Source organism: Erpetoichthys calabaricus, chromosome 12, assembly GCF_900747795.2.
Source record: "Erpetoichthys calabaricus chromosome 12, fErpCal1.3, whole genome shotgun sequence".
Classification (NCBI taxonomy): Eukaryota; Metazoa; Chordata; class Cladistia; order Polypteriformes; family Polypteridae; genus Erpetoichthys; species Erpetoichthys calabaricus.
The window spans coordinates 16,868,502-17,012,680 of NC_041405.2; the positions used below are offsets into that span (position 1 = coordinate 16,868,502).

General features: G+C 40.1%; 11 protein-coding genes across 15 annotated transcripts in view; 8 read left to right on the top strand and 3 right to left on the bottom strand.

Annotated features, from left to right (window-relative positions):
- Nucleotides 1–3,519, top strand: part of LOC114662983 (zinc finger protein OZF-like) — a 7,441-nt gene extending 3,922 nt beyond the window's left edge. Inside the window, exon 2 of the mRNA XM_028816736.2 lies at nt 1,480–3,519. Coding sequence (XP_028672569.1) covers nt 1,480–2,924 — 1,445 coding nt within the window. The 3' untranslated portion in view covers nt 2,925–3,519. The remainder of the gene's footprint in view (nt 1–1,479) is intronic.
- Nucleotides 3,520–10,639: 7,120 nt separating this feature from the next.
- LOC127529752 (zinc finger protein 239-like) lies at nt 10,640–18,800 on the bottom strand. Its single transcript, XM_051934458.1, has 2 exons — nt 18,652–18,800; nt 10,640–14,091 (listed from the first exon to the last, which is right to left on the bottom strand). Exon 2 carries the CDS (start codon nt 14,067–14,069, stop codon nt 12,864–12,866), a length of 1,206 nt encoding a protein of 401 aa, XP_051790418.1. The 5' UTR covers nt 14,070–14,091; nt 18,652–18,800; the 3' UTR covers nt 10,640–12,863.
- A 5,558-nt stretch (nt 18,801–24,358) lies between these two features.
- On the top strand, nt 24,359–31,609 carry LOC114662956 (oocyte zinc finger protein XlCOF6-like). Its single transcript, XM_028816701.2, has 2 exons — nt 24,359–24,419; nt 28,029–31,609. Exon 2 carries the CDS (start codon nt 28,088–28,090, stop codon nt 30,407–30,409), a length of 2,322 nt encoding a protein of 773 aa, XP_028672534.1. The 5' UTR covers nt 24,359–24,419; nt 28,029–28,087; the 3' UTR covers nt 30,410–31,609.
- A 6,605-nt stretch (nt 31,610–38,214) lies between these two features.
- LOC114662311 (putative zinc finger protein 286B) lies at nt 38,215–43,459 on the bottom strand. 3 transcript variants are annotated; one of them, XR_007936352.1, is made up of 3 exons: nt 43,099–43,459; nt 42,324–42,463; nt 38,215–41,342 (listed from the first exon to the last, which is right to left on the bottom strand). XR_007936352.1 is itself a non-coding variant. In XM_051934469.1 (2 exons), the coding sequence occupies exon 2, from the start codon at nt 41,291–41,293 to the stop codon at nt 40,427–40,429; it is 867 nt and encodes a 288-aa protein (XP_051790429.1). In that variant the 5' UTR covers nt 41,294–41,342; nt 43,099–43,433; the 3' UTR covers nt 38,215–40,426. The 3 variants fall into 3 exon arrangements, 2 of the variants coding, with proteins under 2 accessions (XP_051790429.1, XP_051790428.1); XM_051934469.1 differs by lacking the exon at nt 42,324–42,463 and having other exon boundaries at nt 43,099–43,433; XM_051934468.1 differs by lacking the exon at nt 43,099–43,459 and having other exon boundaries at nt 42,324–42,913.
- Nucleotides 43,460–46,437: 2,978 nt separating this feature from the next.
- Nucleotides 46,438–52,799, top strand: LOC114663001 (zinc finger protein OZF-like). Its single transcript, XM_028816762.2, has 2 exons — nt 46,438–46,776; nt 50,655–52,799. Exon 2 carries the CDS (start codon nt 50,775–50,777, stop codon nt 52,134–52,136), a length of 1,362 nt encoding a protein of 453 aa, XP_028672595.1. The 5' UTR covers nt 46,438–46,776; nt 50,655–50,774; the 3' UTR covers nt 52,137–52,799.
- A 9,493-nt stretch (nt 52,800–62,292) lies between these two features.
- On the top strand, nt 62,293–65,680 carry LOC114663010 (zinc finger protein 501-like). Of its 2 annotated transcripts, none has more exons than XM_028816776.2 (2): nt 62,293–62,622; nt 64,131–65,680. In XM_028816776.2, exon 2 carries the CDS (start codon nt 64,176–64,178, stop codon nt 65,385–65,387), a length of 1,212 nt encoding a protein of 403 aa, XP_028672609.1. In that variant the 5' UTR covers nt 62,293–62,622; nt 64,131–64,175; the 3' UTR covers nt 65,388–65,680. The 2 variants fall into 2 exon arrangements, with proteins under 2 accessions (XP_028672609.1, XP_028672607.1); XM_028816774.2 differs by having other exon boundaries at nt 62,294–62,671.
- A 4,460-nt stretch (nt 65,681–70,140) lies between these two features.
- Nucleotides 70,141–80,980, top strand: LOC114662972 (zinc finger protein OZF-like). The gene is made up of 2 exons (XM_028816721.2): nt 70,141–70,429; nt 75,996–80,980. The coding sequence occupies exon 2, from the start codon at nt 76,131–76,133 to the stop codon at nt 77,823–77,825; it is 1,695 nt and encodes a 564-aa protein (XP_028672554.1). The 5' UTR covers nt 70,141–70,429; nt 75,996–76,130; the 3' UTR covers nt 77,826–80,980.
- Nucleotides 80,981–87,466: 6,486 nt separating this feature from the next.
- Nucleotides 87,467–94,086, top strand: LOC114662958 (zinc finger protein 345-like). Its single transcript, XM_028816704.2, has 2 exons — nt 87,467–87,818; nt 91,699–94,086. Exons 1-2 carry the CDS (start codon nt 87,797–87,799, stop codon nt 93,789–93,791), a joined length of 2,115 nt encoding a protein of 704 aa, XP_028672537.1. The 5' UTR covers nt 87,467–87,796; the 3' UTR covers nt 93,792–94,086.
- Nucleotides 94,087–97,421: 3,335 nt separating this feature from the next.
- LOC114662315 (putative zinc finger protein 286B) lies at nt 97,422–101,185 on the top strand. Its single transcript, XM_028815711.2, has 2 exons — nt 97,422–98,058; nt 99,573–101,185. The coding sequence occupies exons 1-2, from the start codon at nt 97,677–97,679 to the stop codon at nt 100,475–100,477; spliced, it is 1,287 nt and encodes a 428-aa protein (XP_028671544.2). The 5' UTR covers nt 97,422–97,676; the 3' UTR covers nt 100,478–101,185.
- An 11,996-nt stretch (nt 101,186–113,181) lies between these two features.
- LOC114662316 (zinc finger protein 420-like) overlaps nt 113,182–144,179 on the bottom strand; it is a 36,479-nt gene continuing 5,481 nt past the window's right edge. The window contains exons 1-2 of one of the 2 annotated variants that reach the window (XM_028815712.2): nt 120,269–121,006; nt 113,182–115,688 (exon numbers count right to left, since the gene is read on the bottom strand). In XM_028815712.2, the coding sequence (XP_028671545.2) occupies nt 113,935–115,688; nt 120,269–120,704 (2,190 nt within the window). In that variant the 5' untranslated portion in view covers nt 120,705–121,006 and the 3' untranslated portion in view covers nt 113,182–113,934. Of the gene's footprint in view, nt 115,689–120,268; nt 121,007–144,179 lie in introns of those variants that run through there. The other variant, XM_051934432.1, reaches the window with a different exon arrangement.
- On the top strand, nt 127,915–134,587 carry LOC114662961 (zinc finger protein 260-like). The gene is made up of 2 exons (XM_028816707.2): nt 127,915–128,762; nt 130,774–134,587. Exons 1-2 carry the CDS (start codon nt 128,615–128,617, stop codon nt 132,699–132,701), a joined length of 2,076 nt encoding a protein of 691 aa, XP_028672540.1. The 5' UTR covers nt 127,915–128,614; the 3' UTR covers nt 132,702–134,587.

Below are 144,179 nucleotides of genomic sequence, written 5' to 3' on the forward strand. Positions count from 1 at the left end.
GGGTGTGTTTGTGTGTGTCCTGCGGTGGGTTGGCACCCTGCCCAGGATTGTTTCCTGCCTTGTGCCCTGTGTTGGCTGGGATTGGCTCCAGCAGACCCCCGTGACCCTGTGTTCGGATTCAGTGGGTTGGAAAATGGATGGATGGACACTATGCTGTAAGTCTGGGGTCAATGTATAATGTGCCTCCTAGTCTTTGTAGCAGTCAAGTTGCTGTCTGTACATACTGTACACACTTTTCATGGCATGAATTTTTAAAAGCACAAAGTGGTTGTTGCAAGTTTTGTAAGGATATGATTAATAAACTGGATGCTGAAACGAAAACGGAATATTATGAAATTTTAATTGCATAGCATAAGCCAACACAATAATGGGCATTATACAAGCAATTGCTGTGATTTTTCTTTAAGGGCAAGTTCTTTTTGATTATGCTTCACTTCTGTGAGATTCCATCCATCCATTATCCAACCCGCTATATCCTAACTACAGGGTCACGGGGGGTCTGCTGGAGCCAGTCCCAGCCAACACAGGGCACAAGGCAGGAAACAAACCCCGGGCAGGGTGCCAGCCCACCGCAGGGCGCACACACACACTAGGGACAATTTAGAATCACCAATGCACCTAACCTGCATGTCTTTGGACTGTGGGAGGAAACCGGAGTACCGGGAGGAAACCCACACAGACATGGGGAGAACATGCAAACTCCACACAGGGAGGACCCAGGAAGCGAACCCAGGTCTCCTAACTGCGAGGCAGCAGCGCTACCCACTGTGCCACCATGCCGCCCACTTCTGTGATTTTTTTTTTCTGTATTTTCTTTCTACTATTCAAATAAATCCTCCTTATATAAAGATGTTTCATTGCCGTGCTCCGTACAAGCCAGGGACTGCCGGTGATCCCCTCCCTTTTGGGGAATTTTGAGCATATTTGCAACTTTGATTTTGAAGCCCAGTGTAATCTGAAGCCAGCCACTGAAGTGAATAATAGACAGTCTTTTCATGCGCCTCTTCTGGGAAGGCTAGTGGGATTCAGGGTGTTTGTGAAGGCCTCTCTCCACTTTTTGGCCATTTTGCATGGGTATTCATTACAGAGATAAGACAAATTCAGGATCAGAATTGAAGGCAGTGGTGTTCATTACTGACAGGATGATGATGTGCCACCTAAATGATCTTTCACTGTATTCCTGATCTGTTTTGAGGAATAGCACACAATGAACTGGTTTTCTTAATCACATGTGTAGTGTTTGCTCATCCTGACCACGTGTTTGTCTTCAGTAATGTCACAAAGCCTGTCAAATCAGTACAGGACTTGGAGCATGTATTGAAATGTGAAATCATTTCAGTTGACTTGTCTAAGATATCAGGCACTATAAACAACAGTATCAAATGTGTTGATTTTAGAGGAAGTTCAGTTACCAAGTGGTCTTCTCTTGGGAATATTAACTTTATTAATTGACCTTTATTTGTTTTTATACCTCCACAGCTAAACCAGGTGCTACTCTACCCATCTTGGTTAAAAGGACTCATAAGAACGAGAAGCCTTTTGAGAAGCAGTGCCTTTTGGCAGCATTGGGATCCTCAGACACAGATCTTCATGAAGTTGGGAAGACAGTTGCAGAGGAAAGCCTGTGCCACTGTGAAGACGAAGACACTAAACTGAATATTATTCTGCTTGAAGACAATGAGATTGAGCAAGACTCTTTCCATGTTAAAAAAGAGGATGGTGAGTCAGAATGTGCCCACATCAAAATGGAGGTTGGTGAAAGTGAGAAGGCATCAGATTTCAAAGCAGAGGCTACTGCCGTGTCTGAAGATCCCAGAAAAACTCCTATGAAGTTGATCCGGGTTGGTCACCAACAGAACCAAGTGGAAAGTGAAGATGCTGAGGAGGAAGCAGAGGAGAATTATATAAAGTACCCGGTGAATGACAGGCCCGAAAAGCCAGTGACCTGCAATGTGTGTGGCCGGCGTTTCAAACACAAGGCCGGTATGCTGAGACACCAACGAGTTCATGGTGGGGAGAAGCCCTTCTCATGTACCGAGTGTGAAAAGTCCTTCAGTCAGTTGTCCAGCCTGAAAAGACACCAAAGCATTCATCAGGGGGAGAAGCCTCACAGTTGTAATGAATGTGGGAAGAGCTTCAATCAGGTGTACAACCTTAAGGTGCATGAGAGAATTCATACAGGAGAGGAGCCATACCGGTGCATGGACTGTGGTAGGACCTTTAATAGCCTAATCAACCTTAAAACCCACCAGCGGGTCCACACCATTGAGAAACCGTTCAATTGTGCTGAGTGCGGCAAGAATTTTAGTCAGCTGGCCCACCTCAAAAGACACCACAGCATTCATCTCGGGGAGAAACCCTACAGCTGTGCCGAATGCGGAAAGACATTCAATCAGCTGTACAACCTTAAGGTTCATGAGAGGATTCACACGGGAGAGAAGCCTTACATTTGCTCCCACTGCGGGAAGAGCTTCAATCAACTGATGAGCCTCACAAAACATCAGAGAATCCACACCGGGGAGAAACCATATGTCTGTTCGGAATGTGGAAAGACGTTCAGCCAGTTGTCACATCTCAAGACACACCACGTTATCCACCAGATGAAGAAACCATACAGTTGTGAGGAATGTGGAAAGACCTTCAGGCAGACTTCCCACCTCAAAAGACACCAGAGTATCCATCGGGGAGAGAAGCCCTTTAGCTGCCTGGAATGTGGGAAAAGCTTTAACCGCTCCACCAATCTAAAGAAACACCAGAGAATTCATATGAGGGGCAAGCTGTTCATTTGTTGCGAATGTGGCAAGACGTACACACACACGCATCTCCCTGATTCAGACACCTTGGAGAGACCTTTCAGTTGTCCAGAGTGCATCCAGAACTTGGCATTTAAGCCAGTAGGGACATCACCAGATCTGCATTTCTGAAGAGCAAGTGCTGTTCTTGTTAGACAGCAGGGACCTCTGCACATTTAGAATAAAGGCCATTTTACTCAGTCAAGCTTGGTTTTCCGGAATGTTGGACACAAGGTGTTTGCATTTTTCCTTTTTGGTACTGAAATGTTTATTGGTTGAATTAAGTGAGATGATTACTCTGTGATGTGGTTTTCAATATTTAGAGGGAAACAAGGGTGGGGAGGTGAATATAGACATACTGAGGAAAGTGTTGTACTGCCGTGTCTTATGAATTAGGTGACTGCATTGGGTGATAAAGGGAACTGGTGCCTGCTAATTTAACATCAAGTCAAAACATGCAGTTGGATTACAGTCCAAGTTAATTAAGCTTGGCAGCAACCAACACCACCAACTGGGCAACATCTGTAGCATCAGTGTGGCCGTTGGGTTTATGCTGTGTAGCTTTATTAATATTAAATGGGTGTCACCATGGCTGACAGGGGCTTCAATACAGTGTACAAAGTTTAGTGAACCACTTCTGGCCCAAGCCTCCACCTTTATTTTCTGGCTGTTTTACTCTCATTACACTGTCAGACGCTGATTTCTGTAATAAAAATGATTTGGTAAATGTAATGCAGTGCCACAATGGCTTTCTCTACATCCACTGTTAAACTAATTGCTATTAATTTTGCCTTTGTTAATACACACAGATAAAAAATGGGGCAGGCATTATAACAACTCAGTGGCAACAGTTGTGTTTTACAAATCAAACAACTAACAGATATACACTGAAGAGCCAGAACATTCTGCACCCTCCCATATGACGCGAAAAACGTCAGGTATCCTGTAACAATGGCATATGTCAAGGCCAGGGATATTTTTGACAGTAAATTGACATTAGGTGCCTGTAGTCGATCTGCTGTTTGCAGAAAGTGTAGGCCAGCATAAAGACTGGGGAGATTTGACATGGGTCAGAGCATGTCGGAAACAGCAAGGCTCATGAGGTGCTCATGGTCAGCTGTGGGGAGTACCTACCCACAGTGGCTCACGAAGGGGGGAAGAAAAAAATCATGAACTGCTGACAGAGTCATTAACGTGAGAGGTTATCACCTCTGGTACATACTTACAGAAGGGCTGCTGTGACACAAATCCCAGATAATTGTAATGATGGATACAGGAGTGGCATATGAGACTATACAGTTGCAGTCCTGTTCATCATCAAAAGTGACTACAAGGAGAATGTGAGCATCAGAGGTGCACCTTAGATCAACGGAAGAAGGTTATCTTCTCCAAAGAATTCCATTTTCACTTGCAACATGTGGACTGTTAGGTACTTGTGTATCATTTAAGCTTTGGGTAATGTTCTACTAGGAAATGCTGGGTCTGGGCATTTATGTTGGCATCAATTTGGCACATACAATTTTTCTAAATATCGTTGGAGACTGGGTATGCCCCACTGGAAGTGGAAATTTTTTAGCAGGATAAGGACTATACAAATTTTTTGGGAAAGGTTTGAGGAATATGACAAAGAGTTCAAGGTGTTGCCCTGGCCTCCAAATTCCATCCATCCATCCATCCATTTTCCAACCCGCTGAATCCGAACACAGGGTCACGGGGTTCTGCTGGAGCCAATCCCAGCCAACACAGGGCACAAGGCAGGAAACAATCCTGGGCAGGGTGCCAACCCACCGCAGGACACACACCCACACACCAAGCACACACTAGGGCCAATTTAGAATCGCCAATCCACCTAACCTGCATGTCTTTGGAATGTGGGAGGAAACTGGAGCGCCCGGAGGAAACCCACGCAGACACGGGGAGAACATGCAAACTCCACACAGGGAGGACCCGGGAATCGAACCCAGGTCCCCAGATCTCCCAACTGCAAGGCAGCAGCGCCACCCACTGCGCCACCGTGCCGCCCGCCTCCAAATTCCCCAGATCTCAATCCAGTCGAGCGCCTGTGGGATATAACAACAAAAAGTCCAATTTGCTGCAACACCATCTCACATCAAACGAGAGTTAGAAGATCTGCTGCTATCATCCTCATGCCAGATACCACAGGACACATTCAGAGGTCCATACCTTGGTGGATTGAAGCAGTTTTGGAAGCACACAGAGGTGCAATACCATATTGAGCAGGTGGTTATAATGTTAGGCTCATCAGTTATACCATAAATGTATTGGGAGATCAAAGTGCTGAGCCAAAAAGGTGTTTTCTATGGTGCTGATTATGTAAGTTTGGGTCCTGTGTATTGAAATATTTGAATTGCAAGCTTTTTTTTATTGTTTATACACTGTGTCTTGTTTCAGAGCGTCAATTTGGGTATCATAGTACCAGTCAAGGTGTTCTTGGACTTCTCCTTCATATTGTACAGGTAAGACAGGCTCTAAAATTCCATCATGGCCAGACATATCATGGAGGTGACCCAAGGTTGGGGTGGTCTTTAACGTCATTGACAGAAAATACTTCCTCCATAGAGCAAGTCATAATGGTAAAGCAGAGATTGATGGTGCACGCACTTTTAAAAATAAAGGTGCCAAAGTGCTTCATCAGAGCAATGCCATAGAGGAATCATTTTTGGTTCCAAAAAGAACTATCCATAGGAAAGTTCAAGACAGAAACCTTTATTTATTTAGATTCATAACAAGTTCCATAAATTATAACAGACTTGTGAATGGGTTCATGATCTTTAAAGATCGCTTAGTGCACACAGTAATATGGGCTAAGGTCCAGTTTTCTTGATCTGTTTCTGTTCCTGTCCTGCTCTGTAGTCTACTGGACGTTAAAGATTTCTGGTTCGTCCCTTTCAAAACTCAAACAACCAATTTCACATGCAAACATGCCTTGACAGAATGAAATGGTTGTTTGTCAAGCAAAGTTTCTATGAGGAACCACAGAACTCAACACAGTGCCATTATAAAACCAGTATTATTAAGAGTGGGGGATAACAGATGTCTTTAGGAATAGTTATGGGTCTGATGAATGCATTCATAAACCAGAGCCAGATCTGAGCATGCTGAGTGTCCAGAAGGTTCAATTTTGGAAAGAAGCATCACCAATTCCAGAATTACAAGGAGCTATTAAATTAAAATTTGAGAAAATTAAGTGGTGTCCAATAACTGGTGGTGAAGCTAAGATCTTTAAGTATATCCCAGAGGCCAAATAACAATCAGAGCAATGGAAGCATTGGGATTCTACAAGAACTAAGAAATTCAAGGTCCAAGTCAATGCTGTCAAAATCACATGCACAATTTTTATGATGTTAAAGGTCCTCAAAGGCCCACATTACTGCCTGGTATATGCCTCAAGATAGAGCCATGTAGAAAAATAAGTGCACCCTATGATTTTGTTTTTTGTTTTCTAAACACGTGGACAAGTGTTTTGTTGTCAGAGTGTTTTCAACTTGGAGTTCAAGATTTGATCTCGATTTTTATCTGGAGGTGCTGTTCGAATGACGCAAAAAAAAAAAAAAAACATTCTTGCACTGTCAGATATGCCACTTCTGACTGTGGAAATAAATATTCACCCCAGCTGGGTATGCCCATAGTGCAGTGGTTTTCATGTACAATTTAGTAATACCACCAAAGCTGCAGGTTTTTATTTCAACCAAATTCAAAATTAGTACATCACATTTGTTTCATATTATTACTTAGTTATCTGGTCTACAACTATCCACCCATCCATTTATTTTCCAAACCCACATTTTTTGAATAGGGTCACTGACAAGCTGGAGCCTATCCCAGTAACCATTAAACACAAGGCAAGAACAATCCCTGATCAGAGTACCAGTCCTTATTAGGAAATTCATACATATTCATATTCCTTTGCATATTCATCATTCTTAGCTTTAACTTCTTTAGCATTAATTTTACCCCCAGAAAAATGAATCAACAATGCTGACTTATTTTTCAACAATGCAATTGTTATTACGTGTTAACAGAAATGTGCAAATACCAAAATATCAACATAAATACAGTAGGAAAGGCATGCCCACTGCTGTTCTGATGCAGATTAAATACACAAACCGTCTTGTGATATGTTTTAAGATAGTCACCAACGCATGGCCTGATGTTACAATCAGAACAGTAGACGTGTTTGTTTGCAAACTTTTCTCATACCTTTTCTGTTGCTTGCGCATTACAAAATGTAGAATATCAGTGTCAGATCTGCACAAGCAACACACCCCTTGTGTTATTTTAGGCTACCACAGTGCAAGTCTTAGTGACTTCCAAATTTCCCCTGACATGAACATTAACTACTGTAGTTCCATGAACAGCGCCTAAAGAGTGAATTCCTTTCTCACCAGTCATTTTGCCTTTCTGTCACACACCTATTGCTCCATGGTGAACCTTCAGGTGATCAAATTCACCAGGCATATCACAGCATTTCATGATATAGTACCATATGCATCAGTGTAAGTATTTGTGTCCACTGATGACCAATTCACCTTGTCATCACTGTCACTTGATTAAACTAACAGGTCTCCATCCATCCATTATCCAACCCACTACATCCTAACTACAGGGTCACGGGGGTCTGCTGGAGCCAATCCCAACCAACACAGGGCACAAGGCAGGAAACAAACACCAGGCAGGGCGCCAGCCCACCACAGGGTGCACACACACACACCAAGCACACACAAGGAACAATTTAGAATCGCCAATGCACCTAACCTGCATGTCTTTGGACTGTGGGTGGAAACCAGAGCACCCGGAGGAAACCCATGCAGACACGGGGAGAACATGCAAACTCCACGGAGGGCGGACCTGGGAAGCGAACCCTAACTGCGAGGCAGCAGCACTACCCACTGTGCCGCCCACTAACAGGTCTGTTTGTTTGTTCTAAAACTGGCTTTACAGCTTCTCATTCACATGCCATTTTGTTTTGGTTGAATACTCCACCCCTAATGAATACTGAATAATGAATACTGATGAGTTACCTTAGACAGGCAAAACACATATCAATATTCATGTTTTTTTGTGTCATGATATTATTTTATCCACTAGATGGGAGCAGAATACTGTATGTAGCATTACTTGGGTTTAAAACTAGATCATTACACATCACCCAGAGTCTGGCTCAGGCTTAACCATACTTGCATAGAATTCCAAGCCCGAGTTACACTCGAGGTTAATACCAAGGAAGTTTCTTTTACCGTTTTTTTTTTACCCCTTTTTCTTAGCATTTACTCCATTAATTCTATCAAAATATTGATGATTAGCAATGAACAGTGCAGACAGGGGTGCAAACAAAGCTGAATGCTAAAGGGGAGCCATTACCGCATTGACATTGTCACTTGTGTGTTCATTAAGAGATAGAAAACAAGTGAAACAATCCCCTTCTAACATTTACCATTGCCAGCCTTTTCGATACACTTACAAGATCAGTTCTGTATTTTTCAAGTCAAAGTTATTTCTTGACAATCAAGGTATAGATTTATTTTCCACCCGAGTACGTACTCTATAAGGAAGCAGCTTTTTATCAATTTAAAAAAAAAAAAAAAAAAACTTGTCTATTCTTGCAGTTTACTGTAAGGATGTAGGGTACACAAGTCCAAAATGTAAAACAAAAATCCTTCAAACCTACTAACTCTACTTTGAAGTGCAGGAGTTTTGATTGAAGAAAACGTGCTGTCTGCATTTAAGGCATCCTTGTGATAATGAAAAGAAACCAGAAATCATTATTTTAATCACAGATTCTTGGTTCTATTTTCGCAAGTTAAGGATCCATGTCTTGCTCAATTGTCTGCATGCAACAACCATCAATGACCAACTCTACAGAAAAGGGGAATGAAAATGGCAAAGGAAAACTGAATTGAAAAGTTTGGTCAAAGCTACCAATATTTCAGAATTTCTTCAAATAAGAGAACTCAAAAGGAACAGCTCAATAAACAATGATATCAGTTAAAAAGCACGAATGATGAGTCAAGTGTAAAATTGGTGGGAATGAAAACCCACAGCCACTGTGGATACCAGGCTTGAACATGAGGACTCCTGATTAAGGGTCACAGGAAAAAGGGGTCTTGTCCTGGAAACAAACCTGAAAGGGATGCCACTCCATCGCCAGGCTTTCTGAGGCTGTCAGTTCATCAAACATGCTGTCAACTATGATGTTGGATTAACATATGCTGCCATCCAAGCGACGTCTTTTTCAGGGACGTCCCTGCTTATTTCAACAGGACAATGCGAAGACACATTCTGCATATGTTACAACAGCTTGGCTTCATAGTAAAAGAGTGCAGGAACTAGAATGGCCTGCCTGCAGTCTAGACCTGTCTCCCATTGAAAATGTGTGGTGCATTATGAACCGCAAAATATGACAACAGAGACCCCGGACTGTTGAGCAACTGAAGTTGTACATCAAGCAAGAATGGGAAAGAATTCCACCTACACAGCTTCAACAATTAGTGTCCTCAGTTCCCAAACGCTTATTGAGTGTTGTTAAAAGGAAAGGTGATATAACACAGTGGTAAACATGCCCCTGTCCCAGCTTATTTGGAACATGTTCCAGGCATCAAATTCAAAATGAGTGAAGATTTGCAAAACAATAAAGTTTGTCAGTTTGAACATTCGATATCTTGTCTTTGTAGTGTATTCAATTGAATATAGGTTGAAAAGGATTTGCAAATCATTGTATTCTGTTTTTATTTACGTTTTACACAACATCCCAACTTCATTGGAATTGGGGTTGTAGATGCAAAGGATTGCAGGGTGCATAACTGGGACAGTAAATCCAAGTCCAGTAAAGGTGGCATATGACTAAGCCCGGACCCTGTCCTCCTTGTACTTGTCATTTATGTGGCCAGTTGGGTAAAAAGTTGCAGCACCAAGGCAAGGTTTCTATAAAAGCTGAAAAATGTGTTGGAATGAGTGAGTCTTAAAATTGGGAACAGTGCAGGGCTGGTAGAACTTACCAAACTAAGATGACAGAAATTAACACATGCACAAAAAAAGTGAGAAAAGCCCTTCCTGTGCATTTTACCACCATACTTAGGGTTCAGCTACAGACCTCCAGAGCTCTGCTAAACAGCCAATCACATTTCCTGTTTATGTCACACGAATCGGAGGGTGAAAACTCCATCTGGAAGCTACAGATTTATGGAGGGTATGTGTCTCCTTTCAATGATTTGGATTTAGTAGAAGTACACCAGAGTATAACTAGGAGAAAAAAGTGAGAGAAAAACAGTTAAGTGTGTAAAACCATCTTAGTGCACAAAAATGCTGACAAAAAACACTTTTCTAGGTATAATCGTAATGTGAAAGGCAGCTAAATGAGAGTTGTGTGATCCGATTGGCTCGTCAACAGAACAGGGCTAAACTCTACTGGATAGAGAGACCAAACTGACTTTTTGCTGTTAGGACCATTCATTCATTCTTTTTACCACACAACTGCAACAAGTTAGAAAATATACACTTATGATCATCCTTAATTTAGACAGAGGGAGAGAGAGGTTAGGAGCATGCACTGATACAACATGTTGCTGCATCCACCACACAAGAAATCACCTTAGGATCCTTAATCAGGACCAGAGTGCAGCTGTGCACCGAGTGACAATTTATACAAAGGAAAAAAAAAAAAAAATCAAGAAATAACTAAAACTAATAACTAAAAAAACAGTAACTAAACCTACAAGGGCCCATACAGAGAGATCATGTCTACTACACTGTTTGACTAGATGTCTTTCTTCCTGTTCCTGAAGCTCTAAAAAATATCTTTGTTAATAGAAAAAAAAAATAGAAGTACATATGGAGGAAAATAATTCAGTTTACTTTGAAGGATATCTCTTAGCAGAAACCATCATCACTCTTAAGTACAAAGAAATTCTGAATGGTACATTTAATATGCACATAGGTGGGGTTGAGATGCCGTAGTAATAGAGGAAGACATGGAAAAATCAAAAGCAACTTGTAAAGTTCAAGTTTCAACATTTTTTCCTTCCCTGCAGTCTGTGGTGTGATTGTTTCTCAGATCAGACCTGATTCTGCTGTCACTAAGAAGATATTCATCTTAATATTTAAAGCAGCAAACTGGTTGGAAGTGAAACTGCACGTAAAGGAGCTGTGTGAAATGTATGTGCCATTCTTAAAAAGGTGTCTCCAAACATTATGTCTCAAGCTACATTCAATAATTAAACAATTTTTGTTTTCTTAATGGATTCTGCATATTGAATTGTAGATAATGAGAATGCTAATTGACTTCATCGTGTTATAAAAGTGTCATGCTCGCCTCCACTCTAACAATTCATTTTTTCAAATGATGCACGGGTAAATTAAAAACTAAAGGCAATTTGAAAATTACACAATAGATAGAAGCTGGTGCAATGCAACATGTTCACAATGGCTTATGGGTAGCTCAAACACATACAGGGCAGTGCTCCGTCATGAGTCTAGTTCAAGCCAAAGTCAAATTTTCATGGATTTTCTGCTGCAGGGTTGCGCCATTGCTGAACAACACCCTGTAGTGACATTGCTTTGGGCAGAGGGAGTGAAAACTTTTGAAATTCAAAGGATATTAGCTCGGTATGAAAGTGAAAATGCCATAACTCAACTAAAATTTTACAAAGGGGTGGAAAGGGTTAAGACGGGAAGGACAAGTGTAACCGATGAAGGTCAGCCTGGCTGACCTTTAACATCATGAACATAAGCCTACATTGACATGTCAAATTCCTTCTTCAGAGGAGATCAACAGATTACGTTATCCGCTGTTACTGCATATTTAGATATAAGCTATTGATTTGCAGATGCCATAGTGCACGACAAGTTGGAGTACTGTAAAGTTTGCACAAGATGGGTACCCAAACAGCTTACTTATCTGCACAAGCCAACATCCTTCAGTGAATTTCAGCAGATTTCACTCCCTCTGCCCAAAGAAATTTCACTATGGCATGTTGCTCACCATTGGTGCATTCATGCAGCAGAGCATTCATCTTGGCTTTAACCAGACTAACGGTAGAGCGCTGCAATGTGCATGTTTGAATTACCCATAAGCCATCACAAATTTGTTATACTATGTAAGCTTCTATCCATTGCAGCTACCATGTATTTTTCAAATTGCCTTTATTTTATTTACCATCTTGCTTGATTTAAGGTCATTTGTTTGTACTAGATAAGCTTATCCATCTGCCATTCTTGTCAAGTCAAGCTGCATTCCTATATTTCCAGAACTGTATGTAAAATAGGTTTAATTCATACCACTTTTCCAATTACGGGGCTGTGTATTGGCACAACAGAAAAACAAACTGATATTACATACATGTATTGTAATTCCACAGCTCTAAAAACAGCTTTGTACCAGTTGTGCAGCCATTATTAACCAGAAGAGAGAGGATGGAGCAGCTGCTGTCTGAACGTTAAGAGGTGTAGAGACCCATTTCTATTTAACATGATAAACACAAGCAGTTTTGTTTCTTCTACCACCTCTTATTAAAGCCCAAGTAAAAATTTGTTTCTGTTAAAGTGATCTAAACAGACTTCTTGAAGGTCACAGTCAACCGTATGAAACTATTTTCTAGGGTGGTACTTGGTAACACATTGGTGCCCCCATGGCTAGGCTCAGTTCTCCAGAGTGCCTTCCAACTGCAGCTTACCAACTCTTCCAGTATGAATGTGATCCGAAGTTTTTCTATTGTAGGATACAAGTGTTTGTGTCCTGCTAAAGAGCAGCATGCTGGACATCTCCCTCTTAGATGTTCACACAGGAGTGACAAGAATGACAAAAAATTGAATAGAGAATAGGTGGAATGGTAATTAATTGTCAATGAATGTACTTCTTACATTGCCCTTTTCAGTAATACTATTTGCAGTTCTTTAAAAGCAATAATATTAATAATATGCATAGTGTTTCTGACTTTTCTAAAGGGCTTATAAAAATATTTTATATTTTATTCTTTTCCTTCAGCTGCAAAGAGTAGTCATGTAGGACTGACACTTCAATTCAGATTTCAGTTGGGTACTCATTTTTCCTAATATCTAATTAGCAGTTTTTACAGTAGTATTCACTGTCTCAGATGAGTGCTTCTTTGGTCGCTTCTCACCCGTGTGGACTCTCTGGTGCGCCTTAAGGTTAAACATATGCCCAAAGCTTTTCCCACAATCAGCACAAATGTAAGGTTTATCTCCTGTATGGATTTGCTGATGCGTTTTCAGGCCCGACATTTGACTGAACCGCTTCCCACATGTTTTGCACATGTATGGCTTCTCCCCAGTATGAACTCGCTGATGCGTCTTACGAGCAGATATATTAGTGAAGCTTTTCCCACACTCATCACACCTGTAGGGTTTCTCACCCGTATGGATCCTCTCATGAACCTTAAAGTCACATTGATAACTGAAGCTCTTCCCACATTCTTCACACTGGTATGGCTTCTTCCCTCGATGAAGCCTCAAGTGAACCTTAAGGCTAGCAAATCTGATGAAATTCTTTCCACATTCAGAACAGTTGTACCAATGCACTTCCTCTTGCAAGATTTGTTGCTTCATGATGCTTGGTTTCTTTTTGAAATTTCGGATATCTTCCGTTAACCACCATGGGGTCTTCACACTATTATCATTTTCATGTGTCATAAAGTCATCCTCATTCTGGTCTTTTTGCCTAGGATCTTTGCCTGGCTCAAAATTCGGCCTGACAGCCTTTTGACCATACTGCAAGGACACCAGAGGAAAGAATTCCTCTTGAATGTTTGTGGTGACATTTCCATCCAATGGCTTCTCTTCTTGCTTAATGGTTGAACAAATGTTAATTTCAGAAGCCTCTTCTTTAATGTGCAGGGGCTCCTGGTCTTCCTCTTTAATTCTACTGGACTCTTGACAGTTCAGTATAGATGCTTGATCTAAGTCTTCACTGAGTGGCTTATAGTCTATTATTGTAATTTCTTCCTTAATTTCTTCTTTTACTAAGACAGTGGCAAGTATTGGAATATTTACCACATCTTCCTGTGTTGCAATATCATCCTTTATTGAAATATTTTCCTTGATTTCACCTTTGATTGAAATATTTGTCTGCTGTGAAATATTATCCTTTGTATCATTATTATTTACAAGATCTTCCTTTATTTCCACCTTTACTGAAATGCCTTCCAGTACTGCAATAGTTTCTGTCATTTCTTTCTTTATTGGCTTATATTCTTCATGACCAAAATTCAAGCCCTTCTCACAATACAATGCTTTTGAATCCATTTGTCGAGTCCCACTTCAGTTTCTGTGTAAATAGAAAATAAGGACATTTCACTAAACATTTTGTCAATTCATCTAACATCATGGGTCAAAGCAATAGGATCAATTTTGATACTTTGTCACCAACATCTGTCCTAGGTATGATGTTAAAACTGGATCCGGGCCTGTAAGTAGTCCTCCAATCATGGGGGTTTGTTGCAGGATTGGCACTCCAGCCACTGTAAAAAAGCTTCACACAGCTCTGAGATGACAGAAAGGACTCATTTCTGCTCTCCGCGGGAGTAGTTCTGCTGCAGCCACTCAAAGGAAGGCTGCTTGCATTATGAAGGGCATGGAGAAAAGCCCTTGGGAGCCCCATCCCAAGAAGAGTCAAAACCATCAGAGAGCCAATGTCGTCAGGTCTTTGCTAGGGTTGTCCGTGATAGGACCTGTGGTCACTTGCTCACCTACCAGTGCCCGGAGCAGTCTGGTTTTGCGCCAAAGAATTCTACTATCAACTGCATCATGGCACGGAGGGTTCTCATGGAGCGCAAACGCTAATATCAGCAGTTTCTTTGCAGCCTTTGACAATTTTTGTAAAGCGTTTCACTCAGTTGATCAAGCTTGAGGATTTGTTCTGTTCTGTGTATTGACCCCCTTCTTTTGACACCCACTGCACACCCAACCTACCTGGAAAGGGGTCTCTCTTTGAACTGCCTTTCCCAAGGTTTCTTCCATTTTTTTCCCTACAAGGTTTTTTCTTGTCTTCATAAAGAGTCAAGGCTGGGGGGCTGTCAAGAGGCAGGGCCTGTTAAAGCCCATTGTGGCACTTCTTGTGTGATTTTGGGCTATACAAAAATAAAATGTACTCTACTGTATCAAGCTGCCCTGTGGGACATCCTGAGGGTTCGCGGGATCCCCTCGAGGTTACTAGATATGGCCGGTCTGTACACTGATACTGTGAGTGCTGTGCAGAGTGGAGGAAGAACCTCTGCGTTTTTCCCAGTTGATTCTGGGGTTCATCAGGGGTGTGTTCTTGCTCTTACTCTGTTCAATGCTTGCATGGACTGGGTGTTGGGCAGGGTTGTGGGGTCCAGTGGCTGTGGGGCATCTGTTAGCAAAGAAAGATTCACTGATCTCGATTTTGCCAACGATGCTGTGATCTTCGCAGAGTCCATGGAGGCTCTGATTGGGGCTCTGAAGAGACTGAGCAAGGAGTCTGAGTGTCTGGGCTTGTGAGTGACCTGGATAAAAATACAGGATCCAGGCCTTTAATGACCTCTTGGCCACAGCCATCAGCAGTGTGTCTGTCTGTAGAGAGAGTGTCGACCCTGTCGAGAGGTTTACTTACCTCAGCAGTGACATTCATGTCTCTGATGACTCTTCCCATAAAAAGTCAATAGACGGATTGATAGAACATGGGGGGGGGGGGGAGCAGCATTTGGGGGTCACGAGGTCACTGGAAAGGGATGTGTGGTGCTCCCGATACCTATGCAAAAGGACGAAGGTCCAAGTCTTTAGAGCCCTGGTGCTTCCTGTCTTCCTATATGGTTAAGGTACAGGACTCTATCCAGTGACCTGAGATAAAGACTACACTCCTTTGCTACTGTGTCTCTTCAGAGAATCCTTGGGTACCGCTGGTTTGACTTTATGTCGAATGAGCATTTGCTCATGGAGTCCCGAAGTAGGCACATTACCTGCACTGTCAGGGAGCATCAGTTACGGTCCTAAAACCATGTCGCGTGATTCCCTGAGGGTGATCTGGCTCACAGGATCCTCATTGTTGAGGACAAACCCAAATCTGTGCAATGTAGTGAAAAGGTAGTCCCATTTAACCATATCAAATGCTTTTTCTGCATCCAAGGATAATAAAATCTATGGGGTGTTAGACTTTGTGGGTGAATATATTACATTAAATAGGAGTCGAAGATTGGAAGCTAAGTGTTTGCCTTTAATAAATCGTCTTGCGATATTACAGAAGGAAGCACTTTCTCAATTCTTATACCTAGGACTTTGGAGAATGTCTTAACATCATTAAGGAGAGAGATTTCTCTATATGATGCATATTGTAAGAAGTTCTTATTTTTCTTAGGAAAGACGGAAATTAATGTTTGGCAAAAAGTTTGAGGTTGAATTTTATTCTGCAACAGGAAAACTAATATGTAGGATATGCAATTCAAGTAACACAATATTTTTTCATGCATGCTTTTATATTGTTTGCTGCTGTCCGAGCATTAGTCTCCATAGATGCCTGTTCTTTCAGATAGTTTTTATCTCTGTTTTCTATGAAAATGTGAGTTTAACAAATTACTCAGCTATCATTACAAACCACATTGAAAGGAAAAAAAAAAACAGCTTTGGGTGGAGTGTTCCTTTAATGTCACAGTTGGAGAAATGACATTGGCCAAAAACAGTTGCACAATAATACCACTGAGAACCCAACATGTGCTGTGTATAAGAAGTGTTATTATGCAGTCAAACCTTGGCTAACACAAGCAAGATTATAGTTAAGAAACAAATAAAAAATAATGAAATCAGGAGGAAGGAAAATCTACTTTTTTGGCTACTTGTGTTTAGGGGTCACCACAGTGGATCATCCATCTGCATCTATCCCTGTGTTTTACATCATTTTCTACCACACCACCTGCCTTCATGTTCTCCCTCACCACATCCATAAGCCTCCTCTTTGGCCTTCCTCTTGCCTGGTGGTTCCATCCTTAATGTTCTTTTCCCAATGTACCCCTCATCTCTTCGCGGCACATGACCAAGCCATCTCAACCTAGCCTCTATCACTTCATCACCAAACTGTCGTACCTGTGTTGTCTTTGTAATATACTTATCCTTAATCCTGTCTACTCTCGTTACACCAAGCGAAAATCATAGCATCTTCAACTCTGCCACTTCCAGCTCTGCATCCTGACTTTTCATCAGTACATTTTTATAATATGGTCATTGTCATTTGTCTCTATAGATAGATAGATAGATAGATAGATAGATAGATAGATAGATAGATAGATAGATAGATAGATAGATAGATACTTTACTTTATGATTCCACTGTCATTATGATAATAATCTTCTTTTGGGCTCCGAGTATGGCACAGATTTTCATATTTGGGTCCTCAGATCAAAAAGTTTAGGAACACTTGGTTAGGGTTGTGTGGTACACGGACACTGGAAAAGCACCAAAAATCCTAAATTTTAAAAAGGTATGGTAACAGCATTTTAGGATTTTTGGTACCAGAAGTAAACATAGTAATGTATTCTCAATTGGCCAACTCCTTCCCCTCTATTCCCTCAACACTCATAAGTGTATATGTGGGAAAATGTCCATTTAGTTTACATCATGAAACAAGACCACTGGCTTTAATGTGATCCAGACTTCATGGGCGGCAACCCCATTTTGCTTCAACGATTACACACTTCACGCTATCAAGCGGGAAGCGGAGTGTAGTGTGGTATAATGGTGTGGTGCACCAGGGAGGCTGGAATTATATGGAGGTTAACAAGTTATCTTTTATTTGCTTCGGAACCAGTTTGGTACGGAGGTCCAAAATTTATCGATACTGAAAAATTTTTTACTACCAATCTAAAACTAACCCTGGTGTAAATGAAACACTGCCCACACCTCACAAAATGTCATCCCTATATCAATGTATGGTGATGGTAACATTATGTTGTGGGGCCAGTCAAGAAAGAAGAATGGAAACTGAAAAATATAACCAAATATCACACAAGAATCTGAGCCTGCTAAAATACTAAAGCTTGCATGAAAATTCATCATTCAGCAGGACAATGATATCATCAGAATGCCAGAGTAAGCCTTGAGTAGCTCAATAACCAAAAGGGATATGTCCTACGATGGCTCAGTCAATTGGACTGGCCTGGTTTGAAAACTGTGGTCCACAAGTGTCACCTGAACAATTCTGAGCAAATCTGCCTGGGAGAACAGGACAGAAATCCCTCTAAACAGACAGCAAAGCTAAGAGACTCGCACAGCTGTCATGGCTGAAAAAGACGAGTCTACAAGAAATTAACAGAGGGAATTCAATACTAATTAAAAGATACATGTCCTTCATTTCTTTTAAAGACTACTTACTAACATAAAGCAATGCCACATTTAAAAAGCAACATAAGTTTCGGTACTTTGACATAAAAATATTACTGCAGGATTTCTTGTTCATGAAAACTTGAGACTGGGACTGAATATTTTTGAAAAGCATTGTAACGCTCCTCTCTCCGCTTACTCCGGCGGTGCATTGCAATCCCGTAAATACCTGCATGGTTTACGTCCGTAAAAAAGAAACGACGAATCCACGGATCTAAATGGTATCTGCCACCGTTTTGAGCGAAAGCCAAGAGGGAGTATTGTAATGTAACGAACAAACTGCAAGTCGACTGCCGGTTTCACAATAAAAAAAGTATCATTAAAAGAAAGACACACAAATTCAGCATGCAGAAAGCAATGCTTTGGGATCTGTCAACCCCTTTTACGATTTAAGAATACTACACATCTGTTATTAAGCGCAAGAGCAGCAATTTCACGCAAGTCACCACACCGTTCGCTCTACTATACCACACTGATTTAGAATCCCTCAAATACTTACGTGTACAAAGGAAAACTGCTAATGTATAACAGAAATAGCTTCGAAGCACTAAAAATGAAACGTTGCATCCAGAAGAACGTTCGGCGTGAAGAAATTACAGCTATTTCAAAAACCAAACAAGCGCTGCTCAGTAAATCATGAGGTCCGACTACAACACGAACCCACTATTAAAAGTTCCTAGCTTGAGTTCACCGAATGCGCATGCGCTTTACTTAACTGGGCGAAGACGTTTTTTTCTGGTGAGCCCGTACGGTCGGAATTATAGCAGTATCCAGCCATTCAGATACAATTACCTCACCAAATCTAACTCTTGAAATAAATGTTTATAAACATTATACTTTGCCCCCCGCATACAATCTGTTAAGGACTTAAAATAAATGAGATCACCTTCAGATTGCAAGCAAACGTAACTTTAATACAAAATCATATCATAACAGCCCCGCCATCAGCGCATTCTCCTAATATTTAAATACACCCCAGTACAAAGTGTTACACAGTAGAGAACAGTCTGTACTGTTTCTCTTAAAGGCGGATCACACTTCTTTTATATAAAGCCAATTATATTACACGAACGTTGTTATAGGTTTGAGCTTAATCGCAAGCCGCATATCAATACCGATTTATGGAGGTTTTTGAGTGGGCTTGAAAATAACGTGCCGTTAAACATTCCACAGACAGTACTGTTACCCTTTCACTGCATCGTTTTGTGTTTTCCCTTTATTGGTGCAAACATGTTTCTTTTTTCATTTTTATCATTTTAAATATAGATAACCATGAGTTCCTCCTTGCTGCCCTCTCTGGCCTTGACATCACCATGTCTGCTCTCAGATTGTTTGAGTCCTACATCATAAGAAGATCCCACCGTGTGTCCTGGCCAGGAGAGATGTAATGGACGTATGAGACTTGCTCAGAGGAGCCCCAAGGATCAGTGCTGGGTCAACATAACGTCTTTCTCTACCTCTGCCTTACTGGGCCCTATCATCCAATCCCATGAATTCTCATATCAGTGCTATCAGTATACCTCTTGTTCTCTTCTCAGGATAATCTGCATGTTTTACGCGAGTTTCAGCTTGGCGGGCCTAAACTGAGAATGAGCACGTGGAAACTCCAGCTAACAGCTGCGCAGCAGTGTCGGCGCAAACGTTACAGCTCCTTCACTACGCAGTGAGTCAATAAACAATGACATTTGTTGGGAGCCCTTCGAATGCATGGAACTTGAAAGTAAAATTACTAAGTAAACTGAACAAAGACAAAAATAGCAAGATAAACTGTAATCCCCGTTTGAACTGTCCTTGACTAGTAGCGTTTAAAGAGTTCAGCGTTTTAGGTGTAATGAAGACAAGGCACAGTTCTTTGCTAGTTGCCCCTAAGTAAAGGAGTTAGGATTATATACACAACAGTCTTTTGCTTAGCACCAGGGTTGACACGATCAGGCATTAGAAATCCATCATTTTACTTTCAAGTTGTCAATGGTTTTCACATCCTAATACTTTGTATGACTTCTTGCCAGAAATCTACATTAAAGTGTACATATTCTCAGCCTTGACTTTCTTGGTGAATAAAGCTATCTGTCCACGTTCACTACAACCACTGGGGCAACGCACACTCCGTATGGACTGGGTCTTAGGAGAGAAGCCTTGCTAATAATCCAGAAAGCTGGAGCAGAAGTTGCAGAATAACAGCATGAAGGAAGTGTGGGATGGGATGAAGATCATCACTGGCTGCAGCTTGAAGAGGGGTGCCACCATCGAGAGAGATGTGGAGAGAGCAAACCAGATGAACAACTTTTTTTAACAGGTTTGACCACCCTAACCCACTCTCGCCTCGGAGTACTGCACCATCCACCCATCCTTATGCTGATACCAGCATAGGAGAGAGTTTACACCCCCCCCACACACACACAATTACAGCAGCCCAGGAAAGCAGAGAGCTGAGGAGACTCTGTGCCAGCAAAGCAGCGGGTCCAGATGGAGTATCGCCACGACTGCTGAAGGTCTGTGCGTTGGAGCTGGAGAGTCCTCTACAGCACATCTTCAACCTGAGCCTGAAACAGGGGAGAGTCTCGAGGCTTTGGAAAACATCTTGCATCACCCCACTCCCAAAGGTATCACATCCTAGTGAGCTGAATGACTTTCAGCCTGTCGCTCTGACGTCGCATGTGATGAAAACCATGGAGTGGCTGTTGCTTCACCACCTGAGGCCACAGGTCCGTCACGCCTTTGACCCTCTGCAGTTTGCATACCAGGAGAAGGTGGGAGCGGAGGATGCCATCATCTAAATGCTACACCGATCCCTCTCCCACTTGGCCAGAGGCAATGGTGCTGTAAGAATTATGTTTCTGGACTTTCTAGTGCCTTCAACACCATCCAACCTCTGCTCCTTAGGGACAAGCTGATAGAGATGGGAGTAGATTCATACCTGGTAGCATGGATCGTGGACTGTCTTAAAGACAGACTTCAGTATGGGCGTCTCGGGAACTGCAGGTCTGACATTGTGGTCAGCAACACAGGAGCACCGCAGGGGACTGTACTCTCTCTGGTCCTGTTCAGCCTATATACATCGGACTTCCAATACAACTCGGAATCCTGCCACGTGCAAAAGTTTGCTGACGACACTGCTATCGTGGGCTGCATCAGGAGTGGGCAGGAGGAGGAGTATAAGAACCTAATCAAGGACTTTGTTAAATGGTGTGACTCAAACTACTTACACCTGAACACCAGCAAAACCAAGGACCTGGTGGTGGATTTTAGGAGGACCAGGCCCCTCATGGACCCCGTGATTATCACAGGTGACTGTGTGCAGAGGGTGCAGACCTATAAATACCTGGGAGTGCAGCTGGATGATAAACTGGACTGGACTGCCAATACTGATGCTCTGTGTAAGAAAGAACAGAGCCGACTATACTTCCATAGCAGGCTGGCGTCCTTCAACATCTTCAATAAGATGCTACAGATGTTCTATCAGACAGTGGTGGCGAGCGCCCTCTTCTACGCGGTGGTGTGCTGGGGAGGCAGCATATAGAAGAGGGACGCCTCACGCCTGAACAAACTGGTGAGGAAGGCAGGCTCTATTGTAGGCATAGAGCTGGACAGTTTGACATCCATGGCAGAGCGTCGGGCACTTAGCAGGCTCCTGTCAATCATGAAGAATCCACTGCATCCACTAAACAGTATCATCTCCAGAAAAGAGGAGCAGCTTCAGCAACAAACTGCTGTCACTTTCCTGCTCCACTGACAGACTGAGGAGATCGCTCCTCCCCCACACTATGCGACTCTTCAATTCCACCTTGGGGGGCATGGGGTGGGGGGGAATGTTAACATTATTCAAAGATATTGTCTGTCTGTATACCGGCATTATCATCACTCTTTAATTTAATATTTTCTTTATCAGTATGCTGCTGCTGGAGTATGTGAATTTCCTCTTGGGATTAATAAAGTATCTATCTATCTATCTATCTATCTATCTATCTATCTATCTATCTATCTATCTATCTATCTATCTATCTATCTATCTATCTATCTATCTATCTATCTATCTATCAATCTACAAACTATTAGGACGTGAAAGCCATTGACAACTTGAAGGTAAAAGGACGATAATTTCCTTAACCTAAAAAACAATATGGCAGAAGGTAAAGTAAAGACTAAAGCAGCACCAATAGCAAAAAGGGAGCTAGGGACACACCAATATGTATTAATTAAATTGGGGGTGGGGATAGGAATGTACCAAACAGTCTAATAACAATATTAACACAGGCTGCTGTAGCAGCACACCCTCCAAGACGATTTCATTACTGCAACTCACTACTAGCAGGAGGACCTGCATGTGCTATCAACCCACTGCAGATGGCCCAAAATGATTCCAAAATGAATTCAACCAGCCAAGACAGACTCATGTCATTCTTCTCTTCATGTTGCTACATTGGCTCCCTGTAGGAGCACACATTAAGTTCAGATCCTGGATTCTTGATTACAGAGCAGTCAATGACTCAGCACCTGTGTATATATTAACGCACTGATGAGGTCCTGGGCGCCTTCTCAACCACTCAGGCATTACTACAATGGGACAATAGTCATTCACACAGGTTGAATGTAATTTCTAAGGTACAGGGACAATGGTGGATTCTTTTTTAAGGATGTTGGAATGACAGATTGGTTTAAGAGAGAGAGGCTGAGAGCATACACTGATAACTCATCGTTGCAATCACCTCACAACAAACAACCTGGATTGGGACCCCAGTACAGCGGGTGACACCTCAGCACCACACTGGAACAATGTGAGTTTTTTTTTATGGTGGCTGGAGTGCCAATCCTGCCACCAACCCCCATGTTTTCCCTTCAATTTGGAGGACCTGCTTGCAGGGCTGGATACAGATTAATGTAATACCCAGGACAGAGCAATTGCAGGTTAAGGACCTTGCTCAAGGGCCCAATGAAGTAGAGTCACTTCTGGCATTTCCAAGATTTGAACCAGCAGCCTTCCGATTGCCAGTGCAGATCCCTAGCCTCAAAGCCACCACTCTGCCAAGAGAGATTAAATATTGCCATTAACACTAATGCCAGCTGATTATCAAAGATCCTAACTACATGAACAGGAATGCCGTCTGGACCTGCTGCCTTCATGGTGCTTACTTTACTGAAAGTTCTTCTTGTGTTGTGTTCCGACACCATTTTCCCTCTAGGCAGAGCTCCCAACTCAAATGTGTTGTACCACTGACTAAATAAGTCCATCATGGCGGCACTGCAAACAAAGAACAAGTTCTATAAGAAATACTACTCTCCTTCAAGCAACATCTACAGCTTACTTAACATAACTTGCATGTCCTTCTGATGTGGAATGAAAAACCTCACAAATAACAAGAAAAGCAGAATGTTATATGGTTATTGCAGGGATGGAAACTGAAGTGAGAATGCCAGATCAATGAGACACCAAGGCTAACCGACATGCCACCACTGAATAACCCTTTATTTTTTTTTCAGAATAGTTTAAAAATCGAAGCAGTACTAGAATTTCATTGTTTCCCTACATTTGGACTATTGGCAGGTTCAATGATTTACACAAGGACACTTGCGTCAGTTTTGGGAGCTGTCACATCAAAGTTATGGTAACAGCCGAACACATTTTTGAGACAGAACTCACCATACTTTGTTAAACTGAACAATTTGCTCACATCTCTTCATTTCTTGTCTTGTTTAAACTGGACGAGCGCTGAATTAACATAAAATGGAAGTTAACAGTCACTAAGAATAAAGATTACATCGTTCAGAAATAAAATGGATAAAATAGAAGCTAGCCTTTTTTTGTAGTGCCTGTTTTGAGTCAGAGGTTTTGAGCGAAAAGCCAGAGGTTTGTCTGAGACAGGACGACGTAATGGGATGAACTAAAATAACTCTCGCTTCTGTCAAACAATTTGTCATTTTTACGGCACGCCATTACAAAAGCATTAAAGAAAGAATGATCGGTTGAGTTATGGTAAACATGATAGTTATTTGAAAAAAATATAATTTAGATATTAACACGAAACACTAGGAAAAATATGTAAAGAGAAACAAATAAACCTCGGTGGCCACCGTAATTTCAAGTCAACGTCTCCCGCGATGTTATTGGACATGAAAGCCGCTGAAGGCGCGTCTTCGTTTCTCAAATCCACGGAGCTATTGGGCAAAATTTGAAAAGAGGCGTTTCCGTTGTAACAGTGAATTGCGTAGCAGAAGCGGAAGAGACTTATTTTTGGTTTTGCCGTCTGCTCGATATTATGCAGCGCTCAAGTAAGAATTCTGAAACACATTTGTGACTATTGTATTGTGAATCAGATTATTAAATATGGCATGCATGAGTTAGGATAAGACACTAAATGTTTAAACCAGCAGTTTTATTAGTGAACAAATAATATGAAAATAACGGTTGGTATAAGTGACGAATCCGGCAGTTTATATTTTAATGTATATATTCGAATTGTTTTGTCTAATACATTTAACTGCAATCAGATGGATACTTGACTCACTTTGGCAATTTATACAAGTCTGCGGAATTGAACTCTGCCGCAATAGTTTGTAATATCCAGTATATGTGGGTAAAGGAAGGCAGGCTCTATTGTTGGCATGGAGCTGGACAGTTTGACATCTGTGGCAGAGCGACGAGCGCTGAGCAGGCTCCTGTCAATCATGGAGAATCCACTGCATCCACTAAACAGGATCCTCTCCAGACAGAGGAGCAGCTTCAGCGACAGACTGCTGTCACTGTCCTGCTCCACTGGTAGATTGAGAAGATCGTTCCTCCCCCAAACTATGCGACTCTTCAATTCCACCCGGTGTGTGTGTGTATGGGGGGTATAAACATTAACATTATACAAAGATATTGTCTGTTTTTTACCTGCATTATTATCAATCTTTAATTTAATACTGTTTTTTGTATCAGTAAGGTGCTGCTGGAATATGTGAATTTCCCCTTGGGATTAATAAAGTATCTATCTCTCTATCTTAGTAGTGTAAAATGCATTATCCAGTTTTGCTCCCATGCTGACGGAAAGATATTACGGCACAGAAACGGTACAAAAGAAATAAAACCACAGAAAAAGATCAAATAAATGGCGCTGGATACAAGCTAAAATATAACATTAAACACAACATTATAGATTAATACATCAACCACAAAGTACGGAATTCGAGAGAGGACGTGCAATATCGTTATTTTTTTAAATTTTCTCCTCGAGATAACAGACTAATTTTTATCGCGATCTCGAGAAAATGAAATTAAACCTTTGCTCCTGGCATTAGGCTTGCATAGATTGAGACGCCTATACAGCTGAAGCGTTGCTAACCGTCTTCTTAAATGGCGGACACTAACGTTATTATTTTCTAAACTAAGGCATAAACATTTCAGCCTGCGTCAGCCCTTGATTGAACAAAAATGTAACGCGCTGAACAATACAGTTCTGCTTTTCTGCCATTTCAAACAGGACGTGGCTTCAATAATCTAAACATTAAACGTTAGATACAATTATTTCATAATTTCGAGAAAACAAGATCTTTTGTTTTATTGAGATCTTGATAAAATTATTCCGTTATCTCGAGGAGATAAAAAAAATAAATAAATAACGATATTGAACGTCCTCTCTCGGCTTCCGTAACACAGAGATCTAAATTAAAATAAGAAAAAATAAATAAGAATAGTCGTTCATTCAGACCACTTTTTTAAAAATAAATTAAAAAAAAAGAACTTTGAAGAACGATAAAGAATGATGAGTACTAAAACACCAGATTTTGTTATCCATTCTGGAACTAAACACAATTAAAGGGTTTATAATAGGTATTTTTTTAATATTCAGTTGAATACACCATTTTCATCCGCCACAAAAGTTTAACACACCCAAACGGAGTGGCCTCACTTAAAGATGCAAACTCATTAGGGTTTGCACATTTTTACATAGCAGCAACAGAGTTAGCAGTCCATAATAGTTCAAAGTAGCTGCCTCATTATCATTTACTGTCTTGCGTCGTTGTGCTTGTCTTGCACTTCAGTTGACAGTATTTTAATGCAATGCAGGGTACAAACAATATAGAACAGTACATAAAATTATCAAATGCAACTTAAATAATTTATCTGTTGTAACACTTATACTGGTAAAGACTCTATAAACTTAACAAATACTTCATCAAAAACTCCACCAGCAGCCTGACTTTATAGGAATGAAAATGAGAAAGCATGGCGTAATTGTGTTGTGTACATGAATAGTAATCATTGGCAGTGCAGCTCAATAAATGGGATATTTTGACAACATCTGTACTCTGTGGACTCTCTCAATATGGGATCCCACAACTGATAACTAGATGATTAAATAACACATTGATAATCTGGTCACTTGTTTTAGAAAGTTATGTGCTGTCTGTTTCACTGTTCAGTTGATTTTTATGACACATTTATGTTGCCTTTGGAAATATGGGTAGTATGGCAGTGCATTCGCCTGTACTGCTGCAATGAGGCTCCAGGAGCCAGAATTACATATTGCACATTCTTATCCTATTTGTGTGGGGTTCTTTCTACATACAAAACACATTGTATTGGATTGGCATGAGTATGCCCTACCAGTCAGTATCTGGCATAACATCCAGGGAGGTTTCCTCCAATCGCAACCTTGAAGTGGATGAAATGGGTTCAAGAAATTAATTGATTAATAAGTTTTTTTAATCTGACTGTACATTTTATTGGTCATTAATGTGAAAGCAGTTTTATGATACAACAAAATTTCAGTTTGGTTCCTGAATAGATGTCCACACTGTTGTGATCACGATGATGCTTAGACTTTCACCCTCAGAAAGATGGTGATCTCTTTACTTTACAGTGGAGACCCCAAGAACACGCCCAGCCTTGACCCAACATACACACACACACACAGACACACTTATTTGCACAATGAATGGTTAAATAATGATAATCATTTTAACCAAAATGAAAAATGATCACACAATACAACCACAACTGTGATTGCATGCACCCCTCCATCCACCCATCAAAGGTGGTATTAACTTATAAAACAGCTTGAAAAACAATAAACACCTAACAATAGACTCACATTAGAAACACTAACAACAAAGTCCAAATACAGTCCAGAATACCTGGGACAGTGGATTAGTGAAAGACATACCTTGTAAACAGCTCTCTGAGAGGAATGTAGAAGTTTGTCCTACCAGTTCCAGCGTGAGGTGATTGGGAGCACTCCCCAATTTGGATGAACTCATACAGACAGTCACAAGAGAACACATACTGTACATCCTGATGAGAACCATAATCCAAGAAACGACTTGTAATCCAATTTGGTGCAAAGAGTGTATGCATAACAGAAAGATGATTACAATCTTCTGGTTTACTTTTCAAAGGCCTGCTGGCTCAATCTTCTTCCTAGCAGCCCATGTGCCCTCCAGAACTGTCCAGTAGTGTTATACAGCCAGGGCTGCTGGGAGTTGTAGTATATTTTAAGTAACGGTGCTACAACACAAGTGCTTTCGATTTTCACACACATGCATATGGACACCATGCTAAAGTCAACTTTTCTCAATGTTTTCAGCATTGTTAAATCTATATCTGAACTTAACTTAATAGCCAGTTTTTGACCCCTTGGAAGTTAAATTGTGAGATGAAAATAAACGCTGTGGAGTCCTCATCTCCCTCAGCCCATTACGTAGCTTTTAAGTGAGTTTAATGAATTTTAATTGGTTTATACAGAATCCATTGTTTGCATTTGCAGCTTTTTTCCTGTTCAATTTAATTACATGAAGTATGAAGCTTAAAATCGTGTGCAAAATCATTTTTTGAAAACTTAAAAACAAGGGACACTTACAGTTTCATAAGGTTATTTGTACTGTTGTGTCTTTTTGTAGAAACCGAGTAATGTAAGAAGACTGGAGAGCACCACTCAGAAGTCCCTTGCTTCTTTTCAATGAGTTTCAAGAAGGGGAACTGTAAGCAGGAATTTGTCAGCAGTCAAGAGAATTCTAAACACGTTCCTCCTCAACTTGTAAATGGAGACACAGATCACAGGCTCGTACACTTTAAAAAGGAGGATGATGGTCAACCATGCTTTAAAGAAGAGGACCCTGAGCCAGGGTCTCTGTGCATTAAAGAAGAGATCTCAGAAATTCAAATTTATTCCAAAGACAAAAATCTTACAGAGTCCTCCGTTGAAGATGCATCCATAGATAATAAATGTGAAATGCTTGCAGTGGGGTTGTTGGAGAGTGGTCATCAAGGAGTGAAGGAACCATGCCATTCTGGAGAAGGTGCCCATAATAACTTCCATGATGATTCTAGGCAGGGAACACCCTGGTGGCTAACAGAAGATATAAGAAATTTCAAAAAGAAGCCAAAGATGTTGAAACAAATGGGTCAGAAGCGGGCAAAAATGTTCAGTTGTTCTGAATGTGGGAAAAATTTTGATACTCTTGGCATCCTCAAAGTTCACCTAACAGTTCACACAGGGGAAAAGCCCTACAAATGTACTCAGTGTGGGAAGAGCTACAGTTATTTATCTGGCCTTTACATTCACCAAAAAACTCATACAGGTAAAAAGCCACATGTTTGTAGTGACTGTGGGAAAAGCTTCACTTTAGTTTCTAGTCTTCAGTTACATCAGAGAGTTCACACTGGAGAGAAACCGTATAGTTGCGCAGAGTGTGAAAGGCGCTTCAGTTACCAGTCTGGCCTCCAAGCACATCAGAAGACTCACACGGGTGAGAAACCACATGTTTGTGACAAATGTGGAAAAAGCTTCAGTGAAAAGTTTCGCCTTAAAGTACACATGAGAACTCACACTGGGGAGAAACCGCTGATATGTACAGAGTGTGGAAAAAGCTTCAATTACCTGTCTGATCTCAAGATTCATCAAAATATTCATACGGGAGAGAAGCCACATGTGTGTGCCGAATGCGGGCAAAGCTTTGCACAGCTATCCAACCTTCAGTTACACCAGCGAACTCACACTGGGGAGAAGCCACATCTGTGTTGTGAATGTGGGAAGAGCTTCACACGCCTGTCCAGCCTACGATTACACTGGAGAATTCACACGGGAGAGAAACCGTACAGATGCGCTGTATGTGGGAATTGTTTCAATCGGGTATCTAGCCTCAATTTACATCAGAGAATTCACACTGGAGAAAAACCATACTCGTGTGCACAGTGTGGCAAGAGCTTCAGTTATCTGTCTGGCCTTCAGGCTCATCAGAAGACACACGCCGGAGAGAAACCACACATTTGTGGAGAATGTGGAAAGAGCTTCACTAGTCTGTCTGATCTTAGTGTTCACCAGAATATTCATAATGAAGAGAACCCACAAATATTTGCTGAATGTGGACAAAACACTAAGTTATCAACTTCTCAGTTATATGAGGGAACTCTCACAGGAAAGTTGCCACATGTATGTGTCGCATGTGGGAAAAGCTTTACTCGTGTAACAAGTCTTCAGTTACACCAGAGAACACACACTGGGGAAAAGCCATATAGATGTGCCATCTGTGAGAAGAGCTACAGTTACCCATCTGGTCTTTATGTTCACCAAAGGACTCACACAGGTCAGAAACCACATGTTTGTGCTGACTGTGGGAAACATTTCAGTTTGATATCAAGTCTTCAGTTGCACCAGAGGATTCACACTGGAGAGAAACCGTACACTTGCACAAAATGTGGAAGGACCTTCAGTTATCTGTCTGGCCTCCAGGCTCATCAGAGAACTCATACTGGTGAGAAACCACACATTTGTTCAGAATGTGGCAAAAGTTTCCGTGAAAAGTTTAGACTTAAGGTACACAAGCGAATTCATACAGGGGAGAAACCACTGACTTGTAACGAGTGTGGGAAAAGCTTCAATTATCGGTCCGCTCTAAAGGTTCATCAAAGCATTCATACAGGTGAGAGGCCACATGTGTGTGTGGAATGTGGGCAAAGCTTCACTCAGATATCCAACCTACACTTACATCAGAGAACTCACACTGGGGAGAAGCCACATGTCTGTGCCCAGTGTGGGAAATGTTTCTCCCGGCTCTCAAGCCTTCGATTACATATGAGAACTCACACTGGAGAGAAGCCATACCAGTGTGCTGAATGCGGGAAGAGATTCACACGGATATCCAGCCTTCAGCTACACCAGAGAATTCACACTGGAGAGAAGCCATACAGTTGTAAAGAGTGCAGCAAGAGCTTCAGTTACCAATCCAGCTTGAACTTTCATCGGAGTGTTCATGCAGGTGCCACAAAAAGTACCCACTGATGAACAATATGATGACCCACCTAACAAAAACAATGTACAAAAGGGTACTGAAATGTGCAGCTCATTGGAATTGAGGAGCCAAAGTTGATGGCCAACAAAAATTAAAAAGAACAGTTTACAATTGGAATGTTCATCTTCCACATCAAGCAATTTAAGCTTGGACATTAGGCTATGGTGCAGTTTTAAAACACCTTAAAATGAAGCATGCTCAGATAACTGGGTTCAAACAGGCTACAAAAGGAATAAAATACACTAACGTTTTACCAAATCATCTTTAGCAGGAACTAACAGAGACACCATTTTAATCTCAATGAAGGGAACAGAACAAAAGATTTCCAATTTCTAAACCAGGCTCTAAAAGTTTGTGTGCCTCGATTTGAGCTCTGTGTGCCCTGGGAATCCTTCAGTTCAGCTTGAACACTTCCTTCAGAACTCTTACTTTTAAATAGAAAACAGTAGGTTAGAGTTTTATTTCAGCTTCTAGTGCATGCATTTCTGTTTATTTTTTATTTTTTTGGTTTGTTTGGATTAAGGATTAGAGAACAGTTTTCTATTGCTTGTTATATGAAATTAAGTTAGAAAGGCCAGTTCATTTTGCTATGTTGACTATTGTAATGTTTTATGACCAAGTGGTTCAAATCTTCCCCCTGCTATTCTACAGTTAGCTTAAAACATGGCATCAGGCCGTTAATTAATATATATGACCATATTACTCCAGTTATTAAGTCTGTTAATTGGCTTTCGGTTCGGTTTAAAAACATTTTTAAAACACAGCAATGGGTTGGCTTACTCCCCCTTTCTGCATTTCATAACTAATTACTGCTGCCAATGGGGATGTACATTGTAGTCTGTAGATGTAGGAGTTCTGAAAATCCCAAGGAGGAACAACACTTTTCTATAGGTCTCTTAAATCCTGGGATGATCTATTTATGGATGTCAAAGTTGCATTGGTCTCCATGTTTAAATCAAGGGTGAAGCACTTCATGGATTCAGCATCCTGGGCTTGAGTTTTGTACCTGTGTGTTTTGCATGTTTTCCTTTTTTTTCTTTGGGTTTTCTTCCTGTATACCCAAAAGTGTGCAGGTTAAGTCATCTGGCACTTCCAAACATGCACTTGTTTGAAAGCATGTGAATCGACTATCTCCTGCCTTGTGCCCAGTGCTGCTGGGATAGAATCACATTAAACTCCTTGACGTGAAATTGAATGTTGTGAGTCTAATATATTGGGATGATTGTTGACTGGAATGCTGGCCGACTGACTGACTTGCTTAGGGTCTAACATATTAATCCACTCTGTATGGAACATTTAGCATGTAGAAAGAGTTTACCTATAAAACAAGTAATTATGTAATGGAGGCCTTCCCTAACTTAATTTTTCATTTTGTTTTTAATGGACATACCACTCCAGCTGCTGGGAGTGTTGATTGTTAACACATTTTCAAGGACATAACTCCTTCTCCTGTTTGTAAAAATTATGTATACTCTGTGGTTAATATGCATCATTGAATCTACAGGTGTTCTCAAGTTCAGCTGATCCAATCCAGGGTAATGGAGGCTGAAGCCTATCCTGGTAGCATTCAGTATAAAACAAGAACGTTCCTTGAGCAGCAGGCCAGTCCTTCACAGGGCCCTTTCACTCCCACAGCACAGGCAAGTCCTTCACCAAATCACCAGGTTAGTTAACCTGCACATCCCTGTGGACATATGTTAAAAACACATGAAGAGATGTGTGTACTCCATACTGCCAAGAACCAGACATGAGCAGTTTAATTATTTTTAAATGTACTATTTGAGTGTTGACTTGACTTGAACTCATGACTGGCAGTACTAACCATTTCACTACTCTACTACAAACAGTGTAAAAGAAGTTTTTTGCATTTTACTGAATTTCAGTGGATTTAACTTGCCTTTTTAAACACTAAGGAGTCTCTTTTTGTTTGTCACTGTCAAAGTGGAAACAGAGCTTTGCAGTGGTACGAATTAACTGCAAATTGTAACCAGTGGACAGATTATGAAGAAACCAGGAAAAAAAGTTGGGGCACCAGCCAGGATTCCCCATTTAATTATGACCGTGTAGCCAAAGAAATAAACAAAATGAAGGTCACTCTATCTTTTCAGCACAAATCACCCAAGTAAACCAGTTAAGTACAGCAAAGCAAAAAAGGGTTCTATAAGCAGGAGCTCCATCTCTATTGCCAGTTAGTTCTAAAATGAGCCACCATCTTCCGGGCACAACCTGTTTTTATTGTGTCCCAACTGGAAGTTGTAGAGCCTTCTCGGGGGTGAAAATGGGCACTAGGTGGCTTCCTTGGGCTGCTTTTTGGAACTGTGGATGTAAAGGAAGACACTGTTAACGACAGCACCCCCTCTTGCTCTGGGGTGGTACTGCTTTACTTAACAGAGCCAAAAGAGTGATCTACAGGTGCACATGTGTGACAAAATATAAAATACTAACTTATTGATGGCATAAGTATTCATCCCCCTGAATATGGCTAGTGGTTTTACAAGAGTTTAGCCAGTGATTTCCAACCACTCAGTCTAGAAAAATGTTTTGTCAGTCCACAGGCCAGCCCATTACATGAATGCTATAAATGTGTGTTGCCGGGCCACAAAAGTACTCAATTTTAAATCGCTATTCCTCACAGCTCTTTATATATTAAACTTGGAAGCATATGATAAAATGAGCCACTTGTTTTCCAACCCAGGACAAAAATCAATTGTCATTAAATGAGCAGCTTGAAACTCTAAGACACTGGTCACATTTTTTTAAAACCAGTCCACTTGCCAAAAAGGTTGAAAGCCACTGATCTAAACCACCAAGAGGATGGTCAGTCAATACCTCTACAGGTGGCTGTTTCCCCACACAAAGCTTTATCAGCATCGTCATGTACAGGCATAACAACAAGCCAACGCTTCCATTTAGCAGCCAGAGTAAAAAGTTCATGGTTCCCTGTGCAAGAGAGGGGTGGTGATACAGGGAGTCAACAAGCCCTAAAGGGGTCCAAGGGGGTATTGAGATAAGAAAGGTTGGAAGTGGAGAAAGAAATGCAGTTGAATAGGCAGAGGTGCAGTTACGGTACAAAGTTTTGTTGGGAGCAGTGGCATCTGGCAGGACAGGCTTGGGTAGCATCCCAGCATCTCATTATGACAAGTCCAAAACACAAGAAGAGATGTAAACTAATCCTGGATGAGATGCAAGTAGGCGTGGAGGAAATCCATGTCCATATAATGGTAGGAATGTGGCACATGGAGAAGATGGGAGCATGCATTGGAAAGGATGATCGTGTAGTCATAGACTCCGGCAGGCCATAACTCATCATATTAAGTTCTTGATTGAGTCAGTCTACAATATTCTCCTCAGTCCATCCATTTTGCTGGGACAAGGCTGAATTACCAGCATGACTGCTGTGTCAACAGAGAAGAACACTCACACTTATCCTCAGCTGCTGCCCAAAAGCTCTGGAAAAGGGATGATATTGGTGGTGCCACAAACTGGTGAGAACAGGTGGAGAATCCATCTGCAGTAGCATCATTCCGAGCATGAACCGTAGATTGATGGGGCATTCCATCGTCTTATTGAAAGTACGGGAGAAGATGCAGCTTCAGCCAAGGTATTCCACATGCCTACTAGGAAAGGCCAAGGATTGACACATTAAAGTAGTTTGAGGGAGGCAGCTCAAGTTTCCAAGAAAACACATCAGACACAAAGAAGTTAGCTATATTGGAATTGACAGTCCCCTGGAAAGACTGATACGAGGAAGACAATTTATGGAAAAGATCCAAATATGCATACTTAGTACTGGAGTTCCACAGACATGCCTGGAGAAGTTGGATGTAGGGTGTTTGTAGTCCATTCTTTCTGCTGGGCCTTTAGGCAATGGGTTGTCAAAAGTGTAGCATAGTTGAAAGCCATAGGGAATATCACAGAGGCAGCTGAAAAGGCTTCAAGTTGGCTGTGGCTCTGGAGGGATAAGCCATGGTGTGTAAATGCTGCTTAGACATGGGCTGTGGTCTAATCAACCTTGGCTGGGTTACCTGGGTAAGGGTATGTGAAACACATCGTGACCCCAATGTACATAATTTATTTAAATAAACAAGTTCATCCATCCATCCATCCATTATCCAACCCGCTATATACTAACTACAGGGTCACGGGGGTCTGCAGGAGCCAATCCCAGCCAACACAGGGTGCATGGCCAGGAAACAAACCCCGGGCACCAAGTTCATCTGAGGATGAATGTAAGTATAAATACGTGGCAAATCTCTGGTCACATTTTAGTATTTTGTTGTGAATTTTCCCTTGGGATTAATAAAGTATCTATCTATCTATCTATCTATCTATCTATCTATCTATCTATCTATCTATCTATCTATCTATCTATCTATCTATCTATCTATCTATCTATCTATCTATCTAATGTCTCACCAAGACTCAGTACTGAGTAATCATTTGGGACTGAAACTACCATTAACCATCCTCTTGTTAATTTTAATGATGAGGTCTGGTTTCCTGGTGAATAACATCACATCTCCTGTCATGTGGTTTGGTATGCAGTCCCATTATGTCTCTGGTGCTGGCAACTGGTATTTGTTTCTAATTTTACAGTTAATTAGTCTGGCAACATTGTGAGGTCTTTGGATGTATAACCCTTCAAGCCATCAGAATTTCACAACCTGATGTATGACTGGCTCTAGCTCTGTCTGGCAGAATCAACATTTACCTCTTTTGCCATATTGCTCCAAAGATGCTTTCAACTACTATTTTGAGCAGCTATGATTAGAAACTCATCTACTGGTCTTATCTCCACTGTTTTTAAGCCATCTATGGGTAGGTTTTTTGATCTATGCGAGGTTGGAGCTGAGGAAAGTATATTTATCCCTTTTCAAGTGTGGTCTTACCAGTTACATTTTTCTTTTCTACTGGTCCAGTTCATAAATTCTTAACTCTGCTTTTAACACAAGGTGAGGGAGTTCCTATCATGTCTTCCATTTTGTGGAGTAGTTGAACAAGCTTTCAATGAGGAAACAACAAAAGCATATATTACTTATGTTGATTTTTAGAAGGCATTGTATTAGTTAACATATCCACACAATGGCACAACATGGCTGGATGATAAATTTTCTGCATTTGCAAAGGTAGATTATAAGACTATCTGTACTACCAGTCTAAGATGAGATAAAATTTAAGGAATCATTGTAGGCCTCACCCTTAATGTCTGCAGTGCACCACCTATTGGAAAGTATTTTGTAATTCATGTAGTAATAAAATTAATCACATACCCTTCAGCATGGGAAAGGCACTACATGAGTAAAATGTATTATTATTATTCCCACAGATGGCACATCAAACACAGTTGTAGTGAGGCATTTTATTACTATAAATGTTTGTGATGTGCCATCTGTTGGAATGAAAGAGACAGAGCAATCCAAAAGACACAGAGACATTTATCCTTTTATCGAGGTAAACTGAAGACCTTTGTGATACTAATTACAGGAATTAGTCTGCTTGAGGTATCACAACAACCCACTTGCGTCTGGTAACTTCTAATGGGTCTGAATAATTCTGTCCATGCAATTTTCTTATGTTTTAAAATAATGCGTTAAATCTTTAATCAAAAGCATAGATCTATCGAATAAAGAATAGTGAATGCCAATTACTTTTGTTGGTTTCAGATTTTATTAAAAAGTGTGATTTATTTTTAATTAGTGAAAGGGTACCAATATTTATTGTCATGGCTATGGAAAGCTTAAATATGCTAAAATACACAAGTCTCTTTAATGATTCAATACAATACTTTGTGTGAGGTATGCATGGAGGAAAAGACAAAATCCAAAATTACAAAAGAATAAATAACCCTGCCGCTCATTCAGCCCCATCCTTACAAGTCTCAAGCCCACTTTTCCCATTCACTTTTTTTTCTGGCCATTCTCTGGTAACCACGTGCCCTCTTAGGCCAGCAAGCATCTCCTCTTCGTCTGGCCTCCTCTCCATGAATGTGTGGATAAAAGAACTCTGTCAGGCATTCCGTGATGTTTTGTTGCCCGCCCCATGGTGTTGAGATGAGGTATTGACTGCTCCCATCTCACGCATTGGTCCTTTTTTTCATATAGGTGTCCATATTAAGGATCAGAGTGGACCAACTTGTAAGGGTTGTGAAATGCTAAGATCCACACCATCCAAAAATGGTGATTTATTTATTACAGGGACCCCAGGAACACACCCAGCCTTGACTCAGTTTGTGCACACTTTACATGTGAAGACACCTAATTAGTGCCCCAAATTGAATCAATAATAAAGAATATATTAAACAACTGAAAACAATGAATGCAAAAGCCCTCCCTAATAGCCCCAACAGCAACACAAATTAACTAACACAGAAAAAAACACTAAGTACAAAACAGTTAATGATAAACACAAAACAGTCCGGTCCCACAGATGTGATGATGGTGAAAATGAATTGATATGACAAATGAACAATTTCTAGGATGTTATGAAAATTTGTCCTACCGTGTTTCAGTTGTTGTATGAAGATCTGAAGAAGTTGCAAGTGTTCCTAGGAAGAAGACGTTTGGCAAACCTAACAAAAATCACATGAACAAGCAGTCACAGGATAAGAACATAAATCCAGAAAGAAACTTTTCTCCAATGGGCGATTTGTTTTCCAGATGTGGGGAGAAGTGTCGAAACACAAAAGAAATGGATAATCAACCTTTCAGTCCACTTGGAAATTCTCACCATTATCTGGATTTCAGATGATACACATACATATTTCATTAGGTATTTGTTTTACTATATATAGTAAGCGGGATAGCAAAGACAGATAATAGCTATGTATATTTCAGTCTTATTTTAGTATAGCAGGCAGGATAGCATTCAGCCCTGACAAGCATTCCCCTTTGGTCTTCCATTTAATAATTCTTTCTGGGAAAGGTAACACAAACCATCCCAAGCAGGACATCCACCTAAATCCTCCATACATTATATGGATCCTTTGGTTAGACAAGTGACCTTCCAAACTGGTCAAGAAGCCAGTCCATCCTTGCTTTCCTCTGTGGAAAGTAAATAGTTTGTCAAAATTATATTCAAAAAAATTAAAAATGTGATAAATTCTGATTGTATAAGTATTCAAACTAGTATCCTTCAGTCTTCTGGGGTACATCTGACCCTATTTTGCTTACGAGTGATTTCGCAGATCATTCAGGTTGAGTGGATGGCACCTTTGGACTACACTTTTTCCGTAAGTCTTAACAAAATTTCCGGTCCCCGCAGATAAAATGCATCCCATATTACACTGGAATGGCTGAAGGGTTGGTAAATGTCCTTACAATGCCCTAACCAACATCCTGATTTCAGTTCCACTGAGAATTTGTGGGACTCCTTGAGCCAACCAACTTGAATGATCTCCAGAAACTCTACTAGGAAGAATAGTTAAAAGTATTGATGCAAATTGATACAATTCACCAACTTAGAATTTGTAATTAACAAAATTATCCAATATAATGTTAAGAAACAATGAGTAATTTTATTTTAAAAATGACATAACGTGAATTAACTATTTTCCACTCAATGTAACAGAGGCATTTAAAACTACACATGGCTTTAATCCTCACATTAAGTACCACTACAATTTAAAATCACAGATCATGTGAATGTTGTGGAAAGGCATCAAAATTTAAGGTGAAGATTTGTTTTTCACTAATTCAAAACAATTTCCATAAACGGAAAAATATCACCACCACAGCAACCTACCATGAGCTTGCAATGTAGTAGAAATTGAAAATAAGACAAGTGTGCAGACTTATAGCTTAATGTATTGTTTTACTGAGTTTAAAAATGTTAACATCTGAATCAAACAAGCAGTGACAAATTAAGTCAAAGAGAATAACCAGCAGAGGCAGCACAGCACTAGCTGGTGGCTAAGCAAGGACAAGTTCAACAAAAACCTGCAGCCACTACAGCCCTCCATAAAACTGGGTTAGATACTTCCAAGGTTTGGTGTTCCTGGTAAAGAATCTTTTATTGCAGAGCTTCTTAAACTTTTTTCTCATGACCCAATCTTGCCCTTCTTAGTGTCTTCAAAACCCAGTCCATGAAAACCTTCAGATGGTAAGGGGGTGTGTCCCCCCGGGAGAATCACAACCAACAGTCATAGCAGAGGGGCGATAATCCCCCTTCTAGAATCATCACCGACATTCTTAGATGAGGTGGGCTCTTCCTTAGAGAATCACTGCCGACAGGCATAGTTTTCCCCATTGGAGAATCACTCTTGATTATCATAGTGCAGCACTGTTGATTGCTTAAACAATACACCAGCATAAATCCATCGCGAGACACTTCGCAAAACATTTTCAATAAATACAATGGTGAGTCGCAACACATAGATTAAGAAACTGTGTTCTACTGTGTGTGTGTATATATACAGACAGTATCTCACAAAAGTGAGTACAACCCTCACATTATTGTAAATATTTTATTATATCTTTTCATGGGGCAACACTGAAGATATGATACTTTGATACAATGTAAAGTAGTCAGTGTACAGCTTGTATAACAGTGTAAATTTGCTGTTCCCTTAAAATAACTCAACACACAACCATTAATGTCTAAACCGCTGGCAACATAAGACATGATTTTCTCAGAGACACTTTCATGTCCCACGAGACGAGACTTTGTACCAAAAGATTTAACCACGCCCGGGGCCTGAAATAAAAGACAAAGAGTAGACAACAAAGTAGAACGTTGCAAAGAATTCAAAAATGTTGGCGCAGTACTCATGCAGAGCAGGTTAGAGATAATGGAAGTATGAAAATTCACAAGTCTCAAAAAAAGGATAGGAAAGATTGCATTAGCGCAAACAAACAAATTATTACTCTGTGAAATAACAGAACAGGGAAAGAGATCGAATATAGTGTTTGGATTTAAACTAAGTCACAGACTTGTAGATTGTCTAATTCGTGTTGCCATCACGGGGGAAAAAAAAAAAGTAGTGTTTCTTCCCAATGAAGAGGCTTATCTGTGAGAATTAAAAGATTTGTTGCTTGATGAAAGTGAAATCCAGCAAGGGAAAATTTCAAGCCACGCGACACAAGAGCTTATGCAAAGAGATTTGAAAAAGTCCTGCCCACATAACCCCGCACACAGTTCAGTCATTTCTCATTTGTGTGAATGCTATTGTCAGACACATTTCTTGTAGAGAGAAAGAAATGATATTCACTCACAGGCAGTTATATGTTGCGTTGTCATGATGCAATTCAAAACACGGAATCAAAATTCAATGCGATATTGATGAAAAGGTAAAAATGAAAAGAGATTGAATATATGGACATAGCTGATATGACAGAAGTATGTAGATATTGTTTGGCTTTAAAATTTAAGTCAGAGACTTGTAGCTCATCTAATTCATGCTCATCAAGGAAAAGTAGTGTTCCTTCCCAATATCTGCGACTATCTGTGAGAATTAAAAGTTTTGCTGGTTGGTGAAAGTGAAACCTACATACACAAGCGACAGAGACGCGAATTTGCTGGCGTGAAGCGCAGGCGGGGGCGTTAGTGAGCAGGGGGTGAAGCCACCTAGTGTGTGTGTGTTTGTGTATATATATATATATATATATATATATATATATATACACACACACACACATACACACACATATACACACAGAGATATGTGCAATACTAGTCTTCTTATATTTAGATCTTCTCGATTTATGTACGTCCATTTCCAGTAACAGCCAGTGGGATCAACAGACTACTTTCTGGCTGCTTGTCTTTAGTAGATACATCTTCTGGTGTCAGTGCTGCTTCCCTCACTTGTCGTGATTTTTAGATTACTCATGTTTTAGGACTTAACACTGTTTTTCTTGCCATGCTATAAGTTTTTAGTCCTCAGTATCTCAAAACCTGCAAAGAGGTATATGGCCATTTTCCACTGGCCTATTTTTTTCCTATTGATGATCTGATGCCCTTCTTACCATTTATTGCTCACAGGACCTCCTGTCCCCAGAGTGTGTTTACCTTTACAGAGACATCCATGTTTCAGGGCTCGGCTCGCTTAACGTTGAACTTAAAGACCGACAAATGCGAATCCTATGGTTTGTATCAAGGTCAAATGTAGGACTGAAAAGTCTTCCAGATTCTACACATTTGTACCGTTCCTCACCATTGTGAGTTCTCTGGTGTGACGCAAGGCTAAAAGAATGACTGAAACATTTGCCACATTCAGCACAGCTATAAGGTTTCTCTCCAGTGTGAATTCTCTGGTGCGACTTAAGAGCAGATATTCGAGTGAAGCTTTTCCCGCACACAGTACAGCTGTGCGGTTTGTTTCCTGTATGACTGTTCTGGTGAAGCTTCAGGCCAGACAGATAAATAAAAGTCTTTCCACATTCACAACAAATGTACTGTTTGGACCTTTCCTGATTTGTCTGGTCTTTCATCATATTTCGTCTCTTTTTGAAATTCCTTATATCTTCTGTCAGCCACCATGGAGTTTGCTGACTGGAAACACTTTCACATGTTTTAAAGTCCTCCTTGATCAAGGAGATTTTGGTATCCACTTCTTCAGTGTCAGACTCTTCCTTAAATGTGTGATGAGTGCAATCCAAAGACCTTGGTGAGATTTCTTTATTCTGATCATGACTCTTTTCATCTAAGGGCACCTCTTCTGGTTTTATGTTAACACAAACCTTTATTTCAGGGAGCTCTTCTTTAATGACTGGTGCCCCCAGATCATTAACCTCCTCTTTAATTTGGAAAGACTCTTCTGTGCTTACCTCCTCTTTAACACTTTCCATGCTTTTCCTTGTATGAAGGGACAGCACACACTCATAATCCTCTTGGCTGTACTCAAATCCTAGCTCTTTCTTGGGTCTATGGAAGGTCATACAATACTTCAGACCTCTGAACTGTAGCTCTGGTGCATCATTCCAGCTTCTGTGAAAAGAAAAATGTCAGAGACCTTCTTAACTATTGCCCTGATTTGGAGTTTATGTTGATTTTTTTTTTTTTTTTACAGTTTCACCTTGGCCTCTAAAAATGTGGGGATTTCATATGTTAACAAATCTGGTCACCACTTTGGTTTTTGAATCTGGTGCATTTTTGATGGTGTTTAAAAATACATTCTTCTCATACGTGGGGCACCAGAAGTCACACCAAGTGACATCATCAGCACAATGACTCATAAGCCAGCAGCACAAAGTGCTCGTCGTAGAAGTTTGTGGATACAATCTAATAGCCAACATTTTTTGCTTCTTGACTAAGACTTACATTTAATATTTTGGTTTTAGCTCTATTCATTATTTTGTGGTTTCTGCCTTTCTCACTATGATTTGTTACTTATGATTTTTGCCTCACATCTTAGCCAATTTTTACTAATTCTTTTCTTGTCATGTTTGATTTTGGCTAGTTTTTTTTTTTTTTTTACCATCCAGCTTCTGACAAGAGCTGTATTAAAAACGACTGTTGGTTTGTGCAGTCAGTTCAAGTACAACTGGCAAACACTTTTAACTAATATTGTATAGCAGAGTCCTGTCCTGCTTCTTCGATGACACAGAAAACTCTGTTCTTGTTAAACACACCATACACAATGAATTATGACATTGTATCTATGTGCTACATCAATTATGTTTTGAGATTTTTCAAGTAAGAAGGATGGAATGTTCAAGGATAGACTTACTAATCACGGCACGTATCGCAAGTTGATTAGCACATGCAAAGAAGAAATTTTACTACACGATAATAAAAACTATGGGACCTGGTCAGAGTTGAGATTGCATTTGAGGATGACTTTTTAATGGAAGGACATTGCAGGGTTTTTCAGTCATTTATCTAAGGTTAAAAATTGTGTAAATGTCTCTGTGAACAGTATCAAAGCTTGAATAACTAAAATAAGTGAAACAATCCAGAAAACTGTACCTAATTTCAATTTCAACAGAAATATCAGTGTGGGGTGGTAACACATTTTTTAGTGTTGCCACTTCACAGCTCCATTGTCTTGGGTTCAAATATAGGAATCACTGCACTTTAAAACTACCATGCTGCCAAAGACTTTGACACTGTGTGAACAAAAGCAGCCTCTTATGTTTGAGCTCAAATTGCAAAAAAATCAAAATGTATATAAGCTGTAGTACTGTGGCCCTCTACTTATAACCAAAACAGCGCATATAATGGAATGTGCGTGGATTCTACAACTTCACTGTTTCTCAAATGCGTTTGTCCCAATATTCTGTTATCTCCAAACACCTTACAGTCATGCAGGCCAGGATGATTGGTCATTCTAAATGGTATGATTGTAGAACATGTGCACCCTTTAATTATGTAAAGGGGCAGTAGGTTGATAAAAATATATATCTCCATAGATGTATAGTAAGGATAACGAACATTTCTATATAGTGCTCCTGACTTTAACCGTTTTAATTGACCAATCTTAAAATTATTTAAATTTGGTAATGACAGTCGAACATTTATACTGAATACATGATGTAAACAGTTTCATAAATAATTCTGATACAGTACACGTTTTTATTTTTTTTTTATCGTACGTACAGACAATGCAAAAAACTAGACTTTCTATGACATACTGTATGTGTGCTATGAGTGATGCATATTGCACCGGGTTAGTTTTAACACCATTCACTACAGTGACCATGGCTTCCAATTAACAGTTTTACGACTCTTTTTGACTACTTACGAGCAGCAGACCGATTACGATGTAACACGACATAATACGACGATGGCAAAGAGACAGGACGAAATGAGAAAACCCAGCGATCACAATGCAGTAGAAGTGGAGCTGCCGAACGCCCAACTCCATGTGAGCACTGATCGGGAAAACCAAGAGTACCGTCCACAGCTTACAGAGTCTGCAGACAGACCCCTCTCGGAAAGCATGAGCGTGCGTCCTACGTCACTCCGCTCTCACGGAGTGCGACCCTGCTGGCTCCGTGTAAATCAAAACGCTCCGATGTCATTAGCGTCTCAGAGTCTTATGGACATTAGTGCTCGTTGCACCCGAGAGTATGGGAGGAAAGAAATATTAAACAAAACACTCGCCTCGCGTTCCGGTCCCGTGTTTCCGGAGGACTCAATTGCAGTGAGCATGCGTTACTTCTGCACATGCGTCTTGCTTGACAGAATTAAATAACTTAAATTTCCCGCCGATATTTTGTGAGAATTTTGAAGTAATCTGCGGTTTCCCTAGTGTTTCTTAAACTATGGGTCGCGACAGAAATTGCGTCGCAGACATGTTGGAGACGGGTCGCCTCCGACAACTTTTTAACCAACGGTGCATAGTGAAAGGTAAAAGGAGAACAGGCTGTTCAAAAGTCCACATCTATCCAACGAACACAGGCAAGTGGTAACAGGGGCCACCTTCTATGTTTAGTGTGCATAGAGGAGAAAAGGTAGGAGATGTGGACCCACAGCCCATCTTCACTTACAATTAAAGGAACACAAATGCAGCAGACTGCTTGGACGAGTGTTGACAGCTTTAATATAATATAGTTAGCATCCAGAATGCCTGGATTTGGAAAGCAGTGAACAAAATTTCATCAACTAACTGTTGATCCCAAAATACTTTAAAAATTAAATATAATACCTCAAACACATTTTCAGTTTCTTGTCTTTTTTATTTAAGTGTACAGCTGTTATTGACTAACATTCAGTAACAATGACCAATAGGACTGTTTATTCCATATTTTGGGCAAGTAGTTTGAAAAAAACCCCATCCAGTCTCACAAGTATTCATATATCCTTGAAATATCATTTTGCACATATTAACAATAAATTCAAATATAAATCTTTACATATTATTTGCTTAGCAGAAGCTTTTATCCAAAGTGACTTATCTTAAGACATAATTCGCCTGCCTCCTGACTCACTCATGTCCGTCCGAAGCCGAATGCGCAGTCGCCTTCTGTGCACGTCTGAAGCCGAATGCGCAGTCGCCTTCTGCGCAGCTGCCCGAAAAACCTTACGAGACCAACATCCAGCCCCAACATTGTGGCAGGCGGCAGATTTACGGCCACAAAAATTCAAAGAGAAAGGCGACTTCGATTAATGCCCTAGAGGCCTGAAAGGCGATTTCGATTACAGCTCGAGGCCTAATTACACATTCTGATTCAATTACGCATTCATTCAATACGCCTATATCAGGTTTGTGGTGCTTATACTTATTACTATTCCATATTGTACTGGAACATTCATCATTCAATATTATACTATAGGCATGGAAAATTCATCAACTAACAGTACAAGCCTGTACAGTAATGAGTAAAGCGGACTACAATCATTACAAAACAACTTCTTCGTTACTTATCATTTGTTCTTAATACACTGCTGACACAAACTCGTGCCCGTTTCATCTTACGTTGTCGAAACGGGCTCTTTATCTAGTAAAAACATAATTAAGTAAGCATCAGTCTTGGGGACTGTTTGGAAATAAGTGTTATAGGACAAGGTTACAAAACCCTTCATCACAAGTAAATATTACAGAGCAAAATGCAGGTGAGTTACAATTCCTAGGTTACAAAACCAAACAACTAATATCAGTTAGACAAAAATTTACCAGACAAGGGAGTCTTCAAGTGCTTCTTAAACAGAGTGAATCAGCAGTTCAGATGAAGCTACACATGAAGATTCTGGACTGAAATTTGATAACTCGCAGAGATGACACTACCAGATGTTGCTCAACAGCAGACCTGAGTGGTTGAGAAGGAGCATCGGACCTCAGAAGTGTCTCCATGTAAATTGGTGCAGACCCACTGACCACTCTACAGACAAACATCAAGGATTTGAACTTAACATGTGCCGGTATAGTAAGCCAGTTTAGTGATCTGAGGAGAGGAGTGTTGTGTTCACCTTGAATGGTTGAACAGCACATGTGCCACTGCGTTTTGAATCACCTGCAGCACATGCCAGTACTACTGCAAGCAGAGAGCTGCAGTAGTCTAGAAGTGACAAGACCGAAGCGTGGACCAAGAGATGTGCTGTATACTCTGTCAGATATAGTCTGATCTTTCAAATATTGTACAGACTGAATCTGCATGATTGAGAGACCATAGCAACATGAAAATCTGTTCATCAATCACCCCTTTAAGGTTTGTACAGATTTGGTGGGTGTCAGCAACAGTGAGCCAAACTGAACAGAGATGGTTTGATGAACAGACAGAAGAGCTGGGAAAACAAAAAGTCCATCTTTGTCACGATGAACTGGAGATGCCATTCCTTCATTCAGGATGCAATGTCAATGAGACATGCAGAGTTTTAAGTTGATGCCATGCTGTCCTCTTGAGGAAACAACAGATATACATAGCTGTGTAGTATCAGCACTCACTGATAGGACCTACTGACCTCGAAGAGAGGGCCCAACACCAGTCTTTGAGGCACCCCAGTGCAGGCCTGCTGCACCCTTGACATCTCCTCACAGCAGAGCACACGGTTCTCTCGGCCAAAGAAGTAGGACTCAAACCACCTGCGGGCAGTCCCAGTGATGTCAAGGGCAGATATACTGCACATGATGGTCGTAAAGCAGATCACACAACTTAAAGGACTGAAAAATGAAATATCATTACTTATGTCCATGCAACAAACAATGAATATATGTATACATACATATACACACACAGTATATTGTATATTTTGGCAATAGGTTGACACAACTAACTAATACTGGTAATAGGAAATACAAGTTAGTAAGAATATCAGAACAGAAATAAGAGCTTATACCCGTGAAAAGTAATACTTGTCTGTCATGTCAGTAGGTTTCTCCTTGTTTTGCATTTACAGACTGTACAGTTTTGAGGCATTCTGTCAAAGTCGCAGGTTAAATCGATGCACTCTGTACCGCTCCAAGATGGCCGGTCTGTTAACGTGCCTAACTGAAACGAATGCGGCATCTGTGAATATCCCATACTATTTTTTAGGTATAGACACACGACATTTTATCAGTGCTCTCCAATTTGTACCTCTGGTGTGTTTTATTTTATGACTATATAATATTTCGTCTTTATTAACAAACAACACTTTCAAGTTTTACTGTTAATGACGGGAACTTCTACTGTAAATATACAGCGGTTTGAAAGAATTATTCGCGGGGAAAAAGTAATTTCAGTGTACGGAAGAGGGCGTGCGAAACGGATATTGGTTACATACGGCGTAATTCGCCAGCAGCGATTCCAGACCGGCAAAGCTGCCAGTCTGTGTGCTTTTGGGGAGAATCGGCGAGTCCAGCACCCTTTCTCACGTGCTCCCGGCCGTTCAGCATTCGGCTTCCGTAGTACCGCCTGCCGAGTCGTCATCAACCTTCTACCAGTCTGCTGTCCAATCTCGCCTGAATTGTGCTTCACCGTCTCAGTGCACCGACCCACAGGTTAGTGTTTTGCTCCTCTGTTTATTGTACTCCTGATCGTCTGTTGCTCGCAAGTAGGCAAACGCTTTTAAGATAGTTCGATCAAGTTTTCAGACTCGTGAGTGAATGCACCAAAACAGCATCCGCTATTAAAACCTTATCTCAAGTTCTAAGACTGCCGTTGCATAGTAGCAGCTTGTCACGAAATGTGCTCGTACTCTTTTACCATGAACACTACTGTTGTTAGTACACAATACTGTGATTTGGAATATTAGCATTTTGCACGTGTAAAACAACCGATTTTTATATATAACTCCTTTTAGGGATGCCAATTATGACATTAGTGCATAAAAGACGTCAGCTTCCCTCTCAGTCTGTATCTTCTTTTGTTCGTAATTTGTTCTTTAATAACGACGTTAGTTTAACCCTTTAGTAACAATTAAAGAACTGGACTCATAATATACAATTTTTTAGTGCTATAGATATGAGTATATTTATTTGTATTTTTTATAACATTAAAATTTGAAACTCCATAGCTTCAGTTTTTTTCCTTTTCCTTTTACTCTGCATATAGGTAAATTCAGTTGAAGTTTATGGATATATGTACACTGCATAAATAAATTCTTTCTGGCATATCTCCTGCAGAGTAATCCTTTTGGTACAATACTAACACAAAAAATGAATAAACAGAACATAATACACAAAATGTAAAATATTTACAGAGCCTATAAAAAGTATTCACAGACTTGCATGTTTATATATTTTACTGTTATACACTATAGAACCACAGTGGATTTAGGCTTTTTTTTTAATACACTAAATAACAGAAAAATATTTTAATATCAAAGTTAAAACATCTCTGCAATGTGGTTTACAAAAATGCAATCAACTGTTTTCTATTTAATAAGTACTCTCCTCCAGTGGCATCAGTAGGGAGACATTAGAGATTTTAGGTCTTGATCTTTTTTTGGGGTAATGTACAAGAATAATATTGGTAAGCTCCTGATCTTTTTGTCTATCTATTTGATTCGGCCACAATCATTTGTGTGAAAGGCAAAGGGGATCTTCAATTTTATATTGTTATATATTGGGCAGATGACCCCAAAGCTTCATAGGAGTTTTGCTCTCCTTTGGCAGCCATTAGAGACTTGAGTCTATGCGCACAAGGCACTGTCTCTTTCAGCTTTGCATATCTGGACAGTAGTTTTTTTTCCCCTCATTCTTCTTGGTCTGTCAGGTTGCACAGTGATTGGATAGATAGATAGATAGATAGATAGATAGATAGATAGATAGATAGATAGATAGATAGATAGATAGATAGATAGATAGATAGATAGATAGATAGATAGATACTTTATTAATCCCAAGGGAAAATTCACATACTCCAGCAGCAGCATACTGATAAAAAACAAATTAAAAAGAGTGAAAAAATTGCAGGTACAACAGACAATAACTTTGTATAATGCTAACGTTTACCAACACCCCCGCCCCCCCGGGTGGAACTGAAGAGTCGCATAGTGTGGGGGAGGAACGATCTCCTCAGTCTGTCAGTGGAGCAGGGCAGTGACAGCAGTCTCTCGCTGAAGCTGCTCCTCTGTCTGGAGATGATACTGTTCAGTGGATTCTTCATGATTGATAGAGTACATCCATAAATTTTCCCTTTGGACTGAGATCTGGACTCTGACTTGGCCACTCCAGAACATTAACATTGTTGTTTGTAAGCAATTCCTGTGTATCTTTGGCTTTATGCTTGGGATGGTTAACTTGCTAGGAAATAAATCTTCTCCAAAGGCACAAGTTTTTTGAAGACTGCATCACGTTTCCTCCAGGAAGTATTTTGCTGAATTCATTTTACCTTCTACCCTCACAAGCCTTCAACGGCGTGCTGCAAAGATGCATGCCTCTAGCATGATGCTCCCACTACGACGCTTCATGGTGGGGATGGTATGTTTCTGATGGTGCCTGATGGCCAAAAACTCAATTTTGGTCAAATCAGACAATACAATATTCTTCAAACCAACTTCAGAGTCTTCTCCATTTCTTTTAGCAAACTCTAGATGAAACACCTTTTTTTTTAAACCACCTTCCTAAAATTGTGAAGGTCCTTTCTTGGACCATTTTTGTTAGGTACTAACCACTGTATACTTGAAAACAATTGTCCAGCCGCTACAATCTGCCCCTGGACAAAGGCTCTAAGATCTTTAATGTGCTTGCCCATTTTTACTGTTTCAAACAGATCACCTTCAAGAACTAACTGTTCACATGCTCCCTAATTTATAAGCACCCCTTGATGACAGGGGCCATTGTAACATGATAATCAACATGATTTACTTCACCTGTCAGTAGTTTTAATGCAACTGATTGGTGTATACAACAATGAATTGAAACGCCATACAGATGGTCTCCATCGAACTAATGATGTGATTTCTAAAGCCAATTGGCTGCATCAGTGATGATTTAGGGGTGTCATATTAAAGGGTGGTGAATATTTAAACAACAACATTGTGTGTTTTACATTTTGTAATTAATTTAAACCACTTTGCAGAGATCAGTTTTCACTTTGATACTAAAGAATCAATTTGTTTTGAATATAATATTTTAAAAGGTGGCACAGTGGTAGTGCTGCTGCTTTGCAGTAAGGAGATTGTGGGTTCGATTCCCGGGTCCTCCCTGTGTGGAGAGCACTTTGAGTAGTGAGAAAAGCGCTATATAAATGTAAAGAATTATTATTATTATAAAAGCACACAGCAAACATGATAAACATGACAAACTTCTTCACTTGTTTGATTCCACCTATGAATTTTTTAATTAACAAAAAACTCAAAGTTGACTCCAAAGGTGCTACTGAGCTGCAAAGGGAAGCAGCCACAGGCTCCGTCAGTAGTCTGAAAGCTACAAACCCAACCAGGGAGAAAATGGCTTTATTACCATGAGATATATAGTACTGTGAAAAACTGCAGCTGATCCCACATTTACTAGACCACTATCTGTCTGAAGGTGTGTTACACTGCAATTGAAGTAGTCAGTAAATATACTGTGCCGGTGTGTAGTAATATGTATGTAGGCCTAAGTAATGCAGAAATCAAGGATTCGCAAACTTTTTTTTTTGTAAATGCAATTAGGAAAAAAATATTTAAATTTTACAGGAGGATCAAAGTTTTTTTTTGTAGACTAGATGCTAAAAGATCATGTTAGAAGCAAATTTTTGGAAACAACAATAATATTAGGCATTTTTTAAAGTTACATGTATGCAGTGCTTACATATGAACACAATTTATTAAGTATTTATAATTGTAATCGCTGTACATGGAAAATACCTTATGTCTAAACCTGGTAACTACAAGTGCTGTTTGTGGACACTATTTGAGAATAGTGCTATAAAAGAGTACAATAAATAAACAAAGCCTCAGTAATGGTCTGCTTTCTACAAGTTCTCAGATACTACCTTCAATAATTCCACTTACAAACCATGCTTAATCCATTTCAGTATTAGGATTGCAAGGAAATGGAGCGCATTTTGGAAGTATTGAGGATAAAGCAGAAGCTAAGTGGATCCTAAATTATTTATAGACAGCCAGATTTGAGATCCTAGTCAACTTACCCTGCACATAATTGGTAGGTATAAAGTAAAACGGGGGAACAACCTACAAACAAATGAGGACAACATGTGTTCTTCACACAGGCTGTGACTGAGCTGGGACTGGAGTAGGCAACAGGTGAATTGAATGGAAAAGTTGTTCTTCTTTCGTAAGGAGCAGTGAGTACCTGTGGTCTTCTTGTCATCTATGATTCATTTTAAATAAAATGAGGAAATTAAAGATTTTGTTGAGAAAATCCAAAAATACTTGAATATGCAGTATTTGTTATTTTAAATGTATTTATTGTTTGTGTTTTCACAGAATAGCCATTGATTAAACAAAGCTTGAACTGGCCCTGTCTTCTGGACTCTCTACCCCTTGGTTTATCCACAGTCAAGAGGAATGTGAGGAGAGCTTTTCTGTTCTTATAAAAAGGAAGGTATGGCTCAGAGACCAATTTGCTTAAAAGAGGAGACCATCACTCCAGAGTCCTTCACATTTAAAGAGGAGGTTCATGAGCAAGGGCTTCTGTGCCTAAAAGAAGAGGCCTCTGATATAAAGGTTTGTCACAATGTTAAACCAGAAGTGGGATCTTCAGGTGATTATGCCACATGTGACAGTCCAGTGGGGTCTCTGAGGTTCAGCTGCCAAGTAATCAAGGCAGAAGGTAAATGTGAAGATGCTCATGTAGAGAAAAATGAAATTGAAGGTCAAAAGGTTTCTGGGCTGAAGACACCATGGTGGATGACAGAGGATATAAGGAAATTCAAAAAGAAGCCAAATCCATTGAAAGACCAACCCCATCAGAAACGGAGAAAACTGTACAACTGTTTAGAATGTGGGAAAGGTTTTGATGCACTTAGTATTTTTAAAATACATGTTATTGCTCATACAGGGGTGAAGCCATACAGTTGTGCAGAGTGTGGAAGAAGTTACAGTCATCAGTCTGCCCTGAAAAACCACCAGAGGATTCACACTGGGGAAAAGCCACACAGTTGCAGTGAATGTGGGCAAAGCTTCAGAGAGAAGAGCAGGCTTAAGATCCATAAACGCATTCACACTGGAGAAAAACCATATAGCTGTGCAAAGTGTGAGAAGAGCTTCACTTACCAGTCAGGCCTACTGGCTCATCAGAGGACTCACGGAGATGGGAAAACACACATTTGCACTGAATGTGGAAAAAGCTTCAGTCACAAATTCAAACTTAAGGCACACAATCAAATTCACACTGGACAGAAACCACATGTGTGTGGTGACTGTGGGAAAAGCTTCCATTATCCTTCTGGCCTTAGAGTTCATCAGAGCATTCATACCGGTGAGAAACCCCACACTTGTACTGCCTGTGGGAAAAGCTTTGTTCAGCCATCTGCCCTTGCGACCCACCAGAGAATTCACACTGGAGAGAAACCATATAGTTGTGCTGAGTGTGGGAAAAGCTATAGGTATGCCATCTGCCTCACGATACACCAGCGAAGCCACACTGGGGAGAAACCCCACGTTTGTAAAGAATGTGGGAAAAGATTCATTCACACAATCAATCTGAAGGTGCACTTGAGGACTCACACTGGAGAAAAGCCATATGGTTGTTTGGAATGTGGGAAAAGATTTACTCAGCCATCTTCCCTTAAGTCACACCAGAAAATTCACATGGGAGAGAAACCACACACCTGCACAGAATGTGGGATTAGCTTTAATCATTTAAAGAATCTTAAGTCACACCAGAAAATTCATTCTCTTAGCAGGCCAAACACTCAAGGCAAACATAAGAGAACAGCAATACGACCAGTCAGGACTAATAAGTGAGGTTGACCTCTGTCTTGAAACTTATGGTGATGTTAAACCTCAGGAGAAGCTGTTGAGCATGTGGAAATTTTTTGTCATTATTCCACCCTCAGAATGCATCAGACTATTCAATTAATATACTATGGAATGATTCAGTTTTCCAGACATTTTTTGATCCATCATTTTTTTTTCCTATTTGCTCTTCCAGGTCAGAGCTGCTAGACAGACTGCACCACCCTCTCCTCAGCTAATACTTTCTACAATATCTTTGCAATTTATATGCTATTTGAGAAATGCAATCTCTCCTCCATTACTTGGATCTGCCTTTAGGCCTACACAAACTGGAGAAGCAGCAGATATACCCAGAGGTCTTACCATATTGGCATCACGGCAAGTGAATTAAATAACACTACATAGGCACCTCATTTTGTCTACTTGTACTCTCAACCTCATTCTTTCTGTCACTGAGAATGGCTCCTGACAATGTGTAAAGATGGAATTTAGACTGACCTGTAAACTGTAAGACTGGCCTAAGGAGTCATCTTCCACTTTTCCAGAACTTTCTGGGGCACTGAAACCAATTATGAAGCAAACAAGAGCCTGAAGAACTTCAACTCCTCCACCTATGGCAGCTGCTACAGTTGTCTTAGAATCCAATGGTCTAGTAAGCAAAGGAAACATAAAACACAAGTCTTTTTTCCATTATTATTTATTGCTCACTTGTTATGATATTATTACAGTTACCTGCTCACTAGAAGATAGAGTTTTGTTGCCAGTATACAACAAGCCGTGGGTTTTCAAACAGAAAATAAATTTGCAAAAATCTAACCTATTAAGCTGAATGTGTATTTTTGTGTTCTTCTAATATGAAATTCCACACCCTTTGCAGTTTCCTCATTTGTATGGGGTGATCATAGCCGGCGTTTCATTCTGAAATATTTTCCAGTTTGGGAACTTAATTTAGTGACTATGCCCTAAGGAAGTAATTTTAGGACATGGCATAGATGTCCAAAGTTGCTCCCCATGGTGGGTTTAATCAGTGAAATTTTGGGGCCAGAATTATTCCACCCAAGTAATTTATTTAGTGACCCTAACTGTACTTTATTTCAGCCTGGGCAGCTGGCTACTTCTATAAAAATTAAGTATAGAGTGTGGTACACTTTATAATAAAATCAGAAAGGGAAATAAAGGAAACTCAAGATACTATAAGCAAATGAAAGAGTATTATGCCTAATGCAAAGAAAAGCAGTAAGAATATGCAGAGGTGGCCAGGGGCCTCATGCATAACGCCGTGCGTAGAATTCGCACTATAACATGACATAAGCACAAAAGCTGAAATGTGCTTACACACAAAAAAAACCAGATACATAAATCTGTGCAAATGCCAGTTTCCACGTTCGTCCACTACATAAATCCCGGTCAGCGTGAAAGTTAACGTACATGCACGCGCCTGCTGCCCCACCCCAACTTCTCCCAGAATTACGCCTCTTTGAATATGCAAATCAATATAAATAGCCCTTAAGCTCAGTGTTCTGTGAAAAGGCAATGGTAAAAGCACGAGGGAAAATAGAATTTCAGCGAATACCAAGTGGAGGCAAGGAAAAACATACTATTTGTTAGTTTAAACAGTGGTATAAACAACTAAAGGAAGATGATCGAGTGACCTAGCGTGTCGGGAAACTCGAAAGCTCAAGTTCACACAATCGCACAGTGCCCGAAATAAAAAGAAGTTGTCAGATATCAAAGTCGCCGTGAAAAGACGAGTCGTAGCCCACCATCTGAGTGTCATTTGAAAGCTTATTAGGGTACAGAGAAAAAAAAAAGGCACACAGTGGTAAAAAAGTACGAAATGTCAACTTTAATCTCAAAATTTCCACTTTAATCATTAAAGTAGACCATCATAAACTTCTTCTTAAAATTGTGTGATTTTCTAGTTTCTCAAATCCCATCGTAACTAAAGTAGCATGTTAAATGCTTTGTTTTGTATTTGATCTTCAATGTGCTCTGTGTGTGTGAAACACTACGTGCTTCCAGGCTTTCTCTTCATCCGACAGGACGCAGAATCCATTACATTCGTGATATTACAGCTCTCTGAATAATTAAAATACTGAGATGTATACATGATATCATTTTCATGATGATAGGAGTTAAAGCATGTTATTAAACATGGGAACATGGTGGTGCAGTGATTGCTCATGTCTCATGCAAGATGCTTTATGCGCAATGCGTGATCTTCAATGAAATACTTTATTGTAGCAGTACTGTCTCTTTCAAACGTACTAACCTACAATTCCTGTCCTTACTTTTCTTTCTCCAAATACCCAATCGCCATACAATCAGCTCTGTAATAGACGTTAAGCCATCTGTAAGCTCAGAACGCTGATTCTTCAAAACTTTTAAGGAACATTGAAATATCTTCGTAGTACGTGTTTAATTATTCTGTCCATCTATCCTTCCAGTGTTGTGTCAGCACCAGCAAGAATACAGTGTGAGGCAGGAACAATCCATGTACAGAGCACCAGCGGCTCGTTAGTGCTGCGACACCGTCTCCTCACATGTTTAATTATTAACAATATAGATTATTTAAATGAAGTTAAAGTTTTATCTGTATAATAATAAACATATTTTGCTGCATTTCATCTTAAAAATGATATCGTCATCATATGTAAATACGTGCTTTAAAAAGTGGCCCAGGTTGTGCAATATTATAACTATCGCAAGTTTACAGTGAGGTAATTGTACTTATAAGTACAAACAGTTCTACAAGGAGCACTTGATGGACTGATTGAGTGCATTTGGAGTTCTTGGGATGAAACTGTTTCTGAACCGCGAGGAAAGGCTCTGAAGCATTTGCCGTATGGGAGCAGTTCAATAGACAGCATGGCTGAGGCAGCGTGTGCTTGATGCTGTATACCGATAATTCTCTTTCCGATCACCTGCTGTACAGCTGTGATTCACACTCAGATACAGTGATTTAAATACTCCGAGTGGTGCAGTGAGAGTAATATGGAAAAAGATGATCTGCTGTGGCAACCCCTAACGGGAGCAGCTGACAGAAGAAGAAGAAGGTGCAGTGAGAGTAACAATGCTAAAGCAGTTATGGTATTTGTAATAGTTTGACCATTCTGTGGACCATTATATTGTTACAGGTTAAATTACAATCAGATGCCATAAACTAATAAACAACATGTGGTTAATTCCAGTGTATTTATAAAACCGCGTCAGGGATGTGGATCTAAAAAAGAATGGGTAACCACACAGGAACAGTAGCACTGCTTTGATGCTGGGTGCCGCCAGTCTGTGAAACAGAGCGGAGAACTTGCGTACAACAGGTTATGAGCTACCGTGAAAATGTGCGTGGCTTTATGCCAAGTTCAGGTTTTAAACATCATGATTTGAACGTGGAAACGTTCTTACGCAACATTTTTGTGTGTATTCACCATTTATACATGAGGCCCCAGGAGAGGAATCATTGTTAAACTAGCCAGACATTCAGTAACCACAGACCTACAAGAAGTATTCTTTGTTTTTATTTATAACTCCGATGGCCACAAAGTGACCAAAATGTTTTCAACTATACTAAAACAGGGTCCTAGTTAAAAATAAATGCAACAGCTGAACTCAGCGACTCAAAGGTCCTATAATGTTAGTATGCCAATATGTTTTCCTCTCTTTGCTTTTATTATGGGTACTAATTAATTGTAGTGAATCCTGTTTGTTTGAAATTATATGAGGGATGATCAAAACATTTTGCTATTAAGTTGTACTTTTTAATGCAATTTCTGTGAGCAATAGTACACGTGCAACAACGTTCGTCAAGCTTTTCTGTGCCATATGAATAAAAAGTTCTGACTGTGTTGTGTGTCTGCTCTTCTGTGGCTGACCTCATTTCTGCATTATTGAGGCGGAAGCCTGGAAACAAAGGGTGGTCACACAGGATAGCCTGGATGTGGCATTTCTTCTAATACACAGTTTCATGGAGTTGCCTTTGTAACCCATGTAATGTGAGCTGGACATCATCGTGAAGCAGACATGGAAAGGTTAACAGCTTTGCTTGCTGTTTTCCCATGCTGGACATCTGCAAATACCAAAGCAAATCAGCATAGTAGTGATTGATAATATTGGGCTTTAGATGCATGTAATTAATATGGACTATACCATCATCCTCTTAAAATCTGTGCACATGATCTTGCAGGTTCTCTGCCAGTGCAAGAAAACGTGGACTAGAAGAAAGCAGGCAGAGGTCAACAACTGAAAAAATAAAACTTAAAGCACCAAATAAAAAAAAACAATGCCTGTAGCCATAATCCTCTATTAGAGCATTTTCTTCTTTAGAAAAGCCACTACAACCAAACCATGTTTTGTTTTATTTGATTCCAAAATCTTGCACAATGTTGATAAGCTCTCTGCCACCTTAAATAGTGATGCCCCCCTAATGTCCTACAACACAACTTTCTGCTATCAAAAACAACATTGTTACAAATGGCAGCCCCCACACAAAGGAATAAGAGATACATTATCATTAGCTTTAGAGTTTTCTTGGAACACTGGATGCCATGTCATTTCATTTCAAGAGTCAACTTAATGGGTGCCCAAACAGCCTTACAAACACCAGGTGTGACTGTTCACAAAACATACATTCTGCTGACCCATAACTAATCCAGGTTTAATTCTCCACTATGGTACAGTCTAACATTTTCTTTAATCATCAATATCGAAGGCTGGTCAGGCTTTGGCTCAACATCAAGAGCTATCCTGCCACAACAGAACTGAACAGCTCATTTTTGATTGATGCATATAAAGAGGACAGGTTCTGATATATGCTGATTAAGTGAGAATGAATCTTCAAAGTTGATTTATTCTCTAGTATCAGACATTCAATTATAGCATTCAGGCATTCATTCAGTTTTGTGGGTTTCTGCATTCATAATCCCTTTGTAATAAAGAAAGGAACATAAAAACGTGTCATTCACATAGTTCATATGCAGGAGCTGATCTTCTGCCACTTACACAATCAACACCTGAATAAATCCATACCAGGTTCAGGCTCGGACCTTTCAGAATGTCCAAAAAAATGTATCTTGTTGACATTCAGAGAAGTTTCTGTAAGCCTGTAAGGATGAGAGTCTGTGGACATAACTTGGAAAACAAATAATTTAATCAGAATGAAACCTGACACACTTAATATTTTAAAATGTTAGAAGTTGAATGATTTTCAGGAAAAGAAAGTGCCCCAAAGAATCCTGATCTGTATTGATAATGGTTGTGCTTCTTTAAAGTATAGAGATTTCAGAAAGTATTCAGGCCCCATCACTTTCTCCACACTTCATTCATTTAAAATTGAATCAACAACATAAATTTGGCAATATTTCCCACCCATCTACACTCAATAATACCATAATGACAAAGTGAAAACATGATTTCAGAAAGGTTTGCAAATTTCATATACGTATTCAGACCCTTAATTCTGTACTCTTTAGAAGCCCCTTTGGTAGCAATTCCAGCTTTACAACTTCTTGCGTAAGTCTCCACAAGCTTTGCACACCTGGGTTTGGGCAGTTTATCCCGTTCTTCTTTGGAGATCCCATTAAGCTTCAGTAAACTTATAGGGAAACATCTGTAAACTACCATCTTCAGGTCTCTCACAGATGGTCTATGTGGTTTAAGTCTGGGCTTTGGCTGGGCCACTCAGTGCCACTCAGAGACTTGTCTGAAAGTCATTCTAGTGTTGTCTTGGCTGTATACTTCAGATCATTGTCATGCTGAAAGGTGAACAGTCACTCCAGTCTAAGGTGGCATGCACTTTGGAGCAGGATTTCTTCAAGGACCCTTCTGTATTGGGCTGCATTCACCCTTCCCTCAATTCTGACTAGTCTCTTAGTCCCTGACACTGAGAATCACTTCCATAACAAGATGCTGCCACCACCATCTTTTACCATTAGGATGATGTACGGCAGGTGATGAGCAGAATCTAGTTTTTGTTGAGCATAGTGCTTGGAATTCTGGAAAAAGATTTCCATTTTGTCTCATCAGACCAGAGAACCTTTTTCTTCATGCTCTCGGAGTCTTTAAACTGTTACTTACCATTTACTCAATAGTGGCTCCCATCTAGCCACCCTATCATAAAAAAATCTGTGCTGCTGAGATAGTCATTCTTTGGACAGGTTCTTCCATCTCAGCAGAGGACTTCTGAAGCCTATTTATTCAGTTTGGCCAGGCAGCCAACTCTAGAATCAGTCCTGGTGATTTCAAAATTCTTCCATTTCACAATTACTGAGACCACTGTACTCCTGAGAACACTAAAAGCTTTAGAAATGATTGTGAAGATCTACAAAGAGCTCCCTGGACTTCATGTTTTATTCTTTTTATGTCCTGGCATGCAGTGTGAATTGTGTGATTTTATATACACAGGTACATGTGTGCCTTTCTAAATGTTGTACAATCAATTCATTTTTCTGCAACTGGAATCCAATCAAGTTCTGAACACACATCTCAAGAATAAAAGCAAACAGGATGCACCTGAGCACAATTTGGAATACCACAGCAAAGGGTCTAAATACTTATTTGAATCAGAATTTCAGTTTTTGAGTTTAAATAAATGTGCAAATATTACTGAAAACACTTGTCATTATGGGTTACTTAGTGCAGATTATAGGCAAAAATATAAAATGTTTCCATTTAAAATTAAATACAATGCAATTAAGTGTGCAGAAGGTGATGGGGTCCTTCCAAATTTACTGCACAGTGGAATCTCAATTGGGGAATGAGAAATATTTTTTATTAAGATATAATTCTTCCATTTTCTTCTACATAATAAAAATGCTGTCCCTGCAATATTAAAAAAAACAAAATCACAGGTTTATGAAGGCAAGGTTTTGTGGGAGGCATCTGACTTTTCCTTCTATTTTATTCCAAAAACATAGCAGTCAAACATCAACAGAAATTTCAGCACACATTTGGATTATAGAAGAAGACACCTAAAGAAACTACCCACAGACAGAGAGAATGTGCAGACTCAACCAACACACTTAAACTAACACCATCTACTGTACTGTCCATTTTGTTTTTCTTATTGTTTTGTAAAAGTTTGCTGTTGTTAAACAGCAGCATTGCATACAATTTGCTTTTGTTAAATTGTTACAATAGTTTATCTTCAATCTGTGCTTTTATATCTCTCTATTATAATAAAAATCTTGGGTCGAGACGTGATTTTCTCAGAGACACTCTAACATCCTGCGAGACAAGGAAGCGAGACAAAAGGACAGCTGCTATACAGGCAGCACGACATGCAGATCATGCAGCATGGCACAAACAGCAGCAGCAAGTTGATCGAGCACAGAGGAGGTAAAAAAAAATGTATTTGTTTCCCATTTTATCACCATTTAAGAGGGGGTTTTCGAGGAGCAACCGCATCTCCTTAGCGTGCGTTCAGCCCCCCTCTTCACAACGTGAGAGGCAGAGATGCGAAGTGGCTGGCGCATAGCGTACCCTGGGGGGTGGGTCTTTATCTCATTCACCACAGCTTTATTACTGGCAAATATCAAGAAGAAATAAAAAATGAATAAAAATGAATGAAATGATAATAACAATCTCTTTAAATTGTATATCTGGTTAACCAAACCCAGGGGTGGGCGAGCGAAGTGAGCAGGGTGCGGAGCTCCCTAGTTATCCTCTTTAATAAAATCCCTGTGTGCGTCCTGGTGCCCGTGTGTGGGTGTCTTTTGGTGAAGTGCGCTGGGCACGGTGTGATGCGCGAAATTACTGTCAGAGAAAGTTACAGGCGTTTTACGGAAATACAAACCAGTATTACTGCAAGAGGAAATTAAAGGTACACAATATAGTGACGCACATTACAGCCACATACAAGCCAGTATTACTGTCAGAGGAGATTAAAGGCATATTACCGACGCGCACGCCTGTATTACCGCCAGAGAAAATTAAAGGTATGTTATGGACGTACAAGACGGTATCCTTCAATAAGGGCGCGCACAGGCATCCTTCAATAAGGGCGCGCACAAAAAGGCGAGCCTCAAAAGGGCGACCTCAATTGGGCGCAGCAAATAAAGGTGCGCGTAAATAAAGATCTGCACCTTTGTTGCTCTTCACATATTCCAGAGCCATTTGAACTAAATTATCTACGAACGCATTTATTCCCCGTGCTCAATTGAGGTCGCCCTTTTGAAGCTCGCCTTTTTGTGCGCGCCCTTATTGAAGGATGCCTGTGCGCGCCCTTATTGAATAGAGCCGTACAAGACAGTATTACTGTCACAGAAAATTAAAGACACACAATACACGGCGGCAGCCCACGAAGAACAGTCACCTCAGCAAGTAAACATCAACAAAAGAAAGGCTGAAAGAAAGAAAAATATGACCAACAAAAAGAATGAGGTCAAAGTCCCTTGCCATTTAATATAGACTGTTCCTACTAATGTTTATGCACTACTGTTCTAGCGCCCGTTATTGTAACGGGCTAAATGACTAGTTAATAATAAAACACTCAAAAACAGTGCAGCAAGAATCATACTTGACAAATGATATGGTCATTAATGTCACATGTACAGAGTACAGTGAAAATCTCACATGTGCTAATCAACATGCAACACGGTGCCATGATTAGTAAGCACAGCAAACCTGACCTGGATTAAATGAGCACTGCAATCTACATTTGAATCAAAACATTAAAAGAAGACATTGGAGTTTAAGTTTATGAAATGATTAACGTTGTAAATTCAGGAAGCGGTGTGTAGGTGGGTGCAAAACTGGTTGAAACATGGCAAGGAAGGGGTTATGGTTAGGGGGAAAATTTCCAGAACTGAGTGAAAATAAAAGTGGTGTTCTTCAGGGGTCAGTCATGGGGATGCTGCTCTTTTAATATACATAAAAGATCTGGATAGGAATATAATCTATCAGCTGGTCAAGTTTGCAGAAGACACCAAACTAGGTGGAACAGCAGACAATGTAGAATTCACTGCATTCATCATTAGTTAGACTTGGCAGCATACAGGCTGGGGCAGGTGAAATATAAAGTAAGTGAATTTAAAGTATTACATGTAGGAAGTAGAAATGTTAGATTTGAATATAAAATAGAAGATCTAAAAAAAAATAAATAAATGAAAGTACCCTTTATGAAAAAAGCCCTGGAAGTCAGAGTGGATTCATCACAAAATTCAGAGAGTGTACAGAAGTATGCTAATAAGATGTTTGATTATATAGCGCCCACAATGTGTGGAGTACCTGTACTGTTCAAGGAAGGTTATGCTTAGCTTATATTATGCACTCGGAGTACTGTGTTCCGTTTTGATCTTCATATTACAAAAAAAGACACAGCAACAGTAGAGAAAGTCCAGAGAACTATCTATCTATCTATCTATCTATAAGACTGGCTAGGCTGGTTAGAGAAATGAGGGGAATGAATTCGGAGGAGAAGCTGAGACAGTTAAACTTTTTCAGTTTAAGCAAATGGAGAATAAAAAGGTACACAATCAAAGAGTTTAAAATTATGAAGGTAATTAGTATAGTTGTTACTTTAAAATGAAATTTTCAACAAGAACACAGGGCCGCGGTTGGAAACTTAACGGCAGATTTGGCACAAAGGTGAAGTTTTTCTTAATGCAAAGAGCCACAGGCAGGTGATTGAAGTGTTTAAAATTATGAAAGGAACTAGCACACCGAATTCCAGCTGTTACTTTAAAACGAGCTCAACAAGAACATGGGGACACTGTTGGAAGCTGGTTGAGGGCAGATTTTGCACAAACGTTATGAAGTTTCTCTTCACAAAGACTGCACTTCACACAAACACATGCAAGAAGCTGCCAATTAGCTTGTTGGGCGGAATGAACGGTTCTCATCACAGCATTTCTAATGTTCTAATTGCACTTTCAACTGGACATGGAAGCAAACAGATTAAAACATAAAAATAAAAAGCACAAGAGTCAGCAGTGATATAACATTACCGAAATTGGAAAAAAAAAATGCTGTACCACCCTCATTGGTTGTCTGTATTGTTGTAATTTACACATTGTACATAAAGTTTCTTTTAAAACAAAGGGAGGGAGGGCAAGGAGAGATGTACGGATCACGATAAGGTCTAAAAATCTTTTAGCGATGTGTTACATTCACTAAAAAAATAAATAGGATATGGTTAGAAACTAAATGTTAGGAGTTATATCGCAAACTGGCACGTCCCGAAGCAAACATACTGGTAAATACTGCACTCATAATGCGACAAAATGTTACTGAAATGGGAATGATTTTTTGGGGTTGGGGACCAAAAATAATGCAACACCGGAAATCAGTGTGTACAACTGTGCTGCTGGCTCGGGCTGTTTGTTGAAGTAAACTGGAGGCGATCATTTGATTTTCATATTTGGATTTTGGTCCGAACATTAAACGGTTGTCTCGGTCAGAACGTGCTGATTCAGTAGACGCATCGCCAGTTTTTTGCTCGCGAATCCGCAACGATGAAGGTGAAATTCCAAGAATAAATTGAAGAAGTCGCGTCCTCCCGGTAGGCCTACGTAAAGCTGATCCACTTGACGTTGATTTGATTGCAATTTGTAAATAGCCCGACTCTTCTGAAATTTTTAGTCAGTGTAGTGCATTTAGAATAAAGCGCATTTTCACATTTTTGCTGACTTTATCATTGTCTTGCCGTTGGTGTTGTAGTTTTCTTTTAAAGTTCTGATTACTGTTTTAAACGTTGTATTTGTCATCAAGCCGACAGCACCACTTGATCAATAATTAGTATGAATCAAAACTTTAAATGGCATATTTTTTCGAGATAACAATTTTGAATGATTCACTTTATGCTCCATATTTTAAGGTAGACAGTACAACCGTGTCACACCAGACAGTGAAGTGCCTGGCTGCTTATTTAAAACTCCAACGATACGTTTGCACGTCTTATTCAGACGACAGACACATAGTGCCTATGCCTTTTTTGGACTGCTTGTTGCTTATATGTGGTCGATACCATTATTCAAGGAGATTTAAAATATCAGGGTATATCAGAAGTGCCCACTGATGTCTTTAAAAATTTGAGCAGAGTGGCTAAGTGACTTGTTTAGGCTCCTATATTGTAAACCAGAATCTCTCACGTTCTGTCCTGGGGTCCAATTGCCATCAGTTTCACAAATAAAAGACTTTTATTTTGCGCTCGGAAATATGTGCTAGTATGTTTACATGTAAACACATTTCAGAAATGTGCTTTTTTGCCATTTCTTTCAAGGTTACATTTCATTTACCATATTCTTTTTAATTCACCTTTTCCTGTAGAGTTTACTCCCTTTAATTGTATCTAAAAATTGACTGTCAGCGATGAGCAGTACAGGCAGTTTGACCCCTGGCTTAAATCGCCAGAACACTGAAAAGAGCTAATTAAAATAATAATAATAATAATAATAATAATGAGGTTCTTACCAATCTAACACAACGAAATCCATCATTCATTCTGTCAATTTTCAGTTTATCCTGTTTGTAAATTCTTAATTGATTATACATACACACCTATCTATACCTCTCTTTCTCTCTCTCTCTTTATGTTATATATATACACATACATACATACACACACACTGGGAACTAACAGCTTGTTCAATTAGGGTTGGGATCCAATTGAAGGCTGAAAGTTGGTTTGATATAAAAACCAGCAGCCGCAAGGTCTGAACTTGAGAGCCACTACACCATTCCAGATCACAGATCACACCTTCCTATAATAAATCTCAGATTTTCTGTATTTTACTTATTACTACAATACACAGCAGTTCTTGGGGTTTAATTCTGCTAGACCCAGGATTGTTTATTTGCCTCTCAGGACCATTTGGGGTTTTTGCACCTTAATACTGTTATGCACATTGTCCGTAACAATATTTGTTCCTATTCATACTCAATACAAGAAGCAAGTTGAAGGATTTGGGGTATCAACGTTAAAAAATGCCACAGTACCATTGTATAGAGATAGTTTCAAGTGCCATTCTAATAGACTTTTGGATGTCTCTTCTGTTTATCTTTTCACAGAGGCTGAACTGATGTAACAATATCGTGGTTTTCAAATCAGGACGCATGACTCCTTGTGGGCCTCAGGAAGTGGGCTCCCTGTTAGAGACCTTTCTTGAATATGGACTTGTCAACAGTCAAGAGGAATATGGCAACGGCCTTTCTCTGTTTGTAAAGGAAGACATGAAGGAGAGACCAGTAACCTTTAAAGAGGAACTCAGTGGTCAAGAGGGATTCCCAATTAAAGAGGAGGTTCATGAACTGAGGGCTCCACGCATAAAAGAAGAGTCCTCTGAAATACAGATCAGTCACAGTATTAAAGAAAATGAGGAGTTTTCAGCTGAACATGATGCAAAGTGCAGCCAACAAAAGGTTTTGGCAAGTTCACTGGAGCATATGCACCCAGCAGTCAAAGAAGAATTTGAATCTGGAGAAGAATGTGAAGATAAAGAGAAAATTAAGGGGGACTTGAATGCATGTGAAAATGTATCAAGCCAGAAGATGCCATGGTGGATGACTGAGGATATAAGAAATTTTAAAAAGCGGCCAAATAAAATGAAAGATCAAATGAGTCAGAGACAGGCACAACTGTACAGTTGTGCTGTATGTGGAAAGGACTCCATGTTTCATTCTGCTTTTAAAGCACACCAGAGGGCACACATAGAAGAGAAACCACACATGTGTGGCAAATGTGGGAAAGTCTTCACCCGTAAGGACAAACTGAAGGCACATCAGGTAATTCACACTGGAGAGAAACCATACAGGTGTGCAGAATGTGGGAACAGCTATAGGTACCATTCAGGTCTTAAAGTTCACGAGATGTCACATACAGGGCAGAAACCACATGTATGTACAGAATGTGGTAAGAGTTTTAGTCATACATTTAGGCTTAAAGTTCACAAGCGAATTCACAGTGGGAAGAAACCACATGTTTGTACAGAGTGTGGGAAAAGCTTCAATTATCCATACGACCTTAGGGTTCACCAGAATATTCACACCGGCAAGAAACCACATACTTGTACCGAATGTGGAAGAAGCTTTATTCACCTGTGTACTCTTATAGCACACAAGAGAGTTCACACAGGAGAGAGGCCATACAGGTGTGAGGAATGCGGGAAGACCTTTAGCTATCAGTCTGGATACAGGTTTCACCAGAGAACACACACAGCAAAGAGGCCTCACATTTGTGGGGAATGTGGCAAAAGTTTCACTCAGATATGTGCGCTTCTGTCACACCAGACACTTCACACTGAAGAGAAAAAATTACAGCTGTGCTGACTGAATAAGGAGAAAAGCTTTACCAGTCTTGAAGGAGTGAAAATTAACCAGAGAGAGTAGAGAGCAGGGAAAGCAGCTCATGCGCTCAGGATGTCGCAAGATGTTTCGAATTTATTTTGGACACTCATAAGATTGTTCACTCAAAGAAGAAGCCATAGCTTGTTGTGACTCTTTCCATACTTTTCATCTATTAATAGCTAATTTCAATGGCTGCTAATGTCCTCCTAGTACAGTGCATCCAGAAAGTATTCACAGCGCATCACTTTTTCCACATTTTGTTATGTTACAGCCTTATTCCAAAATGGATTAAATTCATTTTTTTCCTCAGAATTCTACACACAACACCCCATAATGGCAATGTGAAAAAAGTTTACTTGAGGTTTTTGCAAATTTTATTAAAAATAAAAAAACTGAGAAATCACATGTACATAAGTATTCACAGCCTTTGCTCAATACTTTGCCGATGCACCTTTGGCAGCAATTACAGCCTCAAGCCTTTTTTAACATGATGCCACAAGCTTGGCACACTTATCCTTGGCCAGTTTCGCCCATTCCTCTTTGCAGCACCTCTCAAGCTCCATCAGGTTGGATGGGAAGCGTCGGTGCACAGCCATTTTAAGATCTCTCCAGAGATGTTCAATCGGATTCAAGTCTGGGCTCTGGCTGGGCCACTCAAGGACATTCACAGAGTTGTCCTGAAGCCACTCCTTTGATATCTTGGCTGCGTGCTTAGGGTTGTTGTCCTGCTGAAAGATGAACCGTTGCCCCAGTCTGAGGTCAAGAGCGCTCTGAAGCAGGTTTTCATCCAGGATGTCTCTGTACATTGCGGAAGTCATCTTTCCCTTTATCCTGACTAGTCTCCCAGTTCCTGCCACTGAAAAACATCGCCACAGCATGATGCGTCACTGTAGGGATGGTATTGGCCTGGAGATGAGCGGTGCCTGGTTTCCTCCAAACGTGACGCCTGGCATTCACACCAAAGAGTTCAATCTTTGTCTCATCAGACCAGAGAATTTTCTTTCTCATGGTCTGAGAGTCCTTCAGGTGCCTTTTGGCAAACTCCAGGTGGGCTGCCATGTGCCTTTTACTAAGGAGTGGCTTCCGTCTGGCCACTCTACCATACAGGCCTGATTGGTGGATTGCTGCAGAGATGGTTGTCCTTCTGGAAGGTTCTCCTCTCTCCACAGAGGACCTCTGGTGCTCTGACAGAGTGACCATCGGGTTCTTGGTCACCTCCCTGACTAAGGCCTTTCTCCCCCGATCGCTCAGTTTAGATGGCCGGCCAGCTCTAGGAAGAGTCCTGGTGGTTTCGAGCTTGTTCCACTTACGGATGATGGAGGCCACTGTGCTCATTGGGACCTTCAAAGCAGCAGAATTTTTTCTGTAACCTTCCCCAGATTTGTGCCTCGAGACAGTCCTGTCTCGGAAGTCTACAGACACCTTTGACTTCATGCTTGGTTTGTGCTCTGACATGAACTGTCAACTGTGGGACCTTCTATAGACAGGTGTGTGCCTTTCCAAATCATGTCCAATCAACTGAATTTACCACAGGTGGACTCCAATTAAGCTGCAGAAACATCTCAAGGATGATCAGGGGAAGCAGGATGAACCTGAGCTCAATTTTGAGCTTCATGGCAAAGGCTGTGAATACTTATGTACATGTGCTTTCTCATTTTTTTTATTTTTAATAAATTTGCAAAAACCTCAAGTAAACTTTTTTCACGTTGTCATTATGGGGTGTTGTGTGTAGAATTCTGAGGGAAAAAAATGAATTTAATCCATTTTGGAATAAGGCTGTAACATAACAAAATGTGGAAAAAGTGATGTGCTGTGAATACTTTCCAGATGCACTCTATCTTACTTTAAAAAAAAAAAAAAGAGAAAATCAGTGTTCAATATATGCTTACAGAAATATATTTATAAATTAGTGCTTTTAGAGGTTTCAGCTACTCATTCATTTCTTTTCTTCATCTACTGTATCATTTCCAGAAAAAAAAAAGTTGCACTTATTAAGAACCATTTATTTTATTCTCATTAGAACGTGTTGTAGTGTCATAGTGCTTCTTTTTCTCTCTGTGCTTGCTTATTCTATCAGTAATTTCCGAATGGGGTAGGTAAGGGGCTTGACATCTAAACCTTTTGTCATCTACTTGTGTCTCTGGTTTAAGTTGTTTCTATTCTGCTTTGATGGCAAGGAGCAAGGAAATTGAGCTGTTGTGACTGAGATTAGCTCAAGGTATTGCACATCCTCAAAGATGAGGAGGACAGGAAGAGAGGGATTCAGAAGCAAGATTGTTAGCATATAACAAGACCTACATTCTGATACTGTAAGGAACAGTGATAAATAAATATTAATCCCATAGTAAATAAAGAATATTATTATTAGTAAGGTGAAATAATAAATACACATCTAATGCTATAAGTCCCTTATACGGTAACTGACAGCCAACCTGCCCTGTCATGAGGTGTTACATGCTTCATTGTGCATGATTGCTGGTGTTTCATGGTTTTGCCACCAGTAGTGACCATTGAATGAGGGAAAAATAATAAAGTATTTACAATGTGAAGTAACCATACAACTTGAAGGAACAGTAAACTAATTTGTAAAGTCACACAGAAGGTTTCCCTGTTTTAAAATACAGACAAGTTCATAAATCTGCTAATGGTTTTCAGTGGATGATTTTGAAATTTCAAAAATGTGCACAGCATGCTGTATTCTGGATCTCTCAATGAAAACTGAGCTCTCATGATAAATGTCCTTGAAGAATAAGTGTGTCACATTTCAACTCCACTGGGAGTCGAGTTATTTCACATGGATAGACAGACATGGTCATTGTAGCACAAGCATTTTTGAATTGTGAACAGACTATTATTGACAGTATCTTGTTTTAAGAAGCCTTCATTTATAATTTACAACAGCATGGTTAATAAAATGTTTACAGACTGTTAATCGCTGGTGTATAAGGGATACCTACGATGTAACAAAGTTTACATTGGAGCAAATAAAGACATGAAATCCATAAATGTAAGAGTTAACTGTACAGAAGGGCATTTAGAAAAGCTAGAAACAACAAAAATATTAAGAGGCCTCAATCAATATTGCTGTGACCGTTTAAAGATAAAAAAGATGAACACTTCTGTATATGTGACAAGCCCTGAATTTTCAAATGAAAGTTACATTTGATGTAGAAAAGTAAATTTGAATCACAAGAACTGGATCATGTGGGTTTGAGAAGGTCATTCTACAATAAAGAAACAAATGTGACGGGATGCTTGGTAATTTCACTTAATAATTTATTCACAGTTGTAAAATTGATTGTAATAAATGGTGGATCTGGAACTCCCTGAATGTTCGCTGCAGTGTGTGTTGCCCATTCTCCCCATGTTTGCATGGGTTTCTCTGGGTATCCTCTCACAAAACGTTAGTTTGCCTGTTCACAATACATTGATTTTGACTTTATGCCCTGAAATGACTGACTCAGTATTTGGGGCAGTTGATTGGTTTAAAGCGATTGTATACTTGGCGATTTTCTCATGTGTTAATGACAGCTGGAGGTCTAGTGCCCGCTCAGCACAGAAGAACTCGTTTGCATTGGTAAGTACTCAGTACTTGGAATACACTGTGCAATTTCACGGACTCAACAAGAATTGGTAGAAGCCTTTGGAATAATCACACTCAGTTGCATGACAAGACTGTACCATATCTGTACAATTTGACACTGTAAAGAATCCGGGTATTTTTCCGTTTTAAAAGTAGAATAAAATGCAGTTAAGCCTGCCATCATGACTTGCTTGATTGTTCAGTATTTAATGAACAGTGAATACTTCACTTACCCTAGTCTATACAAACATGCAATGTTGACAATAATCTGCAGCTGATTTAAATTGTATAACTATTGTCACGACCAGTCTATCTTCTTTGTCCAAAAATGTTTCGCAGACATCCATGCAAAAACCTAAGCGCTTCCTGACTAGCAAATAAGAACTTAAACGCAGAATCTGCGTTACTTCGCACATCTGAGGAGCTGAAGCAGACAGTGCTCAAATATTTTGACATGTCCAGTTTCCGGAGCAATATGCCTTTTTTTAAAGGTTAGCCTGTTGAAAACATGATATTTTGTTATATTTCAATTAGTAAACGGGATATATTGTCTGATAATGGGACTGTCAAGGTAAAATGGGACATCCGGACACCAAAAAAAAAAAAGTTTCAAATTCAGTTCAATCTTCAGATATTACCCCCACAGGTGACAGCACACCTTTATTTAAAAAACAAATACATGTCACTCCAAAAACGAATTTACAAAGAATTTATTAATTAAACATTGTTAAACAAATCACCGCTTAAATTCTTACTATACGAGCAATACCGATGTTGAATTCCAACACAAAATCAGCCTCAAAATATACTAACAAAATAACATCTTTTTAAAAATTAAGATCACAACCCACCTGCCCAAGTCAAGTCAAAGCTCAGAAATGGGCTTCCAAGACGCACTCTGCCTCTCACACTGAACGTTGCCCATTTCTAATACCTACGGTGGAACCAAGCCTCACTTTACCGGCTGCAGGGGCATATTTATCTGATCTAAAACGCGGCCCACAGCCTTCACTTAAATAGTGTCGGCTACACATATTTAAGTCAATAAGTTTACCAGGTCAATATGTTTCAGGATCAAGTCAATGCAGTGACTGTTGAATTTAATAGACACTACAGCTTTGACATCCGGGGACACAAAACAATGCAACACCGGAAACTGAACGCTAAAATACCGTGAACGGCGAATCGCCGAGTTGCCTAGAGCAGTGGCAGGGAGGGATTCCGTTTGGGTGTTCCTCCGAATCTTTTTAATGCTTGCTGTCGGTACTCTATACACATACTGACGTAACGGAGCGATTTTGTCAGTGTTCGCAGTCAAGAAGACAAAGTAAGAGCACGAGTGATCGGGAGCGCTTCAGTTCAGCGGCCGCGTCGGGCACCGTCAGAGCTGCGCGGCACGATTCATCTCCTCCACCGCTCCGGGCTTCCTCCTCTATGGTTTGTAAGTAAACAGTCCGCTATGAAACCCTTTTCTCCAAGAAAATAATTTCGAATTAAAACGCATTCAGTATTAACTTTCTAGCAATATAGAGTTAATTTGTTAAAGTTTAGTTTCCCCCCGGAATACATCATTCATGTTTCTACTTTCAACTGTACCTTTTTTTTCATTCCTTTTTATCAGCATCATGTCATAAATGTGACTTTTTAAAATCATTTTTACATATTATAATTTTGTAAACAAAAATTGTTTTAGATTATTTATTAAAAGTTCAAAGCTTTTAACAGGCAGGTCGAGAGGGGCACCCGATTGTGAATGATAAATTACGGCCCGGGCTGTTCCTCATCACCAACTCACACCGTAGCCCTCCATCCCATGATGACAGTAAAAGTAATTCATTTATATATCCTTTTCCCCATGCAAAAAGCGCTTCACACAATTTCAAAGTTAACAGCTGGGAAAAAGCAGAAGAAAAGATCAAACACACAAAACTGGATGCATAATAGCAGCATGAAACACAACAAAGATAAATACAGGAAACGCAAATATTTGAATTAAAATAACAGACAAACCAGAGAAAAATACAAATACTACATGAAAGCCGTGAACAAACAACATAAATTGTGATATAAATGCAAATCACGCCGACCACGTGGACAGAAAGGTAAACTGAAAGAAGAGTCATAAAATAAGTTAAATATCTTCCCGAGTAAACAAGTTTTACATTGTTTTTTAAAAGAATAAATTGAGTCAGCTGATATAATTCATTTATATCTAAAATATCTTTATATGTACATACTGTGGCAGGAGCAGGAGCAGGTTGGGGATAATGAAAGAACCAACCCTGGAATGATGCATTCATACATAACCACAAACTTACCAAAAGGCCATTTTAAGGGCAAGGTGGGAACCAGTGCTGGATGGGCCATCAGTCACTTCAGGGCACACTTACACACACACTCACTGAAACTAATGAATTTTAGGAGCAAGGGAGACACACTGTGTCTCTTTTAAACAAAGTCAATTTAAACTGTCCAACTCGTGCATGCACATGATTTGGAGTCCTCTGCGAAACTCAAGCTGCCAAAACATTAACTATAGACATTTCTGAACTATTGTACTATAGGACTGGAAAGAAAAGGCACTATATAAATAAAAAAACAATTTGTTCACTTGTAGTGTACTATGGCAGCACACCATCTCACAGCTTCAGAATACTGGGATCAAATCCAGGGTTGGCCAACGTTTGTGGGCAGTTAGCACCATATTATTTTCATTTTATGCTTATAGAAATGTGTATTAATTTGACCAGGCCAGTATTTGAACCTAGGACTCTCAGGACCTATGAAGCAGTAGTGCTGAAGACTGTACCATCATGTCACTGCATTTGAAATTTGAGGACAGTAAATTCCCAGATCAAGGATATTTGTATGAATGTAGTTTAACTGTCTTGGGGATAAATATGTTTAGTGTATAACATATTTTGCAGTGGTTTTGAGATACATGGGTTAAGCTATTGGAATGGCACCCATCCAAACATTTATCTACAAAATTGATTTCTTTTTTTTACAGTAAATCTTTACTAAACAAAACAAAGTGCAGTTGGCAAAGGAAATGATTCCTCAATATATCATGATTTTCAAATTCCATTTTACAAGTTTTTCCAGAGTTGAACATTTTAATCAGGATTTGTAATTACAATAGATTCAGAAGCATTCAGACACCTTCACTTTCTGCATACCTTATTGTATTTTAGATTTAGTTTTAAATGGATACAGTTGCTATTTATGCCCATCAGTCTAAACTCAATACCCCATAATGACAAAGTGAAAACATGTTTTCAGAAAGGTGTGCAAATTTATTAAAATAAAAAACAGAAATCTGTCATTCATTAAATAGTCAGTACTCTGTAGGAGCCCCTTTGACAGCAAGTACCACTTTGAGTCTTCCTGGGTCTCTACAAGCTTTGCACACCTGGATATGAGCAGTTGATCTCATTCTTCCTGGCAGATCCTCTCAAACTCTGATAGACTGGATGGGAAGCATCAGTAAACTGCTGTCTTCAAGTCTCTCCACAGATGTTCTATGGGGCTTAAGTCTGGGCTTTGGCTTGGCCACTCAAAGACAGTCAGAGACTTGTTCTGAGGTCACCCCAGTGTTGTCTTGGGTCAATGCTTTGGGTCATTGTTGTACTGAAAGGCAAATAGTTGTCTCAGTTTTAGGTGGCCAGCAATCTGGAGCAGGTCTTCTTGAAGGACCACTTTGTATTTGCCTGCATTCACTCTTCCCTCAATTCTGACCTTGCTTTGTACTGTTCTATAACTTGTGACCTAAGAATTGGGGCTGGTCACAGAGATTTGCTCCAGTTAAACGGTCTTAAGTTTGGTCTCCTGTTTGTCATTCAGTTCATCAGACTTGTTTGGTTAGCTAACAATTAGGTTGTCCAAATATCTCATCCATATATATCAGTGCTGGGCAGTATACCAGTTCATACCGAGAATTGTTTTTTATTTTTGTTAGGATATGGATTTTTCTTATACCGCAACACCGGTTTAAATTGCCCAAACAACGTTCGGAACGTGGCGCAGCAGGAAACTGTTTAAGGGGGGACCTTTTTCACTGCTACACCACTAAACAGATACAACGGAGTACATGCGTTAGTGGAGGTATTGCGCAGTGAAAATGGACAGAGAACATTCCGAAACTGAAGCTATAGCAGATGGTAAAGTTGAACATGATGACATAGAAGAACTTTTGCCAAAAAAAAAAAGGAGTCACATCTGTTGCCTGGAGACACTTTGGTTTTAAAAGGTCGGATGTGGACCATTATGTTCAAATCTGTGAATACTGTTTCTATACTGCTGGATAATACTGCAAGCCAAGTTGTACTTGTTTTATTTTTTTTCCAATACAGTGTAATGTACCTGGGTACTGTGTAATAGTGTAACGACATGTTGACTTTATTCTCGACATTTCTACTTGATTCTCGCCGTTTATGTCAAGATTAAAGTCGACATTTTGACTTTATTCTCGTAATTTGTCATTAAAATAGAACATCATAAACTAAACTTCATCGTAAAATGAATATTTAATTTACTAGATTTTCTGAAACCCTGTCATAAGTTATGTAGCACATTAAATGCTTTGTGTTAAGTGTCCCCCGAGCCATGTTAAATCGGTACGATCGGCGCACAGAATACATTCACTTCATGATATTCCTGTTCCCTGAACATTTAGAATGGCAAGATAAATACTTGATATAATTTGCATGATGAAATGCATTAAAGCATGTATTAATCATGTGGGGGCATAGTGGCGTGGAGGTTGCACTGCTGCCTCGCAGCAAGGGGGTCTCAGGTGTACCCTGCCTTGAATTTGCATGTTTTTCTGGTGGGTTTTCTCAGCGTGCTTCAGTTTCCTTTCAAAGTCCTGTAGGATGTGGGGTTTTGTTATGCAATATTGACGCTGCTAGTGTATGTTTTGCTCATATTCACCCTGCGATGTGCTGGCGTTCAGGATTTGCTCCTGCCTCACACACAATGCTTGCTGGGATGGGCGCAACCCTGAATGGATGGCATAATTAAATATGTATAACAAAGATTTTTTTTAAAGTTCTGAACACTCCGTGGTCTAAGTTTATAACTAGTTTTAATTTCACAAAGGCGTTTATCATGTGGTGATTGGTTAGGTGGAGAAAGAAAAAGGAAGGATAGGAGCCGAGGGTTTGGTACGTCAGATAGAGACAGCACTTATGCAATAAAGAAAGCCCGCTCAGAAGAACATCCATTGAATTGTGTTTGTGTCTCCAACCACCAGATCACAAACCCAACATTTACACAATATTTGAGTTAAACCTGTGCAATACATATTCATACATCCAGTTTTTTGTAGCCTCGTCACACCTGCCATAAAGTTCTCTACACTGAACGTACACCTGGGGACCCCTTACTGCAAGGGAGCAGCACTATAGCGACACTACCGTGGATGTTTAATACCGGTTTTAATGCATTTCATCCTGAAAATGATATCAAGTATATATCTTAGCATTCTAAATTTTCAGAGAGCAGGAATATCATGAAGTGAATGTATTCTGTGTGGTGCTCGCTGCTGCTGCCGGCGCCTCCTCTTAGTGCGGAGGAAGTCAGTTTAAGCGCGCAGTGATTAAAAACTGGGTCGGAGAACACAACGTAAAGCATTTAATGTGCTACATTAATTTATGACGGGGTTTGAGAAAATCTAGTAAATTAAACATTGATTTTAGGATGAAGTTTAGTTTACAACATTCTACTTGAATTATAAAATAAACTATGAGAATAAAGTGGAAATGTCGACTTTAATCTCGACATAAGCATCAAGATTAAAGTGGAAATGTCGAGAATAAAGTCAACATGTCGACTTTATTCTCGACATAGTTTTTTTTTCTTCCCTGTGTCCGGAATTTTTTTTTCTTCACCGTGGCCCTAATACATTTCCGTAGGGCTATATCACAAATAGCATTATAAATGCAAGTTGCAGTTTTATTATTTATGTATATAGCTTAGCTTGAAGCAAGGTCCATATTAATGCAATTTGCCTAAATGATGGTTCAGTTGGTAAAGATGTAATCACCAAGTTGCACTTGTTTTATTTTTATTTGGTGAATACTGTGTAATGCACTTGGGCTTGAAGTCTTGAAGTAATAGTATTATTACTGGAAGTTGCACTATTATTTATTTTATTATTTATTAGTTTAAATATTATGCAGTTTAATGATGGTAAAGTTGTTCAAAAAGTCACTTTAACGTGTCAGTGGACAGAGATTGTTAACATTAACAGAAAGTGTAGTTGGTTTACAAAAAAAAAATTGTAAAAACCTAAAATAAACTTTTTTCACATTGTCATTATGGGGTGTTGTGTGTAGAATTCTGAGGAAAAAAATGAATTCAATCCATTTTGGAATAAGGCTGTAACATAACAAAATGTGGAAAAAGTGACGCGCTGTGAATACTTTCCGGATGCACTGTATATCCCCACCCTATTTACCCACACACCACAAGAAACCAAATATTGTTACATCCTTACACCCAGCAGTTGAATCTAATTTAGCATAAATACACACGCTTCTGTATTTCTTTCTTCAGCGCTTACACTGTGCATATTTGTATATAGCACCACATATACAGTATCAACAGGCATCACATTTCTTCAGTTTTGCTATTTATTTGAATTACTGCTTTTCCCTAACAACAATGGGGCACAGGATTCCAGATTTATCTAACAGTGCCAACTGCAGTGCTCCAGTGCACATGTATATGCAAAAGATGCAAAAGAAAATATGTGCATATATGTTGGACAAATATGTTCTAAGATTTGTCAGGTAATGCAGATGGAAGTTTTGAAGTAAGGTTGTTATACTCGGCAGTTACAGCACCTTAGAGTGGTGATGTATTGCATGTTGAGTTATGTGTACAAAAAAGAATTTCATTATACTCTATAAATATGATAATGACTTTACGACACTATGAACAATGCTGCAAAAATCAGTTCAAATAATATTGTATTTGTCAATATTTCTAATCTTTCTTTTCAGAAAATCTCATTTGAACTCAAGTTTTTATGTGACTGTCCGTGAGACTGAAGAAGAGGAAAGCAGAATTTTGAGTTGGGACTTGTTTGCAGTCAAGAAGATAATAAACAGGGTTTTTCTTTCCTTGTTAAGGAAGACATGGATGAGAAATCTATACATTTTAAAGAAGAGGACAGCTCTCCAGAGTGTCTCATGATTAAAGAGGAGGTCATCCCTGAACATGGTCCCCTACACACTAAACAGGAGACCTTTGAAATAAACATTTGTGAAAATATTAAAGAAAATGTGGAGCTCTCATGTAACAACATTGCAATGCACAGCCTGACAGAAACAGCTTCTGTAGGGTCTTTGGAAAGTGACCATCAAGTTATTAAGGAGGAATTTGAATCTGGAGAAGATTATGCCAGTCCAGACCAAATCAAGGGGGAGTCTAATTCATGTTCAAGTGTTTCGCGACGGAAGACACCATGGTGGCTGACTGAGGATATAAGAAATTTCAAAAAGAAGCCAATTAAGTTGAACAACCAAATAATTCAAAAATCAGCAAAACTATTCAGCTGTTCTCAATGTGGGAAGAAATTTGAAACGCTTGAGATCCTTAAAATACACTTAGCAGTTCACAAAGAGGTGAAACAATACAGTTTTGTTGAGTATGGACAGCGATTTCATCACAGCATCAGGTTAAGTCGCACTATAGAGAAGCCATACAAGTGTGTGGAATGTGGGAAGAGCTACAGTTACCAGTCTGGCCTTCAGGCTCATCTGAGGACTCATACTGGGGAGAAACCTCACAGTTGTTCTGAATGTGGAGAAAGGTTCAGTCACAAGTTCAGACTTAAGGCACATCAGATATGTCACACCGGAGAGAAACCATACCAGTGTTTGGATTGTGGAAAGAGCTACAGTTATTATTCTGGCCTTCAGGCTCATCGGAGCACTCACACAGGTGAGAAACCTCACAGCTGCAATGAGTGTGGGGAAAGCTTCAGTCAAAAGTTCAGACTTAAGGCACATCAGATATGTCACACTGGAGAGAAGCCATACAAGTGTATGGAATGTGGAAAGAGCTACAGTTATCATTCAGGTCTTCGGGCTCATAGGAGCACTCACACAGGTGAGAAACCTCACATTTGCACAGAATGTGGAGAAAGCTTCAGTCATAAATTTAAACTTAAGGCACATCAGATAAGTCATACTGGAGAAAAGCCATACCGGTGTCAAGATTGTGGGAAGAGCTACAGTTACCATTCTGGCCTTCAGGCTCATCGGAGCATTCATGCAGGAGAGAAACCACATGTTTGCACTGAATGTGGACAGTGCTTCACTCACAAGTTCAGACTTAAGGCACACCAGAGAAGTCATGCTGAAGCAAAACCATATAGATGTGTGGAATGTGGAAAAAGCTACAGTTACCAGTCAGGCCTTCACGCTCATCAGAGAACTCATACCGGGGAGAAACCTCACATTTGTACAGATTGTGGAAAAAGCTTCAGCCATAAATTCACACTTAAAGTGCACAAGCGAATCCACTCTGGAGAGAAACCACATGTTTGTATGGAATGTGGTAAAAGCTTCAATTACCCGTCTGACCTTAAGGTTCACCAAAGTATTCATACAGATGAGACCTCCCATATTTGTACTGAATGTGGACAGAGCTTTGATCAGTTACCTGCTCTTATAACACACCAGAATAGTCACATGTGGGAGGAACCACACATTTGTGTAGAGTGTGGAGAAAGCTTCAGGCATCTAAGCAGTCTTGAAGCACACAAGAGAACTCATACAGTAGAGATACAATCTCTACAGACAGGGAAACTGATGCAAGGAAACTAAGCACAACTGGCAGAAAAATAAAATCATGTATCAGTCCTAAGTGATTACTCAAAACCAATAATGGAGAGGCCAAAAATAATAAAAGTACCAAGAGATGTAACTGGAGAAATGCCAGGTGTGTGACAAAGCAACTGAATTTATCACAGTTGTCCTTTCATCCACAGGACTAATTAAAAGGAGTTTCCATGTGCATCAAGATGCCCAGCAAACTACCATCACTTCCTGAAAGGTACAAAAAGGGGCATTATAATGAACAGTTTCGGTACTATTCCAAGTTTTTGCAGAACTTTTATGGGAATGAAAACAAAAGCAATACAATACTGTTTTGAATAAAGAATAACATTCCCTTCTGTCAGGACAGAGCACACAGAAGTCCATATACAGACAGTAACTTCTGGGATTGACCACAGGAGGCCCATGAGAAAGACTGAAGATGAGAACCTGTATGAAACACAGGCTACATTGTGCTATTTTATTAGTCAGATCTTATTGTGTAATAGATCTGTACCAAATTTCTTCAAAGATTGAGTATGAAAATGAAGGTGACTAGACTCACACCTGCTTTCGGTGAGGTGATAGTTATAGCTGTAGTGAAAAAAAGTTATCAGATGATGGAAAAAAAATCACTATGATTTCAGATTGTTATGAGACTGTTCTTGGTCCCATCACAGCCACCCAGAAATGTGAGAAGCAGAAACTTAAGATGTGGTCCTGTGGTTGGACATGAAATAAGAGATTATTGGCTGTTACCTTAAGATGAAAAAAATCTCCAGCTTTAGGATATGTGGTGATTGCCCCCCAAAAATGAATCTAGAGGCCTAATTCCAGTAAATAAATTATGTTAGTAAAAGAAATTTAAAAATAGTACAGGTAAGGTAAGACAATATTTCAGCAAATCAAGGACAACCAAAAAAGGAACACAAAGAGACAAGATTGGCAGGTCATGGAAAAGACCTGAGACATGGTCAAGAGGGACCAGTATTATGTTGCACAATTACAGATGATACTGAATACATAAAATTAGTAAACCACCGTAGCTGAAAATTAATTCTGTTCTGATTGACTTGGCACAAAAATTGAGTACTACCCAAAGCAACCAGTCATGTGCTCACTATAAGTAGACAACGTTGTGTAGCGTTTAATACCTTCAACATTGAACCACAAGGCTGCCAGTTCCCCACCTTTGACTTTGCATGCCAGGATGAGTCACTTAGCCCAGTATTGCATGCCCATCCTGTTTGTCACATTAGGGAAAGGCACTTTCCCAAAAATACAATGATGACAATGACAAGCAGATCTAAAAGCAACTGAAATATAATGAAGTTATAGTATCAGCCTTCACAGGAAAGGATTACACCCATAAATGCATCAGAAGGGGCAAGTGGAAATGCAACACAGACAACATAACCGAATACGCTAGACTGCAAAAGGCAGCAGGAAATCAGGAAATAGATAAGACATACCGAGAATTTTGGAGAAAACAGAAGCTGCAGATGATATTGTTAAATCAAACAATTTCTAATCTCCTTATAAATATGAAAGAAAGCAGTTCATCAAATGCAATGCAGTGAAATCCATCACTACAACAGCACAAAAAAAAAACAATAAACAAAAGTGCAAATTACACTCCTCTTTGTGTCCATTAAAATTAATGAAAAACAAACAAAAAAAAAGATACTCAGGAAATTGACATTAATTGCAAAAGTGACACCACACAGAAAAAAAGGCAAAGCATTCATTTCCAATACTACTAGGAGGAAACAAAAACAACAATATAAAGCAATTTTTCCATTACAATGATAAACAAGAGTATAATCAAGAATCAGACACAATGGAGTGCACAAATAAATGGAGCTCAGAATGTTCAATTAAAAAAAATAAAATCATCATGGACCGTGTTTTCTCTATCACTGTCACTCTTTGCAAATTCTTGAAAGGGACATTCCATGCTACTCAGGATACTTGCAGAAAACTCAATACAATAAAAAAAGGAAGAGCAAAAAAGATGTCATGGCTTCCACAATGGCAGCACCAGAAAATGCCAATCTAAGAATAACGTACAGCTGCACTGAACATGTGGGAAATATTTTACAATTTCAAAATAAAAATGCCAGAGAATTTCTGCACTGGAAAAACCGTTTCGAGGAAAATTCAATGTACTGCTCACTCATTTCAAAATTTCAGTCACCCAGAGAGCTGGATTAGTCCATCATCTAGTCTTCAGTGTTGATCAGAATGACACAAAGCTGCATTGCTTGTTCTGACTGAAAAAAACGTTTTAGATATTCTAACAGTATCAACATGTTCTAGTTCATACAAGAATGTGAAGATGAAGCCATGTAATGTGGATGCAGTCCTGAAAACGAGTTAATGAATCTTTCACGTTGGAAGAAATGCATCTGTTTATGCCAGCACTCATTGAAGTCATTAGGAACCTCAACACAGTCTAGTGATTATTAAACAGCAGGAGCCTGGGGAGATTAAATCCTGCAACCTACGCCTTGCCAAATTAACTAATAATGAAATCCATTAAATGACAGTGTTAATAAATGGAAATTGAAGATTCTGGATTAGTTAAAATATTTTGAAAATCATGGGGACAATTAAAATACACAGAGTTTTACAAAAGCCATGTACAATGGGGGGAAAAAAATCAGAAGAAAAAAAAAAAATCTAATCAGAAAAAATACCTGAGATATTCAGAGAATGAGGAACATTTAAAGGCACAGACACTACAAACTACTATGACTTTGAGTTTTTGATGTGACAGTTTACCATGCATGATTTCCTCCTTTTACTATGGGGATGGACTCCAGCTTTCACCCTTCCTGTATTAGAAGAGTTATTAACTTTAGAAAATAAATGGATGGCTTACCCTTGCAGAAATATATATTTTTTTTTGGTAAAACCATGTAGTAGAGTGATAGGATTACCTTTTGTATGGCATTAGGGGGTCTAAGTTAGATTTATTTATTTATATATTTTTTGCATTGTTTAATTATTATTAAAGTTGCACATTTACTGTTATATATATATATTAGTTAAATATTGAAAATAACAAAATACAAACATGGTTGATGTCCATATGGTTAGGATGCACTGGACAAAATGGCGTGCATTGGAGTATTTGAAATAAAAGCTTAGTAGAGCTGGAACTCGTGCTATGGATTTCATTGTTTAGAAAAAGTGAGCATTAATTCCTGTTTGTTATGCAGTTAAGTAATCCATGAACACAGAACCTCAACAAAATGGCTTCTCTAATGAGAATGATCTAAAAGTAGAACATCAGTGCTGGAAGTTGAGATTTGCCTGTTTATTGAGGCTGCTGTGTTTGTAGTCTTAGAGCTCTTGTGCCATATTTTGTATATTGGGAGTCATGTGGCTTCAAATTTGTAAGAGGATTAGGAGAATGGGCTTTTCAAACCTAGTTATATGTCTCATGTAATAATTCATGATTGTCACTGTTCAGCTGTGTTACTCCCATACCCAAAATTGCGCCTCACCTCCTTGTATTTATATTTTAATTTCATGGCTAATTTAACTTATCCTGTAGTTCTGAAGGTTCAGAGCTGTCTCATGAGGCACAGTGAAACATGTTTCTATTACTGATAACATTTTCATGAATACTGAGCTACAATGAACTCAGCTTTTCCATTGAGAAGAATCAAGTCAAGCACTGAAACTTGACAGGTACATCTTTATGATGCTACTGTCTACAGTCATGGACCTCTTGTGCCTCACCTTGCATTTTGACATTCTCATTAAGAAGAATTCAAACATCACTTTCACTTGTTCTGAAGTATTAATATTTATCATTAATGGGATCTGTTAAATGGGTGCCAATAACTGTACTTTATTAGTTATTTATCTGATCTCATCCAGTATTTATATGTAGACTGCCTGGGTCTCTTTTTTTGTTAAAAATGAACAGTCTGAGTTTCTGTCACAGCTTTAAGTGTACAGTATGTTCTTTTCCATTTTAGTTGATTTTTTTTCTTCTTAAAGAGAAGACTGTCTTAAACCTTTCGGCACCTGACATCCTATTACTAGTACATATATATGCAACCATTTTTGTAAAGCACAAGTACGTTTGCAGCCATTGGAACCAGGCGTGCTACTATTCTGTGCAGACTGGAGAGACTGGCATACAGTCCGCAAAACATGGGAATGAAACAAGTAGTATTGGAAGTATTTGGCAGCTATTGTATAATAATAGTGATAATGTTGTTTTTTTTTTTTTTTTTTTTTCAATTTTTGAGCTTCCTAGACACCCCAAAGGTAGAATATCTCACAAAATATTTTTTCCTATAAAAGCAGAAAATCCAGGGCCGAAACAGTTAATTATGTGTAGAACTGAAACAATATAGTGCGTAGGCACGGGTTAAAATGGCATTGAAACTAGCAACAAGTAATACTTTAATTGTATGTGTGTAAAACACAACAGGTGAGTGGATTTCTTAAATTTATTTATAAAAATATGGAGCTTCCACAAATTATAACTAGCAGTGGAAATCATACTAAAATAATAGCACTATGTATCCGCTAGATGGCAGCAAAAGACAATATTGTGCATAACTGAACTCAGAGTAGTAAGAAAAACTTCAAAGGTGTTATTTTATATTAATACCGCTAAATATACGATAATAATATGGAGCTGAAATAAAAGACGAACATTTTATATTTATCTGACCATATGCAAGTCACTTCACCTTCCAACTGGAAAAACAAAACATATGTAACCAACTGTATTTCAGATGTTGCAAGTCGCCTTGGATAAAGGCGTTTGCCGAACAAACAAGAAATTTTATATATAAGTAACATGTACTTATTATTCTTTGACATAAACAGTAACCAACACACTGTCTTCGCTAAATCAAAACACACAAAAACCTCGATGCGTAGCGAGTCTTTACGATAACAACAAAATCACCCTTGAATAAACAGTCCAAAACTTTCAGCACCCAGAACATTATAAAATATAAACACTTAAGGTCAAGTCGCCTACCTTATATTCACGCATATTTTCTTAAGACATTCACTTTAAGCGCACCACGTTTTCTGACTTCTGTGTCCTCGGACGGCGTCTTCCTTGTAGGCGGGAACAGTTTCGCGGCAGTGACTTCCGGGACGTGGAGAAATGCTACCGCGCATGTCAGAAAATCAAGTAAGTATTGTAGTTGTGTGGAGTGGTGGCGCGTCAGTAAATGCCACTGACTCACAGAGTTCTCGATTTTAATCCCACGGTATTTCTGGGAGGTTCACTTCCAGGGTTCTCCCCTGCGTGGAGTTTGCATGTTCTCCCCATGTCTACGTGGGTTTCCTCCGGGTGCTCCGGTTTCCTCCCACAGTCCAAAGACATGCAGGTTAGGTGCATTGGCAATTCTAAATTGTCCCTAGTGTGTGCTTGGTGAGAGTGTGTGTGCGTGCCCTGCGGTGGGTTTGCGCCCTGCCCGGGGTTTGTTTCCTGCCTTGTGCCCTGTGTTGGCTGGGATTGGCTCCAGCAGACCCCCGTGACCCTGTGTTCGGATTCAGCGGGTTGGAAAATGGATGGATGGATGGATAATGGATGGATGGTATTTCTGGGGTTTCCACTAGGGTTACCAGACGTCCGGCAAAAGGAGTACATATCCTCGATTTCGGCGTTGTGCTCTCCGTCCGGCAGGCATTGCCTAAAAAGGTGAAAATGTCCAACTGTTATCAATCACTGACTTGACCGTGTTACTGCCTGAAGTCGCACGCCATCATCTCTATGTATCGAAACAAAACACGGCTGTTTTCAGCAATTAAGAAGCTATTGCAGATATTCCTCTCGCTGAAAGCATATATTCACAGCATAAATCAGCCAGAGAACGGTTTTTCAGAAGTATATTTGTAGTTTTTGCCTTCGCTGATGTCGGTATGTCAGGCGAAATTTGCAGCTATTGAAAGGGAAGAAACATTGGCGTTGGAGATTTGTAGCATCCTATAGTCTGAGTCGACAAAGCAAACTCTGCTAAGCAGACAGAGTGAAACTTTTATTTCCCTAAAACTGAACGATCTTCTGAAAAAAAAACTGCAAGACCAAGGGTGCAGTGATTATTTGGAAGAGCGGACGACGTCCTTCAATGAATTTCAGTGCTTTCGTTGGATTTTTTTTAAACAAAGGGAAGACAGAACGTCCCATGATCTGTTTCCCGTCGTACTGAGCGAAAGGGTATTGTTGTAGATGACATTCAGTTGTTTGACCAGTACTGCAACCTGAAATTATTCGCAGGACAGAAAGATGACATTTTTTTTGACACCCTCTTTCATGAACAGTGGTATTTATACTTTCCAAGTTCCCACATTCCAGTTTCTCAGAGATGCTTAAAATCTGCAATTTTTTTTCTTTTGTATTCCTGTGCACAATGGCAACATACTTTGATCATTGATCAACTCACGGTGGACAAAATAAAGAAATAGTCTGTCTGTTGATTCGGTCTCGCTCTTCTTACCGAGTACACTTTTAAGAACGTTTCTTTTCTGGAGTCTCACGCCTGTGTGGACTGTTGCAAAAAATCGCCTCGTCTGAAAAAATATGAAACTGCATAGTTGCTAACGTTTACTTTTGATGACTGGTTTCGTGACCTGTCAAATTAGTTGTTTTTAAAGTTTTCATTGTAACACACAGTTCATGTGTTTCGTGAGTAGAACGGGACGCGTTCTCCTTTATCCTCCGCGTTATCTGCATGGGCCTTGCTGTGGATTCTCTGTGATTTAGATATCCTAACGTAGCGCCTATCTCCTGCTGTCCCCAACCGCAATATATATTAAATGAAAATCCAGATTTGACATCCCCATATCGATCGTTACACAGATTTAACATTTTTGAATGCTGATGAACATTAACAGTCATTTTATGAAGGTGCGCGAGTCTTTTAAAGCTACGTTCACGATGAGGCTGAAAGCGACTGTATCCTGATTTTTGTCTCGTTTCTATTACTTTCTAGATCGCTCGAATTAATGTTGGTAATGATCCAAATCTGATATGAGTACAGATGTCTACTCTGAATGTGCCCGACATGCGCAAAATGCACGAAGGAAATTTCTCCGACAGATATGGTAAGAGAGAAACAGGAAACGAGCTGTTGGTTTGTGCACATTTATCATTGGTGGTGTCCTGTATATAAATATAACTGGGAGGACAGGAGACAGGATGAAGGGAAGCGCGATGGGAGGGGTTTGGGTGCAAAGCACGATTGTAGTGCACATCCTTCAAGAAACGCTTAATGCCGTATCTTTTTTTTCCTTATCACACTTTCCCAAAAACATTAGACCTCTTTCACATACAAATGGAAATGGATCTGCAGTGAGAATGTAGTCTTTTTTGGTTTTGAAATCAAATGGAAAATTGTACGGCATGTACGTGGTGGTTTAACAACGAGTCAATTGTTGTCAACAACAAAGTGATGTTCATGAAAAGTAAAAAAAAATATTTATGAAATGACATAAATGAAAATAAAAGAAATTAACCAAATTCATAATTGATCCTAATATTATTATCGTAGTTTAAGCCGCAGTTGTTTAAAAAAAGAAAAAAAGCGAACTAATGGAATTTCAAGAAATCCTTCAGATTTTCCTACATTAACAGCATTTTGTCCTCAGTCCCGAGAAAACGCTTCATGGGTGTTCCAACTTGCCTGGCTTTTCACTGAAGACAAACATATATTGTGTTGGACATCAAATTAAATTAAACTCGTGTTGTGTGCCTGGCCAATTTGTTGTAATTCGAAAAAAAACTGCTATGGAGTTAATATGTAACATTTTGAGAACGCAATGTTATTATTTACTTATTTCTATTCAAATAGGGTTTAGTGGTGTCAGGTAGCTCTGCACATCTTTATTAATAGATTCAAATTTAGCCAAATTGACGCTTTCTTTTGTAAGGTTCTGTTACCGAATTGCACGCAGCCAACTCTTTTCTGCATAGCTGTGCGATTGAGCCTTGCAAATACATGCAGGGTGACAGAGTAGAACGGACAAGCGCAGACTGCAAAATCCTTAACAGCAACCCTGTTAAGGATTACTCAAATGCCAATAACTCAATTCCTCTAATTGGAACAAGGGTTTACATGATATTTTAGAAATCAGGTTTCTGTGAATAATCGGGTTATTGAAAGTAACTCATGTAAACTTGCTAGCAAAGAAGAAGTGGGCAAGGAGGACAAGGAGAGGAAGCTTCTTCTGTCGAGCTCGTCGCAATGCTTGATTCGCCTGACGCACAGTAATCTCGGTGAAGCTCGGTGTCTGTTTTGGGAGTAACGCATTAAAAGTAACACGCGTTATGTAGTAAATGTAGTTTGCAAATTACCGAGTAACTTAACGCAATACTCATTTTACTGAAGTAAAAATGCTAAGTTAAAAGTGCTAAGTGCTATAGTTAAAAAAGTGTGTAGTGTGCAATTAAGAGAAAAGAACAGAACAAACGTTATAATTATATAATTATTAATGCAGGTGCTGAGTGGTAAATTTAATCGCACGGCCGAACAGAAAAGATTGGACTGCGTGCAATCCTGTAACATAAGAATATAAATAAACTATCAGTTTAGTTTTAATCGAGCTATTTGGTATTGATATGTTGAAACAGTATAACCGGGTGCCGCAGTGCTAGAGACATGAATTTTCTGTGATTCGGATTGGGAATGAAAAAAGGGATGGGTTTTATTTACTTCAGAGCATTACCGTATTTATAAAAAGCAAGAAGGTTCACATCTGGACTTGGGTTTTAATCAGTTCTTTAAGTGGAAACAAATAAATGCCAGTTCTGTTTTGTTGGTTTCTTGGTCCTTGGTCCTCCTCTATTTGCATTTAAAATTTTACACGATTTCTCGATCAAGAGGGGGTTTTGCCTCCTTGGAGTATCCCAGTGACATGCATACATTAGATCGAGGGCGGGTATATGGTGGTGAGATCTTGGAGTGTCAGTCAGGATGTTATTCGTAAATTAGAAAAATGAAAACAGAGGTTTTTGGGTTGAGCGGGATATGATAACCATCTACTGCTTTTACGCTGAGGCGAAAAAAAAATAGAATAAAGCCAGCCTGCCATACGACTACTTAAAGCACTGGATTTAATATTGCCCAGTGAAATTTGCAGTTTTTCGTACAAAAGAAGAAAAAGTAACAGAAATGTAGCGCACTATTTGTAAAGCATTACATTTTATAATAAGTAACGATGTAGTAATGTAGTTAAGTTGCTTTTAAAAGTAACGTTCCCTAGTGGTGGCATTTCGCCAATTCCATTTTCCATTGATGATTTAATTGAGCATAGATGTTATCTTATTTCTAGTTTTCCCATGTTTTTTGTGCCAGCTGCTTGCTTTGAACAGTGCTTAGTTATTTTCATTTTCTTAACACGACCCAACTTTTTGTTGTCGACACGCTAACCTTTTTAGATTTCAAGTATTACAGCGCCCACCCGTCAATCCCTCTGTTGCCTGTAATGCCACGCAACACGACATAGCAGCATCTGAAAGTTGTGTTTAATCTTTAGATGCACAAATAGTTTTATCTGTTTTCAGTAAGTAAATTGTGACTGTCCTTGTTGAGGTCTTCCTTTGGGTCTGGAACCCTTGCATAACCGCCCCCAGCTTGAGAGTCCGCTGATGGCCAATCAATCAGGTCCTTCAGTTCCACGAGATAACCAAATGGAGGTCTTTTATTTTGAAACGACAGGCTAGCCATGAGACCGGAAGGAGATTTTGCTCTTTCCTCTATACTATAAATAATATTTCGCACTTTTACACCAAACACCTCGTACAGTCTATTTGCGCTTCGATGTGTGCCAATCAGGAAAGCCAATAAAAAAAAAGAAAAAGCAGAAGCTGGTTCTGATAGATCACAGTGGAGTAAACACGAACAGCATTTGAATTGTTTCAGATTCGGTCGCACGGGGACTTCGGGGTAATCTGACAAAAAGAAGAAGAAGAAGAAGAAGGAAAACCTGAGAGCACCATGTCAATGAATCAAAGAGCAGGTGAGTTCAGTTTCGCAATGCGCGATCGCACCGAACACTGGGGACTCGCAGGGATGGCAAAAGGTGTGCAAATAGAGCTCCGAGAGAAAACTGCTAAGGACAAGGCTCGTTCTGCAGGAAAATATGTAACTAAATAAAAACAACTTCCTACTTAAAAAGTGGAAAAAAAAACACGTTTAGTTGTACTTGTGGTAATCCAATAATATTAGTGGCTTTTTGTGTTGGCTATGCGGCGGCTTTGGCATTTCTTTAGTACAAAGAGGTGTAAGTTTGACTGCTTGGTCTCTCTAAGGATACATACTAACGACTGAAATATAATAGTTTGAAAGATTGTATAGGTGAACGAATATTGTAGGACAGTGCAGTGATTAGGTAATTTTGGCAGATTTTCCTAATTCAACTATCTAATTTAATGTTCAGGAAATTATAACGTTAAAATTTAAAAATATGTGCCACAGGCATCTATCTATCTATCTATCTATCTATCTATCTATCTATCTATCTATCTATCTATCTATCTATCTATCAGCTAGATAGATAGCTAGATAATCTGTCTTTCTGTCATGTAATTTCCACGGAGGTACTGCAGCATATCCCGCAAGGCAGGGAACCAGTCCATCGTTGGGCGAACCCAACACACACACTAGGGCCAATTCAGCCTGTGGAAGGACACCGGAGCACTCGGAGGAAACCCATGAAGACAACAGGAAGAAAATGCGAGCTCCATTTAAGGATGCCCCAGGACACAAACCCCGGCCTCCTTACAGCGATGAGCAGCGCTACCACTGATACCGTGCCATCCTATGTGTAAAATTTTAAATATCAGTTGAATGTATAATTAGTTACTCTGTACATTGTTACCTTTTATTTATTATCTCATCAGACAAATTTTATTTGATACTGCTTCTGAGTTTAAGGTCCCAATAGTGCATAACTGTGGTAAAGTGCATTGCAAATCTTATTTTACATTATTCTTGAAAATCAGTTTAGCCTTATTCATATATCAATAAAAATAACACATATTAAACATTTAAGGGCAATGTTTATTTTTTAAATTTCAAAAACTATAGAACAAGTTAAATGTACAAAAAAGTGAAAAAAGAGGAAATGAGTGTCTAACAGCAACATTAACTAAGAATACAACCAAGAGAAAAGAACCCGTCTTTTAAACACAATAAGTGTAGGTTTGGAGGTTGCTGTGAAAAGTTAAATTATTGCCAAAGAATCCCTGAATAAAAATGTTATTTACTGTGCTCGTAATGCTTAATATCTATGCATTCTGACTGGCAAATATTGTGTCAAATTATCACTATTCTATTGCAGTGACTTGAAGAATGTGATAACACTAAGTGCCTTGAGTAAGGAAACAGCGCTATACTGTGCTGCTGCCTCACAGTTAGGAGACCTGGGTTTGCTTCCCGGGTCCATCCTGCGTGGAGTTTGCATGTTCTTCCCATGTCTGCGTGGGTTTCCTCAGGGTGCTCCGGTTTCCTCCCACAGTCCAAAGACAGGTTAGGTGCATTGGTGTCTGTATGCACCCTGCGGTAGGCTGGTGCCCTGCCTGGGGTTTGTATCCTGCCTTGCACCCTGAGTTGGCTGGGATTGGCTCCAGCAGACCCCCGTGACCCTGTAGTTAGGATATAGCAGGTTGGATGATGGATTATTATTATTATTATTATTATGTGTATACACACATATAGGCATATGCTGTATAATTTTCAATAGATCGATTGGAGAGCATGCAGGAAATGATCTCTTAATTGCAGTCTAGCCACTCTGACCAATACAAAGACCTCCAGAGTTTCTATAGACAAGATGAAGACTGACAGCAGTAATAAATCATTCAGTCGACTGTGGAAAGTTTCTAGGAAAGTTAAAGACTTAAGGTACAAAACTTATGCTCCCTTTTAGGTGAGGCTTAAAGAAATCCTTTGTTCTGCAATAGCAATATGTATGAGTTTAAATGTGTATGAAAATGGTTATATATAAAGTTATAGAAAAATACACACACACACACACAAAAAAAAAAAAAAATTCCTCACAGACCCACCCTGGCAATGACATTGTATTAACTGAGGTTTCATAAAGTCCATTTTTGGAAGCTCTAATTAAAAAAAGAAAAGAAAGAAAGAAAAGAAACTACAGTTGGAAAAAAAATAACAAAACTATGGGTCTTTCTGATTGATTGATTTATAAAGCAACTGGCAAACATGATAGCAGAAAATTACCATTATTCTTTTAAGTTTTTTCTTGGAACAATATTGATTAAGATAAAACTTCATAAACTGACCTATTAATAAAATATATATAGTATATAGTACCGAACGTCACAGTTCCAACAGTTATTAGTTCGACAACAGACACCTTTGATTGCCCATGTTGTACTGTGACGTGGGGTATTTGCTTTGCTACAGTAATATGTAGATCAACATGTAAATTGTTATACATTGCATATTTACAGTATATGTGATGATGAAATTCTGTGCTAACTACAGCTACTTAAAAGTGACAGAATGATGCAAAACAATAAATAATTAATATATCTACATAGTAATCAGGCAACTTTGCAAGAAAAAAGGGGAATAGATCTGAAATGAAAATGTATTGATAAACCGTTATAGAAAGATAAAACGTGTTAGATTTACTATGTGTGGCTGAAAAAAGGTCAGCCGTCCCGTTATTATAGTACACAATTGAAGAACAACATTTATTTCTATAGCACATTTTCATACAAATAATGCAGCTCAAGGTGCTTTACATGATGAAGAAAGAGAAAAAAAGACAAAATAAATAAGAATTAAAATTAGGGAACACTAATTAACATTGAATAAAAGAAGTGCACAAAGTGTGATGAACACAACAGTGGAGCCATCATACATGTTCTGGCACCTAATACTGTATGTAAGGTGCCATGCAAAATAAAGATTTTAGTTTTATACTTTATATTTAATCTGTTTTACTTTAGGTCAACTGCTTTTGTGAATCCCTGCACTTGTGTTTGTTGTAGCCTTAGTACAGTTGTCTGGATTTGAATAAAGAACATCATAAAAAGCTTATGGGTAGCATGGTGTTGCAGCAGGTACCATTAACATGTTTGATCTCTTAGGACGCAGATTGATTTGTAAGTTTGAAAGCCCTCTGTGCAGAATTTGAACACGTGCGGGTTCCTATTGAGTTCTTATTATTTTTTTCCTCGCTTTTCAAGTAAATCTACTGTGATTGAAATTTAGTACTATAGGGTGTTGTAACGTGTTAGCCATTTTATGGATGTAGTGAGCAGTTAAGCAAAATGGCGCCTTTTACTGGCTAACTAGAAAGATTACAATATGCATCATCTTGCCTGAAGAAGGGGTCTGAGTTGCCTTGAAAGCTTGGATATTGTCATTGAAACATTAGAACATTCTAGATGAGAACAGGCCATTCAGCCCAACAAAGCTCGCCAGTCCCATCCACTTATTTCTTCCAAAAAAACGTCAAGTCGAGTTTTGAAAGTCCCTAAAGTCTTACTGTCTACCACACTATTTGGTCACTTATTCCAAGTGTTTATCGTTCTTTGTGTAAAGAAAAACTTCCTAATGTTTGTGCGAAATTTACCCGTAACAAGTTTCCAACTGTGTTCTTGATGAACTCATTTTAAAATAACCATCTCGATGCACTGGTCTAATTCCCTTCATAATTTTAAACACTTCAGTCATGTCATGTCTTGTCAATCATGTAATTTTTCTAGTTAGCCAATAAAGGGAGTCATTTTACTTGACTTCTCACCGATTGCAATTTGTATAAGAATAACAAGTGAAACCTTCCAATGGGGTGACTTCTTATTCTAGGCAACATACGCCTTACATGATAACTTTTTTTTTTTTGTTTACTTCTCTCACAGAAGTTCCTGAAGCCTGTTACCAGCCTGCTGATGGAGTAACTCACTTGGGCTCACATGTCACTGAGGTGGGCACTCTGAACACGCAGAACACTGCAGATGCTGCTTCTATGAAATCAAGAAGGACCCCTAAACAAATGAAACAAGAGGATTCTGAAGTGGACCTTCCTGGTGCCATGCCAGATGGCCTGGATCAGATCTTCATTAGCAGTACAACAGCGCATTTAATCATAGTTAAAGAGGAGATCTCAGAAGTGGAGCTTTCTTCCACAATCAAAAGAGAGACACATAGTGTAGACTGTGCTGCTAAAGCTACATTCAAAATTCATACACCTAAAGAAACCCAACTAGGGATTGTGCAGAATACGCCATCTTCTGTCAAGCAGGAGTGCAGGACTGGAACAGAGAAGACAAATGAGAAGGAATTAGGAGAGAATTATATTCAGAATGAGAGTACACAAAGCCAACAGGTGGTTTGTGGTGCTCTCCTAATCAAAGATGAAAGCTCATATCTCAGTGAAAATCTCCAGTATTTACAAACACAGGGCATGCCTTACCAATTTGCAGAAACTGAACATGCCTATAAGGGAGTTCACACAGGTGACAAAGTGACGCAACAGACTCTTAGTGGAGAGACTTTTACCAGAGCTACAAACCCTAATGCCCATCAGGGACTTCCCATTGGGGAAATAACATATTGGTGTACCGAACGTGGTAAGATGTTTAATCTCCCTCCTACCCTTAATCTGCATAAAACAATTCACACAGTAGAGAAATCATTCCAATGTACTGAATGTGGAAAAACCTTCAGCTGTGCCGCACAGTTTAAAGTACACCAGAGAATCCACACGGGAGAAAAACCATACAATTGTAGTGAATGTGGAAAGTCTTTCAGACAGAGAGCACACCTGAGGCAACACCTGAGAATTCACACGGGAGAAAAGCCATTCCAGTGTCTTGAGTGTGGAAAGACCTTCAGCCGGACGACAAGATTTAAAGAGCACCAGAGACAACACACAAATGAAAGCCCCTACCGATGTACTGAATGTGGAAAAATGTTCTGCTTTGCCGAAACTCTTAAACGCCATCAGAGAATTCACACAGGAGAAAAAGCATTTCCCTGTGACCAATGTGGGAAGACTTTTAACAGTAGAGCAGAATACAAAATACACCAGCACGTTCACACGGGTGAAAAACCTTTCCGGTGTACTGAATGTGGAAAGGGTTTCATCAGGGCAAACAGCTTGAAGGAGCACAGGAGAATTCACACAGGAGAGAAGCCATACCAGTGTCCTCAATGTGGAAAGACCTTCAACAGGGCTACCAGCTTTAAAGAGCACCTGAAAATTCACACGGGAGAGAGAGTGTTTATATGTAATGATTGTGGAAAGACTCTGAAAAGTGCTTCGGGCTTTCGAGAACATCAAAGAATCCACACTGGGGAGAAGCCTTATCAGTGTAGTGAATGTGGAAAATCGTTCATATATTGCAAACAGTTTAAGAACCACAAGAGAATTCACACAGGAGAAAAACCGTTTGTATGTCATGAATGCGGGAGAGCTTTCCAGCGTGCCGAACAAGTTAAAATGCACCAGAGGATCCACACGGGGGAAAAACCATTCCAGTGTATTACGTGTGGAAAGACCTTCAGCAGTGCAACATTGCTTAAAGTGCATGAGGGTAACCACACTGGGGAGAAGCCGTACCACTGCCTTACGTGTGGAAAGGCCTTCAACCGAATTCCACTACTGCAACGACACCAGAGAACTCACACTGGAGAAAAACCGTATCAGTGCGATGAGTGTGGGAAGAGTTTCACCCAGGGAACGAGTCTTAAAAGTCACAAGATGATCCACACGGGAGAAAGGCCGTATCGGTGCAATGAATGTGGGAAAACATACAACCGGAGTATCAGTCTGCAGTACCATCAGAAAGTTCACACAGGAGAGAAGCCATACCCGTGTATGGAATGTGGGGAGACGTTCGCATGGAGTAGTTGTCTTAAGAGACACCAGAAACTTCACACAGGTCTTGAAGAGTTGAATATGGTTGAAGGACATCTGGCATTTGGAAACGATTCTGAACTGCATACTTAGAAATGCCAAATGTTGGGATCTTCGGCACTTTAAGATCATGATGGTGGTTTTGGGATTTTTACACTGCTTGTTAATGAGATTCATTTGTACTGATTATTCTCATTATTTTTTTGTGTTTTTTGTCTCTAAGAATGCTTTCCATTTGTGGGGCTGCTATTTTTGACATGGTCTACACCTCTTATTTATGGGAGAGGTGCAGCTTCTGATCTTTAAATTAAAGTAAAGAATGACTCTTGTTAGAGAAATAAAGTTGTAAGGAAATAATGCTAGGTTCCTGAGGTTTGATTTCTTGACCGCGAGTTTTGTGTTACCCAGTCGAGGAAGGTTGTCCAGTTGAGAGACCTCTGCCCATCTCTTGCTTTTGAATTTTACTTTAGTGATTCATTTGTTTAGATAGCTTGGTTTGGAAATATCAGTGTTCAAAACCAGCAGCAAAAACAGGATAAATCAAATGGTAAAATGGAGCAGTAAAATAACAAGTCCCCACAATTAAATCAAACAGATGTTCTTAACAAGCAAGTATCGAGTACAGTTCAAACAGAACTCATCTACTAAACTATATTCACAATTCTGTCTGTTGTCATCGAGTCACAGGTTCAGTGTTTGAGGATAAAAAGAAACTAGTCCAAATGCCCCTTCATGCCAACTCTTATTACTCTTCTTAAATATACTTTACTTTATCAAACATCTGCAGGCTTAAATCATGTCTGTTCAATCATTAGTCAAGTCTTAATATTGGTTTATTTTGTATATGTAATATGCAAGATCTAATGGTATGCCATAATTGTTATGTTCACTACTTGTATGTCCTGCATATACACTACTAGCTATCCCCCACAGCTCTGCCCACGTAGTAGTGAAACAGGACAAACTTTAAAATTTAATAAACAAACAGGTATCGCTAGCTAAGCAGAGGCAAGGTACCCTCCAAAATGCAGAGGTAGACCGACTCAAACGGAAGCTGGCGCATGAGTGAGGAGGGCCCTGCCCAGCTCCCCCCCTTCCCTCGGCCCCCAGCCTCTGTCTCGGATTAGCACGAATATATCGCTCCTGGAAGCGAATTTTGATTCTTAGCACAAGGAGAGAAGTCGCAAAATCAACCGGAATGTTCAAGCAGATTATAGAAAAATAAACCTGATCTAAATCCATTAAGTAGTTCTTTCGTTCTCTAGCTAAGCGGAGATAAGGTACATACCCAGAGGCTGGCGCACGAGTGAAGAGGGCCCCGCCGAACGGCCCATAGCATCTCCCTCAGTTTTGCGCAAAAAAATCGGTACCACAAGCGAACTTTGATACTTAGCACGATTAGAGAAGTCGTAAAATCAACCGGAATGTTCAAGCAAATTATAGAAAGAACAACCCGATCTAAATCCATTAAGTAATTATCTCGTGAAAAACGGACAGACATACAGGCAGACAGACAGATGTTGGAGTTTATAAACTTTATGGCCAAACGTTTAGGGATGCCTGACTATCACAGCTATATGTGCTTGTTGGATATTCCATTCCAAAATCGTCATATTAATACGGGATTGTCTCCCCCACGCTCTTCTGGGAAGGGTTGAAGTTTGCCTTTTCAGACAAAAGAGCATTTGTGAGGTCAGGCAATTTTGGAGAAGAAGACCTCACTTGCAGTCACTGTTCCAAATTCATCCCAAAGGTGTTCAGTACACTACTGGTTCTTTAATGGCATTTTATGTTTCTTTACTGGTTTGTGTGGTTCCTGATATATGGCATTGCTTGACAGAGCACCGTTTCATTCTGAGAAGGGTTATTTGCATGTGAAGTTGGTTCAGTCTGCTTAGAAAAACTTTCTAATATGAAGAAGAAACCTGAAATATTTAATGTCTACTATAGGTGATGCCACATCCAGGTGAAGGTTCCAGAAATTATCTTTTATTTATTTGGATCTACAGGCTTCATACAGTAAATAACCATGTATGGACAGATTTGTGAAATACCAATAGGTTCCTGATTTTAAAGGGACCAATGACGTAGCTCCATGCCGCTCGGGGCGGGGCAGGGCGGTGCTTCAATGTGCCGCCCTCCAACATATCTGAATATGTTAACCTATAGAAAATTAAAATGACGTATAGAGGAAAAAATAAGATACATTTTGCATACATTTATTCATATGTAGAGAAACAGCAATAATTTTTCACATATAATTATTGATAAGCATCAACTAAACAAGAATACAGTATAGACGCACTGATAAGCCGTGTTCTAATTATTAGTTTAATGTAATTACGCTGCGAAAACCAGAACCAGTATAGTGTACAAGTGATGGGGATGTTTTCTGCCCAGAGCAAGAACGCATTCGGAATGATAACGAAACAAAATTATAAATTGTAAATTAGTTGTTTATCTTCCTAGAAACTCTTATCGGTATAATGTTTATGTTTATTTTTGTTATTGCCTCATAAATTTCATCTGCTGCGTCTGATGCCGTCACAGAAGGACAGTCAGAAAATTATTTTTGATGCATCTGTAGATAAAAATCAGAAAATTTTACTTTTTTCATTCAAGAGTGACATTTTACCGAATCCTGCTGCTTACACATGCACAAATTGTACTGAGCCTTTTGGCCAATAATACCGCCCCGAAAATATGCCGCCCGGGGTGAACCGCCCCTTCCGCCTGCCCCAGGCTACGCCACTGAAACGGACTCTTGCTGCTTACAGTAGGCTACAACCGGCTAAATCAAGGATTTCTTAATCTGTTAGTGTCCTGCTAGGTAGCCTACACAACATTAAAAATTTCTTTCTTTCTTTCTTTCTTTCTTTCTTTCTTTCTTTCTTTCTTTCTTTCTTTCTTTCTTTCTTTCTTTCTTTTTCTACATATTAGGAAGTTTTTCAAAGCACGAAGAATCAGCTTCATGTATGCAAAGAACACGTCTCAAAATGGAAAGCTACTTTGTCAAGCAATGACTCTGTGAGGAACTACACAACCCAATAAAGAACCATAAACTGTCGCTATATTATTTTTATGAGTGTAAACGATCCGAAGCTCCTTGTAATGATTTGTTTGAAGGGTTGTTCCTGCCTTGCTCTCGATGCTTGCTGCGATTGGATAAACGTTATTCGAAAATGACTGGGCTGAGAAGAGACGGTGTGTCTGGTGTTGTTTCGATTTACGATAAATGGATCCAACCTCACTTCAAGTCTGAGTCGGAAAATTGAAATTTGCCATTTATACTTCACGCTTCGATACTGTAGGTGGCGATAATACACCTTCTTGTCAGGTGCGATCTGCCAAAAAAATCCATCCATCCATTTTCCAACCCGCTGAATCCGAACACTGGGTCACAGGGGTCTGCTGGAGCCAATCCAGCACAAGGCAGGAACCAATCCCGGGCAGGGTGCCAACCCACCGCAGGACACACACAAACACACCCACACACCAAGCACACACTAGGGCCAATTTAGAATCGCCAATGCACCTAACCTGCATGTCTTTGGACTGTGGGAGGAAACCGGAGCGCCCGGAGGAAACCCACGCAGACACGGGGAGAACATGCAAACTCCACGCAGGGAGAACCCGGGAAGTGAACCCAGGTCCCCAGATCTTCCAACTGCGAGGCAGCAGTGCTACCCACTGTGCCACTGTGCCGCCCAAAAAATCCAAGAAGAAGAAACCAACAAAACGTAGAAACTAGGGAATTGTTAACTAGTGGTGGAAGTGAACTATTCATTAAAAGAGCATCTCGACAGCAGCCTCGAGCTGACAGCCAAGGAGACCGTCCGGACAGTCTTGCGCAGATTAGCGGAACTCCACTCGAAAAGCGAGGAGCAGAAAAATGGAGACCTGGGGGGAGGCGCATTGGATTACTTTAAAGTGTCCCTCATAGCAGAGGAGGCGGTGAAGGTGACAGCTCAGATCGTTATGTCCGACTTAGTAGATTTTGTATTGAAGCGATTTACAGATTTCCAATTCAAGATATGCGAATATGAAAAGGAAATCCATAGTCTGAAGCATTGGCTGGAGTTGTCTGGAGATGAGCGAGTTGCAGCTAAGAAACGGGCGAGCTATAAAGTGCAGACAGGCACACGAAACTCTGCGAGACACGGCGACCCACTTAATGAACAAGATGGGGATCCTGGAACTGGGAACTGCGAACCCAGCTATCAATTTGCTGGGCACAGAAAGGAGCCGGTCATCTATGCATTAGCCAGCTCATCTCGTGTCAGATCGGTTGCTCCGGCTTCATTTCAAAATCTCGAATCAATAGAAATCAGCGCCAGAAGGGCGAAGTGGGACAATCGAGGTGCGTGTAAATTTCACTCCACTTGAAAGGTGGGCTACATGCAATGTGCATTGAAGAAAGCGCCGATATGAGTTGTGATGTTGTTGAGGGTTTAACATGTGCCGTCTAGATAGATATTCTAGTACACTAATTAATATTATCATCACATATCTTCCACCTGTTGTCCATAAACCAAATCTACGTAATTCAATGAATCATTCCGTTCTTATTTTGACGTGTCTCTGTTTATGAATCAAACAAAAGCCCATCCAGTGTGCAAACAGTTCATCCAGCACAGAGTCAGAGTGGTAATGCAAAGTAAGACAATACATCATACAGTGCAAGATGTGGCGAAGGTCTCTTACGGGGAACACCAACTCCTACAATGGATTCAAAAAACTATTCAGGTCCCTTCATTTTCAGCACAGTATATAATGTTGCAGATGTCATTTTCCTGTGATGCATACCTGTGTCAGCTGACATACTCACCTTGAACCTGGGTCAGCAATAGTCACGAAATTGAACTGGGCAATGAGGACACATATCATATCTGAAGGAAGTGGAGATGCTGTTGAGCCTTCTTGGTGGGTGGCATTACTTGACCAGAAATGGTCCGCTGCCAGATGCACACAGAGAAATTTGGTGCTATGGACCAATTTCAAGGCAGAACCCTCCATGTGCATTGGGTGTTGTCAGCATGAGCCTTCCTGAAGTCAACAATCATCTCTTTCATCTTGTCCACATTAAGAGACAGATTGGTGCACTTGCACCAGTTCGCCAATCATTGTATCTCCATTCTGTAAGTTGACTACACCCCATTGGAGAGTCAACTTACCACCTTTATGTCATCCGCAAACTTAATGATAGTCTTAGAGATAGTCTTAACCGTACAGTTGTGAGTCAACAAGAGTTAACAGAAGTGGGCTCAACCCCGGGGGGCACCAGTGCTCAGTGTGATAGTACTGGCGGTGTTGTTTCTGACACAAACTGTCTTGGGTCTCTCTGTCAGGAAGTCCAGGATACAGTTGGGTGTGGATACATATAGTGATATGTTCATACGTCAAACATGCAGTTGTGAAACATTCAGAAAATGATTACAAATCTACAGTATATGTCCTACTTGACAGCAAAGTAAATCAAACAGTTATGCTTCTAGCTAACTACAGACCAACTAAAATTCTACCGTTGCAATTTAGAAATGGCGGCAAGTTAGCTTTAGGGGTTAAGCAGAATCTTCCATTATCTACGTAGCTGTGAGAAACTCACATTTAAATCAAGGTAATTAAACATTTATGCACATTTTAACATCAACATTAAACATTCTGAAACTGGTTCTTACAACCATAGCAAACACAACAACAAAACTGCAAAAATGGTGGCATCCATGAGACAAGCATACATCTGTTGTGCATAAAATAGTTATTGTCTCAGCTAACTCTTGTTTAGCACAATTTCCAGACTGATTTCAAATTCAAATTAAAGTGAGCTTTTACTTTCAGTATAAATGAATTCTGTTTCACTTCATCTTCCCACAGGAGCTCCTGAACTCTCTTTCCAAATTCCAGATGGAAAGGCTCACTGTGGCCTTTGCCTCCTCAATGTAGAACAAGTGACTGTGAAAGAAGCTGCAGGTGCTGACTCTGTAAAAATTAAAGGATTGACCATTGGGCAAAGGTCTGATCATTGGAGAGACACTCAAGTGGACCAGGGTGTGAGTTCAGTTCAAGTCAAGGATCAGGGGTTTTTGACTAATAAGGAGCTAATCAGTGCTAAAGAAGAGCTTTCTGAGGTGAACATTTCCTCTGTAAGTCAAAGTGAGATGCTCCCTGAACAGTCTTTACAAAAGAATGTTTTTATCCTGCATAAGGTTGAAGAAAATCATCTGGGTCTAAAGGAGAGCAATATATTCTCAACCCAGGAGAAACCAGACCATGATGTTCATGTAAATAGTGAGACAGTAGGAAGGAATTTCTTCCATGGAAAAAGCAGGGAAAACATTCAGCAAGTCGATGGCATAAACACTCATAATGAAAGCTCAGAGATACTCTGTGAATTACACCATTTCCAGAGAATTCACACAGATGACAAAGAACACCATTGTAGTGAAGACCCTAAGACTTTTGGTCATCTTGCAGACCTTAAACAGAATGAGAAGATCTGCTCAGGTGATAAAGCATTTCCATCTACTGAATGTGGAAAGACCTTCCCCTTCAGTGTAGCGGTCAACCAGCATGAGAGAATTCATGCAAGTAAAGAGCCATACCGGTCGAATGAGTGTGGAGTGTTTCAGGCAGCCTACTCCCCGAAAACAGCACCAGAGAATGGATACAGGAGAAAAAACAGACAAAAGTGTGGAATGTGGGAAACGCTTCATTCAGGGCAACAATCTTGTGTGCCACCAGAGAATTTACCAGAGAGAAAAGCTATCCCCATGTCCTGAAAGCAAAAAGACTTTCATCTTGAGTGAAAATCTCAAGCACCGCCAGATTATTCACAGAGAAGAAAACCCAACAGGATATACTGAATGTGTCAAGAGTTTCAGTGAAGCTGGAGACCATAATCCAATTCAGAGTTTTCACGGAACTTCCAGAAAGCCAGCAAAGTTTAAACAACAACCAGGGATTCAGAAGGGAGAGAAAGTGAATCAGTGTATGGAATTTGGGGGGACTTTTACCCGAGTTACAAGCCTTAAGTGTCATCAGATATTTCACAGAGGAGAAAAACCATACCAGTGTGCTGACTGTGGGAAAGCTTTCAGTCATGGTTGGGTTCTTAAACGTCATCAGAGGATTCACACAGGGGAAAAACCATACCAGTGTCCTGTATGTAGAAGGGCTTTCAATCTGGCCGATAATCTTAAACGCCATCAGAGAATACACATTGGTGAATGGCCCTACCGATGTTCTGAATGTGGATATTTGTTCACTCTGGCTGATCACCTTAAACGTCACAAGAATATACATATGAGAGAAAAATGTCACCAGAAGACTCACAAAGGAGAACAGCCCTACCAATGTGACGAATGCTGGAAGAGATTCAGTCTGCTTAAAAGCCTCAAACTCCACCAAGCAATTCACGTGGGTGACAAACTGAGTGCTCAAAGAGCTCCAGGTAGGCATCAAGAGGTTCACACAGAACAAATAGCATGTTGATGTTCGTATTCAAAGAATTCCGTTTTACAAGATTAACTTTTACCAGGAATTCGGACAAGAAATATTTTGTGGATGGTTTTGTGAAATCGCCTCTCTGTTTTCATTATTTTCAATAGAAACTCAGAATAGAGATGTATGGCTCAACTAAAAGAAAGTGATCTGTGATTGATGTTAGCTGCATGTGAGTAACAAAATCAGACTTTGCTGAGTTGACCATTTTATTATTTAGTTTTAGTATGAATTTGGCTAGGAATTTTTCCAGTGCAATTGGGTTAGGCCCTGGCTCCAGAGACCTTTGAATTGAATTAAGATGGTTTGAGAATGAGAAAAGATATACACATTAAAAAATAACAAATTGTGGTACTAACAATGATAGATAAATAAATAAATAAATAAATGAACAAATGAACGAAAGAAAGAAAGAGCGAACGAACAAATGAATAGAATTGAAAATAAAGACATTGTAAGCATTTTTATACACTACAATCTCAAACTGTAGGCTCCCTGCCCAGCAGAGCAGCAAATTGCCGGATTACCTTCTACTGGCTTGCCTATTATGCCTACAGTATCCTGCGTCCTCCTATATCCTGGTCTTGTTGATAAACAGAAAAATTGAAAAGTACATTGTTTTCTTTTTAATCAGTTAATAGCTAGTTAATGTCAAGAGTGACAGAAGCTGGCCAGACTGTTTAATAAAGACAATCAACGTCTAAAGCTGGGGAAATAAGTATTGAGCGCATCATTATTTTACCCGTTAAATTAAATTTGCAATACTAATGACACAGCCAAAGAAATCATAACATTCCAATTACGATTCATAAAAGAGTCACGTGCAATAAAGTGGAAAAACGTATTGAAGTTGCTAACTGAAATGTATTCTGTACTTGGTGGAGAAGCTTTTGTTTGCTATCACAGTTTCAAGATGCTTTCTGTACAAAAAGATGGGTCCTTCCAAGCATTCAGTTGGGATTTTGGCCCTTTCTTCTTCTTTAAATCTTAAAGAGTCTGGGGTGAATTGTGATCTTCAGTTCCTTCCACAAATGTTCTATTGGGTTTAAGTCTGTACTTGATGGAAGAACAGTTTCCCTGCAAAATTTAACATACCCAGTAATGAATTCAATAAGTCCATCACCATACTTTTCATAGACCTAGGCCCAGTCTATAGCTAAAAAGCAGTCCATCGAAGCGTCAGTTATGCTAGGTGACCACTTTCTCATTGACCTGCTGCAGAACAATGGGCTTATACTGGGGCATAAGATGAAAGAGATTGTGGCCTGATCTCCCAAGAAGGGGGAACAGCTGTATGAGGCTTTGACATGAGCACACAAGAGGACAATTGTTCTGTTATCCCATGTGCAGCACTTGACCAACTGCTAGAAAGTAGGCAAAATTGCAGATAGAGACACCTGCTTCAGAGATTACATTAAATAAAGTGTGGGTGCTGCATGTGAAATTTGGAAACAGTCATGTGTATGAAGTCACAGACTAGAAACAGTCATGTGTATGATGTCATGTGCTACATCTTAAACTGCAGAGGGAGGAATGTGAACTGTCAGCAGAATGGTGTGGGAAACCTCATGTAAGCAGATAGTAAAGGTGCATACCAATGGCGAGCAGCTCAATGTCTGGGGTGTATATTTTCTATGTAACCGTAATGTCCAGGATTACACCATTTGTTGTTTACAAGCACAGCTAGCCAATCAAACCCATCCTTTACTTTTACTGTACTGTTGGTAGCCTGGTAAATCCATTTAAGGCAATATGCAAATTCAGAACATACCTGTGCAGCCACATCTCATTAAAACACATAAAGCTACACTGAGGATATTCCATCTGCGATCTTGCCAGTACTGTTGATTCTTCCATCTTATTCGCCAGTGATCTTACCATTCAAATTACAATTGCCAGAAGATATGGCTTATACCTGCATTTCTTGTTTCTTCTTTTCATACCAGGCCTACCACCACAATATCTGTGTCATATCTCCTTTGGAATATCCATCTTCTGCTGGGCAAAAGAAGTCTGCCATCAACTGTCAATTATTGATTTTCCTGTGACTAGCACAGTCAGCTGATTGTATGTCATCTAGTTACAACTGTGAATTTATTCTTGTTAAACTAGTTTCCTGTTAAATGTGTGATCAATAATTCAATCGAGCAATGTTTTGTTTATTTCATACTAGCTGTCCTCCATGGCTCTGCCCAAGTAGTTGTGAAACAGGACACACTTTAAAAATCAATACACAAACAGGTATCCCTAGCTAAGCGAAGCAAGGTACAGTCCAAAATGTGGCCAGAGGTAGACCAATTCAAACTGAAGCAGGCGTGTGAGTGAGAACGGCCCCGCCCGGCTCCCCACTCCTGATGTCATGCTTCCACCTCCCCTCAGCCTCTGTCTCAGTTTAGCATGAATTTTCGCATCTGTTAGCGAACTATGATACTTAACGCAATTGCAGAAGTCGCAAAATCAACTGGAATGTTCAAGCAAATACTAGGAAAAAACCAGATCTATATCCGTTATAAATAGTTATCTTGTGAAAAGCGGACATGCAGACAGACAGACAAACAGATGTTGGATTTTATACATAGAGAGATATTGTGTGCTTTACAAAACCAAGAATGCAACACAAAGCAGAACAAAGTAACAATGTAGATCATTCACACATAAAAAAAGTGGTGAAAGCCTTCAAATATTCAGGCCAAGACTTAAAATATAAAACTATCAGCTGAATTTATATGAAAGTTGACTTTCTGATGGTGTGGTGTAGTGAGCATCAGCATAGAAGAACAAAAAAAAACTGAATTAAAAAACTAACTCAATGCAAAGATAATTGGTCCATCACACTAGTCAGAAAAGAAATGATTTTCAATATCATGGAACCTCCTGCACAGTCCTGAGGAGAGCCCTACAGAGAGGGAGTCAAAAACCTCCAAGTTCAGTCCAAGGTGAAAATCAAGAGTTTGGATTTGTGAAGAAGATCACATGAATGAATTGAAGATAGGAAACAGAGCTGGAGGTGGCTGGATGTTAAGATTTTCTTTGGGTGTGACAAGGATGGACAGGATTGAGAACGAGTACATTAGAGGGTCACCTCTGGTTGGACCAGAGAAGTGAGATTGTGCTGGTTTGGACATGTGCAGAGGGGAGATGCTGGGTATACTGGACTGGAAGAAGGATGTTAAAGATGGAGCTGCCAGGTAAGAGGAAAAGGGGAAGGCCTAAGAGAAGGTTTATGGATGTGGTGAGAGAGGACATGCAGGTGATGGGTGTAACAGAACAAGATGGAGAAGACAGAAAGATATGGAAGAAGATGATCCGCAGTGGTGACCCCTAATGGGAGCAGCCGAAAGCCAAAGAAGATCACATGAGTATCTGGGTTATGAAGGTGTGTTGGAATCAGCAACTTTTTAACCCTGAAGAAGAGTTTTTAAGAGGATTTAATGTCAGGGAGCCAGTCTGTGTAGTCGAACTCTTTAAAAGGTGGGTCGATATTATTAAAAGCATGTACCCGGAAAAACATAATTAGTACAAGGTAAAACACGTAATGATGAAAATCTTAAAAACTGACTTGTCAACTAGCCTGGGGGAATACAGGTGGGCTGAAATGAAACTGCAGTCTAGCTGAGGAAGGAATGGGGTTGAGTCAAGATGAAACAAGAACTGGTATGAAGTAGGGTGCAGGCTAATCCCCCTGGTCCGGAAGGTACATCTAGGAAGCTGGACCAAGATAAAGAAAAGGGTAACAAAGAAACATTCTCTGTCATTTCCCATATTAAAAAGGCAAACTCTTTCTCTGTCTTTCACATTAATTGTATAATCCTCCGGGTTTGTCTCCACACTCCAAGATCACTTCTGAGAGCCACTTGAACCCGGAACCGCTGATAACAAACCTGTGGATGAGCCTGGCCAATGAGGACACACACAGTCAGTAAAGGGTTGATGCAAATCAATTCAGTGTTTTTATTTATTTACAAGTGTTTAACAGTGCAGTGATTCTTAGAGTCAATAAACAATTCAATATAAAACCAGGTGCCAAAAATATGGAGGTCAGAATGTCCAAATAAGTAATTACAAGATTTAAATCACTGGAATCTTAGGGCATCAGTGCAAATAGTATAAAAACTATTTTATACTAAGTGAGTGAGTCAAAGCTATTAAAGGAACTGACCCCATTTTATTAAGGAACTTAAACAGTGACAGTAAGTTGAAATACAACAAAAGGGTAACAAAGGAGCAACCTATCTGACCCTACAGGGCTCTGACTTTAAGGATGCTGAAGTGGCACCATGACTTCCCTCCTCTCCCCCGCTTCATTCTGGCCATCCTATCTTTAAACCCTGAGGCTGTGGGTTCAAATCCTGCTACTGCCACTGTAGGACTATAAGCAAGTCACTTCACCTACCTGTGCTTCAGTTGGGGAAAAATAAAATGTAGCCAATTGTATTACAATTGTAGAGCCAACTCTGGGTGGGGTGCCAGTCCTTCAGCGGGTACACTCATATCCACTTATCACAACAGAATGTGTTATGACACTTTGGATAAAGGTGTGTGCCAAATAATAAGGTCAGTGAATACTGCAGTGGCACTGGGCACAAGGCAGCAGTCAACTCTGGGTGGGCTGCCATTCTTTTAGTGAGCACACTCATGTCCACTTATCACAACAGAACTTGTTCTGACCCCTTGGATAAAACTGTCAGCCAAATAATAAGCAATTTCTACATTTCTGAAGGCTTTTATTTCTAAGCAATTTTGCTGTCATATCCCACATCAGGAACCTCTCCATCAAAATCTTCTGCTCCCACTGGTCTCTACATGTACCAAAAAAACCCTGACCACCGGGTTGCCACACTTCTCCTGCTTCATTAAGGCACGCATGGCCTTTACATTCTTGTAATTCTCTCAGTACTCTTGGTAGTTACCTCTGTCACCCACTGCAAGCCAGATTTTGAGGACCACCCTCCCTGTTTTTTTTAAGTTTGTCTCACTCCCTCTCCTGTTTATGCCGAGTCTTTCCTCATCCTGACTGGAGACTCGAGCTCTAAGGCAAGTCAATCTATGAAAATAGAGTTCTGGCCTTAGTGATGTGTTTCACTCCAAGTTCAGCTGATTTTCAAAAAAGAAATAAAACCCCTAAAGTTTAGAAGCATGTGTTTAATCTGAAATGTATTGATTTGTAATTTTTGCACTGTACCAAAGCAAATAAATTGTATAGTGCATTTTACCAGTGACCATCATCCCATGTCACATGTAGGAAAGGCGCTATATAATAAAATGTATTATTATTGGAAGGCAAAAAAGAAAGTTTATGGATGTGGTGAGGGGGGACATTAATGTAGTTGGTGTGGCAGAAAATGATGTAAAAGACTGGGATATATGGAGACAGATGACCTGCTGTGGCAAAAGAAGAAGAAGATGTAAGGACAACTGTTTGATAATTGAACATGCCTGGCACGTTAAATGACTTCCACAGACTCAAAGGGTCAATAGTGGGAGGTGAACCAGCGGCCACTTGGTTTACATTTCAGAGACGTATCTACCAGGCCACCAACACAATTAATTAGTTACTCCTTGGGTGTATTTGTCATCCAGCGCTTGTGGAACACCCAATAAATAATTCACAATATGGTGTCCTGCTGGTTTAAGGTGACCACTGAACGTCTGCCACAGAGCTGAATACAAACACAAATTACAAAGCAAAATGATTGCTGGAAGCACTAAGGTCACAAATCTTTTTTCTCTCATTACACCGCACTTCATAAAGTTTGATAAGATATAGTGTTATGGATGTACACTGTAAATAAGTGACAAAAAATACTTAACAGTTAAATAAAATATATGAAAAACAGTACAGCCGTAGAGATTCAATATGACTTTCATGGATTCAAGTTACACCGAAATTTTTAAAGTAAACAAGTCTTTCTCATGCAAAAGTAAATGTGCTGAACAACTCCTTGTACTGGCTTCCTTGCAAATGCAGCAAAATTATAAAAAAACTAGACAAAGAGCCCGTTTCGACAATGTAAGATGAAACGGGCACGAGTGGAATAGTAATAAGTATAAGCACCACAAACCTGATATAGGTGTATTGAATGAATGCGTAATTAGGCCTCGAGCTGTAGTCGAAATCGCCTTTCAGGCCTCTAGAGCTTTAATCGAAGTCGCCTTTCTCTTTGAATTTTTGCGGCTGGAAATCCGCCGCCTCCCGCGATGCCGGTCTCGTAAGGTTTTTCAGACATGCGCAGAAGGCGACGTGCGCAGAAGGCGACTGCGCATTTGGTTTCAGATGGACGTGAGTGAGTGAGTGAGTGAGTGAGTGAGGAGACTGGCGAATTATGTATTAAGATAAATCATCCATCCATTCTCTTAGCTATCTTAATCCAACGTGGGGGCTGCAGAGGTCAGTGGATAACCCAGTGGCACTGGGAACAAGGCCGCAATCAACTTTGGGTGGTGAGCCAGACAGTCATTGGGCAGATTCAATCATTCACACACCCACACTCACTTATCATAACAGAATATTTTATGTTAAATTTGACCAACTGTAAATTTTAATGGCACCAAACTTTATGATATCACACAGCATTTCTTTTTGCCTCATGACTAAAGGTAACATGTATTAAAATGAGATTCTGCTGGTGTCGTGCAATATAATGTGACTGCCATCCTGTAACATCCAGGTCCAAACTTGTGCAATATAATGGTAATAATGACATCAAATCATTTCAGGATTGAAAGAATCCTCTAATTGGGTTACAAAGTGCAGAAGTTTCTACTAGCAGTGATTGGGCACAATGCCAGGAACCAACCCTGGACGGGGTACCAGTGCCAGCGTAATCCAATCTTGTGGACGGCAGCATCATTCAGTTAAGTTTAAGGAGATGTAATTTAATTTAATATCACTAAAGTAATATTATCCAGATATTTTGGGAAAATAAAATTTATCTTTTAAAAAAATATTAATATTATTCACTCTAGATTAATGTAATATAATGTGATTCAATACAGGGTAATGAACATAATGTTAGTAATATCATGTACTATTGTTCAGAAGTTCAATGTAATCCAATGATGTGCAATGCAACATAATATTACTAATATAACTCAATTCAGTATAGTGTAATGTAATGTTAGGAGTATTGTATAATAAAATGTTAATAATCAAATTCAAAGTAATCCAATCCATTTGTCCATTTTCAAATTTGATTATTGCATTATAGGGATAGAGTGCTAGAGCTATTTCCAGCAGCATAACCCACCTTAATAAAAGGACAAGTGTCGATTTGTCCATCTGTTTACTATGTCTCTGAATTATGCCATTTGATATGGGATTCGTAAAAGCAGTGCTAACGTGTGTGATGCACCATCTGTTGGAATGACAAATCATTTTACTACAAATGCCTGTAATGTGTCACCTGTTGGATTAACACATGCAATCCATTTTATTACTACAAATGTTTGTGATGCACCACCGGTTGGAATGACCAAAGCATTTTATTACTATAAATGTTTGTGATGGTCCATCTTTTGGAATGATAAAAACAATGTTTTTATTACTACAAAGTGTTGTGATGCGTCATCTGCTGGAATGAGAGATGCAATGCATTTTTACAGCATGTATTACAAAATGCATTTCATTAGGTGGTGTGCGCCAAATGTTAATGCTGAATACATGGAGATCTACATTGATAGATTTCAACCTGTCTTAGACGGGCAGCACAGCTAGTATTATAATAATGTTTTAACAACATAAGATTAAATCAGGTGATTGGTCAATGCAAAGCAATGTAATGTAACACAGTTCATGTTGAGTAGCACATGCAAGTAAGAATTTGTATAGAATGACACACTAAATCTAAAGGTGTTATGTAATATCCCATACAGTCTGCACTGGCCTTTCACCCAGCACACCTCCTGGACTGCCCACCGTGACCCTGAACTGGATTAAGTGGGTTTGAGAATATTATGTAATGCTAGTTAGCCTAGCTCAATTCACTATCTTGTGTCATCCTATTTTTTACAAAATAATTTTGAAAGTGTAATTTAATGTATTCTAATCTACTCTTCTGTTCATCCATTTTCAAATTTGATCAATCCAATTATAGGATTATGGACTGCCAGACACTGTGCAATCTTAGGAGGTGATGCCAGTCTGCCACAATATAATGTAAAATCACCAAATCTAGTTCAATGTGATGGAGTGTGATTAATGTAACTTAATGAAATGCAGTCTGTGCATCCGTCCACAACTTATAAGGTCACATGGAAACAAAGGCCACATCACATTTAATGACTTTCCCAAGATTTTCAACCTTTCAGCCATTCATTTACATAATCTTAGCGAGTCAGAGGCAGTAAGCAGTGCACTCCAATCACGGCTCGTCACTTAGTGAGATATGCCCAGCAACTCGCTCTGATAAAATCACACAAGTTGGATTTTGTCTTTAGTTGTAGGGGTGGACTCTGTGTGTATTACGGTAACAAGACTTGCTCTCAAAAAGCCTGATAAATATAAGAGATATTACACATGCAAATACATTGCTGCGCATAGGAGACAGCTTAAAGGCTCTGGTGATTGTAATTATCTGCCAAACCAGGGGTTGGTGTTGTGTTCCAATGCCTTTTCTATTACTCCTTCTGCAGAATGGACGATTGATAGCTGTTCCACCACCGATGTCACTTCTGTTTTCCACCCTCCTGGACCTGCCCCTTTCTACCTGGAACCCATATGACAGGAAGTTCAGCCATTTTGAGTTGAGTTCAATTCTGAGTTCCTGTCTGATAGGATGTTATATAAAATACATAAATATATATATATATATATATATATATATATATATATATATATATATATATATATATATATATATGTATATATATATATAAATATATATATTATATATGCACACACATACACACAAACAGCTTAATAAACAATAAGCGTCCATATGTCCGCCTGACTGCTAGGTCTCTGCCATTCCAAAAGATGGTGAATTGTAAACATTTGAAGCAATACAATGCATTGCATCTATTGTTCTTACAGATGGTGCATCACAAATATTAAAACTACTTTTACAACTCCAATGCCAAATGGCACTGAATCTGTCAATTCAACCATGGGCACCTCACAAATGTGTAGTGATGCATTTTATTTCTAAAAAAGGTTTGTGATGTGCCATCTGTTGGAACTACAAATTCAATGATTATATTACTGCATGGATTACAAAATACATTCCCCAAAAGATTGTGCTCTGCAAACGTTAATGCTGAGGTCTACGTTAATTACTTAGATTCCAACCAGTCTTAGATGGGTAATATATAAATAATTGTTTTGTCTCTTGTGGGGTCTGAAGTGAACAGGATGCAAGGGAAGGACTGGGGTGAAACACCACTGTCTCACGGTTTACTGCTTCCATGATGGGCCAGGAAGAGTTTGATCAACCTGAGGACCAATGACATCACACAAAGCCCACCTCCACTCCCACTTCTTCTGGCACACTCAGAAAATAGACAGCACACACACATAAAAGAGTTGTCATTATGACACAGCTCAGGAGCAATAGACATAAAAGTTCTCACCAGACCTATGCTAAACTATATTATACTGTATATATACACACAGTATATATTATATATATATACACATACAGTATATATATAGTGAGTGCCATGGAGGACAGATGGGCATCCCTGTTGAACAATGGCATGAAGATGAAGATTCAAAGGGATGGATGACCAGAAGCCGGAGGCCAGGAGCAGTTCCATCTCCCATACATTAGGTGGCAGTGTTCTGCTGGAGACATCCCAGTTTGGACACCCACAGAGGTTTATGGTAACTGGAGTCTGGAAGTGCAACCCTGTTGGGATCCATTTCTGCTACAAGGGAGCACTGTTGGGGGAGGACTGTCCACCATGGCACTCACAATATTTAATTATACTATATATATTATATATATCTGTGGTGGGTTGGCGCCCTGCCCGGGATTGGTTCCCTGCCATGCGTCCTGTGTTGGCTGGGATTGGCTCCAGCAGACCCCCGTGACCCTGTGTTCGGATTCAGCGGGTTGGAAAATGGATGGATGGATGGATATTATTATATATACATATACACATACAGTCAAAGTAAAAAGTATGTGAACCCCTATGAATTATCTATATTTATGTCTAATTCCCATATCAAATATGGTCGTATCTTCATGTCAGTCACAATAATGAACAAACACAGTCTCCTATAACTAAAGATACACAGATTTTCAGAAAAATTTTGACCATATTGAATAAATCATTCAGACTGTGAAACTGAAGGTTGGAAAAAGTAAGTGAATCCTAAGCTAATGACTTTTTAAAATGCTCATTGCAGTCATAATTTAGCACACCTGGAGTCCATTTAATGAACTATTTGGGAGGAACAAACTTAATTTGGCGTAAAAAGGGCACTGCATATCAACATCATCCCTACAGTAAAGTATGGTGGAGGGAACATCATGATTTGGGCCTGCTTTGCTGCATCAGGGCTTGGACAGCTTGCTATCATTGAGGGGAAAATTGATTCACAAGTTTAGCAACAAATTCTCCAGGATAATGTGAGGGTGTCTGTCCGTCAACTTAAGCTCAGAAGAGGCTGGGTGATGCAACAGGACAATGACCCCAAACATCGCAGCAAATCCACAGCACAATGGCGTCAGAAGAACAAACTCTGCCTTTTGGAGTGGCCCAGTCAGAGTCCAGATCTCAGTCCTATTGAGATGCTGTGGAATAACTTGAAGAGAGCCATACACAAAAGACAACCAAAGAAAATGGAAGAGTTCAGGCAGTTCTGCAGTGGAGAATGGGCTCAAATCCCCCCCGCACGATGTGCAGGTCTGATCTGCAGTTACAGAAAGCACCTGGTGGAGGTCATTGCTGCCAAAGGAGGGTCAACCAGTTATTAAATCCCAAGGTTCACTTACTTTTTCCACTACCACTGTGAACGTTGAATGCGTTTGTAAAATAAAGACATGATAGAGTAGAATTGTTTGTGTGTCATTGGCTTAAGCTCACTGTGTATATCAGGACCTGTGACTTAGATGAAGATCAGATCACTTTTTATGACCAATTCATGCAGTAAACCAGATAATTCCAAAAGGTTCATATATTTTTTACTTTGACTGTATAAACACACATATACTGTATATATATATAAATATAAAAATAGAGAGATAGAGAGAGACAGAGAGAGGGAGTGTACTGCTTCCAATTTATAACACACTTTATTTTTTATAAATGTCTCCAAAATAAAAAATCAGGGTGTATGTTAATTTCGAGGTATTTCATAAATTAAGACAGTATTAGAAAACAAAAATGCTTGAAATACTCAGATTTGATCTTCTGTGGCTAAAGAAAAACAACATGCAAGTTCATACTGGCTCAAAGAAAAGGAAAGCGATTTGGTGTGCACTGTCTTGTGAAACAGAAAGCAATTCCACAAAAGAAATTTAAATGTTCTGTGGTATACCAGTACCTCTATTCATTCAACTCACATATCCATGTTAGGGTTGCAGGGCAGCTGGATCCTATCCTGGTAATTATTGGGTACAAAGCAGAAACAACCTCTGGACAGTGCGCCAGACCACCACAGAGTGAACACAAACACAGACTAATATTTAGCATCACCATTTCAGCTAATCTGCATGTCTTTGGACTGTGAGAAAACAGGAGCACCAGGAGGAAACTCACGCGGACACAGGGAGAACATAAAAGGTCCATGCAGTGAAGAACTGGGATGTAGGCTCCTTAATGTTAGGCAGCAGCATTTCACTGCACTTCCATACCACCTTTACCAGTACACGGACTTGTACTTCCTGTATAGTCGTTTTTTTTCTCAATATCTGTTTTTGAAAGGGGGGTGCATCTTAAATTTGAGGGTGTCTTAAATTGGAAGCAATACAATACACAAACACACACACACACACACACACACACACTACATAGGGTAAAAAGCAAAAAAAAAAAAAGATATGTATATAGTGGTTATGTAATATAGACATTTTTCCCTATAACATATCTGTAGGAATGAGATAACATTTTGGCAAAACTAAATTTAAGTAATTCAATTAAAAGTCAGCCAGTCAGTCAGTCATTCTCCAATTAACTCGATCCATTGCAGGGTTACAGAGGTCAGAGCCTTTTCCAGCAGCACTGAGCAGAAGAAGGAGATGGCCCCTAGACATGGTGCCGGAACTTAAAATTTTAAAACAATGAACACTCGGCCAAAGCCACACTTGTAACACAAGAACTGAACTGAATTTGAATTGGCATTAAAAGCCGTCAAACATCTCCCCTGGATGTTAAGTCCATGGCAGTGGCAGAGTCTGGTCCTGGAGCGGCCTACTGCTCTAGTGGTATGCAATTATGTCTTTGATAAGAACATTCATTTTCATTTAAAAGTTGAATTTTTGCAGTGTTGTGGATCTTCGCTTAAGATTACTGTCTCTATCCCTCCAGTGTCTGAGTCCATGTGTTCAGTTTCAGGGTCCGTGCTAAACCGTAGCCAACTATCTCCATTCAGACTCTACATTTGGGTTAGGGTTAGGGTCAGGGTCAGCTTCACTCTTCATATTTTCAGGTAATCAGTGTTATATGCTGCTTGTGCTCACATCATAGAACCTTCCTTGTGCCCTTCATGCATTACAAAGTAATATGGAAATCTGAAAAGGAAAAAAAAAAAAGTCTACAAACTTCTTACTTAACCAGAACAACAGAAAGGATTTCAGCTCTCTTGTTCCACCTCGGGATTATCCCTTGCCTGCCTCTTCAGTTGTTTCACAACATCTTCACACTCTCGTTTCCGCCTCTTTTCACCAGTGTGGATTCTCTGGTGGCGTTTCAGGTTAGGAGCCCAGATGAAAGTCTTTCCACATTCGTTGCACTGGTATGTTTTCCCCCCGGTGTGAAGTATCTGGTGTTCCTTCAAGTGGGCAATGCGACCAAATGCTTTTCCACATTCGATACACTGATATGGTTTTTCTCCCGTGTGAATGCTCTGATGGAGTTTAAGGCTTCTTGCCCGTATGAAACATTTCCCACACACGCTACACTGGTACGGTTTGTCTCCAGTGTGAATCTTCTGGTGCTGTTTCAGGCTCGGTGCTCGACTGAAAGTCTTTCCGCATTCAGCACAGTGGTGCGTTTTTTCGCCCGTGTGAAGTATCTGGTGTTCCTTTAAGTGTGAGACTCGGCTAAACGCTTTTCCGCACTCACTGCACTGGAAGGGTTTTTCTCCGGTATGAATACTCTGATGCTGTTTGAGGTGGGTAGCTTGGCTGAACATCTTTCCACACTCTGTGCACTGATAAGGCTTTTCTCCTGTGTGGATACTCTGGTGTTGCTTTAGGTGTGTGGCTTGGCTGAACGTCTTTCCACATTCGTTGCACTGGTACGGTTTTTCCCCAGTGTGAATTCTCTGGTGGCGTTGAAGGTGCACAAACCGGCTAAACATCTTCCCGCATTCGGTGCATTGATACATTTTCTCTCCCGTGTGGATCTGCTGGTGGATTTTAAGGTTTACAATCCAGCTAAACATTTTCCCACACTCTCCACACTGGTATGTGTTTTGCTCAGTGTGTATCCTCTGATGCTGCCTGAGGCTGGCAGCCTGTCTGAAATTCTTCCCGCATTCGTCACAGTGATAAGGCTTTTCACCGGTGTGAATCCTCAGATGTTGCTTGAGGTGTGTGACCTGGCAGAAGCTCTTCCCACATTCGTTACAATGGTACGGCTTCTCGCCGGTGTGTATTCTCTGGTGACACTTAAGGTCTCTGACTCTGAGGAAAGCCTTTCCACATTCAGTACATCGGTATGGTTTTTCTCCTTTGTGACTATTTCGTTGGCGTGTTGGGTTTGGCGTCTTACCTACAGTCACCTCGTTTTCGGGACTCTGGAGGAGTTGGTCTCCTGGACCAAGTGTCTGGTAGTTTGTAACAGGCTGTAAATTTTCAAGAGGGGCCAAACCTTCCCTGTAGACTTGCTGCTCTCCTACAGTATGGACTTGCTGACACTTTTCCGTTGGCATGATATTCTCTCCCATGCTCTCTTTGCTTGCAGACTCTGACCCACTCCAGCTCTCGCGCAGGGTTAAGAGAGGACTGCCTGGCACAGCCCACATACCTGTTTCTTTAGGCTCATGCAAAGTAATCACATCAACAGGGGCACTCTCCTGAGGAGGCCTCTCGCCCTTAATACTGGACGACAGCTCCATCTCTGACTCCTCTTGTTTAACACCAATTAACTCCTCCTGTTTGGTGCTGACAAACCCTTGGACCACCTTCTCATGGGGAACCCCAGCAAAATCCATTTCGGCATCCTCTTGGATACGATAGACAAAAATCTGCTCAGGAAATCCATCTTCTGTTTTCAAAGCTCCACTGTCCGATGCTCCATGTACAGTCATATAGTCGACCTCCAAGAGGCGCAGACCAAAACGAGTCATTCCCTCTGTGACTTGGAAAGAGGCTGCAGGAGGTCCTGTGTGAAAAGTCAAAGAGAGAAAGGAGTGAGGGTGACGAGCACCTAAAAATGACTGTGCCACCTGATCTGCACTACAGCAAGATGATAAGTGGCATGGCGTACGGGATGGATCTGAAATTGAGGACAGGCAAGTGTATTTTGTGGAACTGCACAGTAAATCAGGTTTATGTTGGTGTAAAGATGGACTTTGGGCTGTTAGTAAAATGGAGATAATGACTTTGTGACAAAGACTCTAAAAGTGTTTGGAACATCTGAAAATTTAAGCATGGAACTACATTATCTAGTCTTGGTGAACTGTCTTAATGACAACTATGCCATGATATTCATCATGCTTGTATTACACCACCATAAATCATTAATTCTTATACGCCTCTTAGTTACTGTAGAAAAGCCTTCATTGGATATCGAAAGGCCCAAATGAACATTTTATCTTGATTCGACTAGAAACCGAGGTGCCATGCAAGAGAACATGAATCAGTAGTATGAAGAAACAAACACCCATAGATTCTATGTTTTCACTAATTCGGGGTGTCAGGGGACTGAAGGGTATCCTGACAGAACTGGGTACAAGACAAGACGCAATGCCAACTGGGGCACCAATCCAGTGCAAGGCACAGTCACACCCACACCCAACACTGTGCTAATTTAGAGTCGTCCATTACCATAAAACACATCTTTGGGATAACACACAACACAGTATAGCATTCTAAAACTGACTGAACTCAACTCAGGGTCATGGTGGGGCAAACCTACTTTAGCAACATCAGGTGCATGACAAAAACCAGCCATGGGTGGGGTGCCAATCCGTCACAGGGCACACATCAACTCAAACTAACTTACACCACGATGGTATGTGGTTGTCCATTAATGTCACACAATTTTTTTTTAATTTTTGATGTTCTTTGTTAATCCACAAGAGGAAATTCTTTTTGCATAACCTTTTGGGGTCAAAGTGCAGGGTCAGCCATTTTACAGTGCCCTCTAGAGCAATTCTGGGTGATTACAACAATCAGAATGCTGCTGAATTCAATTCAGGGGTTTGGGGATTGGAAGGGATTCACTCTGGACAAGACCACCCCACACATCTCTCTATTATAATAAAAATATCTTAGGAGATGAGACTTTTTATCCTGTGACAAGACGTGATCTTTTGAAGAGAGACACTTTCACGTTCCGTGAGATGAGATTTTGTGCCAAGAGATTTAACCACGCCCAGGGCCGGTAATAAAAGACAAAGAGTAGATGACAAAGAGTAGATGACAAAGTTGAACGTCGTAAAGAATTCAAAAACGTTGGGATGATACACATGGAGAGCAGGTTAGAGATAATGGAAGTACGAAAATTCGAAAGTCTCAAAAAAAGGATAGTAAAGATCACATTAGCGCAAACTAAAGGAAATTATTACTTGGTGAAATAACAGAACAGCGAAAAGAGATCAAATATATTGTTCGGATTTAAACTTTAAGTCGGAGACTTGTAGATTGTGTAATTCGTGTTGCCATCAGTGAAAAATAGTGTTTCTTCTCAATGAAGAGGCCTATCCACGAGAATGAAAAGATTTGTTGTTTGGTGAAAGTGAAATCCTGCGAGACAAAATTTCAAGCCCCGCAAGACAACACTTTATGCAAAGAGATTTGGAAAACTCCTGCCAACATCTAAAACATTTACAACCACGCACACGGTTCAATCATTTCTCATTTGTGTGAATGCTATTGTCAGACACAGTTCGTGTAGAGAGAAAGAAATGATATTCACTCATGGGCAGTAATACGTTGCGTTGTCACGATATAATTCCAAACACGGAATCAAAATTCAATGTGATATTGATGAAAAGGTAAAAATGAAAAGAGATTGAATATATGGACATAGGCGATATGACAGAAGTATGTAGATACTGTTTGGCTTTAAACTTTAAATCAGAGACTTGTAGATTGTCTAAATCATGTTGCCATCAGGAAAAAAGTAGTGTTTCTTCCCAATGAAGAGGTGTATCCATAAGAATTAAAAGATTTGTTGTTTGGTAAAAAGTGAAATCCACATACGCGAGCGACAGAGATGTGAAGTGGCTAGCACGCAGCGCAGGTGGGGGGGTTGGCGAGCGAAGCAAGCAGGGGGCAAAGCCACCTAGTAATACAGTAATCCCTCACTTATCGCGGGAGATAGGTTCCAAGGCCGAATGCGATAACTGAATTTCCGCGAAGTAGGGACAACATATTTATTTAACGTGTATTTGGATGTTTTTAAACCCTCCCTGTATTGTTTACAACCCACCCTTTACTCTATTAATAACAGGGACAACTGCTAAGCAATATGAAATCGGTAGATAAGTTTACACTTACTGTATAGCGAAATACATGTAGCTATATGTGACGTGATGATGGTGATGAATATGCTGCGTAGTAAAAATGATGACGATGAAGGTGATGATCCCCTGAATGCAGTAGCAAGAGCACGTTAATGCTGAATGAGTGAGATGAGACTTCCTGGTTAATGCAGCACTCCGTCGCTGAGCCAATCAGCAGCACACAGGAACTTAACTGCGTGCTCTGATTGGGTAGCTTCTCAGCCATCTGCCAATAGCATCTCTTGTATGAAATCAACTGGGCAAACCAACTGAGGAAGCAAGTACCAGAAGTAAAAGGACCCATTGTCCGCAGAAACCCGCGAAGCAGCGAAAAATCAGCGTTCTATATTTAGATATGCTTACATATAAAATCCACGAAGTCGTGAATCCGCGAAAAGTGAACCGCGAAGTAGCGAGGGATTACTGTACACATAAATGTCATGGGTAAAGCCAGAAAGTGGATAAACCTATCATTACCTAGGTAAATTTCACAATATTTTAATTCAGCTTTATATTCTGCTGGATATTGTGAGCTTTACTCGGGTAATCCTAGGTTTATCCAATTTTTGGTCTTTACCTGTAACATATATATATCATATACATACATATATACAGTACATACATATACACACATACATACACATATACACTGTATATATAAATAAAGAGCCAATTTTGATTCACCAAACAATCTAACATGCACACATTTGAGGCGGGCAGGTGGGATTAAAGAGTTAGAAGACAGGAGATAATGTGTTCTTGTACATGGCCCTCAAAATAAGTGACGATGTCAAGGTTCAAATACAGTCTCCTGGAGCTGTGAATAAACATAGTATTAAAAAAAACAAAACTGCAAAAATTATATGTTTTGTGATGTCATATCATGTTACCTAATGAATGACATAAAACAACATCATAACATAACATTAATTTACAAGATATGACATAACAGAAAACACACAAAAACAAAATGCTACATGAAATGATATGATACGACATAATAATGCATAGCAAAACAAGACATACTATGACATGACATGGAAATGCAATTAAGACTAAAGTCATGAAACATTTTTTTTAAGTAAAGAGTTGGGGGAATCTTGTAAGAACACATAGCAAATGAAAAAAAAAAGGACAATAATTATGAACATAAGACGATATGACATAACGTTATGACAACACAAAACATAAATGACATAATATGACATAACATCAGTTTACAAGACACGACATAACAGAAAAAAAAATATTATATGATATAACACAACAATGCATAACAAAACAAGACATACAGTACTATGACAGGACATGGAAATGCATTTAAAACTGAAGTCATGAGGTATTTCTTTGCAAAAAGATGTGGGAATCTTGACACATAACAACACAAGACATGACATAACAAAAAACAAAACATTCCCAATATGCTGGGACTGTGCCAATGTTACAAGAGACCAAATAGCAGAATAAACAGAAATTCTTTATCTTATCCAATTCTTTAAATTTCAAAGTTAAACTCTGTTGTTTCAAGCTTACATTTGTATTTAGAATGAGTGGCACTTATGGCACCCGAGTCTGCCTTCCTACTCATTCTGCGTCTGTGTGGAGTTTGTATGTTTTTTGCAAGTCCACGTGGATTTTTCGCGAGGTATTTTGCTTTTCCTCCCACATCTTTGAAAAACGTGTCGGTCACATTAACTGGCAATTCACAATCGAGCCTGTGGGGGGCTTGCAATAGACTGGTGTGCCACCCAAAGTAGACTGATCAGTGCCGCTTGCCCAAAGTTCCCTCCCACTATAATATTCAATTAAGTAGACTCGCGGAAAATTGACAGGTTTGTTTAGTGACTAAAAACCCTTCACACTGTCACTAACTGTCTCACCGTGTCCATGTGGACAGCAGTACTACAAATGGCACTTTGGTTTTCTATTTAAAAAGCATGCTTGTTAGGCGATTTGACGACTATAAATCAGGGTGGCGTGAGTGTCAGGGTTGGTTCCCGTCCTTTGCCCTGTCCTTCCAAAATTGACACCACCTCCCCAATTTAGAGAAGGCATTATCAGTTGGGTGAGTTACATAGAATGTGGTTAATATTATTTGGAGCGCGTTACTATTTGATGTAATTAATTCCTGCTTTTGCTGGTAACTGACACGTTTTTCCTAATAATCGTATCAATCGCATTTCTCAAACCTAACTAAATGTCGCGATCTCCCGACAGTGAACTTTAAACGCACCTTCGTCTCCGCTCCTCGAACTCCTTGTACCGATTTCTGTATCCTCTCGATTTACAAACTCTGCCGGATCCTTGGTTCTGCGCGAACACGGATTCATCAAACCGCTATCTGAATGCCCTCCGGTGCAGTCTAGCAGCTCCGGCTCCTGTTTGCATTGCCCCGATTGACTGTCCGAGTCTCGCCAAATTACGGGTGCCCACTGCCGCCCGTCCACCGCAGTGGGATCGCCGGCTTGTCGCCTCGCATTAAACAGCGGGTCGCTGCTGCTGGCAAAGGATCGTGGGAGAGTCCCCTCTGCACAGTTCACTGGTCCCAGTTCGCGTCGGGATGGTTCCATCTGCTGGTTCAAGTTTCCGACTTCGTTTGCATAATTAAATACTTTATACGGGAAATCTACACATCGCTTCTTCAGCACGTCTTCAATTTCGCACATCATAATCGCAGAAGTCGCGTTTACTTATCGTTCATTTATGAAACAGACAAAGGCGGTAAGCACACGCCGAGCTTTTAGAAAAACAACAATCACTTTCTTGTCCGCGCAGAGGCAGATCTCCTCATTTTAGGTGTGCTGGTTTCTTCGGGATAATTGAAAGGGGAGGCCGCTTTTGCTGTCCAGTAAATGGTGACAGCGCACCGCCCTCTCGATCCATTAAGAATACGACCCGTCCATGTTGGCTAGTGATTTTCGGGCAACGACTTCCTGTCGCTCCTGTGGTTTTCTGCTTTTGTTGTTCTTCGTTCTCCGACGAGCACGCTTTATGTGCTAGTGACATCTGCTGATCACATCGTGTATCGCACGCTATAAACCTTTAGGACGAAGCTCTGCACCTCAGTTTGAGGTTCGCAATGGCAACAGACTTTCATTCCCGCGACTTCATTAATTAGTAGTCAATGACTGTTTGTAATTTATTTGCTAAATCTTAAAATTGAGTAAAGTGGCATGCCTCATTACCAGCTTCTAATTATAAAATTGGTTGCAACACAAACCTGAAGCCTTTATGAAGATGCAGCTTGCATTAGAGCTTGGACGCACACCCACTCTCATATTTTATTTTTCTGAGGACATCATCCAAATATTTTCTGATCTGTAGTAGGTAAGTACTTAATGTGAACTGGCAGCTGGTTAAATAGAAAATAAGCCATCGAAGTTTTGGAATATGAAAAAGAGAATAAATATAAATCGATAACGTGTTCCATTAGCAGCATTAAAAAAAAAACTAAAAAGAAAGTAGCTGGGATGAAAATTTTCAGCCACCACAGCCCTCTAGGATTTGAGTATGAGTTCCCCTCCTTAGGACCTTTGGCATTTTAAAGAAAGCATCACACAACATATTCAAACCAATCCATCGTAGGGCAAACACACACACATAGCAAGCACACACTCAGGCCAATTTACCATTGCCAATTCACCTAACCTGCATGTTTTTGGACAGTGGGATGAAGCTGGAGCACCTGAAGGAAACCCAAACGGGTATGGGGAGAATATGCAAACTTCACACAGGGAGGACCTGAGACACGAACCCTGGCCTCCTTACGGTGTTAATATGAATTATTTATTAATTGTCTAATTTTTTCTATAATGCATGCTATGTTTGTTCATAGTTGTGTCCTTACTTGTGCCTCTGTTCCATGTGCTCCGTGGGTGGAACCCCAAGGGTAGGGGACACCCTGACATCACTACTCCTGGAGCCTCCTTATATACATTTACACATTTATTTGTGTAGCAGACACTTTTATCTAAAGTGATGAACAAAAGAGGGCAACATAACTAAGTGAACATCAATCTGGAGGACTGTCTGGGAACAAGTGTTACAGGACAAGGTTACAAAATGGATCAGAACAAGCAAGTTACACTTCCTAAGTTAGAAACCCTAAGTCCACCAAACAAGAGACTCTTCAGACACTTCATAGAACACATTATGGGAGTCAGATGTTCAGATGGTGGTGGATAGCTTGTTCCACCAGCTAGGAGCACAATGTTAAAAGAGGCTGGATTGAGATTGGATGTCACACAGAAATGGCATCACCAGAAGCCATTCATCAGCAGACACAACCTCAGAAGTGCCTCGGTATATACATTATAGGAACTGACTCATTGACTGCTCTGTAGGCAAGCATCAAGGATTTGAACTTAATATATGCCACTACAGGGAGACAATAAAGTGATCCAAAAAGAGGAGTTGCATGTGCCTGCCTTGGCCAGACATGCTTCTGAATTTTGAATCATCCACAGAGGCTTGGTGACACATGATGGTACTCTTGCCAGCAAAGAGCTGTTGTAGTCCATTGATGACATGAACTAAGCCTTGATCTGGTGTTGTGCCTCTTACTCCATTAGATACAATCTGATCCTGCAGATGTTATATATTGTGACTCTGCAAGACTGAGGGACTGTTGTAACATGGCCTGCGAAGGACAGCTGGTCATCGATCAAATCAAATCACCAACCCAAGTTTGCATATGACTTGGCAGGTGTTAATGATAGTTAGCTGGATTGAAGAGAGATGGGGTGCTGAGTAGACAGATGAGCTGAGATAACAAGAAAGTCTGTATTTGCCAGGTTGAGCTGGAGATGGAATTCTCTCATCCAGGTTGCAATTTCAGTGTGACATGCAGAGATTCTAGCTGATGCCATGTGTTCCTTTGGAGGCAATGATAGGTATAAATGTATATCATTGGTAAAGCACTGATAAGATAAACCATGGGACAGGATGATAGAGCCTAGTGAGAAAGCACCAGGAGAGAAGAGGAGAGGTCCCAGGAAAGATTCTTGGAGCACCACAGTGCTTGTCTGGAGCATCCTCGACATCTCCCCTTGGCAGGACATCATGGTAGGACCTGCCAAAGAAATAGAACTTAAACCACCTCAGATCAGTCCCAGTGATGCCAGTGTTGGGTGGCAAGGAGAATCTGGGGTTTGACTGTGTCAAAGGCAGAGAATAGATCTAGCAGGATGAGGAGAGATGACATGTTGGTAACTCTAGCCAGCAGTAATGTGTCGACATCAGTAAGTTGAGCCTTCTCTGTGGAATTGCTTCTCTTGAAGCCTGACTGGATAGGTCTTACCATTTTTAGTAAATAAAATAAATAAAAATAAATAAATTCATTACATTTATATAGCGCTTTTCTCAGTACTCAAAGCGCTATCCACACAGGGAGGAACCGGGAAGCGAACCCACAATCTTCCACAGTCTCCTTACTGCAAAGCAGCAGCACTACCACTGCGCCACCTGTTGTAGGCGTGTTGGGTTGGAGAGGGGATCTCAGCAGTGGATCATTGAGTTGGTATTGGAATTTCTGTGAGTATTGCTTTTTCTCAGGATTTACTGTTTTTTTTATTTTAACGTTGCTTCTGTTTTTGGATGTGTCTTCAGATTGAGACTTGTTTGCTTTGGATTGCGGTTTTGGGTTAGCTCATTTTTGTTCTTTGAGCGTTTTGTTGTAATATTTCCATATTTTTGCCTTCTGTCAATAAATACCTTCACTTATAAAGATTCCTTGTGGGACTTGTCTCATTGAGCCTGAGATTTTAATAGTTTCTATCTTTCAATAGGTATTTATTGTGTATTTTTAGCTTTAAAAGCCAGCTCATCATTTTGGGGCCTGTATAGACAGCAGCCTGCAGGTGGCCGTTGGGGACAGATTGACTTGAGTTGAGTGTCCCTGATTGAGTTTACAGAGCTGACCCTATGCCACTCCTGTGTTTTGTTTTTTTTCTTTTTTTTAGTGCTCAAGGTCATTGTCCTGTTGGAAGGTAACCCCTCAGCCAAGTTTAAGGTCTAGGGTGCTCTGGAGCAGGTTTTCATAATACATCTCAATGTGTTTTTCTATCTTCAGTTTTTCCTCAACCAGGTGTAGTCTCCAGTCCCTGCCAGTGAGGAGCAACTCCACAGTGTGATGTTACCACCACCATGCTTCACTGTTGGAAGGGTATTACACAGGGGATGAGTGGTGACATGACACTGATCTTGGTTTTATTGAGACCAGGGAATCTTGATTGTCACAAACGGAGAGTCTTTTAGGTACGGACTTCCAAGTGCTTTTCAGTGGGGAGACTTTTTTTTTTTCTGGCCACCCTGTCATAAAGGCCAGTGTTGCAGTGACAGTTGTCTGGAATACTACTGCAATCTGGTGTTCATTGGATGTTTAAATTGTTCTTTATACATCCTCCAGTTACTCCAAAATGCTGCGGCAAGAATTAGTACAAGAACAAGAAAATACAAAGACATAACTCCAGTTCTTAAATCCTTACACTGGCTCCCTGTTAAGTTTAGGGCAGATTTCAAAATTTTCCTTTTAACATATAAAGCCTTAAATGGCCAAGGTCCAGCTTACTTGTCTGAACTTACCATGACTTACAAACCAGAGTGCACATTAAGATCTCAAGATGCCGGTCTACTTATGATTCTAAGAATTAATAAAATAACAGTGGGAGGTTGAGCTTCTAGTTACAGGGCCTCTAAAATATGGAATGGTCTGCCTGCTATTATAAGAGAGTCCCAATCGGTCTCAGCTTTCAAATCCCGGCTGAAGACTCACGACTTCAGTTTAGCACACCCTGACTAGAGCTTCTGATGAACTGTAAAGACTGCATCTCTGTGGTTAGTCATTAACACTAAAACATAAGTAACATGATAGTTCTAATTTGTTACTAACCCTCACCTATTCTGTTTCTCGTCTTGGTACTCAAATGTGGCACTTGGTGCGACGGCCCACCTGCCAAGTTGTTTTGCCTGCCTGAGGTAAAGTCATCCCTGATGGAGGATCGCAGGAATCTTCAGGTACAGTTAGGTCCATAAATATTTGGACAGAAACAACTTTTCTCTAATTTTGGTTCTGTACATTACCACAATGAATTTTAAATGAAATAACTCAGATGCAGTTGAAGTGCAGACTTTCAGCTTTAATTTAGTGGGGTGAACAAAACGATTGCATAAAAATGTGAGGCAACTAAAGCATTTTTTGAACACAATCCCTTCATTTCAGGGGCTCAAAAGTAATTGGACAAATTAAATAACTGGAAATCAAATGTTCATTTCTAATACTTGGTTGAAAACCCTTTGCTGGCAATGACAGCCTGAAGTCTTGAACTCCTGGACATCACCAGATGCTGGGTTTCCTCATTTTTAATGCTCTGCCAGGCCTTTACTGCAGCGGCTTTCAGTTGCTGTTTGTTTGTGGGCCTTTCTGTCTGAAGTTTAGTCTTCAACAAGTGAAATGCCTGCTCAATTGGGTTAAGATCAGGTGACTGACTTGGCCATTCAAGAATTTTCCACATCTTTGGTTTAATAAACTCCTGGGTTGCTTTGGCTGTATGTTTTGGGTCATTGTCCATCTGTATCATGAAACGCCGCCCAATCAATTTGACTGCATTTAGCTGGATTTGAGCAGACAGTATGTCTCTGAACACCTCAGAATTCATTCGGCTGCTTCTGTCCTGTGTCACATCATCAATAAACACTAGTGTCCCAGTGCCACTGGCAGCCATGCACGCCCAAGCCATCACACTGCCTCCACCGTGTTTTACAGATGATGTGGTATGCTTTGGATAATGAGCTGTTCCACGCCTTCTATATACTTTTTTCTTGCCATCATTCTGGTAGAGGTTGATCTTGGTTTCATCTGTCCAAAGAATGTTTTTCCAGAACTGTCCTGGCTTTTTTAGATGTTCTTTAGCAAAGTCCAATCTAGCCTTTCTATTCTTGAGGCTTATGAGTGCCTTGCACCTTGCAGTGCACCCTCTGTATTTACTTTCATGCAGTCTTCTCTAAATGGTAGACTTGGATATCGATACACCTACCCCCTGGAGAGTGTTGTTCACTTGGTTGGCTGTTGTGAAGGGGTTTCTCTTCACCATGGAAATGATTCTGCGATCATCCACCACTGTTGCCTTCCGTGGACGTCCAGGTCTTTTTGCGTTGTTGAGTTCACCAGTGCTTGCTTTCTTTCTCAGGATGTACCAAACTGTAGATTTTGCCACTCATAATATTTTAGCAATTTCTCCGATGGGTTTTTTCTGTTTTCGCAGCTTAAGGATGACTTCTTTCACCTGCATGGAGAGCTCCTTTGACCACATGTTGTCTGTTCACAGCAAAATCTTCCACATGCAAGCACCACACCTCAAATCAACTCCAGGCCTTTAATCTGCTTAACAGATAAGGACATAACGATGGACTTGCCCACACCTGCCCATGAAAGAGCCTTTGAGTCAATTGTCCAATTACTTTTGAGTCCCTGAAATGAAGGGATTGTGTTAAAAAAATGCTTTAGTTGCCTCACATTTTTATGCAATCGTTTTGTTCACCCCACTGAATTAAAGCTGAACGTCTGCACTTCAACTGAATCTGAGTTGTTTCATTTAAAATTCATTGTGGTAATGTACAGAACCAAAATTAGAAAAAAGTTGTCTCTGTCCAAATATTTATGGACCTAACTGTAGATGCGTCCTTTCATTGGATTGGCTGTCTCAGCTGTGGAATGGCCAATTGGGGGAGGTAGCTTGATGCCTGAGGTCTCCAGGACTCTGAACAAGTCCAAATCATATTATGTAATATCATCCATCCATCCATTTTCCAACCCGCTGAATCCGAACACAGGGTCACGGGGTTCTGCTGGAGCCAATCCCAGCCAACACAGGGCCCAAGGCAGGGAACCAATCCTGGGCAGGGTGCCAACCCACCGCAGGATACACACAAACACACCCACACACCAAGCACACACTAGGGCCAATTTAGAATCGCCAATCCACCTAACCAGCATGTCTTTGGACTGTGGGAGGAAACCGGAGCGCCCGGAGGAAACCCACGCAGACACGGGGAGAACATGCAAACTCCACGCAGGGAGGACTCAGGAAGCGAACCCAGGTCCCCAGGTCTCCCAACTGGAAGGCAGCAGCGCTACCCACTGCGCCACCGTGCCGCCCTTATGTAATATCATCTACTGTAAAATTCTGCTCTGTATTTGTAACATTTTTATTTTACTGTTATATTGTATTGAGGATTGCTTGTGTTTTGTTCTGTGTATTGTATTAACCCCCTTCTCTCTGACACTCACTGTACGCCCAACCTACCTGGAAAGGGGGTCTCTCTTTGAACTGCTTTACCAAAGTTTTCTTCCATTTTTTCCCTACAAGGGTTTGTTTGAGAGCTTTTCTTTGTTTTCTTAGAGAGTCAAGGCTGTGGGGCTGTTAAAGCCAATTGCGGCACTTCTTGTGTGATTTTGGGTTATACAAAAGTTAATTGTATTGTATTGTATTGTAAATTTCTTTTATCTCCATAAGGTTCTTTACAGCTCAGCCAGAGTAACCATCGGGTTTTTGGTCACCTCACTTACCATTTCCATTCTCTTGTGATTTCTCAGTTTGGTCATCCTTATTTCTACCCTTACAGTGACGCCTGTCTATTCCATTTTCTAAACTGGCACCCCTACATATTGTACAGACAGCAGGTGACAAGTAAGCCAACATTCACATTTGTACTTAACAGTTATTTTATTTTACGTTATTACTCTTTTGGTTTAATTTAATTTAACTTAATTTATTGCTGATCCTGCCAGCGAAGGCAGGTGTGCAAGTGCAGCCATTGACATTTTTGCAATGCGTGTGAAGCATAAGTTTTCTGTTTAGGCTTTTTGGTGTCCGTACCTCTCCAGGTTCTGGTGCCCCTGGTGCTCTCTTGGTTGCCCATATGGTTAATACGGCCCTGGCCGGAGGAAGTAAACTAAGAGAAGAGGCCCTCCTGTCAACGGGAGCTCTCAGACGAGAAGACGGCTCACTGTAAGGTATTTCACTTCTTCCCCAGTAGATGTCAGTAATGACTCATTTCTAGCACCAGCTCGAGTCATCGGAAGAAGGCGGCAGGTGAGAGGAAGTTCCAATGGAAAACAGGAGAGAGCGAGAGACAGAAAAAAAAAAGAAACACAGGAAGTCCTGACCTGCGAATCAGCAGAACATTCACCCAGTAGGAAATTCAATAGAGTGGGAAGAATCGAGCAAGTAATGAAAGAGAAACCCGTCAGGAGTTCGTTCTTGTGCACGTCAAGTTCCAAAAAATAAGTAGAGCCTGGCACCAAAACTGAGGGCGGGGGGGCCTGTGAACGTTGTCGCAGACATTAGGATATCCGAATCAGAAGGAAGGGCAACGATCACGTGTGCAGACTCCACATTAAAGACGTCCGATTGTGGCATGGAACGTTAAAGCTTGAAGCAACCGCTAGAAACATACCGAAATGAGGTGGAGTCGGTGAGCAGTAAAGACGTACGGGACTCCCGCACGACCCACCTTGGGCCACTGTTAGAAAGGGGGAGCCGACGACCGTCTATCTGGGCAGCACTGGGCGCCGATCACGATGTGCGACTGCAGCAGTCGGTTCTCGGAATTGAATCCGGAGCTGATGGACTCGGTTGAAATCGGGGCAATTCCGGCCTATTCGAGACCTTTGGGATCATCTCTTGAAGTGGACAAAATGAAAAAGGAACAGGGAAGCGGAGGGCAAGGTGAGTTTAAAGTTCAGGGGCGTGTGCACGTCCGACGGCAATGCAGCTTTAATGTTAACCACACCTCTTATAAAGCCTTAGGCATAAGATTCTTCAGTCCTAGTTTCATTCCATTATTCGAAAGGAGCGCTCGATATCTTCCCTCAGGCTGGTATATTTGTCAGACTGCAATTAGCAATTGTCTGCACTTCTGTTTTGGGGTGTGAAATCTGTTGGGAGGGCATTCTTTTGTAATGAGGATAAACAATGTTCAGTTTTCCAGTTACGACTCATACCATTCAATTAGCATGTTTTATGTTGGCGTTTTTATTTTAGGATTATTTCGATTTAGATTTTAAATGAATCAACTGCGTGCCCAAAGCTCATAATGGTGCTGTGGTCAAAGAGTTATGTGGTGGAAACAGCAGGCAGGTGCAGATGAGCTCACTAAATCATACCTTGCAACATGACCAGTGATTCACATGTTTTTCAAGATAAATAGGATACTGGAATGACAAATGTGTTTTAAAAAGAGTGTTGGATTCTGGGAGATATGGAAATGTAAAAGAAAATGCAAGAAAAGGTATTATTACCATTAGACTGTATATGTTTAATTTTCGATAATCTAACCAGGGTGTATATGACTGTGTGAAGATGTGATATTGGGGCTTGTGATTTTAACATGTGTAAAAACACAACAATCAAATGATTGATTGCTCTTTATTATAGCACAAAATTTTACTAAAGTGTACTGCATTTTAATGCATGCCCATAGGTCACGTGTCATAGCTAAAAGTAAAGCAAACATACTGCATTTCACTTAGAGGTGAATGTTCTGAAAAGAAAGAAAAAGTGCGAAAAACTGCCAGCCTGTTAAACTGGGACATCCTGAGTTCATTTGTACCATCACATTTAAATTAGAAAATGAGATCATATACAGTCAATCCACCGTTGCTAGAAAACGATGTGAAAGTCAAAGAATCAAATGTTAATACATTGAACCTATGGGGAAATGGGGATTAGCTTCCCGTGACAACCAGAAACTACTCTTTAAGTAGTGATTCCTCAAAAATTTTTGTAGCACTTTTTCATAGCACAGTAGCCATGAAATAACCCATTGAATGCAATACACCTGCGGTGGGTTGGCACCCTGCCCGGGATTGGTTCCCTGCCTTGTGCCCTGTGTTGGCTGGGATTGGCTCCAGCAGACCCCCGTGACCCTGTGTTCGGATTCAGCGGGTTGGAAAATGGATGGATGGATGCAATACACATATTAAAATTGGCAATATGATAAATATATTTTCTCGATTGTTATTCCCTCAAATTTTGTGACTTTTTGTGCTAACACCTCAATAAAAAAATACTTTAGTCACTGCTGTTGGAAAACGTCGAGCCTGGAGAGGTGTCAACGTCACCTCTGGTACTCTGTCCTTCATGGCTGGTGGATGGTGCTGGAGATTCTGAAGGACGCACCAGCTTGAAATAGTCCATCAGTGAAGTCCGCTTCATGCGCAACTTGAGGTGCTTAAGGATCTCAGAGTGTGGGAGCATAGCAAGAGACAAGCTAATGTTTAATTTTGATACCATGATCGATGATGGAATTGGCAGACTTTTACATGCTTCTACTGTCCCGATTGTGACATTAAGCAGTGTGTTTGTAGACTGTCACAGAAAGAACTAAATCTGCATCAGTACAGTAGTGGACACTAGACAAAGCTTTCCTTTCCCATTTATGTCACCATTTTGGTGTTTACATGCTTCTGTTACTCATTATAACATTGTTTTAGTTCTGGAAAAAAGTCAACATCTTTGACTCATGTTTCTAGATAGATAGATAGATAGATAGATACTTTATTAATCCCAATGGGAAATTCACAATTTCTTGAGGTAGATATAACACTAAGGATTTTACATTTTAATTCAAAACCTAAAAACCTGCAAAAATATCACCTTCTAGTAAATGAAAATACCAACATTGTCTTTATTCGTATATATAACACTTGGGTTCTGTTGTGTTTCATTTTTCTTGCAGGACCCCCTAATGCCTTCTTCCAAGTTGAGGATGGCATAGCACACTCTGGCCTGGAGGTGGATAGTGAGATGATGCAGGGAGCAGTGGGTGCTGCACCTTTAAAAACTGAAGAGGGAGCTCCTGAGCAGATGTGTCACTACATTAAAGAAGAAGAAACTCAAGTGGAAGTGGGGATGGAGCAGATACCCAACATGAGGAGCAAAGAGGTGGAAGTCATTGATGCTAAGGAGGAGCCATCTGACCTGAAGCCTGTTGCAAGCCAGAAGTTTGTTATCAAATGTGCAGATGAATATACATTTATTATAAATAATGTTAAGAAGACCACGCGTATGATTCGGTCATCAGGCCAAAAGGATGACATGAATGGTCAGATTGTAGAGGAGGTGGAATTAGGGAAGGAGAAAGGTGAGGGGTTATTTCAAAATGAACCACTTGTCCATGACAATGTCTCTCATACTGTTGGTAAAAACCACCGTAAAAAACAGACTCGCTCAGGAAACAAAACCTACCAGTGTGCAGAATGTGGAAACCTTTTCAAGCATTCCTCCAGCCTTAAACAGCATGAGAAATTGCACCGAGGAGAAAGACCGTTCCAATGTACAGAATGTGGGAAAAGTTTTACGAAGAACGTGAAGCTTAAAGAACACCAGAGGATTCATACGGGGGAAAAGCCTTACCTGTGTAATGAATGTGGAAAGACATTCGGCAAATCAACGACCCTTAAAGTTCACAAACTAATACACTCGGGCATTAAACCACACAAGTGCACCGAGTGTGGACTGACTTTCAGTAGGACCACCATCCTTAAGGAACACCAGAGAATTCACAGGGGAGAAAAAAGCTTCCAGTGTAAAGAGTGCGGAAAGACCTTCCGCCAGAGTGCCACTCTTAGGAATCATCAGTCGGTACACACCGGAGCAAAGCCGTATGAGTGTGCAGAGTGTGGGAAGAGATTCAGCAGAAGTGGACAGTTTAAAAGCCACCAGAGAATTCATACCGGAGAGAAACCCTACCACTGTACAGAATGTGGAAAGACCTTCACCTGGCCTAGGGCATTCATACATCACCAGAGAACTCACACGGGGGAGAAACCGTATAAATGTGATGAATGCGGGAAGGCTTTCTGCCAAGTTGCAACTCTTAGAAATCACCAGACAATCCACACTGGAGAAAAGCCATACCATTGTAACGATTGTGGTAAGGCTTTTAGAAACAGTGGGCAGTTGAAAAGTCATCAGAGGGTCCATACAGGAGTTAAACCATTTGAGTGCACTGACTGCGGGAAGACGTTCAGGTACAGTACGCAATTCAGAAACCACCAGAGGATTCACACTGGCGATAAACCATACCCCTGCACCGATTGCGGGAAGACTTTCAGGAACAGCGGACAGTTTAAAAGCCACCAGAGGATTCACACTGGGGACAAACCATACCCTTGTACGGAATGTGGCAAATGTTTCAGTCAGAGCACAAGTCTTAAATGTCACCTGAGAATTCACTTTGGAGAAAAGCCGTACAAGTGTACAAAATGCGGGAAGGCGTTCTGCCAGAGCATGGGACTGAAGCGACACCTGATGACTCACACTGGAGTAAAACCATTCCAATGTACAAAGTGTTGGAAGACTTTCTCCGAGAAAAACAGTCTTAAATTCCACCTGAAAATTCACACGGGTGAAAAACCATATCAGTGTTCCGAATGCGGAAACACGTTTAGATGGCTTAAATGTTTCAAACTACACCAGAGGATTCACACTGGCGAAAAACCGTTCAAATGTACAGAATGTGGAATGGCGTTCGCGTGGGATAAAGTGCTAAAACTACACCAGAGAATTCACACAGGAGAAAGTCCATACCATTGCACTGTATGCGGAAAGTCTTTTAAATGGTCAAAAAGCTTTACGAGGCATCAGAAAATCCACAACATGTGAAAGCTCAGTGATTGAAATGAGAAACAAAAGGAGAGTATAGCCGGGCGTATACTGTGCGACTTTGGCACAATTTGGTTGTTGACTGACATGGGCAGCTGGAAGACTGGCTTTAAGGTACATTACTGCCACCTATTGATCTGGATGGGTAAGACACGGTGGAAACAACTCTATCTACAGCTATGCTCCTGTCTTAAGTCTCATCATATAATACATTTTCCTTTAAAAACATCCAGACTTTTTTGTCATTGTTGTGGAGAAATCTTCAGAAAATATGAGCAGAGTCTTCAGAAAGGCAGTCAGAATTTAGACTTTATTACACAGCATAGAAGACAATTGCAGAGCACACAAAGCCTGTCTCAGTTCATGAAGTGAGCCCAGTGGTCTGGGTGCGGTTCATTTTTATTTCAGTTCAAATCTCAAAACATCCCCATTTCGTACATAATTCTCGTCATTCACTTTACTTATTATCTTCACAATAATGACCTCATACTGTGCCTGTTTTTAAAACAATTACCTCACATTGTAAACTTCTTTCTCCTAATAATAATCAATGTTTTCATAACAATCATTAGGACTTGAAGGTCGTACTTTCCACCTGGCCCGGAGATGACCATCATCTGATCATGTTTTACATTCTTCACATTCCCAGTCTTGAGCTAATAAAAATTGGAGGCCTTTTTATTCATCAGTCCTCACCATTAAGTTGGAACCAGGATGACCCACATATAAAAAACTGAATTGTTCAAATAATATTTGCTTATTGCACCAGCATCCAGAAAGACTAAAATCATAGGCAGCTTTACTGATAAGAGCTAAGCTGTTGCAGCTGGGAGCAGGCAAGTGGTCTTGAGTCAGCAAGCACAGTGCTGAAGCATTAATGAACCCTTCAATTTTTATATTGCTCAAAGCCAGCTAATATAGAAAGTGTTGTTTTACCTTGATTAAGATATTGATTCATGAGGAAGCATTGCCATAGCAACTTAAATGCTATCTAGAATGTATGCGTTTTTGATGATATTATAACAAACTGTTCAATCAACTGTTATTCTACCCCACCACCACATATGGTTTAATCCACAGTAATATTTCTTCCAAGATCTCCTGGAGCAGGCACTGTCTGCATTTCCCTGCAGTATTTTTGCTGATTCTAAACACAGCATGATTTAAACCAATATGGCCAATCAAGCCATATTAGTTGAGAAGTTCTAACCGCCACCCTCCTTTGCAACAGAGGATAACTGCTGACCTCGGTACCTATGAGATCAGTCACGTAACGCCCCAACTTCACATAACGCCTATCGCATTACACTATGGTTAGGATTAGAGTTGTGGGAACAGTTATCTGACTCAAAGAGCATTTTATTACTGACATTATGGGCATTACCTGACCGGACCCATCTTCTCCTATGTCTTTATCTTTTAAAGTCTGTGTTCTAGTGAATTCAGAATTGACATAAGGTCAAGTGGGAAACCAGCTCACAGGTGGGTGCACCACTCACTCAGAGTTTGTGTATGTATATATATATATATATATGTATGCATATTAATATACATGTGTGTAATGCAACCCTAAATAAATTGTATTTTGCCTTTATTTTTAATGTATGTAATGTTTAAGTACTTCTTCTAAGGCTCAATCATTCCTGGAGCTCATGGTCACTCACTTTTTAATTGCTAAGATAAATAAAAGATGAGCTGTGAAGTACAGGAAAACTGCATGATTGCCCTCTTTTATCATTTTCAAGAAATATTTGAACAATCATGAAGTAAAATATTTCTGTTTTTATGAGTTTGGAGCATTTCTATCCCAGTCACATTATTTTAACCTGTAGATTTACAATAGGGCTGCATTCATGTATGTACATCTACAAAGAAAAAAAGAAAAGAAATAAGCAGTGTATTTTTATTCATTCCCTCATCTGTTTTCTGAACTTGCATGTTCCTGAGCACTACGACGGAGAGGAGCTTATCCTGACAGCACTGGACTTAAGTCAGTGGCCAAACTGGAGCAGTAAAAATTCTGCTACAGGCCCGAGTCATTCATATGTCCTCAGTAACTTGCATGGAGGTGTACCCAGATTATATATATATATATTCTTCTTTCGGCTGCTCCCGTTAGGGGTTGCCACAGCGGATCATCTTTTTCCATATCTTTCTGTCCTCTGCATCTTGCTCCGTTACACCCATCACCTGCATGTCCTCTCTCACCACATCCATAAACCTTCTCTTAGGCCTTCCTCTTTGTCTCTTGCCTAGCAGCTCTATCATTTGCATCCTTCTCCCAATATACTTAGCATCTCTCCTCTGCACATGTCCAAACCAATGCAATCTCGCCTCTCTGACTGTGTCTCCCAACCGTCCAACTTGAGCTGACCCTCTAATGTACTAATTTCTAATCCTATCCATCCTTGTCACACCCAATACAAATCTTAGCATCTTTAACTCTGCCACCTCTAGCTCTCTCTCCTGCTTTCTGGTCAGTGCCACCATCTCCAAACCATATAACATAGCTGGTCTCACTACCGTCATGTAGACCTTCCCTTTCATTCTTGCTGATATCAGTCTGTCACAAATCACTCCTGACACTCTTCTCCATCCATTCCACCCGGCCTGCATTCTCTTTTTCACCTCTCTTCCACAATCCCCATTACTCTGTACTGTTGATCCCAAGTATTTAAACTCCTCCACCTTCACCAACTCTACTCCTTGCATTCTCACCATTCCACTGACCTCCCTCTCATTCACACACATGTATTCTGTCTTGTTCCTACTGACCTTCATTCCTCTCCCCTCTAGAGCAGATCTCCACCTCTCCAGGGTCTTCTCAACCTGCTCCCTACTATCGCTACAGATCACAATGTCATCAGCAAACATGTAATCCCACCTCCAACTTGAATGCATCCGTCACTCCTACCGCAGTCCTCACCTCTGTCACACTTCCCTCATACATATCCTGTACAACTCTTACGTACTTCTCTGCCACTCCCGATTTCCTCATACAATACCACATCTCCTCTCGATGGACCCTGTCATATGCTTTCTCCAGGTCAACAAAGATGCAATGCAACTTCTTCTGGCCTTCTCTTTACTTTTCCATGAACACCTTCAGAGCACACATTGCATCTGTGGTGCTCTTTCTTGGCATGAAACCATACTGCTGTTCACTAATCATGGCCAAGTCAGTCACCTGATCTTAACCCAACTGAGCATGCATTTCACTTGTTGAAGGCTACACTTCGGACAGAAAGGCCCACAAACAAATAGCAACTGAAAGCCGCTGCAGTACAGGCCTGGCAGAGCATTAAAAAGGAGGAAAACCCAGCATCTGATGATGACCATGAGTTCAGGACTTCAGGCTGTCATTGCCAGCAAAGGGTTTTCAATCAAGTATTAGAAATTAACATTTTATTTCCAGTTATTTAATTTGTCCAATTACTTCTGAGCCCCTGAAATGAAGGGATTGTGTTAAAAAAATGCTTTAGATGCCTCACATTGTTATGCAATCATGTTGTTCACCCCACTGAATTAAAGCTGAAAGTCTGCACTTCAACTGCATCTGAGTTGTTTCATTTAAAATTCATTGCGGTAATGTACAGAACCAAAAGTAGAAAAAAGTTGTCTCTATCCAAATATTTATGGACTTAACTGTGTATGTATATATATATATATATATATATATATATATATATATATATATAGATAGATAGAGATAAATATATATATATATACACATTAGGGGACAAGGCCCCCTGCTCTCTTTGCTCACCTACCCCCCAACATGACACCACAGGAGCCGCATTTCAAGCTAATCACTTCGCGTCTCTGCCACTCCCATTGTGAAATGGGGTGCTGAACGCACGCTAAGGAAATGCGGACAGATCAGCTGCTGGCTTGCTGCTACTGAGCTGCGTGATCTGCATGTCGCGCTGCGTGTCAATCATTTAAAAGCCCGTACAGCAGCTGTCCTTTTGTCTCGCTTCCTTGTCTTGCAGGATGTTAAAGTGTCTCTAAGAAATTGTTTGTAAATAGGGCCTGATGTGCAAGTAGTCTCACGGGACTTCAAAGTGTCTCTCCAAGATGATCATATCTCGACCCTGGATTTTTTTTATATAATAGATAGATGTATATTAACACAGGGGAGACATGCAAACCCCATACTCAGTCCCAAACTCAAACCCAGTCACCTGGCAGTGTGGGGATGCTGCACTAGCCCTGCACCATCTTCTGTTTTACTAATGACATTCTTTAATGTGAACAGAAGAGCAGATGTCAACAGAGCTGATGCAATTACAAAGGCTTGTCTGATAACCAATTAGCAGCTAAACATGACTAACAATAGACAAAATAGGACAATTTAACTTTATGGTCTTAGAGTAATGCTTGGTGAAAATATGAGAGTAATAAATTAAAACCCAGTCATTTCAAGCATTAACAGACATTAGAAACACTGGTAATGTTTTGACAGTATTTTAAATCAATCAAATGGTACTTTGATTTAATTTTAAATGGATAAATTTGCCATTTTTGTCCATCAATTTACACTAAATAACCCAAATGACAAATTAGAAACACTTTCAGAAAGTTATGCAAATATATCAAACATCACAAACTGAAATCTCTCATTCATAGAAGTACTCAGATCCTTAATTCAACAATTTATAGAAGTTCCTTTGGCAGCAATTCCATATTTCTTCCAGAGTCTTCTTGGTAAGTCTGCAAGCATTGCACACCTGGGCATTTTATCCCATTCTTGTTGGTAGATCCTCTCAGGTTGTGTTAGATTAGATGGGAAGTGTAAACTGTAATCTTCAGGGGCCTCGTGTATAAACAGTGCGTACGCACAGAAATGTTGCGTAAGAACGTTTCCGCATTCAAATCGCGATGTATAAAACCTACACTTGGCGTAAAGCCACGCACTTTTCCACAATACCTCATACCCTGTCGTACGCAAGTTCTCCGCTCGGTTTTGCAGAGTGGCGGCACCCAGTGTCAAAGCAGTGCTACTATTCCTGTGTGGTTACCCTTTCTTAGATCCACATCCACAACGGCGGCTTTATCAAATACACTGAAATTAACCGCATATCGTTCATAAATTTAATGCATGTGATTGTAATTAACCTGTAACAATATAATGGTCCACAAAATGGTCAAACTATTCTAAATACTATAACTGCTTTAGCGTTGTTACTCTCACTGCACCTTCTTCTTCTTCTGTCAGCTGCTCCCGTTAGGGGTTGCCACAGCAGATCATCTTTTTCCATATTACTCTCACTGCACCACTCAGAGTATTTTTATCACTGTTTCTGAGTGTGAATCACAGATCTACAGCGATCGGAAAGAGAATTATCGGTATACAGCACTAGTTGCCTCAGCCATTCGCTATTTGAACTGCTCTCCTCCGACCAACGCTTCACAGCCTTTCCTATTCTGACCAGGCGGTTCACAAACAGTTTCATCCCAAGAACTCTAAACGCACTCAATCAGTCTATCAAGTGCTCCTTGTCGAATTGTTTGTACTTGCAAGTTACTGTGAGGTAATTGTACATATGATACAGTTATAATATTGCACAACCGGAGCAACTTTATAAAGCGTGTATTTACATATGATGATGATATCATTTTTAAGATGAAATGCAGCAAAATATGTTGATTATATTATACAGATAAAACTTTAACTACATGGTGCCGCAGCACTAGCGAGCTTGAGCTTCGTTCATGGTTTGTTCCTGCCTCGCGCTGTATTCATGCTGTGGCTGGCACGACACTGGAAGGAGAGATGGATAGAATAATTAAACATTACAAAGATATTTTGATGTTTCTTAAAAGTTCTGAAGAATCAGCGTTCTAAGCTTACAGATGGCTTAACGTCTATTACAGAGCTGATTGTGTGGCGATTGGGTATTTGGAGAAAGAGAAGTAAGGACAGGAATTGTAGGTTAGTACGTTTGAAAAAGATAGGACTTCTGTAATAAAGCATTTCATTGAAGGTCGCAGCAAGCATCTTGCTGTAAGACATGAACAATCACTGCGCCACCGTGTTCCCATGTTTAATAACATGCTTTAACTTATATCATCATGAAAGTGATGTCATGTATACTTCTCAGTATTTTAATTATTCAAAGAGCTGTAATATTACGAATGTAATGGATTCTGTGCCCTGTCGGAGGAAGAGCACGTAGTGATTCAGGCACAGAGAGCACATAAAAGATCAAATGCACAACAAAGCATTTAACGTGCTACGTTAGTTACGATGGGATTTGAGAAACTAGTAAATGAAACGATTTTAAGAAGAAGTTTATGATGTTCTACTTTAATGGCAAAATAAACTATGTGATTAAAGTGGAAATTCCGAGATTAAAGTTGACATTTCGTGCTTTTTTCACATTGTGTGCCTTTTTTTTCACTGTACACTAATAAGCTTTCATATGACACTCAGACGGTGGGCTATGAGTTGCCTTTTCACGCCAACTTTGATATCTGACAACTTCTTTTTTATTTTGGGCACTGTGCGACTTTGTGAACTTGAGCTTTTGAGTTTCTCCGACTTGCTATGTCACTCGATCAACTTCCTTTTGTTGCTTATATAACTGTTTAAACCAACAAATAGTACGTTTTTCTTTGCCTCCATTTGGTATTCGCTGAAATTCTTCTATTTTTCCTCATACTTTTGCCATTGCCTTTTCACAGAACGCTGGGTTTAAGGGCAATTTATATTGATTTGCATATTCAAAGAGGCGTAATTCTGGGAGGAGTTGGGGCGGGACAGCAAGCGCGTGCATTTATTTCCACACTGAGCAGGATTTATGGAGCGGAAGAACGCGGAAGTTGGCAAACGCACAGATTCCTGCATCTGGATTTTTCTGTGCGTAAGCACATTTCGGCTTTTGTGCTTATGTCATGTTAAATTGCGAATTCTATGCACGGCGTTATGCATGAGGCCCCAGGTCTCTCCACAGATGTTCTATTCTAGGATAGTCAGAGACTTGTCCCACGGTCACTTCAGTGCTGTCTTCATTGCCTCAAGTCATTGTCCTGCTGAAAGGTGAGCCATTGCTCCACTCTGAGGATGTTATACAGTACAGTCTGGAACAGGTTTCCTTCAAGTACCTCGCTGTTTTTAGCTACATTCACCTTTCCCTCAATTCTGACCAGTCTCGATTTCCCTCCTTTGAGAAGCAGTATGATGCAGTATTCACTATGCTTCACCGTAGGAATGGTATTAGGCAGGTGATGAGCAGTGCCTGGTCTTCACCAGACATAGTGCTTGGACATCTGCCCAAAAAGTTTAATCTGTGTCTAATCAGTCCAGAGAACCTTTCTCCTCAGGCTCTCAGAGTCCTTTAAACTGTTAGATGCCTTTAACTCAAGAATGGCTTCCAACTAGCCACTTTACTCTAAACAGCTGGATGAAGGAGAGCTGCTGAGATGGTCATCCTTCTGTCAGGTCCTCCATCTCAGCAGAGGACATTTGAAGCTGAGTTAGAGTGACCATTGGTTGTTTATTCACCTCCCTGACCAAGGCCTTAGTGTGATTGGATTGATAACTCTGGAAAGAGCCACAACAGGTACACATGTGCCTTTCTAAATGATGTCTACTCAATTCAGTTGCCTGTGGTGAACTCCAATCAAGTTCTAGGAACATCTCAAGGAGAATTCAAGCAAACAGGAGACACCTGAGCACAATTTGGAGTGTCACAGCAAAGGCTCTCAATACGTATGTGAATGAGAGATCTCAGTTTTGTGATCCATCCATCCATCCATTTTCCAACCCGCTGAATCCGAACACAGGGTCACGGGGGTCTGCTGGAGCCAATCCCAGCCAACACAGGGCACAAGGCAGGAACCAATCCCAGGCAGGGTGCCAACCCACCGCAGGACACACACAAACACACCCACACACCAAGCACACACTAGGGCCAATTTAGAATCGCCAATCCACCTAACCTGCATGTCTTTGGACTGTGGGAGGAAACCGGAGCACCCGGAGGAAACCCACGCAGACACGGGGAGAACATGCAAACTCCACGCAGGGAGGGCCCGGGAATCGAACCCAGGTCCCCAGGTCTCCCAACTGCGAGGCAGCAGCGCTACCCACTGCGCCACCGTGCCGCCCAGTTTTGTGATTTTAAAATAAATGTGCAAATCAAAAAAACATGTTTTCAGTTTGTCAATATGGGTTAACTATCTTCGTGTGGTCTTCGGGATAAAAAACAACCCGAAGACCCCCTTAGCAGTTTTACGATATTCATGAACTTGAAGAGGCGTCAGCTAACTTTTAAGAAATACCCAGCAAAGAGCACGTGAACCCACCTGTGCTTGTTGCCCCACTGACTTTCGTAAAGAAGACAGTGCTGATACCGTATCTTAGATATTTCGCTGGCATATTACTCCTATTAATCTTTGTCTCGAACAAATACCTCCAGATAGACGATGTTTTAGTGAAAACTCCGAGCCTTGCCCTCCATTGCTGAGGTGTTTCGATGATGCGAGGCGTCTGGTGAAGCACACGGGTCTTCCGCAGTGAGCTGCATACATGCGCCATCTAGTGGCTGTGGTTGACTGTGAGCAGAGCGGACTGCTCCATACACACATATGGGTCTTTTCATGTATATATGTCTAATGGGTGTAGATAGATGGGCAAAAAATGGCAAATGTATCCATTTAAATTCAAATCTACAACACAATAAAGTTTACAGTACATGAAGGGGTCTCGACGCTTTCTGAATCCACAGGACATCTGTGTTTGTTGATTGAAAGTTCTGAATTTATACCCGTCACTCCACACCAGAAGACTCCTCAGGGTTTTGGGGACTTTTCCTTTTCAAAGTTCTTCCTGACACATTCGATACGTTTCTTGCAGTACTTCAAAAACATCTCAGACATGTGCAGCATGCGTAAATGCGTGACTTTATCTTCAAAGCAGCAAGTGTACAATTTTCTGTCTGTTTATCAATTTTCCTTGCAGCGCTTCTACCTCCTGAATAGCGCTGAACACCATCACTGTTGGTTCGACATTTCCAATGTCTCTCGACTCTTTTGGCTTTAAGCAAAGTTGAATTGCATAGTTAAAGAAAATCACAGACTCTAAAGCAAAGCAGGGGTTCAAGGGCCGGGCGTGACAATTTAAGGACTGAGAAGAAACTGCTGGCGTGGAGTCTCAAAGCCATTTCAGACATTCTGAATATGTTTCATTTGCTGCTCATGCATACATAGTGCATACTGTATGACTAAATATGTTCAGGAAGTTTTGATGTTTAAAACTTAGCAAACAGATATGTTCTACTCACTATATTTCTTATTTCCATCAATTTTCTGTACCCACATTATCCTGAGCAAGGTCACAGGGAAGCTGGAGAGTATCTAGAGAGTATATGGAGAGCAAGGTATAGAGCAACCCCTGGACAGGATGCCACTCCATCACAGGGTGAACACACACCACACACCCAGAGTAGGGGGGCAATTTAGCACCACTGATACATCTAACCTGCATGTCTGTGAACTGTGTGAGGAAACGACAGCACCAGGAGAAAACCCACGCGGATATGGAGAGAATTACACAGGGTGGATCTGGGTTGTGAACCCTGGCATCCTTACCAGGAGGCAGAAGCACTACGACTGCACCACCATGCCACTCCTGGCTTTTTCTTTTCCATTGTAAACAATGAATGCAATTATAGGAAAACAAAAGTCGTGAGAATGAGGTCGGGCATTTTTTTTGTGCCCTAAACACAATACCAAAGATTATACACATTTAGATCTGTACATATTTAAGAAATAAAAACAATAATTGCATAAACATAATATTAGTCTCTATTTTAAGATAATAAACGTTTAATTGATGAGAAATAATTACTAAAGCTAAGACAAAGAGGCATATTCATATGGCTAACTACATTAAGCATGTCTATTTTAAATAACAGCAGAAAAACTAAAAAGGTACCAGTAAGTTTAACAGAGCAGCTTGCCAGTTTCTGAAAATCACATTTAATTAGTTCTTACCAGTGAGATATCCTTATTTCTAATCCACTAAATCCAGAATTTTCAAATGCCAGTGCCAATCCTGGCAGCATCAGCTGCACAGACGGAATCAACCTGACAATCAGCCGGACTCACACTGGGATGACTTTTGAAGAAACCGGTTAATCTAACAAACTAATCTTTGGAAATTTAGCGTGACATGCGGTGAGAATTCTTATTCCACACAGCCATTGAGTAGGACAGAAGCTGAGCTGAACCTGAGCTTGTGTACTTATGAAGGTAGCTGTGCTGACCTTTGTGCAACTAGACTAAAAAATGTGATTTGTTTAAATAATTTATATAAAAATGGTGAATATTTGTATGTAAAGGTATTCAATTTTTATATCCACCTTAATAAAAGAACAGGTACCTTTGTGTATCTGTGTCCCTGTCCACTTGCTATGTCTCTGTCCTTCTAGCAGATTGTGCATCATAAACATTTATATTAATAGAATGCACTGCATTTGTCATTCCAACAGATGGCACTTCACAAACAGTAACACTGCTTTTATGAATTCTATACCAAATGGCATATAACAGAGACATATTACATTTGTGATTTCAACAGAGGGTGCATCACAAAACAAACAGTTGTAGTAATGCATTATTTATATATATATATATATTTATTTGCAGTTTATTTATTATATATATATTTGCAGTTGGAGATCCACGAAGGGAGAAAAAACGAATCACGTATCATAAAATAGTTTTATTCCTGAGCTTTCAACCTATTTTATGATATGTGATTCGTTTTTTCTCCCTTCGTGGATCTCCAACTGCAAATATGCAAACCGTATCACAGACCTTCTCTTCCATATATATATATATATATATATATATATATATATATATATATATACAGTGGAACCTCTAGATACGAGTTTAATTCGTTCCAGCACTGAGCTTGTATAGCGAATTTCTCGTATCTAGAACAAACTTCCCCATTGAAAAAAATGGAAATCCAGTTAATCCGTTCCGCACCCCAAATATATTAACATAAAAATCAATTTTCCTAACAAATAACACTGATAAATTATATATACTGTAGTCTACCTTTAATAAATAACACTGGTAAATAATATAACTGATTATTAAAAGAATCAAAACAGGTGTCCAAAGTGCAGTAGAGCATTCAATAAATCTTTAAATAAATAATCCTTAAAACAGTTGTGAAGTGGAGGTTTAAAATACACAAGAATAACAATCCTTTAACACAAGGTTAAAACGTCAAAAGGATGCAGTCTTTAAAAAACAGATGACAATCCCCAGTGCTTCTTCTCTGTTAGCGTCTCACCTGCGGGCTCTGCAACAGGCGAGACACTCTTAATGCAGCTGACCTTCTCTACACCGTCCTGCTTCAGCTGTTTGGCTCGCCTGTTCAGCTCACTGTTCAGCTACACGCGAGCCTGCACTTGCTTGCTCGCTCTCCCGCACCGACTTCCTGCCTGCCTGCCTGCC

Coding starts and splice junctions, on each gene's coding strand:
- LOC114662315 (XM_028815711.2), top strand. CDS start 97,677: ATGTCCGACTTAGTAGATTTTGTATTGAAGCGATTTACAGATTTCCAA. Junction 98,059..99,572: donor GGCGAAGTGGGACAATCGAG/GTGCGTGTAAAT, acceptor ATCTTCCCACAG/GAGCTCCTGAACTCTCTTTC.
- LOC114662956 (XM_028816701.2), top strand. CDS start 28,088: ATGAGTTTCAAGAAGGGGAACTGTAAGCAGGAATTTGTCAGCAGTCAA.
- LOC114662961 (XM_028816707.2), top strand. CDS start 128,615: ATGTGCGACTGCAGCAGTCGGTTCTCGGAATTGAATCCGGAGCTGATG. Junction 128,763..130,773: donor ACAGGGAAGCGGAGGGCAAG/GTGAGTTTAAAG, acceptor TTTTTCTTGCAG/GACCCCCTAATGCCTTCTTC.
- LOC114662311 (XM_051934469.1), bottom strand. CDS start 41,293: ATGACCTTCCATAGACCCAAGAAAGAGCTAGGATTTGAGTACAGCCAA.
- LOC114662958 (XM_028816704.2), top strand. CDS start 87,797: ATGTCAATGAATCAAAGAGCAG. Junction 87,819..91,698: donor GTCAATGAATCAAAGAGCAG/GTGAGTTCAGTT, acceptor CTTCTCTCACAG/AAGTTCCTGAAGCCTGTTAC.
- LOC114663001 (XM_028816762.2), top strand. CDS start 50,775: ATGGCTCAGAGACCAATTTGCTTAAAAGAGGAGACCATCACTCCAGAG.
- LOC127529752 (XM_051934458.1), bottom strand. CDS start 14,069: ATGGATTCAAAAGCATTGTATTGTGAGAAGGGCTTGAATTTTGGTCAT.
- LOC114662972 (XM_028816721.2), top strand. CDS start 76,131: ATGGATGAGAAATCTATACATTTTAAAGAAGAGGACAGCTCTCCAGAG.
- LOC114663010 (XM_028816776.2), top strand. CDS start 64,176: ATGACTCCTTGTGGGCCTCAGGAAGTGGGCTCCCTGTTAGAGACCTTT.